A 144,179-nucleotide genomic window follows, 5' to 3' on the forward strand; every position below is an offset into this window, starting at 1 on the left:
GAATTACTAAGGCTACTCTTACATCCAATCCAAATCATTTTTTTCTTAAATTGTGACAGATGATTTTTTAGGGGCGTGTGGAAACGTATAACCCCATGGAAATGCTTTCTTTCATTTTTGATTTGGGAACCTTTCATATGTGGCTGTAGATGTGATAGAAATTCAATCTGTGATCAATCTGTAATGTAGATACACATCTGATTTGTGACAATGACAGTGACACAAAGTGAGCAAGTGAGCGGCACGGTGGCCCAGCAGTTAGCGCTGTCGCCTCACAGCAAGAAGGTCCTGGGTTCGAACCCCAACCCCAAGGGTGTCCAACCTTGCGGGTCATCCCAGTTCATCCTCTGTGTGGAGTTTGCATGTTCTCCTCGTGTCTGCGGTAGATTTTCTGCGGGTGCATGCATGTTAGGGTTAATACGCCTGTCTGTGCCCCTAACCAAGGTATGGCAAGACAAACTGGAGTTGGTCCCCGGGTGCTGCACGGTGGCTGCCTACTGCGCCTAGCTACGCAGCTAAAATGGGTTAAATGCAGAGAGGAATTTCCCCACAGGGATCAATAAAGTATCTCAAATCAAAATTTAGATTTTCATGTTACTGTATGATGAAGTTTGATTCATGTGTACTTTATGTCACTGTCATTGTCACAGATCGGCGGGACTGACATAATTCAATCGTCACTGCAGTGTATTATACACTGACTAATTACTGTTATCCCCTTAGCAAATAAATGGTCTGATGTGACATAGGCAGTACTGGGGATGTGGTCACGGCAGAAGATAGGGGAAATAGTGATGCTCATGGAATGACATTTGCTGATATATCTATTTGTAGGCATGGCTCTCATCACGTCAAACTAGAGGACACATCACGAACAACTAGTGGTTGGGAAAAAAATGCAGTGAAATGGCTGATTGTGGTCATAAAATGTTGTTTGTTTTTGTTTGTTTGAGCATATGAGCCATTTCAGGATAAAGGTCTGTTCACACTGATAGAAATTGATCCATTTAATGTACAAATAGGAATAAAGATAAAAGAAAACAAAATGGATCAGAACAAAAAAAAGTGAATTGACCAATAAATTGGCAATCTCAAAAATTCCAGTTGTGTTCTCTTTTGGCATTTACTTGCCACGAGTCATTTCGAAACTGTTAATGAGTTTGTCCACAATAACATCGAAACACAGAGCATTTGTTTCACCTATCTTCGCTCACCTCATTTGGTGAAAGTTATTAACTCAGCGGATATTTATTTTGAGTGAGAACCTTTGAGAGTGCCACATTAAGGCCTACAGTCTGAACATGGCCTTAGTGTTACAGGTCATTCAACAGTAGATACCTTTAATCAAGTGACTTGAGTGGTGGTTAGTTGCTAGCTTGTGTCCAAATAGCTTTTGTCCAAGGTTACAGAATGAGGATTTTCCTCCCTTTTGTTCACACCTTTGTTGCCAATTAGACTGGAGGATCTTCAGAAACAGCAGCTTGAGAACCATCTGCAGCCCAGCTCCTCCGCATAGATTTCCTCTCACTGAGTCTTCATACTTAGCCTTTTCCTTTTTGTTTGTCTCAACTATATGAGGTGTTTCATCCTTGTCTATGTTTGCATGCACACAATAATCTAATCAGGCTCTGTATACAAAATAAAGCAATATTTTGATCAAGATGTATGCATAAGTTGTGTAAATAAAATTCTCCTATATTCTAGTTTACATGTAACATAAAATAGTCTGTATAAATAGGATGATATTAATCGTCCTTTCTGCAGCATGACTTCAATGTGCCCCAGCATGCAGGTTTCCCTCCTGCTTTTAAAACCAGACATGATTTCTGTTGCGGTTTAACTTCTTCTGTGGTATATTTGTATTGCTCCCTCCATGCAAATGCAGGCAGGAAAAATATGGATTGGCTTATCTGGTTAGTAAAAAAAAAACCAACAACTCTGTTTTACTAAAGATACTCTATATGCATTCATATTTGAATCCTGACTGCTGCCATGAACAACAGTAAATCAAAGTAAGCAAAACAAATTCAAATACAGAGGTAGCGCATACACAGCACGATTGTCTAAATATGCCAATTTTGAACGTTCTCAGAGGATATAATTTGTTGTGATCACTTCATAGCTAAGGGAATGAAAATGTTTAGGTTTGTGTTTAATTGCTGGGTTTGTTGATTTACTGTTGTAAGTTTGCCTAAACCTTGTCGCAGTGAATATTAAGTCTCGCAGTACATTCACACCAAACAAGCCAAAAAAATGTTTGTGCAGTGACAATCAATTAAAAGTGAATGGTAAACGGCACTATGGTTCAAACAAGTAACTCTTTTGCCCTGAGTTATATGCCAAATGAGGAATGGCCACTCAATTGAGCTGAAAAAATGTACAGCCCAAGTGACAATATTGCTTGAAGTAAACCAGTCATCTTAAAGCATGACTAGTAGAAAGTCCCTCCATCTCAAAGTCAGTTTGGGACCAAGGGACATGGTTGAAATTTCTGTCAAGGTCCACATGTACACTTTGATAATGTTGAATTGCTGCTGTTTTCATGGCCCACCAGGGGGCCCTGGGGCACGCACATCCATTGCCCCCCTCCCCCGCGACCCGTCAGATAGGCTACGCAAACAATACTAAACATTGTTAAATGTAAAACTAATGCAAATACCCACATGGCAATCGACACTATGCCAATCTGCATGGGATTCGGATGGCGACTACAAAATATAACACAATTTTGAATCACAAAACAAACAGGCGAGAATAGCAGCTCATAGCATCACAAACATATTGTGAAGCCTTCTTCCCACTTACGACAGCTTACCAACATGAATTTCAGAGCAAATAATTTAGTGAAATATGGGCATATTTTAGTAAAACTATCTGTTTAATTATTTTTCAGTATGAGCATTCTAGCTAGCACATTAGTTTAACTATACACAATGAAACAATGAGGCTTCGGGCCCTGCATCAGTAGAGACTGTAGTTTGGGGCCCCGCATCAAAGAGACTAGCTTGGGCCCTGTATCACGACGCAGGGTTGGAACAAATGTCCCTTGTAGGGTATGATTGGGGATCCCTACTATACGCGAACACAATACTCCTGACCTTTTGGGGCCCCTCGTGGTCCGGGGCTCTGGGGCACTCGCCCAGCATGCCCGGTCCGTAATCCAGCCTTGGCTGTTTTGCCAACTAAAAGAGTAGATCAATACATAGCACTATACCCAAGCATACATTTACTTGGAAAGATGCTACTTTGCTGATGTTTGCTCGCTAACATTAGCATACTAGCTTGATAGCCACTTATCAAGCAAACTTCCTGATGTCACCGATCTACCTATATACCTCTATATTATATACCAACTATATTCACACAATATGTGCTGTCTTTTTTTTTTTTTTTTTGCGAACAGACATATTTGGTGTCACTTTTGGTGCAAATTCACTATCACATTGCTCCGTGAAGCCCCACTAACATTCTCACCTCTCAGGCTGTGGTTTCTGCATCCTTTAATGAAAGCAACCATGTCATATATGTATTGTTAATTAGATTAACAATGATGTGACATAATAACTCAGACGGATGGCACGTTGATTCAGCTCGACTGTTTTTTTACTCTGTTGGATGGGCTTGCTTTTGTAAGGGGGGGGGGTACCAAAGCTTTCAGTACCTAGCCATGGTAACGCTGATGCCTAGTCCACACATATTTGGATATTTTTGAAAATGTAGCTTTTTCTATGCATTTTGGCCTTTTATCCAGACGCAAACTAAGTTTTAAGTAATTGAAAATTGAGCTTTTGGAAAATTCCTCCCACGGTGAAGATATACAGAATCTCTGTTTTCAGTGGTGACAGGGAAAACAGAATTTTTGGCTTGGTAATAGCTTTTTTCCCCCCAGGCTTCTGACTGGCAAACATAGCTTTAGGGTTAGGGTTATGTTGGTTTGGCATCCTCTTCTTTTTTTCTTTTTTTTTGGCTCTTTAATCTGGACTACTTTATTATATGAAAGTATAATTAATGATTTAGAAAATTCAAGGATGTAAATTAAACAAAAATCTATATCTCAAAATAAATTACTAGTGCATTTGTCCTATACAAAACATCACAGAGAATATCAAATTAATCCACCATTCACAATTATACATATCACAAACCTGAAAAGGCAAACTTTCCATGAAAATATTCTGTGAATAATCCATTATAATGAATGGAAAATACTACACATTTCTCAATCTTTTGTAACAGTGCATGGACAAAATTCAACACTTAAGCATTTGAAAATAAACGACCAAATTTGGTCAACCTCAACTGGATCATTCATACACTTAACATCTTTGAATGTAAAAGAACATACATAAAGTCAACTCACTTTTGACTTTCAACTAGCCAACCCTTTGCAATAAAGGTACCCCGTGACCAGCTTGTGCTGGCATGATCTGTGAACATCGACATAAAAATCTGTCATCACATTTTTCTGAATGCAATATATCAATCTCAAGGTTATTGTGAACACATGGGTGAATATTTGTGTATGAAAGTAAATCTTAATAATGTGGCGGACACTAGGGGCTATGCCTCTCACCCAGCAGGACTGTGAGCTGGGGGCGTGGTTTACGTTCCCGGGCTCGCCGGTGAAGGGGTTGTTCCTGCTGCAGTTGGTTTTTGGAGTTGAGGAATAAACATCAAACTCGCCTTGGTCTCCTGTGTTTTTCCTCATTCCTGCCACATTGGTGACCCCGAATTGAACATGTTTGGAGCAGAAGAGGAGTGTGAATCCACTTCGGCCACGCCGACCCAACTCTCACAGCCGACCGTTCTCGCCGCGGCTGTGAAGCTCCCAGAGTTCTGGCAGAGCGACCCGGCCTCGTGGTTCCAGCATGTCGAGGCGCTGTTCCACCTGCGTGGAATCTCCGCGGACGACTCCAGATACTATTTGGTCGTCGCTGCGCTGGATCAGCAGTCCACACACCGGGCCATGCAGCTGTTGCGCGCCCCTCCGCAACACGATAAATACGTCCCCTCAAACATCTTCTGCTCCGGAGTTACAGCCTATCTGCCGCAGAGAGGGCAGATAGAATCCTTTCCCTATCCGGTTTGGGCGACGGGACGGCTGTGGATCTCATGGACAATATGCTGTCGCTTCTAGGCTCGGACGAAGGTGGGTTCCTTTTCCCGCACGTTTTCCTGCGCCAGCTCCCGTCTCCTGTGCGCGCGGCTTTGGCTAACTCCCCGTGTCTGGCCGCTGGTGACTGCCGAGGTTTGGCTGAGGAGGCCGATCGGGTCCTGCTGGCTACCAGACGGTTCTCTGTGCAGAGTGTGGCATCGGAGCCTCTGCAGCCGGCGTCGGAGGACGCGGACCCGGCAGTGGTGGCTGAAGTGACTGCCCGGAGACGGCGCGGGAGAGGCCTCTGTTTCTTCCACCAGCGGTTCGGCGGCAAAGCAAGGCGCTGCGTCCCTCCGTGCACGTTTGAGGCGGCGGGAAACTCCAGGGCCAGTGCTCAGTAGCAGCTGTGGGCGCTGGCGGACGTAGTGAGCTGCTCTTCATTAAGGACACGATGTCAGGAAGACGGTTTCTGGTGGACTCCGGCTCGCAAAAGAGCCTACTCCCTCCTGCTAAGACAGACAGGTCGGCCGAAGGCGGCGGCCCACAGTTAAGTGCAGCTAACGGTTCGTCCATTGCGACGTTTGGCACAAGGTTGGTGACTGTTTGCTTCCACGGGCGCCATTTTGAGTGGGACTTTGTAGTGGCCGCCATTACTGTTCCTATTATCGGCGCGGATTTTCTGTGTGCTAATGGTCTGCTGGTTGCTGTTGCAAACCGCCGTTTAATTGATGCTGTGTCTTTCGCCACTTTTCCGTGCGAGACAGGGGGAGCCGGGCCGTTAACACACGCTAACTTTTTAGCATTAGGGGATGTTTTTCAGCGTTTGCTGGCGGATTTTCCATCGGTGACTACGCCTGCCTTTTCCACCGCGGTTACTAAACACGGGGTAGAACATTTCATTCCCACGGTGGGACCGCCAGTTTTTGCGCGCGCGCGGCGCCTCGACACGGTAAAATTGGCTATAGCTCAGGAGCAGTTCGCCATCATGGAGCGTCTGGGTGTAGTGAGGCGTTCCAACAGCCCGTGGGCCTCGCTGCTTCACATGGTGCCCAAGGCGGATGGGTCGTGGCGGCCTTGCGGCGATTTTCGCTGCCTGAACAACGTCACCGCCAATGACCGCTATCCCATCCCACACATACAGGACTTTTCCATACGCCTGGCGGCTATCATCAGGTTCCCGTGCGCGCAGAGGACGTGCCCAAGACCGCAGTGATCACCCCGTTTGGGCTTTTTGAGTTCATGCGCATGCCTTTTGGCTTGAAGGGGGCAGCGCAAACCTTTCAGAGGCTGATGGACTCGGTGTTGCGTGACCTTGCTTTCGTGTTCGTTTATCTCGACGACATATTAGTGGCCAGTCCGTCAGCGGAAGAGCACCTGGCGCACCTGAAACAGGTTTTCCGTCGTCTGGACGAACACGGCCTGATAGTCAACCCGTTCAAGTGTCAGTTTGGACTGCCGGTGATTGACTTCTTGGGTCACCGCATTTGCCGCAAGGCGCGGTCCCGTTGCCTTCTAAGGTGCAAGCGGTGGCGGAATTTCCCCACCCAGTCTCTGTTAAGGCATTGCAGGAATTCTTGGGAATGGTGAATTTCTATAACCGTTTCCTCCCTCGCGCTGCCCACCTCCTTCAGCCACTTTACGAAGCCCTGCGGCTTAAGAAGGCTAACGACCCTGTCGACTGGACTCCCGAACAGGTCCAGGCCTTTGACGGAGCTAAGTGCGCCCTGGCTAACGCTGCCCTCCTTGCCCATCCCACACCCACGGCGTCCATAGCTTTAACAACCGATGCGTCTGACATAGCCGTGGGGGCTGTGGTTGAACAGCGTGTGGCGATTGCGTGGCAACCACTCGCATTTTTTAGCCGCAAACTGCGGGATAGCGAGCGCAAGTACAGCGTTTTTGACCGGGAGTTGCTGGCACTGGACCTTGCAACCTGGCATTTCCGCTTCCTGCTGGAGGGTCGCCCATTCACGGCTTATGTGGATCATAAGCCGCTGACTTTTGCCATGTCCAAGGTGACTGCGCCGTGTTCTGCTCGTCAGCAACGCCACCTAGCGGCGATCTCCGAGTTCACAACGGACATTCAGCATGTGGCCGGGAAGTCCAACCCTGTTGCTGATTGTCTGTCGCGTGTGCTTGTGTGTCCTGTGCAACTCGGTGTGGATTTCTCCGCTATGGCTGCCGACCAGCCCAGCGACTCGGACGTCCTTGCCCTTAGGTCAACGCGTACCGGTCTCAAGCTAGAGGACGCTGTGATGCAGGAAGGCAGTCCTGCCCTCCTCTGCGATGTCTCCACCGGCCGTCCCCGCCCCGTTGTTCCAGTGGCCTGGCGCTGTCAAGTTTTCGATTCGATTCACTCCCTCTTGCACCCTGGAGTTCAGGCGTCGGTGAAGTTGGTCGGTTCCAAGTTCGTTTGGCCTGGCCTCCGCAAGGACGTCAAGGGGTGGGCAGCTGCATGTGTAGCGTGCCAGCGCGCTAAGGTCCACCAGCACACTAAATCGCCCCTCGAACCGTTTCCGATCCCGGCCAGACGTTTCGACCACGTGCATGTGGACCTGGTGGGCCCTCTACCTTCTTCACAGGGTTTTACGCACCTGCTCACAATGGTAGATCGGACCACCAGGTGGCCAGAGGCTGTCCCTCTGTCCTCCACAACATCCTCGGATGTTGCACGTGCTTTTCTTTCCTCCTGCGTCGCCCGTTTCGGCACTCCGTCAGATATCACCTCAGACAGGGGCCCCCAGTTCGTGTCAGAGCTCTGGTCGGCACTTGCGCGATCCTTGGGTGTGCAGGTACACCGCACTACCGCGTATCACCCTCAGGCTAACGGCTTGTGTGAACGTTTTCACCGGTCGCTCAAGGCAGCGCTGCGCTCTCGGATGGTAACTGGGTGGATCGTTTACCTTGGGTTATGCTCGGGTTGCGTTCGGCTCCTAAGGAGGACCTCGATGCTTCACCCGCTGAGCTGGTGCTCGGTCAGCCGCTCCGCGTCCCTGGGGAATTTTTGCCTGGGAGTTTCGCTCCTCGACCCTGTCTGGCCGTTTATCCTTTTTTGTCCGACAGCACTCGGGTTCCAGGCCCCATTCACCACTGTTTTCCGCGGTCGTTCGTGCCTGCGGAGCTCATGTCGGCTCGTTTTGTTTTTGTACGGCACGATGCACACCGCTCGCCCCTCCAACCCCCATACGATGGCCCATTTCGGGTTCTTGAGACGGGTCCTAAGGGTTTTGTGCTAGATAAGGGTGGGCATAGGGAGCGTGTCACGCTTGATAGGCTTAAACCGGTGCACAGGGTGGCAGGCGAAGTTGTGTTTCCGGCCCAGGTTCCCCGTCGGGGTTGTCCTCCTTCCAGGACCCCGGCAGTGTCTTCACGGGTTCAGCGTTCTGCTTCTCAGCCGGCTTTGGACTGTGTTTCACCTACTGTTTCGGCTGAGGGACGGCGCAGCCGTTATGGCAGGCTGCTTGAGCCTCCAGTGAGACACTAATTTTCTTTCCAGGAGTCCCTTCTGGGTGTTCGGGGGGGGGGGCTGTGTGGCGGACACTAGGGGCTATGCCTCTCACCCAGCAGGACTGTGAGCTGGGGGTGTGGTTTACGTTTGATTGTTCCTGCTGCAGTTGGTTTTTGGAGTTGAGGAATAAACATCAAACTCGCCTTGGTCTCCTGTGTTTTTCCTCATTCCTGCCACAATAACATATTTACCCTTTATAACTTGCTAGCACAACCGATGGGACTACACCTTCCTGCTCAGGCCTTTTTTTTGGCGTTTTTTTTTAAACTTTATTGGCATATATAAGTGAAAATACAAAATAAATTTGAATCATGCCATTGCATACAACAGTAAGATAAAACACCACTACATTGGAAAGTGCGTAAGCAGATAACAGATTTGCAATACATGAGAAAGATGTATAAGAATAGAAGAAAAAAAGGGAGATGAGGAAAAAATTAAATTGTCACGTATCGGGAAAGAACCCAAAAGCAGACGGGACAACCAGGTAAGGGAAGACTCCAGTCTTTATTGAAGTGACCGATCTCGGGGGTTGAGCAGGAGGTGGCTCTGTGGCAGGAAGGCAGGCAGGCAGAAGTCCATGAATGGCGACGTTCCAGCGAAGACTGGTCCATAGTGGAGGCCTTTTAAGGGTGAGGGCGATTGCTGGGGTGAAGGGGGGATCAGCAGGTGTCGGCTGGTGTAGCAGGTGTCAGCTGGCGTAGCAGGTGTCAGCTGGCATAGCAGGTGTCAGCTGGGGTAGCAGGTGTCAGCTGGGGTAGCAGGTGTCAAGGGCGATCGCTTTGATGTCAAGGGCGAGAGGCTGTGACAGTACCCCCCCTCCAAGGGGCGCCACCGGGCGACCTACCAGGCCCGTCAGGGTGCGTCCTGTGGAAGTCCCGGATGAGGTTCGCGTCCAGGACAAGGCGACGAGGGACCCAACACCTCTCCTCCGGGCCATATCCCTCCCAGTCCACGAGATACTGCAGGCCACGACCGCGGCGACAAGAGTCCAGGAGACGACGAACGGTGTAAGCCAGATGATCGTTGATCATACGAGGAGGTGGGGGCGGGGGGGCCGGAGGAACTAGAGGGCTGGTAGAGACAGGTTTGAGGCAGGACGCTTGGAAGGAAGGGTGAACCCGGAGAGTGCGGGGCAGCTTCAGACGGACCACAGAGGGGTTAATGACTTTGACAATGGGAAAGGGACCAATATACCTGGGGGACAGTTTTTTAGCGTCCGATCTCAAGGGTAGATCCTTGGTAGAGAGCCATACCTGGTCACCGGGGGAGTAGTCCGGAGCAGGGGTGCGATGACGATCCGCCAAGCGCTGGTAACGGCCGGAGGCCCTGAGCAGTGCAGCACGGGCTCGCCGCCAGGTCCGACGGCACCGACGGACATGGGCCTGGACAGACGGAACCGGAATGTCTACCTCTTGAGAAGGAAAAAGGGGGGGCTGATAGCCGTAAAGGCATTGAAAAGGGGACAACCCAGTAGCAGACAATGGCAAGGTGTTATGGGCATATTCTGCCCAGGGAAGTTGTGAGGACCAAGAGGATGGGTTGGCAGACACCAGACAGCGGAGGACAGTCTCCAATGCCTGGTTGGCCCTCTCGGCCTGGCCGTTGGTCTGAGGATGGATCCCCGATGACAGGCTGACGGTGGCACCGATGGCAGAGCAGAACGCCTTCCAGACAGCAGAAGTGAACTGGGGGCCACGGTCAGACACTATATCACGGGGAAGACCGTGGACCCGGAAAACCTCCCTGACCAGCATATCCACAGTCTCTCGGGCTGAAGGCAGTTTAGACAAGGGCAAAAAGTGAGCAAATTTACTGAAGCGATCAACAACAGTCAGTACAACGGTGTTACCGTCGGAGGCGGGCAGACCAGAGACGAAATCCAAGGACAGATGCGACCAGGGACGGTGTGGAACAGGCAGGGGGCGCAGCAGACCGGCACTGGCCCGAGTGGAGGGCTTATTCTGGGCACAAACAGGACAGGCAGAAACAAAAGACCCAGTATCCTCCGTCATGGAAGGCCACCAGAACCGCCTGCGGAGGAAGGCTAGGGTACAGGTTACACCAGGATGGCAGGTAAGTTTGGAAGAGTGAGCCCACTGCAACACGCTAGATCTAACAGCGTCTGGAACAAACAAGTGCCCGGGGGACCGTTACCTGGGTCAGGCTGAGTCTGTTGTGCTGCCATGACCTCCCTTTCAATGTTCCAGGTGACAGCCGCAGCCGCAACCACACAGGTAGAGGGAACGATGGTGTCAGGTTGGAGCTTGGGCTCAGACTCCTCCCCATGCACATGAGACAGAGCATCAGGCTTGGCATTCCTGGAGCCAGGTCTGTACGTCAAAGAAAAATTAAAACAACCAAAAAAGAGCACCCACCTGGCTTGGTGCGTGGTGAGTCGCTTTGCTGACTGGATGTATTCCAGGTTCTTATGGTCAGTCCACACTATAAAAGGAAGCTCAGACCCCTCCAGAAAATGTCGCCATTCCTCCAGTGCCAATTTCACCGCCAGGAGCTCACGATTCCCCGCATCACAGTTCCTTTCAGCTGGGGAGAGACGGCGAGACAGGAAGGCACAGGGGTGTGTCTTGCCATCCTCACTGGAGCGCTGAGAAAGGACCACCCCCACCTCAATCTCAGAGGCGTCCACTTCTACAACGAACTGCTTGGTTGGGTCTGGCTGGATGAGGATAGGAGCTGTGGTGAAGCGGTGCTTGAGGGCTTGGAAAGCTGCCTCTGCTACAGGGGTCCACAGGAACGGTCTGGAGGTGGAGGTAAGAGCGGTTAGTGGGGCCGCAATGTGGCTGTAGTTGCGGATGAACCGTCTGTAGAAGTTGGCAAACCCGAGGAACCTCTGAAGCTGCTTACGGCTGGTCGGGCTTGGCCACTCAAGAACCGCTCTGACCTTGGCGGGGTCCATTCTCACCTTCCCATTGGCCACGATGTAGCCCGGAAGGTGACTGAAGGGGCATGGAATTCTCACTTCTCTGCTTTTACGAAAAGGCGGTTCTCCAGAAGCCGTTGAAGGACTTGGCGGACGTGCATGACATGCTCTTGACAGGTCTCTGGAAAAAATCAGGATATCATCCAGGTAAACAAAAACGAAACGATCCAACATGTCACGTAGGACGTCATTGACCAGACTCTGGAAGACATCTGGGGCATTAGTGAGACCAAACGGCATCACCAGATATTCAAAATGCCCCAGGGGGGTGTTGAAGGCAGTCTTCCATTCATCTCCGTCTCGAACCCGGACCAGGTGGTAAGCATTGCGGAGGTCTAGTTTAGTGAACACTGTGGCTCCCTGGAGAGAATCAAAAGCGGAAGTCATGAGGGGCAGAGGGTACTTATTCTTGACTGTGATGTTATTTAGGCCTCTATAGTCAATACACGGCCGGAGGGTCTCCTTCTTGGCCACAAAAAAGAACCCCGCACCAAGGGGTGATGATGACGGACGAATAAGACCAGCAGCCAAGGAGTCCTTGATGTACCTCTCCATGGACTCCCGCTCAGGCTTGGAGAGGCTATATAGGCGGCTGCTGGGGAGGGGAGCGCCCGGCAGCAGGTCAATAGCGCAATCACAGGGGTGATGAGGAGGCAGAGAGAGAGCTTGCTGCTTGTTGAACACGGTTTGGAGGTCATGGTACTCTGGAGGCACCAGTGACAGGTCAGAGGTCTCAGAGCTTAACACCTGACAGGGGACAGACTGAGGCAGAGCAGACTGGAGGCATATGGCATGACAGACGGGACTCCAACTTGAAATTCTGGCCGATGACCAATCAATATGGGTGTAATGTCCGTAGACGCCTTGTCTTACTGACATAAGAATAATTCAAGAATGAGCTCACTTCGTAGGTTCTTAACTGTGTAGCTTTTACTAGCGTTCATCCAACATACAACCTTCATAACATGCGCGTCTAACTTCCTGTATACGTCACCCGCACTGCACGTACACCCGTGAGTAGGTCAAGTTAAACACGTGACAGGACCTTCAAAATTATAACCATCTTTCATTCATTACATCTCCCCCTCTAAGATGATTTTCTAAACATTTCTCTGAACATTTACTGCCAACAATTTTAACCTGTATATCACCCCCCTTTTCACAAAAAATAAAAAATCTCCCACAGTACACAAGTCCATACGCCTCACAAATCCAGCCGGATTGCTGGCTTGCTCACCCTGCCAGAGCGAGTAACATGTGGTGTGGAAGTTGGCATTTCTGCTGCTCGGGACTCATCCGTGTTTCCATTCTCCCCTGGAGTGACATGGTCAGGATCCCTGCTGACAAAGGTGAGTGTTTTGGGTGTGGCCAACAGGTGGCGCCTGTTCCTTCTGTAATGTTCACCTTGAGCTGTCTCCACTATGTAGGATCTGGGAGTGGAGCTCTGACTGTGAACAACTGCTGGCATTGTCCATGTTTTCTGTCCATCAAGTTTGGTGAGTACTGCGTCACCCGAGTTCAGTGGGCGCAGTGTCCGCACGCTGTTCCTGCGGTTGTAGTAGAAAGCCTGCCTTGATTTGGCTGCGGCGTCAGCGGTTTTGATCAGTTCCTCTTTAGGCCAGGCCGGTTTCAGGTTATGCTGCAATGTGGGTAAGGTGGTTCTGATTCTCCTACCCATGAGCAATTCTGCTGGACTGGCTCCAGTGGAAGAAGAGGGTGTAGCTCTGTATGTCAACAGGGCGAGGAGAGGGTCTTCCCGTCTTAATATGCTTTTGGCTATCTGAACAGTCCTCTCTGCCTGTCCATTACTCTGGGGGTAGTGTGGGCTTGAAGTCACATGGATGAAATCATAATCCTCACTGAACCTCCTCATCTCTTCTGAAACTAGCTGTGGCCCATTATCGCTAACTACAATTTCAGGGATACCAAAACGTGCAAATGTAGCCTTCAGCCTAGCTACAACCTGACTGCTAGTAGTTGTTGGTAGATTTAGGATCTCCAAAAACCTGGAATAATAGTCAGACACTATCAAGTAGTTTTGCTTTTTGTACTCACACAGGTCTATGCCAACTTTCTGCCATGGTCTGGATGGGAGCTCACTTGACATTAAAGGCTCTTTTCTCTGTGTGTTCTTGTGTTCTCTGCAGAATTGACATTGCTGTATCTTTGTTGTAATGTGCTCTGTCATTTTGGGCCACCACACTGACTGGCTAGCTCTCTCTCTGCACTTAACTATCCCCTGGTGCCCAAGATCACCTCCCTCATCTCTGTGGGAATGACGATACGACTGCCTCTGATGACTAAACCATCTACCTCAGATAACTCCCCTCTCACCTGATAAAAGTCTCTGACTGTCTCCGGCACTTTATCGACATACTCAGGCCAGCCGTGTCTGATGAAGCCCAACACTGTCTGGAGCTGCAGATCCCCATCCGTGCTCTGTTTTATCTCCTGCATCCTTTGAGGTGTGGCAGGCACCTGGCACACGATGGCATCGATGTGCGCCGCAACCTCATCATGAGAAGCACCATCTCCGTAGCATTGCTCTGGGCCTCTGGAGAGTGCGTCAGCCACAGCTAACGTTTTGCCTGGTGCGTATTCAGCCACTGCATTGAAACGCATCAGCCTCATTAACAGTCTCTGGCACCTAATGGGCACATTATCCAAGTCTTTGCTGTTCATGAGAGGCACTAGTGGTTTATGATCGGTGAGAAGTCTGAAATTGTCAAGCCCAAACAAGTACTTCTCGAACCTTTCACATGCCCAGACGCTGGCTAAGCACTCTTTCTCGATCTGTGCGTACCTTGTCTCTGCGTCACTCAGCCGTCGGGAGCAGTAGGCCACGGGCTTCCGGTGTTCCCCGTGCTGCTGGAGCAGAACGCCCCCCAGCCCGTAGCTGCTGGCATCTGCTGACACCACCGTAGCCTTAGTGACGTCATAAAAGGTGAGTACCGGGGCGGTGGCGAGTGCTGCTTTAAGGTCTTGGAATGCTGTGTTCTGTGCAAGTCCCCACAGCCACTCTGTCGTTGCTTTAAGCAGTCCATAAAGCGGCTGACCTACAGTGGACAGCTCTGGGACGTATTTTGCCAAATAGTTCACCATCCCGAGGAACCTCTTGAGTTCCGTCACGTTCTGGGGCTGAGGAAAGTTCTCTATTCCGGCCACTTTGTCCGGGTCAGGTCTGATGCCTGCCTCGCCGATGATGTGACCAAGGAAGCGGACTTGTTTCTGTTTGAACTTGCATTTCGCTTGGTTCAGTTTGAGACCTGCTGTTTCAATGACCCCCAGCGCCTCTGCTAGGCGCCGGTCATGGATTTTCTCAGTCTCTCCATGTATAAGGATGTCATCCATGTACACCTCTGTGCCCTCTAGCCCGGTCAGAGTTTCCGCCATCTTTCTCTGGAAAATCTCTGGAGCATTCGTTATACCAAATGGAAGGCGGCAGAAAGCATACCTCCCAAATGGGGTGATGAAAGTGGTGAGCCCCCTGCTGTCTTCATGCAAGGGGATCTGGTAAAACCCACTTGCTGCATCCAACGTTGTGAAGAACTTTGACCCTGCGAGCCTTGGCATTATTTCCTCCATAGTGGGCAGCACGTATTTCTCACGTTTCACCGCTCGATTCAGCCTCCTGAGGTCAGCGCAACAGCGAACCTCTTTCTTGTTCGGTTTCAGCACCGGCACCATAGCGGCGCACCATTCTGTGGGCTGAGTCACTTTTTCAATAATGCCCTCATTTTCCATGCGCTGCAGTTCTTTCTTAACCAGTGGTACAAGTGGCAGTGGTATCCGTCTGGCTGTATGCACCGCGTATGGCTGGGCACCCTCCACCAGAGCTATTTTCACTGGGTCTGTTTTCAGCAGTCCACTTGAACCGAAAACTCCACTGACCTCATTCATCCGCTTCACTAGACCCATCTCCACTGCCTCTGGACGACTCAGCAGACAGCTGCCTCTCCCCTTGATCACATACACTGGAAAGGAGTATTGTTTCTCCTTGTAGTTGGTGGTGGCTTGAACTGTCCTATGCAGCTGATGTTTCCACCTGGGCTTATGAAGCATGTGTCAGGAGGTCCCAGTTTTATGTTTGGCTTCAGCTTTTTAAATGTCCCTTGGTTGATAACAGTAGCGTCAGCCCCCGTGTCAATTTTAAAGGTTATTGGTACATCACTTATTGTTAAACTAACAGTCCAATCTTCCTGACTGCTCTCTTTGCCAACTTCTCCCAGAAAGTACAGCTGTTTAACCTCTTCAGTGACTTCTCTCACCGCTTTAGAGTGACATACACGCTCCCAATGTCCCTTTTTATGACACTTGTTGCACTTACTGTTCGTTGCAGGACACTTCCGCTCATCGGTGTGCTGCGTCTTGCCGCACCTCCCGCATTCATCTACTTTGTTGGTTGCAGGTCTGCTGCCACCATGACGCTGTCCGCCCTTTTTCTTTCGGTGTCCGTCCCGCCGTCGGACAACATTGACGTTAGCCAGCTGGGCCTCTGGTTGGTTAGCTTGGAGGCTGAGCTGCTTTGTTATTGCCTCCGCCTGGCGCACTTGTTCAATGACTTTCACCAGAGTAAGGTCCGCTGTGAGCTGGAACTGACGGGAGAGCACTTTGTCTTTTATGCCCACTACCAGACGATCTCTGATATGTTCATCCCTCTTGTCCCCAAACTCACAGTGTTCAGACAGCTCATACAATGTCCGGATGTACATCTCCGCTGTTTCTCCTGGCTGCTGGCTATGTTGATAGAAGCACGCCCTCTCATGTATGATGTTACGGCGGGGAATAAAGTAGTCGTCGAACTTTTTCAGTACGATATCATAGTCCACTTTATCACCCTCCGCCGCGAAGTCAAACGAGCTGAATATCTTTTCAGCCTCGCTTCCCATTGCATAAATCAGCGAACTCACTTGAATCTCCCCGTCGTCTCTATCCAGCTTTGTCGCGAGCCTGAAGCGCGAAAACCGTTGTTTCCACTCCGGCCATTCAACGGGGCAGTCAAACTTGAATTCACTCGGCGGATTAAACTTCGGCATGACCGCTCGTGTTCAGATACACAGACTTTTCTGACACCATGTAATGTCCGTAGACGCCTTGTCTTACTGACATAAGAATAATTCAAGAATGAGCCGACTTCGTAGGTTCTTAACTGTGTAGCTTTTACTAGCGTTCATCCAACATACAACCTTCATAACATGCGCGTCTAACTTCCTGTATACGTCACCCGCACTGCACGTACACCCGTGAGTAGGTCAAGTTAAACATGTGACAGGACCTTTAAAATGATAACCATCTTTCATTCATTACAATGGGGACTATGCTTAACCAGCCAGGGATGACCAAGTATAATGGGAACAAAGGGAGAATTGATAACGAAAAAACTTAACTCCTCTTGATGGTTTCCCGACAACAGGAGGCGCACAGACTCGGGTCTTAGACGTTATTCGGGCCAGGAGACGTCCATCCAGGGCATTAGCTTCAAGAGGCTGGTCCAGACTCACAGTGGCAAGACCTAGCTGCTTCACAACACTTGCATCCAAAAAGCTTTCATCAGCTCCAGAGTAAATTAAAGCCAAAAGTTTAGTGGACTGACCTTTAAAACTGATGGTAGCTTGCAACTGGGTACGTGGACGAGGAGACAGAGGGCAGACAGTTGGGCTCACGAGGATCCTCCCCCTCCCTCGTGAGCCTGCTAGTTTGACGGAACGGTGAGGGCAGGAGGCGAGAAAGTGACCAGGCTGACCACAATACAAGCAGCTGTTCTCGGTGATGCGGCGTTGACGCTTCTCCGGGTTGAGCCGGAAGCGGCCGAGTTGCATCGGCTCCGAAGCTGGGGAAGAGTCACGCCTCGGGCTTTCTCGGAGGACGGCAACCTCAGTCGAGCGAGCTCGGCCCCCAGAGTTTGGAGGTGTGGCCCGTGGTAAATTGTTGTGACCAGGAAAGCGGAGCGTCCTCTCTCGCCTCCGCTCCCGGAGACGGTTGTCCACACGAATGGCCAGGGTAACCAATTCCTCCAACCCTCCAGGCTCGGGGTAGGAAACCAATTCGTCCTTTATGGATTCGCTTAGCCCGTTGGAAAAGCCGGTCTGGAGGGACTCGTTGTTCCATCCGCTCTCCGCTGATAGCGTACGGAACTCAACCGAGTAGTCAGCGACGCTGCGGGAACCCTGGCGGAGAGAGATCAGTCTTTTTGACGCATCCTTTCCCCGCACGGGATGATCAAAAACCTGGCGAAAAGCAGTGGTGAACTCAGCGTAGGATGAGGACGTGGAGGCCCGCATCTCCCACACCGCTGTAGCCCAATCCAGGGCGCTTCCCCGGAGAAGACCCATGATGTAAGCGACTTTGGCTCCATCCGTGGAATATGACTGGGGCTGCTGGTTAAACACAATCTCACACTGCATCAAAAAAGGGCGACAAAGTCCAAAATCTCCATCATACTTATCGGGCGGGGAAACCCATGGTTCCTTAGCCGAAGTTGATGGCGCTGGGGGTGGCAGAGCTGGAGGGGTGGATCCCGGGCTAGCGGAGGCACTAAATTGGGTCTGGATTCCGGAGATCTTTGAGCTGAGCCCACGGAGGGCGTCAGCCATCCCCTGTAGCCCCTGGCTGTGCTGGCCGAGGACCGATTCCTGGTTGGCTACAGCCTGGCAGACCGTGGCCAGGTCTGTGGTGGAATGGTCTGCTGGGTCCATAGCGGCTGGAACGTACTGTCACGTATCGGGAAAGAACCCAAAAGCAGACGGGACAACCAGGTAAGGGAAGAATCCCGTCTTTATTGAAGTGACCGATCTCGGGGGTTGAGCAGGAGGTGGCTCTGTGGCAGGTAGGCAGGCAGGCAGAAGTCCATGAATGGCGACGTTCCAGCGAAGACTGGTCCATAGTGGAGGCCTTTTAAGGGTGAGGGCGATTGCCGGGGTGAAGGGGGGATCAGCAGGTGTCAGCTGGTGTAGCAGGTGTCAGCTGGCGTAGCAGGTGTCAGCTGGCATAGCAGGTGTCAGCTGGCGTAGCAGGTGTCAGCTGGGGTAGCAGGTGTCAGCTGGGGTAGCAGGTGTCAAGGGCGATCGCTTTGATGTCATGGGCGAGAGGCTGTGACATAAATAAGGGTCAAAGGGTTATTATGTCAAAAGATAGTCGTAATGTTTCAGGAATAGATCTTTTTTTTTCTTATTCACTATTCTAAGTGCTTTAATTAGATAATTAAATTCAATCAAAAATACATTACATTTTGGAATATATTTTCGATATCTGTTTTTATTTATAAAATTTGCCACAGGAATAAAGAAACTAATAACATATTCAATCCAATGGTTCTCATGGGTAAAATAGCAGAATACATTTTTTCGTTGTGAATACATTAATTTCCTTCAGAAAAAAAGGAAGTGTTGATTAAGGCCATGTCAAAAACCTTGAATAAATTCACATCCATGAAATACACGTGAAATAGATTCCTCATCTTTCCCACAAAATTTACATTTATCTTCCAAATCTAAGAATTTAGCTAGTAATTTGTTACATTGGTATATTATATGCAGAATTTTGAAGTGACTCTCTTCGGATTTATTAGGGATACAGAATTAGTATGATAATATCCAGGCTTTTTCCAATCTATGTCTGGAATTAAAGCATTCCAGAAGAACTTCCCTCTGGGAGATATCTTCTTTTTTGAGTGAAATACATTTCTAATAAATCTATTATTGCATTTTTTATCAAGTAAGGCACATCCTTCTAAAACGAAATTTGATTCCAACCTATTGTCGTTTTCAAAACATAGGTGAGCTCTTACTAGCTGAATAATTCCTGGAGGAACATCCTTATATATGGAATTAAATCCTCTAGGATGTACAGGGAACTGATATGTTTCTAAAAACGTATTATATACAAGTATATTTCCATTTTTGTCAAATAAGTCAATTATAGATTCCCTTTTCATGCCATGAAGAGAAATGTATGGATTTGTTCTTAATAATAATGTCTTCATTGTTCCACAAGAGGGTTTTTTTTGGGGGGGGGGGTTGTGGACATAGCACAGTTTTCACGCTAAGCGAACCTCTTCATGAAATTTAGACAATTTGATGGGTAACTTAGTTGGTGGGTGGTTACATATTAAAAGGGATTTCAGGCCACCTAACTTCCTGAAAATGTGACAGAATGAAATACCATATGGAGTCTTCGCCAAGTAAGCACCTCTTTAACCAGTTAACCTTAAAACTGTTATTGATGTCGATGAAATCAAGCACTTCCAGACCACCTTCTGATCTCATATTTGATAGAACATTTTTCTTCAGTTTATGCTGTTTGTTTTGCCACATAAAGCCAATAAATGTTTTGTTGCTGTCTTTGCATGTTGAATTAGCTAGAGATAAAAGGGTAAACGAAACGAGAGAGCCCCTCTTCTTTGGATAAAAGAACTCGAACTATGACAGAAAGATATCTTTGGGGGCGTCCGGGTAACGTCGCGGTCTATTCCATTGCCAACCAACACAGGGATCGCCAGCTCGAATTCCCGTGTTACCTCCGGCGTGGTCGGGCGTCCCTACAGACACATTTGGCCGTGTCTGCGGATGGGAAGCCGGATGTGGGTATGTATCCTGGTTGCTGCACTAGCGCCTCCTCTTGTCCGTCGGGGAGCCTGTTGGCGGGGGAGGGGGAACTGTGGGAATAGCGTGATCCTCCCATGCGCTACGTCCCCCCGGTAAAACCCCTCACTGTAAGGGGAAAAGAAGCGGTTGGCGACTTCACATGTATCGGAGGAGACACGTGGTAGTCTGCAGCCCTCCCCGGCAGAAGAGATGGAGCAGCGGCTCGGAAGAGTGGTGTAATTGGCCGGATACAATTAGGAAGAAAAAAAAGGGGGGGGGGGTGGAAGCTCTTTGAAGCCAGTTTTAAAAATACTCTTAGTTTTTTTTTAAATCTTGGGAGAAAATTAAGATGTCATGTCGTGCTGTACGATTTTTATTAATGTGAACTGCTAAGTATTTAACATTCTCTTTAACTGGAATTCCTTCAATTGTTTGACCTGTGGAATGGTGTAGACAAATTGTTTCACATTTCCAATGACTGCTGGGATAGGCTCCAGCATCACCGCGACCTTGAGAGCAGGATAAGCGGTTGGGATAATGGATGGATGGATGTTTAAGTTAAGATTGTTTGGCATGCTCTCGACAGCGCTTCCATTGGGTTTTTGGGTTTTCATTTGGACGGAGATTTTTTTTAGACAGTGCTTGTAGCGGTATTTCTCTTTTCTTTTCTTTTCCTTTTCTTTTTTTTAAGAACGAAGGAGGAAGAACCCCATTTTCAAAAATACCCGTGTGGACTAGGCACGAGTGTCCTTCTGAGGAAACAGTCACCTTGTGTTCCAACCACATTGTGCTGCTAAGGCACAAGTGGCATAACAATGACGACGAAACTGAGCGGCATGCGCTGATTGTCACAATGATAAGTGGCCTATACTGTGACAACTCATAATGAATTCAGAACGCCTCATATCAAATTGCATGACTGGGAGGGGGCAAACGGAGAGCAAGAGAGAATGGTGAGAAACCAAGGTTAGTGGCGATTAAATGAATGCCTGTTATTTTGTTGTCTTAAAGATGACTGAGAGATGTCTGTCTTTTATACATTTTGTGCCCCTTATCACAGTCTGATTTTACTGTCAGGATTGAAAGAATAGTACTATTTTTGAAGCTGGTAAAAGACCATTCATAAATCACAGAATGTTCCGCTCATAGCCAGAACACCTCAGAACCTCTCATACTGAGTGGCAAAGAGAGGAGGCAGAGCAGGAGAGGGGGGGCTTGCGTTTGATATGCCTTTGCACGAGTTGTCAGCCTTCAGCTTCATACAGCGACCAGTCCCACATGTTGATGCCACCAATAGTGTTTTTCTATGGGGTTTTAAGCAGTATATGAGGACATTTCATGCATTCACAAAGAAAAACTGGATTGTGATTGCCTCCCTGCCTTCCCTTGGCAGCAGAGCTTTGAGTGGTTTGGAGAGCATTGGATTTTGGCAACTGATATACTTAATGCACTTAACATATATGCTTTAATGACCCACCAGAGCTTGGTCTAAAACATGCTATGGTTCATTGACTGCTCGTTTGCTCCATGTGTCTGTTGACCCCCCACACGCACGCAAGCATGCACGCACACACACACACCGCATGGCCGACACCATTAGTATTGCCAGTATTTCCATGGCAATACTACTTCTCAAACAAATATTGCTTGGCAATACACATTTTGCACAAACTATCTTCTTTCGGCTTGTTCCATTTGTCAGGGGTCGCCACAGCCGATTTTACAGTTTCCATCGGTACCCTGTGAGGGCACAGCACCAATGGTGGCTGTTGTTAACTCGGGCCTTGCCTGATCCTGTATGGAGCCTCGACCGATCCGGTATGGTCTTGTCAATCCGCATGATGATTTGGCAAAATTTTACATCGGATGCTATTCCTGACACAATCACTAACCCTGTGGACGGGGACACAGGAGTAACCTGTAAATTTCCTTCTTTCAGCTTTTTCCCTGTTTTTCAGGGGTCGCCACAGCAGATTTTACAGAGTAACCTGTAATGAAAACCTAATTTTATGTAGCGGAGAATCTGATTGTAACTGCTGCGATATATGAAAATATATGCGAAATATGTCTGACATTCTTGTGTAAGAAGTGGGGTTGTTGTGAAGCGTCTAGTGTGTTGGTGTCGTGTTCTGTGCCTGTCATGTCTCACTCTCAACCTTCACCGCTGGCTAGCAGAAATACAAAGAGGAGCGCTGAGCACATAAGTCTCTCCCTGCCAGTACCTAGCCTCTCCAACAGCAAGCCCTATGTAGCAGAGGTGGGACCAAGTCATTGTTTTGCAAGTCACAAGTAAGTCTCAAGTCTTTGCCCCCAAGTCCCGAGTCAAGTCCCGAGTCAAGACAGGCAAGACCCGAGTCAAGTCCCAAGTCAAGACCAACAAGTCTCAAGTCAAGTCCCAAGTCCTACCGTTTGAGTTTCGAGTCCTTTCAAGTCCTTTTAACAACAGAGAAATAATATTTACACAGATCATGTATGCTTTTAAGATCTGTATTTATTTATCAAACCTTTTTTGCAAGAACATTGTTCAAACACATTTGAAAGAAACAAATGCAAATGTAATTTGCACAAAAAGTGCTGACATTGTATTTCCATAGCATGTTGCACTATAACTAGTTGCACAGCAGTTTCTGTCCTGTATTGTATTGATCTCATATCATATTGCAAAACCGTTTTCACTTTCAACTAGACAGGTCTTTTTGACTCCTTTCAAAACTTAAATCTAGCCTTAACCTCTTCCAAACAGGTCATCACTTAAAAAAAAAATCCTCACTCCCCAAAAAATTATCTGAATTATCACTTCTGAAAAACTGCACAGACTTTCTGGAAGTGTCTTCATTTTTGAAAAATTTCCCTAAGATTCAAGTGTCTTGACTTTCCAAAAGTGTTTGTTTCTGTCTCAAAATATCCTCATTTTTGTAAAACAGTCTTCACCTTAAAACTTAAATCTAGCCTTAAACTAAAAACCATGTCTTCACCCTCAAACAGGTATTTGGATGAAGTGAGGATAACAAAAACCGTCCTCCAAAAAATGTTACTTTTCCAAATGTGTCACCACTTTCTAAAAAATATTTTTCAGTCTTTTTAACTCCTTTCAAAATCTAAGTGTAACCGTAACCTTTTCAAACATGTCACCACTTTATAAAAGATATCCTCACTCCCAAAAAATGATCTGCATTCTATTAAAGTTTCCTAACTCTTCAAAAGTGTTCGTCTTCATCTCAAAATATCCTCAGTTTTGCAAAACAGTCCTAATTTTTTTAGTTTTCAAACATTTTCTCTAAAAATGTCTTCACATCTTCAACATATCCACACTTTCCAAAAACTCTCCTTCCACTCCAGCGTGTTCACATCCTCCATTACGGTCCTCACAGATATAGAAACACGCACAAACATAAATCTACATGTAATATATTCACGCCTCTATCAGTTCCTGTTGCTCCCTTGATAAAAAAATCTTTGTATATATATATATATATATATATATATATATATATATATATATAAACTACCGTTCAAAAGTTTGGGATCACCCAAACAATTTTGTGTTTTCCATGAAAAGTCACACTTATTCACCACCATATGTTGTGAAATGAATAGAAAATAGAGTCAAGACATTGACAAGGTTAGAAATAATGATTTGTATTTGAAATAAGATTTTTTTTACATCAAACTTTGCTTTCGTCAAAGAATCCTCCATTTGCAGCAATTACAGCATTGCAAACCTTTGGCATTCTAGCTGTTAATTTGTTGAGGTAATCTGGAGAAATTGCACCCCACGCTTCCAGAAGCAGCTCCCACAAGTTGGATTGGTTGGATGGGCACTTCTTGCGTACCATACGGTCAAGCTGCTCCCACAACAGCTCAATGGGGTTCAGATCTGGTGACTGCGCTGGCCACTCCATTACCGATAGAATACCAGCTGCCTGCTTCTGCTCTAAATAGTTCTTGCACAATTTGGAGGTGTGTTTAGGGTCATTGTCCTGTTGTAGGATGAAATTGGCTCCAATCAAGCGCTGTCCACTGGGTATGGCATGGCGTTGCAAAATGGAGTGATAGCCTTCCTTATTCAGAATCCCTTTTACCCTGTACAAATCTCCCACCTTACCAGCACCAAAGCAACCCCAGACCATCACATTACCTCCACCATGCTTAACAGATGGCGTCAGGCATTCTTCCAGCATCTTTTCATTTGTTCTGCGTCTCACAAACGTTCTTCTTTGTGATCCAAACACCTCAAACTTGGATTCATCTGTCCACAACACTTTTTTCCAGTCTTCCTCTGTCCAATGTCTGTGTTCTTTTGCCCATCTTAATCTTTTTCTTTTATTGGTCAGTCTCAGATATGGCTTTTTCTTTGCCACTCTGCCCTGAAGCCCAGAATCCCGCAGCCGCCTCTTCACTGTAGATGTTGACACTGGTGTTTTGCGGGTACTATTTAATGAAGATGCCAGTTGGGGACCTGTGAGGCGTCTGTTTCTCAAACTAGAGACTCTAATGTACATTTCTTCTTGCTCAGTTGTGCAACGCGGCCTCCCACTTCTTTTTCTACTCTGGTTAGAGCCTGTTTGTGCTGTCCTCTGAAGGGAGTAGTACACACCGGTGTAGGAAATCTTCAATTTCTTAGCAATTTCTCGCATGGAATAGCCTTCATTTCTAAGAACAAGAATAGACTGTCGAGTTTCAGATGAAAGTTCTCTTTTTCTGGCCATTTTGAGCGTTTAATTGACCCCACAAATGTGATGCTCCAGAAACTCAATCTGCTCAAAGGAAGGTCAGTTTTGTAGCTTCTGTAACGAGCTAAACTGTTTTCAGATGTGTGAACATGATTGCACAAGGGTTTTCTAATCATCAATTAGCCTTCTGAGCCAATGAGCAAACACATTGTACCATTAGAACACTGGAGTGATAGTTGCTTGAAATGAGCCTCTATACACCTATGTAGATATTGCACCAAAAACCAGACATTTGCAGCTAGAATAGTCATTTACCACATTAGCAATGTATAGAGTGTATTTCTTTAAAGTTAAGACTAGTTTAAAGTTATCTTCATTGAAAAGTACAGTGCTTTTCCTTCAAAAATATGGACATTTCAATGTGATCCCAAACTTTTGAACGGTAGTGTATATATATATATATATATATATATATATATATATATATATATATATATATATATATATATATATATATACACACACACACACACACACACACACACATGGAGGCTAAACCACTAAAATAATTGGTATGCATCCATAGAGAGACTGAGACTGGTGTTTGTGTGTGTGAATGTGAGTGTGTGTGTGAGAGAGAGAGAGAGAGAGAGAGAGAGAGAGAGAGAGAGAGAGAGAGAGAGAGAGAGAGAGAGAGAGAGAGAGAGAGAGAGAGATTGGAAGAGGGGGGCGGGAGGGCAAATACATGAACATAACAATGAGCAGGGTTGTGCTTTTCTATGTCAGGGCCCTATGCTGCATTGCATTTGCAAAAGATCAAATTGGCCAAAAGTCTGTCAGTCATTTGCGCACGATGGGGATGTAGTATGATGCCACCATGGCTGAAAACTCGCTCCACTGGAGCACTAGAGGCAGGCACCGCCAAGACTCTGATGGCCACTCGGAAGAGTGAAGGAAGAGTCTTCATGTTCAGTGCCCAGAACAAAAGGGCAGCCTGTCCTTCGGCCATGTCAAGGTAGTGACTTAGCTGTAGTGCTGGAGTGGTCCCAACATCCTTCTTCTGCCTCTTAAGGTATGCAGCAAACAGCCCTTCTCCTTCTCATAGATCTTCTTGCTCTTCTTCATCAACCAGAGGCACAGGTTGCTCAGTCTCTGCAGCATCTTGCAGGATCAATTCTGGCAAAACATGTAACAGCAACAGCAGAAACGAAAGAGCCCTTATTACCATTGATGTTGGTGATAGTGTTAGACTGAAAAATGTAATTATTGTTGCAGTCAATTAGATCAGATTATGAGGAAAACTTTTGCATTAAAGGCAATAATATTTACCTTTAACTTGTTGTGCCACCTCTGCCTTGATGTCACGATTGACCAGCACATGGGGCTCCACCCACAGCAGAGAAAAGGCTGGATCCAAGGCGGCTGCTTTGAGGTAGACTGGGTCTGAAAAGGGGGCAGTGATCCCATCTTGAGTCCTGGCCATTTTCACGTTAATGAAGATCCCAAGAAATATTTTTTTCAGGGATACCTGGAGACTTCTGACCAGGCCGCTCAGGAAACGAACTTGAGACTTCAGCTTCTCAAGGTGGTGATTGAGGGACAAGACGGATGGAACAACTGCACTGATTGTGACGACCTTCACCCCCTGTGTCAAATCAGTTGCTTCTCCAAACAGCTTCAAGATGTCCACCAACTCCTTCAACAGATTCCACTCTCGTGGTGTGAATGACAACTCCTTATGCCCAGCCTTTTCTAGAACAGCACAGAGCTTTAGATGATCACTCTGGAGAACTGCCTTCACTTGCCTCAGTGTTGAGTTCCATCTTGTGTTGACTGCAGCAGGGATGCCTTTCTGTTCCCCAAATTCACTATCAAACACATCTTTGAATGTTGTGCTTGTGTGCAGCAGTGAGCTAAGTTTAGATAACCTGGAAAGAGAAGGACATACCACTTTTGTTTCTTTCAAATCGTCTCCCACCACCAGCTGAAGAGTGTGCGCAAAACACTGCAGGCGCTGTTTCTTTGCAATAGCAGCATCTACCGTTTGCTGATCTTCCAGGGTTAAGTTACACCAGAGCTCAGGGTCATCAAGATGGTCTCCGTCATCATCATCCTCTTGTTCACTGGGGAAGCACACAGTGAATGCCTTTCGCATGTTAGCAGCATTGTCACTAATAATGTAGTACAATTTATCTTTGACGTTGTATTCATCACATATTGATTCAAATTGGTCACAGATTCGTTCAGCTGTGTGTGACCCTTTGAAGCGGTTGCAGGCCAAGAGATTAGTCTTTAGCTTTATCCTCTCTGCCTCTTTCTCTATCCAGTGGACAGTGACACCAAGGAATCCCCTCATCTTTCGGTCAGACCAAATGTCCACAGTGACTGAAACATGGTCAGTGTTGCTCAATTGAGTTTTTAATTTTGAACGTCTCTCCTCAGCGAGGCTTTGTTTTTGATGTCAACGTTCTGCGATACACTGGGCTGTACTTACTGTCAAGTACTGTTGGAAAGTGCCGAAAACTCTTGTTTTCCATAATAGACAGGGGAAAGTTGCAATCAATAATCAAGACAGACAGTATTGCATTGGTGATAGCTCTATGCTGTGGATGACTCATGCTGTAATGCCCTACACGACGGTCCAGGAATTTTGAGATTGAAGGCTGTTGTGGTTCATTTATGATGCTTTTGTTCATCTGGTATTCTTCAAATCTGTAACAGGTAAGCATATGAAACAGATGTCAGAAAATCCCTTATAGCCACACATGAATTGTATTTGAAACTACTCTTTACTCACATATCAATCGTAACATTGTGTTAATATTCATTTTGTGTTAATATGAATTGTGTACTGTATTAGTGTGTGTGTTGTAACATTACATTTATAAAATCAATTTCATTGTCATTGTACGCTATATTAATACTATTTTCACTGCTTTACCTTGCCATCAAACAGCCCTTTCCGTCAGGAAACTGAAGTTATATGCTTGTTAATTCACTTTCTCCAGCACACCAGATTCCATTGACAAAAACAGCAATTTTACCTCGCGTCACACAGAAATTGCTGGTCTACTGCTACCTCAATCATTAAGTTTATTTGTGCTATTTTATGTCTTCGGTGATAGTTCAGCTTAGTTATGATTTACCGAAATTACATAAACGACCTCAATGAGCAGCAGTAAACAAGCGACTCCCGTGTGCTGCAAAGTAAAATGGCTATTTTTGTCAATGGAATCTGGTGTGCTGGAGAGAGTAAGATATACTTCGCTTTCCTGTCGGAAAAACTCGTCTGGCAGCAAGCTAAAATGGTAACGTACACATATTCTTAACATAGAGTACATTTAAACTGACCTTGACTTGATTAGGTTTGCTTATGTTTTACTGCTGACAGCAGTCTACTGTGTGTGTGTGTGTGTGTGTGTGTGTGTGTGTGTGTGTGATACACTGACTAAGCAGTTTATACAATCCCGCTTCAAACATCCCAAACTGTCCTGTTACAATATAATAAGTATGAGTAAGGGAATGAACCCGCAGTGGATGCAGATTACCGTGTTTGCAAGGTTACGTTAACAGTGAGTTGACACTCATTGATTTAACTATACAGCTAGCAATTACGTTACTTAGCCGATAAGCTAGTGTTAGCTTTCATTCAAAACTTACCGTTCTTTGTGCAACTTCAAATGTCGAGCGAAGTTCCAAGTTGTGGCGTCTCTGTCCCTAATCTTCGACCCGCATATTTTACATACTGCAATTCGTTTTTTGTTGACCACCTCGTAATTTTTATACCCAAACGAAACTATCTTTGGTATCATTTTGCCAACTGGCGCGTTGTTATCTGTTATTCTTCATTGGTTGTCCTGTAATTTGATTGGTTGGATGCTGTCGGCTCAAAACAACGTGGATCTAATTTGGTTGGATGTCGTGCCGACAGCGCGCCATCTCTCTCTCTCTCTCACACACACACACACACACACACACACACACACACACACACACACACACACGCACGCACGCACGCACGCACGCACACACACACACACACACGCAGATGCACACGTGTATGTACAAAGAGAGATAGAGCGGTCCATGTCAACATACTTTTTAATCTTTGGGTTTGGGGGAAGTAGCAAGTCTTTTCAAGTAAAAGGGTCAAGTCCAAGTGAAGTCACGAGTTACTGATGTTAAAGTCCAAGTCGAGTTGCAAGTCTCTTTACATTTTGTCAAGTCGAGTCTAAAGTCATCAAATTCATGACTCGAGTCTGACTCGAGTCCAAGTCATGTGACTCGAGTCCACACCTCTGCTATGTAGTGCCTCCTCGTGGCAAAACACGGTAACTGGGTACACATTGGACCCTGGCTGTAGGACAAGGGACTCGGAGGAGGTCTGGCCCCTAGACATGCGGCACAGGCTCACCGGTGTGTAGATATTCCCTGATGCCCACGAACCAGCCCCCAGCTATGGGTTAAATAGTGCCACTGCCTAGTGGATACCTTAGGAGAGGAATAGGCTACGGGAGTAAATCCCTACAGAAAATCAACGTCTACATTGTTGTTGATTTTGTTTTTCTTGCCCTCTAGTATCTGTTTAAGTCGGAGAGTACTGCTGGCATTGTGTGTGGTTGCCACTTCTCTCTCTCGTAGCCCCCCTTCCCGTCCACCCCTTTATGTCTGTGTTATGTTTATTTGTTGTCTTGTTTCACCACCGTATATTGTAAAGTGACGTTGAGTGTTAGAAAAGCGTTTTATAAGTTTGATTTACTATAATCATTATTTACGAAAACATTCAGCTGTATCAATGAGATAGACATGACACGTTGTGCCATTTGAGTGCCTGTGCATGACTACCGCAGTGGTGTGCATGCATTGTGTTGTAGTAGACAGTTGTAACTTTTCTCTCTGCCACCGCCAAACCACCTTGACCAGAGATGGCGGGAAACAGCTCAGAGGAAGAGGTGGGTCAACCGATTGTGTCAAATATCCTCTAGCTAGAGTTCAAATCACAGGTGAGATGTGTACATAAAAACAACCATATTTACCATCATTATCAGTATTGTACAACAGTTGGTCGGTCATTTCTGACTGAAACATTGTTGCATGTGTTCCTCAATTTCTAACATTAAGTGTTCAACTTCAGCTGCAAATATTAGCTATCGAGTTTGCATATGTTCAGACAAGTACTTGACCCAGCTGTGTAGGTGTCAGCTGCTGCTGAAACTTTATTCACATTTACATATTATAATTTTGATAATTGTCTTAATCGGGGTGGCATGTGGTGCAATGGTTAGTGCAGTCACCTCACAGCAAGAAGGTGCTGGGTTCAAGCTCCGGGGTAGTCCAACCTTGGGGGTCGTCCCGGGTCATCCTCTATATGGAGTTCTCCCTGTGTGTGTGGGTTTCCTCTGGTTTCCTCCCACAGTCCAAAAAACATGTAGGTCAGGTGAATCGGCTGTGCTAAATTGTCCTTAGGTGTGAATGTGTGTGTGTGTCAGCCCTGTGATGGCCTGGCAGCCTGTACAGGGTGTCGCCCCGCCTGCCTCCATATGACTGCTGGGATAGGCTCCAGCACCCCCGTGACCCTGAGAGCAGGATAAGCAGTTTGGATAATGGATGGATGGATGTCTGAATTGGGGTTCATGTTTCTTCACCACCCTATAGGGTTTTGGGTTTACCAACTGTCATAAAAAAAATAAAAAATCTGTGGGAAACTGTTACATTGCAGTGATATGATCCATAATTGCATTGTTAAAATATTTCTCATTTAAACATATAATAACCACACAGTAAAAAAAAAAGTAGGTAGATTTATGAGTCCTTTATCTAATGCATACACCATATTGTGCTTGGTGAGAAAGTTTGGCAATACTACTTTTACACTGGTGTTGGCACCTATGACACATGCATGCACACACACACACACAATCACACACAGTCACACTCATACACACCACCTTACTGTAACATGTTCCTCTACTACTGCTCTCATGTCCTCCTGGGCCATTCATCGTTGGTTTTTGTCAGTATTGAAGTAAGATTTTTGTTAGATGCCAAGTCTAACTGAGTGGATGCTACTTTTCCTTCAGCCTTAAGTGTGTGTCGGGAGGTGTTAGGAGATCTGTGAAAAATGACAAATTATAGTAACTGTGGGTTATCTGTGTGAAATTGCAAAAAAAAAAAACAACCCTTTTTCATCTTCAAATTTGAGCTGCATATTTGCCTTCCATTTTGTTCATTTTGTCACCACACCTACTGAACACACACCATGAAGGTGTTACTGAATCCACTGGAGGTTAACATACTGGTAAATTTAGACCATACATTTTCCTAATTAGTTCCTGTTATGTCCGCTGTCACAAATCATAGCTCTCACTTCTGAACCACACTAATCCTTAGTTGGGTTTACAAAGGCCATTGAGGATCTATCGTTACATAGATATCTCTTTATATTTCACCTCTTGGCCAAATTATACACAGTTATGGAATAAATTTCCAATGCTATACAGATGATACTCAGCTGTATGTGCTTATAAGGGCTGATGATTGTACTCAAATGACTGAGTTAGAGGCCTGCTTGGCTGCTGTTAAACATCCAGCTTTTAAATTCAGACAAAACTGAGAAGCTGGTTGTAGGCCCTGCTAGACAGACACCAATTTGATCAAGTACCAGTAACACTTGACAATTCGATGATTTCACAAAGTGTGGCAGCCAAAAATCTTGGTGTTATGTTTGATCTAAGCCCATCCTTTGATAAGCACATTAAATCAATCACCAAGACTGCCTTTTTGCACTTATGTAACAGCTAAAATTTGGTCTTTCCTTTCGATAACTGACGCAGAGACTCTTAATATGTGCATTTGTTTCATCTAGAGTTGATTACAGTAATGTTGTGTTTTCAGGTCTGCCACATGCTAGTGCTAAAAGTCTTCAGATGGTTCAAAATGCTGCAGCTAGAATCCTAAATAAAACTAGAAATTCTGACCATATTACACACATTTTTGCCTCCCTTCATTAGCTTCCTATCCATGTTCGATCAGAGTTCAAGGTGCTTCTGCTGACTTATAAAATCCTAAATGGACTTGCCCCATCATACCTGTCTGGTCTCCTTAAACCGTGTATTCCATCTTGAGCTCTCCACTCTCAAAATACAGGGCTCCTGTGTGTACCCAAAGTTAAAAAGAAGTCAGCGGGTGGCGGAGACTTTTCCTACCAGGCCCTGTTCTTGTGGAATAACCTGCCTGCTGCCATCAGACAATCAGTCCATTGAGTAATTTAAATCTGAATTTAAAACGCATCTTTTTGTCTCATTGTACAATTAGTTGCCTTTAAATTGATTAATTCACGACCTGTACTGCATGGCAGGTCAATTTCTATCTCAGTGAACTTACCAAGTACTGTTCTGCTGATGAAATTATAGAGTATAATTATTGATTATTGCAACCGATCTCTTTTCGCTCACATTTCTTTTCTCTCTCTGAATGAAGTCTTCTCCTTTCTCTTCCCCCATGTATATGAATGGTGCGATGTGTCTCCCCCATGTGCACATATAGTTTGTCCTCCTCCCAGGTCTTCATAATAATAATAATAATAATAATAACAATCATTGCATTTATATAGTACTTTCTAGACACCCAAAGCGCTATATAAATGTAATGATCTTGGTGATGGTGGTCGGCACATGGACACTGCTTGGCATCCTCCTCATCACATTCTTTATATATCTTATAAATTCGGATAATGTTGTTATCCCGTTCCAGTGTTGTATTCCTTTCTCTCTCCAATCTGTGGTTAAGTGTTTTTTTTCTTGTCTCTTCTCTCACGTATGTGAATGGTGTGATGTGAGTCTCCCCTGTGTGCATGTGTAGTCTGTCCCCTGTCAGGTCTACATGGTTCCGGTGGCATTTGGACACACCTTGGCATCTTCCTCATTATACTCTTCATATATTTTATAATTCCATTGTAATTCTGTTATCCTCTTTCAGTGTTGTATTCTGTAAATTGTGTTTTATTCTGTAAACACAACAGCCATTGCATGTCTATCCATCTTGGGAGAGCGCTCCCTACTCTGTTGCTCTCCCTGAGGATTGTTCCTATTTTTTCTCCCTGTTAAAAGATTTTTTAGGGAGTTGTTCCTTATCGGATATGAGGGTCTAAAGACAGGATGTTTCATTGCTATAAAGCCCCCTGAGGCAAATATGTAATTTGTGATACTGTAAAATTGACTTGACTAGTTTTTTATTGTCACCTTATCAAAGGAAGTTCGAATGAGAGTTTCAAGATGCCAGCCTTGGCCAGAAGGAATTATTGGGAAAATATTTCTCCTGACTTGACCAGCAAGCTTGTTGCCAGAAAAAAAAAAAATCTTATGGGAGGGCATCCAGTTACAATCCCCTTTCTCTTGCTCATGATACTCATATTTGATTGATCTACAGTTGATTCTCAGACCAATAATGCCAGAAATTCCAGAAAGAAAGTTGTTGAATTTTACTTTTTTTTTTGTGTGTGTGTACTGACCCATCAGCTTTAGTGTACAGTAGTTCAGCCAGAAAACCAATGAAATGCCTTTGGGATTCTTTATCTCCTGCAGGGAAGTGTTGATTTGTATATTACTCAGATGCTCCATTGGTAAACTTTGGGCAATGATGCAGGACTTACTTTCAATGCATAGCAGCAAAATCATCCTAAACTGCTTATGTATCCATGACACCCTTTACCAACCTCCATTGATTTGCTGTCTTACCCAGTACAGAAATACTGGATTCCCCTCATACAACTTATGAGGCTGCACTTGAACTGAATTTGCTCAAGCAGTCTCATCCACCTCCTGGATCATTTCCCCTACTTGTACTTAGTTTTGGATCCTTTTGGGGCCATCAATGAAGTACTTGAGACTCACTCCCCTTATGCATCCCTGTAGGTGCTGCACAGGTCATAGTATCCTCTAAAAAACAATTCAGCCATTCACTGCAGCTCTGTATTTTTGTAGTTAATCGGCAAACCTCATGGAATTTGCAGTGATGACCGCTTGTTTCAATTCTCTGCCCCAACTTCTGTGTCTTTTCACCCATACAAGCTCCTTCCTCAGGATGCCATGAATTGGTGTGATTCTCATAAAAAAATCATTAGCTGTAAAGGATCTTCACCATCTGCCACACACAGGTGAAGCAGCTAGTCCTTGACCAGTGTTCAAGTACCAACAATTGTCCACAATTGTGCCTCTTGATCCAGTGAGCTTGAAACAATCCATTATGTTTGTGGTAGTTCTGGTGAGCCTGCATTTGTGGTATCCCTGCAATGCTAAGGATAAAATATTTGTAGGTTATTCTGTAAAATAAGATAAGCAACTTTTTTTTCCAAGAAAAGCTATAGGAAGACACACTTCCATTTTAAGTCAGTTCACTGTTATACTTGTCAGATATAAGGGCTCATAACATTGAATCAATGCATCAGTGTAACAAATCACTTCTCTCGTGTCAGGTTGTAGAAGGATTTCTTTCTTAGTATCTTTTCTTTCTTTTTAAGATATTTCTTGTCTCAAATGATGTGAATACATACCATCTTTCCATTGCAATCAGCCTCTCTAAACACCCATTAAACAGGTTTTAGGAAAAGGAAGTGATCCTTCTCATGGAAATTGAGAAAAGATGAGGTGAAACTGCTGAGAGACTGAATGAGGTAGAGAATGAGGCAGGTAGAGAAGGGGAAAAAGGAGAGCGAGAGCAGATGTGTTTGCCTCTGATAAGATAAAATTCCAATCAAGTAACAGGCCAAAGATCCACATGTTTTCATTGTCACACTGATAGGCAGCCTACTATGACACCTCATAATGAATCAGACATATCTCATGTTTAAATATATACATTATTGGGGGGGGGGGCAAGGGAAAACAAGGTTTTGGAGATTAACAGTTGCCTGTGATTTGGTTGTCTGAAAAGACGGCGGAAGAATACCAGTCTTCTCTGCATTTGATGCCTCTCATTACATCCTAACATGGCTGTCGAACTCCAGGAGGAATGGCTCTCCATCATCTTGAGTCCATTGTAAGTCAAATTAGAGATCACAAAATAAATCAGCTCACGGCCAAAATCTGCACTGCCTCTTCTCTGCATACTGAGGGGAAAGAGGTTAGAGGACGATGGGTAGGGGTTTGAAGTGGGATCAGGAGTTGCTTGATAGAGGTAATAAGAATATGGCTTACTTGATGTTTTGTAGATTCACCTAGTGTGTCCACAACTGTGAATGAGAAACAAATTCACAGGGAGGAAATGCAGTTCCTCCAGTTTTGAATGGACACTGCGGTGATAAAGATTGCAGTAAACACAAAAAAGTATCGTAGTATGAATGCTCTTGTGCTTGCTACTGACACAGTAGAATTTTATTAGCAGGTTAATAGATTCATGGTTTTTGGAGTTAGCGAAGAGTCTGACTGTGACAACTGAATATGACTAGATCAATGCACATCTCCTCACTCACAGATGAGAGGTTGTATGTCTCCTGTTTAATGTGGGTGGAAAATGCTTGTCACAGCAGTATTGTTGCTCTCACTGTACTGATTTTTGTACGTTTGGTTGAGGGCATGATCACAGCTTATAATGATGTGATCAGAGGTATTGTGGGAACTCTCATACATGGAGTTGAAATGAAAATCAAACTGTCTGGCTTGGCAGTTACATAGAACTTTCTGGTACACTGCAGATAAGGACATAATGCAGAAACAGCTTGGATTGCCCTCAGATCCTCATTCTGCAAAGGCATTCAGCCCAGAAAGGGTGTATGAAGACTTACCACTCACTAACCACCTTTCTGTCCTGTATCCCTGTAGGATGTGGAGAATACAAAAACTTTGTTGTTCTAAATGCTAGATTATTCTATTTCCAGATTATACTAATGCACAACCGCAAAGTATGGAGAGTACTAAAACGTCTGTTATAAACGTAAACCAGCAGGAAGTAAATGTTCTTTCTTTTTTTAAGACATAATTTTTAAGTTTTTAAGTAAAAATATAAGCAAACACATTTTTCCCAAATAAGGCTGCATTATTTTCCAGTAAACTTGTAACCAAACAATTCACGGGGGCAATATTTGAAATTAAAGCTAAAATTCTAATGTCAACAGGTGTTGAAATGTCTTTCTGTACTCTTTAAAATGGCAAATACAAATGTGATTTAGAAAATAAATGTGTGGAAATTGCAGGAAAGTAGAGATGGACAATGTCTCTCTTTGATTACACGAATGTGTGTATCATTTATTCATCCGTACAAAATCACCATCATCAACAACAACATGGTGTTACCCCAATCTCTACTCCTCGCTCCGCCCTCTCGACCCAGAAACCCTTTCTTAAAGGACTCACATTTACCAGTTATGGTGTATTGTGTCCATATAGTCCGCTACATGTCCCCCCAGAATTCACCATAATAAAAAAATAAAAAAATCAACGTTGAGGGGGGCAGATGGCCTGGCCAGAACAGCTTCGCCGAACAGGTGCAGAGGACGGGGTGCCTACAGAAGGTGCCTTAAGGACCCTGCGTTGGCGTGAGGGTAGGGTGGGTGGTGGAGGAACCTTAGGGGCCTTGTTGGGGGGTGGGGGCAGGGTAGGAGGGTGCCCCCGCTGTGGGGGCTAGGCAAGTCCAACACGTGGGTCCAAGTCCAGGTGAGCCGGTTTGAGGTGATCTACTGAAATGCGCTCTGGCTTGTTGCTGACTTCCACAACAAAGTGCTTGTTTCTGGTCTCCAGGACATGGAACAGCCCATCGTAGGGAGGCTGCAGGGGTCCATGGTGGGCATCGTGGTGGATGAAAACATTCTGCCATCTTCAGACTTGCGGGGATGTGAGACTGTGGGAGGCCGTTTTGCGAAGTGGGTACCAGTGCAAAAGCTCTGGCGTTATCCAGGGGCGTGTTCCGTTGATGGACTGCAGACCAGGGAACTCTGGTGTTGGGGACAAAATCCCCTGGGATCCACAGTGGCTGTCCATAAACCAGTTCAGTGGACGAGGACTGGAGGTCTTCCTTAGGGGCGGTCCTAAGGCCCAGCATGACCCACGGGAGCCTGTTGACCTAGCTGCTATTTTTGAGGCTGGCCTGAAGAGCGGCCTTCATAGAGCGATGAAACCGCTTGCACAATCTATTGGCCTGTGGGTGGTACGTGGTGGTGCAGTGGATTTTCACCCCTATGCTCTCTGCGATTGCGTTCCAGAGTTCAGGTGCAAACTGTGAGCCCCGGTCCAAGGAGAGGTCAGATGGGGTGCCAAACCGGGCAACCCAGGTCCCGATGAACACCCGGGCTATGTCGGTGGACATCGTCGATGACAGTGGGACAGCTTCTGGCCATCGAGTGGTCCTGTCCACCAGGATGAGGAGGTAAATAAAACCATGGGAGGGGGGCAGGGGGCCCTCTAGGTCCATGTTTACATGGTCGAACCTCCTTTTGGGTACCAGGAGCTGTGCCAGGGGGGCTCTGGTGTGGCGGTGCACTTTAGAGTGCTTACACTCTACGCAGGTGTCAGCCCAGTCTCTCATGTCTTTTTTGAGCCTGTGCCAGACGAACTTGGCTGCCACAAGTCTTTGAGACGGCTTTTTGCCAGGGTGGGAGAGGCCATGGACAGCGTCAAAAACATGCTGCCTCCAGCCAGTTGGAATGACGGGCCGGAGCTGACCCATGGAGACCTCGCACAGGAGTGTGGTGCCAGCGTCGTTGAAAGCCACATCCTCTAACTTCAGCCCTGTGACAGCTGTCCTGAAAGCCTGCACGTCTGGGTCAGTGCAGCTGCCATGCAGGCATAGTCAAGACCCAAGTGGATGGCCCCCACAATGGCCCAGGAGAGGCAGTCAGCGATGAGGTTGGTTTTGCCAGCAACATGCTGTACGTCCGTGGTGAATTCCGAGATGTAGGAGAGCTGTCATTGCTGGCGAGCAGACAATGGCTCAGCCACCTTGGCCATGGCGAATGTCAGTGGTTTGCAGTCCACAAATGCCGTGAACTGGCGGGCCTCCAGCAGGGAACGGAAGTGTCGAACAGAGAGGTAGAGAGTGAGGAGCTCCCGATCAAAGGTGCTATACTTCCGTTCACTGGGGCGTAACTGTGGGCTGAAGAAGGCGAGTGGCTGCCAAGTGCCATTCACCCACTGCTCGTGCACCGCCCCAAACTGCGTAGTCTGAAGCGTCTGTAGTAATGGCAATTGAAGCCTTAGGTGACGGGTGCGCCAGCATTGTTGTGTCAGCCGGATCAGCCTTAGTGTCCACAAATGCCTTGTCCCTCTCCGCAAACCAATCCACAGTGTGTTTTGTGGCCTTGTGTCTCAGGATCTCATACAGGGGTCACATGACTTGAACAGCTCGGAGGATAAAGCAGTGGTAAAAGTTCACCATGCTGAGGAACTCCTGTAGGAACTTGACTGTGAGCAGTCGCGGTAACTTCATGATGGCGTCCAACTTTGATGGGAGGGGTACTGCCCCGTCTTTGGTGACTTGTTGTCCGAGGAAGTCGATGGTTGTCAGCCCAAACTGGCACTTGGCTGGATTGATGATCAGCCAGTGCTGGCTGAGCCGCTCGAAAAGAGTCCATCGGAGGGACAGTGTTCCGCTTTGGAGGTGCTGGTGATGAGGATGTCATCTAGATAGACGAAAACAAAAGGCAGGTCCCGTAGCACCGAATCCATGAGGTGCTGGAATGTCTGCGCAGCGTTCTTGAGGCCGAACGGCATGCGCAGGAACTTGGAACCCGTTTATACTGTATCTCAACAGTGAACACATCATGAATTATCAAAATAAAGAAAATGAAAAAAAACAACTTATAATTTAGTCCTCGGGCACAGACATGACTGTCAATGATGGCATGTGACAGTTACAAAACATGTGACAATGTGGTCAAGTAAATGTCTCTTCCAAAACTATATGAATGAGAAAGGGAATCAATGGCAAGGCATAGCGTTTCAATGTCCTCTGCGTTCAATGGACATTCCATTTCTGGCACGGTAACACCTGGGATGGCAGAGTTACCATGGGATAGCCCTGAGCTCTCCCAATCAATATCCTCGATTTGGATTCCATAAAACCAAGAGAAAATGGTATTATTAGTATGTAGATTGAGAATCGTATTTAGAAGCAGGGCAACAACATCATTAGCATTATTACTCAACTGCCACATTCTCCTCGGACGTCTTTGGCTCTCTGATGGGGTGCTGCAGCATCCCGAGCTCCCACAGCTGGTTCGGGGAAAGGGAGCCCTCTGTTGTGATGGGATGATCATTCCAGCCAGCAGAAAACCTGCTCAAATCAGCCTTGAGTCTAGGGAGGAAGGTGTACTGAACACAGAAGAGATGAAGATCATCCGAGATGTTGAGGGATCCATCTTCCTCCAGGCTGTGTATAGTACACGTGCATAACGGCGGTCCAAACATCCCTCCATAGGCGATCGATTCTACATTTCAGAGATACAGACAAAACTTCCCCATGGGTCAATCATACATATCAGTTTGATATGTAATGACATGTACAAGACCTGATCTAAGTTGGGTTATAAGCAAGCTGTCACAATACATATCACAGCCAAAAGAACCACACTTGGTAACAGCCAAACATGCCGACATTAGATGTCATTTCATACGATCGATTTGCACTTACTGATGGGAAAATAACTATTGAATATTGTCCAACAGCAGATATGGTTGCAGATCTCATGACCAAGCCTGTAACGAAGTTCAAGATTGAAAACACTGTAAGATATATGTTTGGGATATAAATATTTTGTGACTGATGTGTACAGTATAGAGCAAGTGGGGGTTTTACAATATTGGCTAAACCAAGGTTATGTGTAAGTGCTCTTATACTGATGTCACCACTAGAGTACGCTGTTGTGTTGACCTGTGGTCTATAAAAGAGCATGCGCAAAATAAAGAAACAATTCCGGTTACAGCAACACCGATGAAGTGCACGCGTGATTTTTCTCCGTGAAATGAGTCTAGTTGAGCCGGTATTCCTGCCTTCAGAGATGACAACGTCAACACACAGTATCCACCGTGTTTCGCAGTTGGTCGGCTGAGAGGGGGACGACCTGGGTCAGGATCTTAATCACTTCCTCTTTGATGCTTTCCCCCTCTCTCTCGGTGACGCCGTTCAGCCGTAACGACCATCTCCGCTTGTACCTTGCGTGCTCCACACATGCATTCTGTTTCTGTAGAGAAACCACTTGTTTCTTCAGCTTGACCACGTCTTCAGTTACACCTTTCAAAGTGTAACCCAGGTGTAAAACCCGGTTTAACTATTATATAAGTTGAACAGAACTGATAATAAATATTTCAATTTTCACATTAAGAAAATGCACAGAGTGACATGTAAATGGAGATAAACAAGGTGCATTGAGGACATGTACAAACAACTTGAATCTTAAAAGGAAATCATTGTCTAATTAGTTTCTTTCTAATGACTGAATATGCCATATTTGGAAATCCGACTGCACTTGAAGGCAGCGTCTCAAGTTAACCGGTGCTACGCCAAACAGAGGACACGTAGCCATTCAGCAGCCAATTAGATGTCACGTCAGTCTATTGTTGGGAAGGAAGTCTGCGCGTGATGGTTTCCACTTCCTTTTGTTTCGAGCCGAGCAGCGAGAAGGCACGCGCGCAGGGAGCAGAATCATTAAGCAATTGATTTCATAAAGATCTTGAGAATAACTCAGCTAAACCAACTATCGTCTACAGTTTGGCGCTGTATTGAGTTCAACCCAAGAGGAGTCTTGTCGTCGATTTGGTGTTGGAACCAAACGTTAACCACATCGGTGAGATGAGCTATCCCTTCCACTGTTTACCTATGCTGCAATCGCTGGCTGCTAATGCCTTGCTACGAAATGCTAACGGCTAGCGTTAATGCTTACACAGGCCGCAGACGGACCCCGTTGAGAGTCCCAGCCTCGACATCGCTCGGTATTGGAGCATTTGCGAATTGGTGAGATATCCTTCGGCTGTTGACATGCTAGTTGCTGCTGTTAACCAGTATAGTGCTGTGGGGAAATTGTTATATTCAATCTCCATTACGATGAACTGCACTTGCATTTGGTTATCGTCACGCTATTAAATGTTTAGTGCATGTATCTGCAGTTAGCCATTTTATCCCGCAGAGGGCACAGTGTACATGATATTTACCGTCTGGCTTCAGTGACAGCCATTGTGTGCCAATGATGGATGATTAAAGGGAAATGCTTTGACGCTTAAAGAACAAGTCTTAGTGTAAAATGGTGAATTTTACTTAGAGGCAAAAAAACGGAAATGTATTTATGTATGGCGTTATTAATCATTTACTTCATATGTTACATATTTGTGTTTAGTTCTTACTGAAATATAGTTAAGCTGAAGTAGTTTAATTCCAATCTCATGTTTATTTGTATTGTGTGAAAATATGCCAAGCATATATTTTGTTTGAACAAAATAATTCTACAGCAATTTAATCTGAGAATTTGGAAATTGAACTAGAGTAATTTTCATACTAGAAATTGCATTCAGCAATCTTCAATTGATATTATAATCTAGTATAATGTTGTACAACAAAAGAGAAACATAAGATAAATACAGAAAGGAGATTAGTCATGAAATAAATCAGAGATTATAAGCCTGTTTTAAATGCAGGTCAGGTCTTTTATTGAGGGAGAAAATCTGTGAAGAAGATCCCAGTAGATTGCGAGCCACCCAGTTTGATTCCAGAACCAGAATTCCCTGCCACTGAACAGCAGACGGACTATTTGCCATACGGTAGGATCGTACCAGTTACCTGGATTGGTACCAACGCGAACACGTTCAAAAAGCGTGCACTCCAAAGATACTTTCTGACACCAATGTAGCGAATTCGGGGGGCAACTGCAGGAACCGCCGCAGCCGGGAAGCGAACCCGTATCGTGGGATGTGCGCGGACGCGCTTCCCGAAGGAGGGCGGTAGTGTAACGATCACGGATGAATCGGATCGGTAGCCCTTGTATAAGGGGTTGGACCCTTTAGTCGAGCGGTTAGCGATGTCTCCCGCGGTGCGGGAGATAGGGGTTCGCGTCCCAGCTGCAGTGGTTCCTGCTGTAGCCCCCCCGAATCTTGCAGACGTGTGTTGTGTAGTCGGTTCATTCATTGTTCATGCATTGCAATACCACCACGCCACCAGAGGGCGCAGTAGCCTAATCATTGTTGCTGAGTGTAGTACGGTGCTGAGGGTGATGAAGAAGTGAGATAAAACGAAAGGAGTTGAAAACGTACGGTGCTCGTCTCTTGCCTCGTTATTATTTTACAGCTATACTAATGTGATAAAGTCTAGTATAGGACAAATTGGCGACGAGAAATGGCGACTGCAGCTGTGCCCTTACCTGCTTTATTTCTGCCGTGTGCCGGACAACCTACAATTCCGTTCGACATGTGGGCTAGGATGTTCGAGAACCATCTGCTAGCCATTGATGCGGATGGTGATGACTGGCCAGACACGAGGTTACGTGCACTTCTTTTACATTGTCTGGGTACAGAGGACCAGCGTGTGTTTTATACACTTGCAAATGCAGGTAGGACTTACAAAGAAGCAATGATGGCACTGCGTGCACATTTCAACCCAGCCATAAATGTTGTGGTGGAACGTCATAAGTTCCGACAGAGAATACAGAGACCGCAGGAGCCATTACAGAGTACGTTGCCGCGCTGCGCGAGCTTGCCACAACATGTGGGTTTGACAACAATAGAGACGAAATGATACGTGACCAGATCATCGAGCATATCCATTGTGCAAAGATACGCGAGAGACTGCTAGGACAAGCAGATGCAAATTTGACACTTGAAAAAACACTCCAGATTGCATGCCAGGCGGAAGCTGCCATCGGGTATGCGCGCACGCTATGTTCAGAGTCCCAGGTTCCCGTGCAAGCTGTAACGGCGAAGCCTAAACGTCCATTCAAAAATAAAGGGAAATACAACCGCTCTGCAGAGCCTGCAAACGCCACTCCAAGACAGGACAGATGCTGTTTTAGGTGTGGGTCGTCTACTCATCTTGCAAATGCTCCAGACTGCCCTGCCCTGAAAATGACTTGTCGGAAATGCAATAAAGTAGGTCATTTTGCCAAAGTTTGTAAATCTTCTGAAAGGTCAGGTGAAAATTCTACCAAAAAAGTAGGTGAAGTTGTTGTGCAAGTGCTGGGAATTAACGCAACCCAACCAGCTCAGAAAATATCATGTGAAGTGACTATTAATGCCAAGTCAACTTCTTGCCCAGTAGAGCGAGTGGTGGATACGGGCGCCGCTGTGTCCATCATTCCTGAACCCGTCTACAGGGAGCATTTCAGCAATATGCCCCTGACAGAACCAGAGGTTAAGTTAGTGTCATATACAAAGTCAGACATCCCAGTAATAGGCTGTCTATCAGCTACAGTGCAGCACGAAGATACTACAGTTCCGGCTACACTATACATTGTGAAAAAGACAGGTACCGCTGTCTTGGGGATGGACTTATTCAGGGCACTGAGACTTTCTATAGTAAATAATATTATGCTCTCAACTGCAGCTCCAGTGACAGAGGTTAAAACTGGACCAGTGAAACTGGGCTTAGCCAAGGGTTTTGTCCACCGTGTTAAAGTGAAGGAGGGCAATGAAGCAGTACAGCCCGTCCAACAGAAGCTGAGGAGACTTCCCCTCTCTGTGAGACAAGCTGTCTCCACAGAACTTGAGAGACTGTTAGAAATGGACGTGATAGAGAAGATTGATGCATCCCCATGGGTTTCACCCATCGTGGTCACGCGACGGAAGAACGGTGCGGTGAGACTGTGCGTGGACTTACGTGAGCCTAACAAGGCTATAGTGATGGACAGTTACCCACTTCCACACATGGATGACTTGTTCTCCGAGATGAGCGGTGCTACTGTATATTCTTCCATAGATCTCGCAAACGCATATCATCAAGTCCTTTTAGCGCCAGAAAGCCGGGACTTAACCGCATTCATAACGCACGACGGACTTTTCAGGTTCAAACGGGTCCCGTACGGGCTGTGTTCCGCCCCAAGTGCGTTCTCCAAGATGATGTCGCTCGTACTTAAAGGCCTCAAGGGGGTCCAGTACTACTTGGACGATGTCATAGTGTATGGCAAGGTCAAGGAGGACCATGACTGCAACCTGCAGGAGGTGCTCGCCGCTATCAAGGGCGCCGGCCTCCAGCTAAACGAGGAAAAATGCCAGTTTAAGCGGTCCAGCCTGCGGTTCCTTGGGCACACGATCTCTGCCCAGGGCCTGCAGCCACTCACCGAGCACGTCAGAGCCATTACAGAGGCTCCAGTGCCAAGTGATACTACAACACTTCGCTCATTTCTAGGGCTCACGGCGTGGTACCAGAAGTTCGTAAACAACTACGCATCGCTCGTGGAGCCTATGCGAGCATGTCTGCGTGAGGACACATTTCAGTGGACTTCAGCAGCTCAGGAGAGCTTCGAGGCAGTGAAGGACCGTATTGTAAACAGCCCAGCGCTGTCCGTCTTTGACCCCAGCCTCCCCACCCACGTGTCTACGGACGCATCCGATTATGGCTTGGGGGCCGTACTGACACAACTACACCCGGATGGGACAGAACGTACAGTTGCATGTGCCTCACGCACACTTAACCCCGCTGAACGCAAGTACTCCATTGTTGAAAAGGAGGCGTTGGCCTGCGTGTGGGCTGCTGAAAAATGGAGGACCTTCTTATGGGGCACTAGGTTTACACTACGCACGGACCACCAGCCTTTGACCACACTACTTGTAACAAAAGGCCTGGGCCGCGCAGGGATGCGTATTGCGCGTTGGTCTGCGAGACTACTGTGCTTTACATACGATGTGGAGTACCGTCCTGGCTCACAAAACCAGGCGGCCGACTGCTTTTCCCGGTTGCCCCTCCCTGCAGACGAGGATACAGAGCCAGTGACCGAACCGGAGCTTGTTGCTCTGTTGGACACAGAACTGAAAGCTCTTTCAGTAAAAGACTTTACGGAGGCATGTGAGGCGTGCCCTGAGCTCACAGCTCTTAGAGCACAGATAAACAGGGGCTGGCCTAAGACAGCTAAGTCCCTACCAGACGAGCTCAAACCATACTTCGCCACGAGAAATGAACTGTCAATACAGGATGTGATTATTTACAGGGGGCCTCACCGACGACTTGTGCCAGTTGCCCTACGGAAGCAGCTGGTGGACTTGGCACACGAGACACACCAAGGGGTGGTCCGCACCAAACAGAGGCTGCGGGACTTATACTGGTGGCCCGGTATGGACACGTGTGTGAAGGAGACTATCCGCTCATGTGGATCGTGCCAGATGAATGATAAAAGTGCCAAGACGCATTCTGCTCCTCTCCAGCCCATCCCACTCCCGGATGCCCCATGGCAGAAAGTGGGGATAGACATAGTGGGACCGTTCGAGTCAGCTACTTGGGACTGTTGCTTTGCTGTGACGCTGACTGACTACTACACAAAGTGGCCAGAGGTCGCTTTCACTTCAACTATCACTACCGCTGCAATCACTATCTTCCTGTCTGCTGTGTTCTCCCGGTTTGGAAATCCTATCGAACTGGTGAGTGACAATGGAACACAATTCACCTCTACCGAGTTGGCAGACTACCTTGCAGCGAGAGACATTAAACACAGTAGAGTGTCTCTTTACTATCCACAAGCGAATGGAGCCGTGGAGCGCTGGAACCGCGTTCTCAAAGAAACACTACTCTCTGCCGAGCAGGAGAGAAGGCCATGGAAGCCATACGTACAGGATTTCTTGTCCACCTACCGTGCTACCCCACATGGCACCACAGGGGTGTCACCGTATGAACTCATGTACAACCGACTGATGCGCACCAAAGTGAACATTGGCCCTGCACGAAAACCTGACCCACTGTCGGAGGAACAACTACGCAGTCGGGTTGCTGCCAAACAGGAGGCATCGAAAACCTAGACTGACAAGAAAAGGGGAGCACGTGTGCCTAAGATCAAAGAGGGAAGCATAGTCAGAGTGAGGAAACCTTTCCATGTGAAAAAGGGACCGTCTTAAGTTTCAGAGACCTACCCGAGTGATACGCAAAGTTGGTTCGAGTGCTTATGTGCTAGAGGATGTGCGTACATGGAACGCTGCCCACCTCTCTCTGGTCCCTGAAAGCGGAACAAACAGGGAATCCGATCCAGAGACAGTTGACAACCCTGCTCCAGTGCCAGAGTCGGCCCGACAACCTGAGCCGCCCCAACAACCAGTTGGCACTGGGGTCATGGACAGACCTGTGAGAGTAAGAAAGGAGCCTACTTGGCTGAAGGACTATGAACACTAGTTAGTCCAATGGACGGTGAGAAATGAAGAGAGAATAAGTGGATGTGAAAATGTGAAAAAAAATACTGTTGATACTAAAATGTGAAAAAAAACAATGCTGTGACTAAGAAAAAAAATGTTTGTTTTGCACTGATTTTGATTGATACCAGGTTACTGTGATTTTAGTGCCTTGTGATTGAAAGTGCCTATGTTACACTGATTAACATTTTTGGGATTACAGGTTCAAGATTTTCTGCTATATTTTATTTACAGTAATATTACAGTGGAACTGTGGTTGATGGTTATTGTGGTTGATGGTTATTATAACATTTCTATTGTGGGAAGTTGTGTTGATGCTGATAGCACTTGAGTTATTGTACTACTGATGTCTGTGACATGGGACATAGTATTTTCATGTACGGGTAAGCTTCTTAAGAGAGGGGGAATATGTTGTGTAGTCGGTTCATTCATAGTTCATGCATTGCAATACCTCCACGCCACCAGAGGGCGCAGTAGCCTAATGATTGTTGCTGAGTGTAGTACGGTGCTGAGGGTGATGAAGAAGTGAGATAAAACGAAAGGAGTTGAAAACGTACGGTGCTCGTCTCTTGCCTCGTTATTATTTTACAGCAATACTAATGTGATAAAGTCTAGTATAGGACAACGTGTATTATCCAAGAGTGGGTTATAAAAGCTTTCGTATTTACGTCAACAAATTCTTTGATTTTGATGACCGCTTCTCCTTCAACTGCCGCTCAAAGCTTTGGAAATGTTTACTTTGGTCATCAAATTTACGAGTAAGGTTCTGAATGGCGTTGAAAAGGGCACTGTTGGCGATTTCTTCCCCCTGAACAGAAGATTGCTTCATTTTCTTCGGTTTCGGGCTTTTCAGCGGGGTATGTTGTCTATCAAGTTGTCTCTTGTTCCATCATAGCGTTATCCACACTGACACACGCTAGCTGGTGAGCGGCCAACGAGTAGCCGTGATCTTTGCTAGTGTTGAACATAATGTGCAGTCTCACATATACAGCCAGTCAGCCACTGTATTATTTACTGCGCTATAAGCAACTATTTTGGTCCTTGCGGGTATCCATATGTGTGTGTGTGTGTGTATGACTTCTGCGCATGTGCAATAAAGTTCTCTTCCTGCCCCACCAAGTACGACTGGACGTCTGTTTGCTCCTGCAGTCTAACTCTACAAAAGTATATTAACATAACAACAAGTATGTAGCTAGACATCCGTGACATAAATATGAACAGTCCAACAGGTTATGGGCCCAGTGCCATGTCTAGTCAGCGATTTAATAGACTTTTGTTCGACGGCGACGAGAGAGGATACGAGTTATGGGAAACTCGCTTCCTAGCCCACATGGAGTTGAGAGGACTCAGCGAGACTCTACTGAACGTGCCAGTTATCGCTGCGGGCGAAAATGCTGTCCAGTGGAGAGAAGCAGACGTCAAGAAAAACAGAGAAGCGTACGCGGAGCTGGTGCAAGTTTTAGACAACAAGAGCTTGTCACTAATTATGCGGGATGCAGCAGCCGACGGTAGGGCGGCATTGAAGATACTTCGGCAACATTACGCGGGCGAAGGGAAACCGCGCGTGGTGAGTTTATATTGTGAACTCTCAGCTCTTCGCATGGAAAGCAACGAGACCGTCACGGAGTATATTGTTCGTGCAGAGACAATATTCTCGTCGTTGAAAGGAGCCGACGAGAACATAAGTGACGGGTTGCAAGGTAGCTCTGTTGGTCTACTAATGATTATCATTCAGCTAAGCAATTAGTATCAGTATACTACACTCCTCCCCCTTAAACTATGAAGTTCCTCTAATAACATTTTATCACTCTAAACATGCTGATATGGCAAATTACTTTCAACATCTTTTACTTGGTCATTACTGGTTACACAACCCACTTCGACCCACATTTGCCCATTTACATATCAGTCTCAGGAACTCTTTCACATTTTTTTCTGAACAGGAGTCGAACAATTTAGTCTCTCAGGAACTCTTATTCAGGAACTCGGCTGATCTTACAGAGACAGTCGTTTTGGAGGTGCCCTCTCTCTCTGAGGGTACCGGCGCTCAACCACCTCAGGGGAAGTGGATGCTCGGTGAGGAGGCGACACGGCCTTGCCCACTGAACCTCGTAAGGGTGTTGCAAGCTTTTCCGGAGCCTTGGTCGAACAGCAGATGGTCAATGTGGACTGAACGTCGGTTCACTCCATTCCACACCAGGTAGGTGACTGGTCCGAGTCTCTTTTCCACTGTCCCTTTCGTCCACCTCTCCTTTCCTCCACGGAAGTTTCGGATCTGTACTGAGTCCCCCTCTGACAGATGTCTCAGCTTCGAGGCGGGTTGGTCATGATAGTTCTTCTGCTTTTGTTGTTTGGCCCCCACCACTCGAGCGAGGTCTGGCTTCAGCAGGCTGAACCTGGTCCTAGGCTGACGTTTGAGGAACAGTTCTGCTGGTGTGCAACCTGTAACACTGTGTGGTGTGGTCCTGTATGACAACAGGAAGTTGGCGAGCCTGTGTTTCACTGTAATAGTGACGTTTTGTTTCTTCTCATCGAGCAGCTGTTTCAGAAGTGACGCTTTCACTGTCTGGACTGCTCTCCCTGCGGCACCATTAGAAGCAGGATAGTAAGCTGGCACCAAGGTCTGCTTAATGCCGTTGCTTTTCAGGAATGTTTTGTACTCCAGCGAGGTGAATTGTGGACCGTTGTCCGAGACGATCTCCTCAGGAAGACCGTAGGACGAAAAGATGCTCTGCAGCACTTCGATCGTTTTGGCGGCGGTAGTTGTTGCCATTGGGATCACCTCAAGCCATTTTGAATGACTGTCTACTAACACTAGGAAGTGTTGCTGATCCTTCTCTGCAAAGTCAATATGTAGCCTCTGCCACACTCTCGTAGGCCACTGCCAGCAGTGTAGTGGTGCTACTGCTGGTAGTTTCCTCACACTCTGACAAGCATCACATTGCTGCACTGCACGTTCGATATCACTGTCCAACTGAGGCCACCATAAATAGCCCCTCGCCAAACTTTTCATCCTGCACCCTCCGGGGTGCCCTTGGTGTAGGTCGTACAGTAGTCGTTCTCTGTGTGCTGGTGGGATGATAATTCGAATTCCCCACAGAATGCATCCTTGTTCCACAGACAGTTCATTCCTTCGGTTGAAGTACGGTTTCAGCGTGTCATCATTGATGTAACTCGGCCATCCAGACCGGGTCAGTTCCAGTACCTTGCATAGGACTGGGTCCTTGAGAGTGCTCTGTGCAATCTCTGTAGCCTGCACGGGTGGCTCATCTACTAATGAGAAATAAAAGATGCTGTTCTCCTCCGCTGTGTTGTCCTTTTCTTTCCCCGGCAGTCTAGATAACGCATCCGCATTTGCATTGTCCGCTGACGTTCTGTACTCTATACTGTAGTCATTTCTGACTTGGGTCCTAAGATCGCAAGGAGGGGTTTGTGGTCAGTTATTAAACTGAATTTGCGGCCATAGAGATATTTATGAAATTTGGTCACGCCAAATATTATGGCCAACGCCTCCTTCTCTATCTGACTATATTTACTCTCTGCCTCTGTCAACATACGTGACGCAAAGGCGATTGGTTTCTCGTCCCCATTTTCCATTATGTGCGACATTACCGCACCTATCCCATAAGGGGATGCGTCACAAGCTAATCTCAGTGGTTTCTGCGTGTCGTAGTGTACTACTACTGAGCTTTTCACTAACTGTTCTTTGGCAGCCTTGAATGCTGCTGCACTCTCTGGTGTCCATTTCCATTCGACTTCCTTCTTCAGGTCGACAGATCTTTCATGAAAAGGCCATAATAGTTTAACAGTCCTAGGAATGACCGTAGCTCTGTGACGTTTGTGGGCTGGGGTGCATTTACGATGGCGGCAATCTTTGTCTCAGTGGGGTGAAGTCCCTCTTTATCTATCAGATGCCCCAGGTACTCTACTTTCTCCTGCATGAAGTCACATTTTGCTCTTTTCACTCTTACCCCGTAGCTCTCCAATCGGCTCAAAACCTCATCTAGGTTCCTCAGGTGCTCCTCTCTTGTTCTGCCTGTGACTAGTATGTCATCGAGGAAGCAGGTCACATGCTCTAAGCCTAGTAGTATCTGGTCCATCACATTCTGGAACATAGAAGGTGCACTCGACACTCCATATGAAAGTCTGTGATAAACATACAGTCCTTTGTGGGTATTTATTGTTAAATACTTCTCTGAGTCCTTCTCTAACTCAAGCTGTTGGTAGGCATGTGAGAGATCTAATTTGCTAAAGAGAGTGCCCCCGGCCAGTGTGGCGAAGAGATCCTCGGCGTTCGGTAGTGGATAGGTCTCCTCTTCCACACTCTGATTAACCGTGACTTTATAGTCTCCACAGATACGAATTGACTTGTCTAATTTGGGTACAACTACTATCGGGGCAGCCCACTGACTATGGTCTATCTTTGAGATAATACCAGCTTTTTCCAGCCTATCTAGCTCTTTTTCAACTGCGTCTTTTAGTGCGTATGGCACTGGTCTTGCCTTTCTGAAGACAGGTTTTATATCTGGCTTCACTTTGATATTTGCCTTAAATTCGCGAATAGTGCCAGGCTCCTCAGCAAATACTGCTTTGTGTCTCTGTAACACTGCCTCTACATCTGTTATCACTGCCCCCTGCTGGTGTAACTGAGAATATGCTTGCCCAGTCTAGTTTAAAATTGGCCAGCCAGTTACGGCCAAGGAGGGCTGGTCTGTCACCTTTCACAATCACAAGAGGTAAATCTCCACTCTGGTTGTCATATTTCGCATTGACAGTCACTTGGCCCATCAAGGGAATGTTCTCACCGGAAAAGGTTGACAGACGCACTTTACTTTCTTTCAGTGGCAGGTGTGAGAGATGTTCCTTGTACACTATCTCAGATACCAGGGTTACAGCAGCTCCTGTGTCAAGCTGCATGTCTACAGGGTTCCCTTCTAACTTAATATTGACCTTAATGTCCTTTTTTCCATTACCAACTGTATTCGTGGGATACACTGTATTCATCGGATACGCACCAAACAGTTCATCCTCATTTCCATCTACTCTCTCACTTGGACTGTGGTCTTCAGCCACATACTGTGTATGTCCCTGTCTATTTTTAGTTTTACACATTCTTGCTATGTGCCCTACCTTGGAACACTTGTGGCATGTCTCGGTTTTATACCTACATACTTGAGCTGCATGGTTGTTACCTCCACATCGGTAACAGGGTTGGTGCGTTTCTGTTCTCTGTGGTCTAGAGTTATCACTGGTAGGTTGCTTGCTTTTCCACTCACTGGTGGACGACTTGCTTCTCCACGCACCCTTGCTTGTTCTCTTCTTGTCTATCTTATTCACAGTTGCAGCTCCGCTTGGTTTGCTGGCAAACTCCAGTGTATTCTTTGACGCCATTTCCATAGATAAGGCCAGCTCACATGCTTTTGCAAAAGTCAGATTGTGTTCTGCGAGCAACTTTCTCAGAATAGCCTCCACCTTTAAACCACTAACAAATCAGTCTCTCAGTGCTTCATTTAAATGCTGACCGAATTCACAATGTGTGGACAGGTGCTTTAAAGCAACCACATAATCAGACACTGACTCATTTTCTAGTTGGTTTCTTTTCTGAAATCTAAAACGTTCAGCTATGATTAGTGGCTTGGGCTTATAATGGGATGCTAGTTTCCCGCTCAGTACTGCATATGTGAGGTGTAACGGGGGCAGTCCTATGCTGTTCTATGCTGGTCAGCCTGCTGCATGCCCGTCACTCTCATCATTAGCTCTGCGTTGTGTTCTAGTTGGGTGGGGCCCCAGGTGTTGTGGGGGGCCCTCAGTCTCTCATCATCATCATCATCATCATGATCAAGGAAGGAGCGGGGACACACAGGACTCTATTTGGCCCACCTTGCCATTTATTTTGGTTTCAAACCCTTCGACAACCGTCCAGTCCTCCAGCGGGAGCGGTGTTTCTTACGGACGTGGGGGTCGAAGTTCAACCACTGCCCTGACTCCACTCGTGTGCGTTAGAAGTAGAAACCGTCCACGGGACTCCGATGTAAGAAAGGATAAACAAGTATTTTATCCCACAGCTTGCAGTATCTTCTTACAGGGATACTCAAGGTTACGTTCTCCTCAACCAGCAAAACTGTCCCACGGTAAGAAACACGTGTGGCTCGGCTCGATTGCTGCTTGAGACTCCTCCCACAAAACAAAAATGGCCTCTCCCGCGTTCCGTCTTCCGTGTACCCATAAGACCTCTCTCTTAAAACGACAGTACACGTATATGACGGTCGTTGTAAAACACATAAAAGTAAATAATGACATAAAATAAAATGTAGTAAACACAAATAACAGCACACAGACAGGATTTGGTGATATTTCATACTCAAACAAAATAAAATAAAAACATTAATTTTAACCTGGTTACATTCACCCCCCCTGAAATTCACCAACATCCTGACAGCAGGATAAAAAGAGAAAGAGGAAAGGAAAAGCCCATCACTGACTACTGGCACAAGTGAAAAGAAGGACCTAGTCCTCCAGTCAACTTAGGAGCTACCTCGGTTACGAGGTCCAGAAAATAATGAATGTTGTGTGGTGCGTGTGTGTTGGGTGGAGACTGAGCAGTGGCCCCCACAGGACTGACTACCAGACTAGACGGAATGAACTCTTCCGCTTCTGCCCACTCAGATCTAGGTGAGTCTCCAAGTGATGAGACTGCTAGCCCCACTGCATCCCCTGAGACCGTCAGGCCATCTGCACTGTCCTCCTCATTGGACCCTGCGCAGTCAAGCAACTGACTGGTTGTACTGGACTCCTCACCCTGATCTAACTCAGGAAGGGGCAAGAAGTTGACCTCCAACAAACGGTTCCTGTGCACCACCCTGGTGTGCCCCTCTGCATCCTGAATCTTGTAGACGTGGATATTGGGGTTGACACCGACAACCGTGTACACTCCGTTCTCCCATTTGTCAGCCAACTTTCTCTTCCCTCGCTCACTCTGGTTCGCAACCAAAACACGATCCCCGACAGACAGGACAGTGCCCTTGGCATGTCTGTTGTACTGTCGCGCCTGATGCTGCTGCTCAGCCGTGGAGTGCTTCTGAGCGATCTCCATTGCACTCCTTAGACAGGAAAGCAGAGACTGAGCATAAGAGTCATAATCAACAACGTGAGGGTCATGCAAAACCTGCCTGAACATAACATCCACCGGCAGTCTTGGGACACGCCCATACATCAGGAAGAAAGGCGCGTAACCTGTGGTCTCGTGAACACCGGCATTGTACGCGAGCGTGAGAGAATGGATCTGCTGAGGCCACTGTTGCTTCTGCTGAAGCGGAAGGGAACGGAGCATATTCCCCATCGTGCGATTAAACCGCTCTGTCCCGCCATTACCCATAGGATGGTAGGCCGTCGTGTGGGACTTCGCTACACCCGCCAACCTGAGAAGCTCTGCAATCAGGTTGCTCTCAAAGTTTGTGCCCTGGTCAGAATGTATTCTCTCCGGAAACCCGTAAACACAGAATACATGATCCCAGAGTTTCTTGGCGACCTGCTTCGCTGTCTGATTGGCGCAGGGGAATGCGTGAGCAAGCTTAGTGAAGTGGTCAGTAACCACTAGGACATCGACCGACCGCTGCTTACTGTCCTCAGCGGACCAGAAATCCATACACACAAGCTGCATCGGTGCGGAGGTTTTAATGCTCTCCAGGGGCGCGCAAGCAGCTGGCTCTGGGGTCTTCCCAAACACACATCTCCGACAGCATCTGACATATGCTCTGATATCCCTCTCCATGTCAGGCCAATAAAAACGCTGCCTTGCAAGAGAGAGAGTACGGTCCTGGCCCTGATGACCAGCGTGATCGTGGATGCCAGACAGTGCCTTGTCTTTCAGACTCAGAGGTAAAACATACTGAGACCTCCTCTGCTTGGACACTGGGTCCTTTGTCACCCTGTACAAGACACCATCATTGACTTCCAACTTCTCCCACTGTTTCAGCAGCCTGAGGACCTTCTGGTCAGCACCATGCCTCTCACGCCTCGATGGCCGCTTCCGAACAGCGACAAAGGGCAACACCTTGGAGATGCAGGGGTCCTGCTCCTGACTCAACCTGAGCTCCTCGGTGGATAACATTGGCAGTGTATCCTGACCACCCGACAGATGCTGAACGTGCTGGACCAAACTGAGTGCTGTGAATACTGATGCATCAGGCCAGTCACATTTGGCTTGACAAAAAGCCCTGACCTCAGCTGCATCACAAGCAAACCCAGATCGCGCACTACTCAGTGTTTGGGACTGGCAACTGAGTCTGAAAACATCCTGCACAGAGTCCCCCTCAACCCCGTCGGCTTCCTGAACAAGGGCCGGGTAGGGCTCCCTAAGTAGCCTCTGACTGACGGGCTTGGAAAAAGGGTCGCGACTCAATGCATCCGCCACCACGTTTTTCTTCCCTGGCAGGTGTTTGAGATCGAAGGTGTAAGACGCCAACTTAGACACCCAGCGGATCTCACACGCGTCAAGCTTCGGCTTCGTTAGGAGATAAGTCAGCGGATTATTATCTGTCCAAACGGTGAAGCTTTGACCCTTCAGCCAGTGGCTGAACTTTTCACAAACACTCCACTTCAGCGCCATGAACTCCAGTCTATGAGCTGGATACTTCCGCTGTGAGGCACTGAGGGACTTGCTTGCAAAACCAACAGGTCTGGCCTTGGACTCTCCTCGGGGCACTTGAGACAGCACCGCGCCGAGTCCGTCCAAAGACGCATCGACCGACAAAATGAAAGGCACCTCAAAGTCTGGATGGGCAAGCACCACACACTCCAGTAACATCGTCTTCAACAGATCAAATGCTTCCCCACATTCCACCGTCCAGTCTGCGGAGGTAAGCTTACGGAAGCTGCCATGGGGCTTCTTATCCTTAGCCGACCTCCCCCTCCTCTTTTGTCCAGCTGTAAGGGCGAACAGGGGCTTAGCCACGGAGGAGCAGTTCGGGAGGAAATGCTGGTAGTAAAATACCATACCAAGGAAAGATTTGATCCTACGAACAGAAGGCGTGCACCCATCACCTTCCATGAGATCCTGCACTGTCATGTTGGAGATGACCTCTACTTTGGAGGGATCGACAGACACACCTCCGCCATCAACCACGTGGCCCAAAAACCGCACCCGCTTCTGCAGCAGATGACACTTCTTCGGAGCCAGTTTCAAGTTGTTCTCCCTCAACCTCTGAAACACAGTGCGGAGCCTCGACATAGCCTCAACCTCTGACGGCGCGAAGACAAGAAGATCATCAAGATAGCACAAAAGCTTCGTGAAGTTCAGATCCCCAAAGATCCCAATCATCATTCTCATGAAGGCTGCAGGGCTATTACAAAGGCCCTGTGGCATGCGATTGTATTCATGCAACCCAAGGGGAGTCGTGAAAGCAGTGTACTTCTTGTCATCTTCATGCATTGGGATGTTGAAGAAGCCAGAGGTGAGGTCCATCGTACTAAAGAGGCAGTTACCACCCAGCGCGGCAAGACAGTCCGACTGGTGTGGCAAGGGATGAGCGTCTTTCAAGGTCCGAGCATTCAGCCATCTGAAATCAGTGCAGATCCGAAGCCCGCCATCCTTCTTCCATACCATAACCAGCGGTGAAGCGTATGCGCTCGAGGACTTCCGGATAATCCCTTTCTCCTCCATATCAGTGAGAACCTGTCTCAACTTCTGATAGTGGGCTGGGGGAACCCTCCTGTAGGGCAAGCGAAAGGGGCGCTCATCCACCAGATGGATGCGATGTGTGTATCCTGTGACCTCGCCACAGTCCAGAGAGTCCCTGGAGAAGATGTCATGGTACTCGGTGAGCAGCTGAGTGAGCTGGGACTTGCATGCCTCACTAACCTGACAGGAGCTGAGGTCAATGTCACTGAGTCCGAGCTCTGACAAACTCCTAGCCGGCTGGACGGGGGGACAGGCACTATCTGTGGCGTTGGACTCATGCCTCCCTGCAACTGATTGCAGTCCCTGGAAAACATTAAAGTCCTCAATCGCCAAGCATAGAAACACATCAGCCAACTTGCAGTTCCTTTTCAGTGTGATGGCTTTGTCAGATGGATTGACAACAGTCATGGGTACCCACCTATCACCCCAGAGCGGTGTGACAAGTCGACCTACGAGGACACTGCGTGGCATGGCCTTGGAGTCTGTCGGCTCCACAACAACAGTGCTTCCAGCTGACATAGGCACCTTAGCAGGAAGTCTGCCCCAGACTAAGTGCTCGTGCCTCGGTAAGAGTGTCACGGCCTGGGTGAGCTTAACAGTACCTATCTTCTCAGGAACTGCACCACCCCTCCAGCGCTCTACATTCGTGAACATGGACAAGAACTGTTCAACGTCAGGACTAGACGGATGTTCCTGTCTGGACGCGATGTCCCAGTACTCAGTACCACTCTTGAGTACATGGGCCACATGTTTAATGACGTTTGTGCCGACTATCAGATCATCATGCTGACCGGGCACGACCAGAGTGGGTATGACAAAGGAAACACCATAAAGCTGCATGTTGAGGTCATAAAAACCATCAGGCCTAGTCTCCAGACCACCGCAGCCAATCAAGACAATGTTCTCTTCAGGCTGCTGCTTCTCAGGTAAAACACCCCCAGAGCGGAGCTTCTCTACATAGACAATGACATAGAGCCAGTATCCAACATGCCATTAAGCTGCACACTCTGGTTGATAAGAACAGGAGCATAGAACAAGTCACTGAAAGCCTGAATCCTCTGTGTCGCCTGAATGACCATACGCGAACCCTGAGGTGCTTTGGCACACTTGTCTTCATACAAGTGAGCCAGGTCGGAGACATCAGTGAGGGATACATCTACATTACCCACACCATCCCTCTCTAGGTGTGGGTTTAGTAGTTTAACGGACGAGACTGACGACCAGCTCTTCCACCAGGCTGAGAACGGAGCTGGTTGGGCGGCTGAGGGTGAGGACAGTCCCTCTTCCAATGACCAGGAGACAAACAGTTTATACATCGGTTCTCCCGGCTGCAGTGGGAAAATGTGGAGTGATCCGGAGACTTACAAACCCTGCACAACCTCTGCGGTGCGTCTGACACCTGCCCTGCGGCGCTAGCTGGCGGTTGAGTCTGCGACGGTGTCCGGACTGCAGCGCTAACTGGAACCTGAGTCTGCATTTTGACCAAACGGTCTAGCAAGCTCACCAAACTCCTCATATAATCATCACCGCCAGAGACAGGTGCAGGAGACGGTGTAGGAGACCTTGCACAAAATGGTATAGGAGATGACGCATGAGCCGGGATGGGAGATAGCACCACCGGCACGGTCGTGTTCAAGTCGGGAGCCATGTCGACTACAGGGACATGAACCTGTGAATGGAACCTACGCTCTACCGCGCCTGCTTCACGTTGTCCACCTGCAGCAACACGGGACTTCCTCTCCAGCATGTGCTCATCAAGCCTCTCCTGGATCTCGCTAGCAGACCATTTCCCTGCGGACTTGAACTTAAAAACATTGGCAAGAGACTGATCTGGACAGTGTTTGATAAACATCATGCTTACCTCGTGGCTTGGCTCTTCAATACTACGGCCCTGCCACTTCAAGCATTCGTCAGCCACCTCCACTGTTTTATTAAGCCTAATCCAATACTCCATAGCGTCCTCACCTGGCTTGGGCAGCGTACTGTAAAAGTCCGCCAGGGGCATGCTCGAGTATGTGAAGTCACTAAAGTGTTGCTTCAGTACATCAAAAATAATGTGGGGGTTCGCTATGTGGTCGACAGATGTGTTGCGCAGCTTTATCCTCACCACGTCCCTTGCTTTCCCCATAAGCTTAGCTAGAATCTCATGTGACTGCTCACTAACTGGAATGGCTCGCTTCCTCAAATACAAAGTCATAAGGCTCTCCCACTCATGAACTGTAAACTTATCAGAGCTATCGCCCCTGAAAATAGGAGGCTCCCTAGCGTCTGTCTGCATTACTACTCTAACACTAGGAGCTGTCTCCAAACGCTGTTCAGCAGACCTAGCACTGTCTGTGTGTGTGTTTCTAAGCATTTGTGTTTCCTGCAGCTTAGCAGTGATTGACTCTCCTATCTTCTCTGCTAACCGAGTAATGAGCATGGCTAACTCACCCACTGGCTGCTCGCTGTTACCCAGCACAGCCCCTTCGCTGATACCTGGCCTGGCCCGTTCTACGTAGCGTGTGGAGGTGAACTGAGGAGTGCCAAATGTGGTTGGGTCTCTAGGTCCTGGTGCTCTGGTGTCTGGTTCCCCGCCCTCTAAGAGCTGCCCGAAACTCCTACCTACACCTAGCCGTAAACCCCCACCCACATCTAACTGGTACCCCCTCTCCATAGCACACTGGCGATCCAAAAGATCCTGATCAGCAATGTTACCCCCACCTACGTACGAACCACCCTCTGCCATGTTCCTACCTCTAACACTCAGATAAAATAAAAAAATAAAATAAAAAAGTGAAAAGCTCAATTCATTTAAATAATTGAATCTAGAAATCACTAAGAGATTGAAACAATCACACACAATCAACAAATTCACCAATAGATTAATCACATATGCACATATCCAGTAGTTTAGATCAATAGATTATTCACACGAGTCCTTCAATCACATCAACATTAACCTTTTTTCCCTTTTTTTTCGTGTGTTTTTCTTCCTTCAGTATATACAAATGTCCTGTTCACAAGCCCAGTCCATGGTAACCACAGCTATGACTGTCCAGTGTCCACACAGCTCAACTCCAGTCCCCTGTAACATGAGTGTACAGTCTATAGAAATACCTGAGGACGTCTGGGGCTTGATGACAACAGCAGCCTCCCGCGGCGAGCAACTGATGTCACTCTCAGAATCCAGGAGGGTCACGGCACCAATGTAACGGGAGCAGTCCTATGCTGTTCTATGCTGGTCAGCCTGCTGCATGCCCGTCACTCTCATCATTAGCTCTGCGTTGTGTTCTAGTTGGGTGGGGCCCCAGGTGTTGTGGGGGGCCCTCAGTCTCTCATCATCATCATCATCATCATGATCAAGGAAGGAGCGGGGACACACAGGACTCTATTTGGCCCACCTTGCCATTTATTTTGGTTTCAAACCCTTCGACAACCGTCCAGTCCTCCAGCGGGAGCGGTGTTTCTTACGGACGTGGGGGTCGAAGTTCAACCACTGCCCGGACTCCACTCGTGTGCGTTAGAAGTAGAAACCGTCCACGGGACTCCGATGTAAGAAAGGATAAACAAGTATTTTATCCCACAGCTTGCAGTATCTTCTTACAGGGATACTCAAGGTTACGTTCTCCTCAACCAGCAAAACTGTCCCACGGTAAGAAACACGTGTGGCTCGGCTCGATTGCTGCTTGAGACTCCTCCCACAAAACAAAAATGGCCTCTCCCGCGTTCCGTCTTCCGTGTACCCATAAGACCTCTCTCTTAAAACGACAGTACACGTATATGACGGTCGTTGTAAAACTCATAAAAGTAAATAATGACATAAAATAAAATGTAGTAAACACAAATAACAGCACACAGACAGGATTTGGTGATATTTCATACTCAAACAAAATAAAATAAAAACATTAATTTTAACCTGGTTACAGAGGCTACTCAGTTTTACTGGTATGCAGAGGTTCTTTAGTTGGCCATAGGCTTCTGCGCCTATCACAGACAGGAAAACATTGGCCTTTTTACCGTCCTCCACTTCATTAACGATCATCCATTGCTCCAATCTTTCAAGGTACAACTCGAAGTCCTCTTTACCTTCCTTGTATTCAGCAATATTGCCGATGAAATGTGCCATGCTTGTGCTTGGCTTGGCTAGCTAGTCTTTTCTTGCTAGCTGGCTGTAAGCTAGCTTGTAGCGTCACGTTGCTTTGTCCGCTTTTATTAACTACTGGGATTACCTTCTCACATTAAAGGTATCCCATCCTCGTCGCCACTGTAATATATTCTCTATATTATCTGGATGTATCTTATACTGCTAATATATCCATAACAGTGATCGAGCCGGAGACCAACTCTCCAACTGGCGCAGACGTCAACATCCGGGGTATATGAGAGCCTAGCTTAACCACCACTAGGTAGCTCTGTTGGTCTACTAATGATTATCATTCAGCTAAGCATTTAGTATCAGCATACTACAGTGACGCAACCAGGAAATCCACCGAAGGCTAGACCGTCCCATTTAACAACCGTTGACGCGGTATATGGAGGAGCCTCCGGATGAATCGGCTTAGTACCGTGAAGGCTGCACCCTCCGAAGGATGCAGACCCTGAATTGGGACACATCAAATATGTGTGGAATGTTGATCCAGGAACATATCCTACTTGGCAAAATCACGCCGAAAAAGTTTCTGGCTCCCGAGTTACTTTCCGGTACTGAATATGCGCAGTAGTGTTACTCCCATCATGCCTCTAGGGCCATGAGAATGAGCGAACTGCGTTCAGGATCCGGCGCTGCGCGTTCATGAATGCTATGCTAGCGGACTTCATGGATGCATATATAGATTACTACGGGATTTACTTGGGATTAGAAACCATGGATGTATTTATACAAACAGCCAAAAATAAATAAATAAAGATTACGTTCAAAACAAAGTCTAACAAGTGACCAATAAATGCGACGCAAAACCACAAACTCAAAATATCTTGATGTGTGAAAGAGAAGGCTCAGCTTGCTGTCATTTATTCACCTTTACCTTTGATTTTTCTTCATCCGAACAGCCTTTGTTTAATCTAGCAAAGATCCTCGTTCCCAAGACACACGACCGCGCGTAGAGTGCGCGTACACAGCCGTGACGTCGTGCAGAAAAAAAATCTGGGTTTTGGAAACATTTTAAAAAGATTAAAACCCCATGGCTTAAACATATACAATACAAAGAGTAATAATTGACTATGATTATAGCTGCGGGTGTCCTGTCAACAGTTTTACAGGCGTCTGTTTTGCAATGGTGGTCTATAGGGAAAATGCTTTTTGGGCCGCAGGGGATTTTTCGCTGCAACATCGCGAGTGACCACTGGAGAAAGTTGGCTGCAAGGCTGAGCGGCGGCGCCGTATCCAGTCCTATGCATGGTTTCGCCAGGGGGACGTAGCACGTGGCAGGATCACGCTATTCCTCCCAGCCCCCCCCCCCCCCCCCCCCAATAAGCGCCCCGACCGACCAGAGGAGGCGCTACTGCAGTGACCAGGACACATACCCACACCCGGCTTCTCACCCGCAGACACCGCCAAGCCGGAGGTAACGCGGGGATTGGAACCGGCGATCTCCGCGTTGGTAGACAACGGAATAGACCCGTTATGCCACTCGGACGCCCCCTAATATTTCTTTAAGTCAGAAAATTTGAATAAGAAGCTGGCTTTTAAGCTGTCAATGCGAGTATGAAAATCACTCGTGGCCAGGCTCAAAGCAGAACTGTGTGAAATTTTCCATCTTTTAAAGCATAAAATGTATGTTTTGGGTGGCCTAACATGATTTCACTGTTCATCAATGATTGGTTTCAATCAGTAAATATGCTGCAGTACCAGCGCCACAAAAGGATTACCTGTTTTCTAATTAAAATGTGTTGACTAAAAATTGTACATGTTGTTGAAAGTATCATCCGTGAAAAAATAATCTGCAAATGTGAGACCAACTTCAGCTTCATACATTTGGATGTAGAAATGGCTAATAGTACTCCCTGTGCTGAAAACCTTCTCGTTGGCTGAACTGGGTATGTGCAGTTATCCCCTTGCCAATACAGGCTCACGCTGGGACAGTTTGTGGCCCAACCAAATGTAAAGTGTAACTTAGCTGAGGCAGTGAGGTGCTCTTAGCAACATGATTGTCTTAACATTCATCTGTGGATAGCGTTATTATCCTGCAGTTAAGCAAGGAATGAACTCTTGGAGCCAGAATCAAAGTTAATCAACCTGTGTTTATTTTGAAATTGAGGTAATTTTTTTTCAAGATAATCATCGATATTATTCAATACATAACATGGCAGTCTACCACTTCCACCTTTGTTAAACTTAGCTTAGAAAAAAGGGTTTTTCAACTTGTTAGTGTACATGATTTATCCTGCAGTGTACATGGTGTGTATAAGTGAAGAGGCTATGTCTGTGAGTACTTAAGAGAGAGGGAGAGAGAGAGAGAGAGCTCTGACACTACCTGTATACCACAACAATATTTACAGCAAAACACCTTCCCTCCTGCCACCACCCACCCCATTACTACATTCTTCTCTTTCCCCCTCCCTCCTCTTTTTCCTCATTCTCACTCCTTTATCAAGATTCTTTCATCCTACCACTTCTCTTCCTCTGTCCCAGGCTGTTTGGGTTCCATGTTGATAAGCGGCCTGGTGTTGGTGGCTGCAGTTAACCAGAAGCCCACAGCAGCATGCACACTAATTGAAGACAGCTAATCAGCAGCCACATTAGCATATCAATACGAGCTCCCGGCCTTTTAGCCTGGTTTCCTCGCTGCTAAATTTTCCAGGTTCTTGCGTTCATGGCCATCCAAACTAACAGGCATGCTACTGAGAGGTGTAAGAGGGCAACACACAGGCGTTAGAGCCCACTGCAGTCTGGGCTCATTATACCAAAACCAGACAAGCAAATGAGTTGTTGAATGTGCTCAAAATTTGAAATTACTCATCAACAGATCAATACAATATAAGGTTAGATTAGATTGGTTTAGATTAATGGTGGTTTCATATTTAGCACAGGCTCATCAATTTGCCAAAATCCATTTTGGTAATATTAATCAGTGTTGATATAATGTGAATATTGGTAATGGCCATACCATCTTAAAAAAACAGTTGTAAATTGGCAATTAGAAAAAAAACAATTACCTTAATTGATTAATTGATGAGGCCATTACATTAACTAATTAATTGGTTTCCATCCCTCCTATTCTGCAACAGGTTATTGCATCCATCAGGAGGACAATTCTTGAATCCACACACAGTCACTTCTCTGGTCATCATTACTATCCATCCATCCATCAATTATCCAAACTGCTTATCCTGCTCTCAGGGTTGCAGGGATGCTGGAGCCTATCCCAGCAGTCATTAGGTGGCAGGCGGGGAGACACCTTGGACAGGCCGCCAGGCCATCACAGGGTGCTTATTAACATGAAAAGTAAAAATCAAGACAAAATTTGTCAAAAAACCGTAAGCTCAAAATTAAAGCATGAACTACGTCTTCAACTTTCTCCACCGCTTCCATTAATTTGTACAATGCACCACTTTGCTTATTAACAAAAGAAAATAAAATCAGAGGAAAAGGCCCTCCATTGCATTTGTGTTGAGTTGGGAGCATTGATAGATTTAAAAAATGGCACTTACTATTTTTTCTTCCTCAGCTATCATAATTATTACATACTAAAGTTGACCTCTGACATACAGTCATCCAGGACTTTGCGAACTCAGGGAGCCACTTGCCATCTGCCTAACGAAGAGTTTTCCAGTCAACATACATCTAATTATAACATTACACCATTGAGGCAGGAAGTCGTAATTATCTAAAGTGCCAATAGATGAGTTTGCCAACCACTGTGGTTTCAGTTAAAAATTATTATGGTCTTTGTTAACTTTCTCCTTTTGTGTCAGGAGGCAAGTGATTATTGGTAAAGACTGGCAGCAAACACAATGTCCCTCTTGATCTTGCATATTCCCGCAGTAAATTTCGTCTCCAATTCGTGTTGCCGATAGCTTTGGCTACAGATGACACTTGTCTTAGTAAGTCTTCCAGGCGATGCATGCAGCGGATTATGCTATCTTCAAAGATGTCCGTCCTCTTGCAGATCTGAGAAAACGAAACTCCATTGGCCCAGGTGTAGACTACGTTATCAAGTGTGGCTTAAACTTGCTGAGATAGCTCTCCTCGTCCACCTCCACCTTGGCATCTGCAGACACCTTGGCTATGCGCTTTGAATACTCCTGCATTTGTCTGAAGGGTCTAACAAGCTGTTCTGTCAGTTTTGGCATCTCACTGGCATTCTCCTGGAAGACAAAACAGGACAGTAGGGCAGTGGCTTGTTCTGCTGTCAGATCACCGAAGAGCCCATTGAATATCATCTCTGTCAAGAGAAGCTCATCAGCACTGCTAATTTCACAGGCAACTCATCCCTTAATTTCGATCACATGAGAGGGTGTGGCAAAGCCAAGCTGTCGCAGAACTCTCTTTCTACACTTCAGTTTGTCCATTTGCAGAACGGTCCGTGCCTTTCTCAACTGCCCCAGGGGAGGTTGGAGGGATGCAGGTGGTTCCAGTGATGCTACATTTAATGACGTCTATCAGCTCTATTCGTGTTTACTTACCCAGAGACCTCAGGTCATTTGACAACAGACAGCGCATGTTGAAGTCTATACTGGAGGTTGAGATGCGTTTCCCAGATGGCATTCCTTTGGTGGACCCCATTGATAACATGGGCATCAAAGACAATACACTGAAGAAATTCATTCAAAAAATGGAAGCCTTTGAGCACCGACTGTACTTTCACCCCTTACACCATGATTCAAGTCTGGAGGCTGTCTATTCACTTTGTGAGAAGAAAGTCATCATTACCTTCAGCTATATATCTACTTTGAGCACACAAGTGTTGGGGAAGTTTTTGTGTTTATGCAAAGAATTTCTCTCTGAGGTAGCGCCATGCAAATTCTGTAAATCAAGTTATTTGGAAAAAATAATTTCTGAAGAAATTCCTGTAAAAGGTTTCTTGCGCTTCAAAAAACAAAAAACAAAAACTGCAAAACCCGTGTCAAAAGTATTTGACACATAGTTTTACTTAAGAGTCCATAAGTAATTAGGTGAATAACAATTCATTTTAAAGCTGGGTCTGCAATCTACAAAGAAGGAAATGAAGGAGATCATTTCTCTCAACGAGGTATTTCTTTATATTGGTTGCGTCATTTAGAAATGAAATTACATGTATGAAATTACGTGTATGAAATGACAGTATATATTACACAAGTGTTTCCATTATTCTGTTTCATAACGCCGTGTAAACCCCATGAGAAACATACTATTTCATCTTGTGCTTGGCAGATCACATGTTAACGGTTCAGCTGCTACTCAAGGGTCTTGTAGTTTGAAACTGCATTTGTATTTCTCTGGATGATCATGTAAGCTACTTATTTTATACATCAACAGCCCCACTATATATCTGGTCTGATGCATAGACTCTAGAATCTCTAATTGGCTATAATCTTGGGAGATGCAAGCAGGAGCTGCGATCCGGGCCTTATCCGGTTATGTACTACAGTGGATGAATCTTGTCAGGTTTTTTTTTTAACATTTTTTTTTTAACTCTGTCAAACAGAGTGGTCTGCCGTCAGTTTTTTTCTTTCTTTCCATGGTTAGGGTGTTTGAGTGGATCTTATCAATTAAAAGTAGAATTAGTAGGGGGTGTCCGGGTAGCGCAATCTATTCGGTTGCATACCAACACGGGAATCGCTGGTTCGAATCCCCATGTTACCTCCAGCTTGGTTGGGCATCCCTGCGGCTGGGAAGCCAGATGTGGTTATGTGTCCTGGTCGCTGCACTAACGCCTCCTCTGGTCGGTCGCGGCGCCTGTCGGGGGGGGGGGGACTGGGGGGAATAGCATGATCCTCCCACGGGCTATGTCCTCCTGGCGAAACTCCTCACTGTCAGGTGAAAAGAAGCGGCTGGTGACTCCACATGTATCGGAGGAGGCATGTGGTATGCAGCCCTCCCAGGATCGGCAGAGGGGGTGGAACAGAGATCGGGATAGCTCAGATGAGTGGGGTGATAGGCCGGATACAATTGGGGAGAAAAAGGGGGAGAAAAGTAGAATTAGTAATGTGGGGAATTAGTGATCTCCATTCAATTTTTGCCCCATCATTGTATTTTGGTTTGTTTTGTAGGTTGAATTAGAGAAAGGGGAGAAGGGAGGGGTCATGATGGTTTGTGAAGGAGTGTGAACTGCGAGGGACAAAGTTTCTGTTTCTGCAGAGTCCCGAAAGAATCCACGCTAATGGTGCATTCACACAAAAGCCCACACCAAATTTTCGCCCAGCGGGAATCAAGGAAAAATTAATGAGAAGAGGCGATATGGCACTACAAATACATTGTTTTGTCCCGAGATACGAATAACATTATTTTTCGATCTATTCTTATTGTGGGCAAAACAACGGCAAGCCGACATTCTAAGAAGGGAACATATGAAACTAAACAGCAGCTCCAAACAAGTCCCTCGGACTCAGCTGACTTTGAGAGAGAGCCATGCTTCAGAGTTCATTACAAGTGAAATGTCGCCTATCTTGGGGCTAAACAGTGACTATTACCTCTTTCCATTCACTTTTCATTGATTTGCACTACGCCAAAGTTTGGCACAAGCGAGCCTATGACCGCTCTCTCCATCAAATTAATAAAATCCCTGCGTCCAAAAGATGGAGAACTCTAAAATCGTAAAAAGAATTGAGCAGTGATGCTGACCTTGTAACATTTTCTCTGCAAGTGACCTTAAAGCCCAATTTATGCTCCAAATGTTGGCTAGCAGACAAATGTCTCCCAGCAGACAAAAAAGTGTCTCTTGAGTTGTTGCATTTATGCTTGTCGCAATGTCGCTGACTGTCTCCTGGTATCTATGGAAACGTTTCGCGTCACGCGCTGTGTTGTAAACAGTAGCGAGTGTTCTTTTTATGAATGAGCGCGCGTAATGTAAACAACGCTCTCAAGCAAAACCATGGCAACGGTCGACCACCTCGTCCCTTCAATCCAACTATCCAATCACAGCTAAGCGACATAATGTGCGCGAGTCTGCGACATAAGAAAATGTGTCGTGTACACAACAGACATGGGAGACACAAAAAGTGTCTCTCATGACGTCAAAATTGTCGAGAGACATCTGTCTGCTAGCCGACATTTGGAGTATAAATTGGGCCTTAGTCATTTCCAGCAAGTATTCTACTGCAGGTATGTGTGGATGGGAGATGCTGGGTATATTGGGAGAAGGATGCTGAATATGGAGCTGCCAGACTTTATGGATATGGTGAGGGAGGAAATGCAGGTGGCTGGTGTGACAGAGGAAGATGCAGAGGACAGGGAGAAATGGAAACAGATGATCCGCTGTGGCGACCCCTAACGGGAGCAGCCAAAAGTAGTAGTAGTAGTAGTAGTAGTTCTATTGCAGATATCTGTAGATGGTGATCAGGGAATAGGAGAGGTGCTACACCCCACAACAAAAAAACGCAACAGTAACTTACAGCAAAATTTGAAAAATAGCAGAGGTCGCTAATTCCCAACATTGATGATTCTACCTTTAAGTCAGGAGTCCGGATAGCATAACAGACTGGGTTTGGTTATTTTCTCAAACAAGACCTTATATTCCTCATAAGACCAACCCAACATTTATCTTCCATTTTCCAGCATGCACTAGTGCCAGGCTGATCCTCAAGTCAGTCTTTGGACGGTCTGCACGATGCTGATCTATTTTGGTGTTGGGTTTGAATTCTCAGGCTGGCTGAACCTCTCGATAATGTTGTATTTGCCTGTCATCCCAACTCCTCTCCTGTTTTCCAATCTATTGCACTATCCATGGTAGTAAAATTCTTTTTGATGTTCTTTTTTCCTTTATATGTTCTTTTACTTTTTTCAATTTTTGAGATACTTTGTTGATCCCTTTGAGTGTGGTAAATAACGCTTTGCATTTAACCCATCCTAGCTGTGTAGCTAGGAGGAATGGGCAGCCGCCATGCAGCACCCGGGGACCAACTCCAGTTTGTATTGTTATGCCTCGGTCAGGGGCACAGACATGAGTATTAACCCAAGCATACATGTATTTTTGATGCCTTTGATGCATCTGTCCCATGCCCGCCTGTTAGGGCATGTGACCGAGGAGTTGGATGAGAGCGATAAGCCCCCTTGGTTGTAGTTAAGCAATGAAGAAGAAAGCCACTTTGTTTTGTCACTGTATTGTTACAATGGATTTGTCTTCTGCATATAACCCATCCTATTGTATAGGAGCAGTGGGCAGCTGCAGTGCCTGGGGACCAACTCTTTCCATTGCCTTGGTCAGGGGCACAGACAGGAGTATCAACCCTAACATGCATGTCTTTTTGATGGTGGGAGGAAACCGGTGCACCCGGAGGAAACCCACGCAGACATGGGGAGAGCATGCAAAGTGCTCTTCCTTCTCTGGTAGTATGCGTGATCTTCTTTATGGAATTGCTCTTTGTAAAACCTCCTATGACAAGGTGCAGGCACCCTTTTGACCAATAAAACATTTATTCAGACACCAGTTCATTCCTTGCCAGTAATTAATAAACTTCCCTTTTCAGGTTAACTGTGCCGTAATTAATGATTCCCTTCTCAGTTAAGTCGGCAAACCTGAGCGAGAGAGAGAGAGACACACACACACACACACACACACACACATCGCTCTCTCTCTCTCTCTCTCTCTCTCTCTCTCTCTCTCTCTCTCTCTCTCTCTCTCTCTCTCTCTCACTCTCTCTTTCCACCTATGTTATATGTTCAGTAAGCCTCTGCAATATGTGGTGCACACATGCTAGTTGGGTGTTGACAGGAAGAGGCATTGCTGTCAGACAGCCTGAAACTCTGACAAGTTTGAGAAGACGTGTCATTGAGTGAGCAAAGGGTCCCTAAGGACTGTAAGAAATGGAGGCCAGATGACCCCAGTGGCCTGGTCAGGACAGTGAGGTTCAGATGGAGTGGCTCTTTATTTATCTATTTTCTCTGGTCCACTTTCTTTATCTCCGCAGAGGCAAAAGGCTGCCAGGACAGTGAACTACAAAGGCTGACCCAAAGTCCTACAGCAAAGATGGACTGTTATTAATGTTTTAGCTGCGTGATTCTTGGCATGAAACGAGACTAGAAAAAAATTGACCATTAAAACACTGAATTAATTAGTCACTTTAATTGTGTGTTCTCCAACTCCTATTCTCTGAGGGCATAATTAAGATGTGTTTATTTGGACACAGTTTGCTCTTCAAGGAGGTAACAGCTAATTGGTATTATGCTCATAACATGCGTGCACCACAATTATATCAACTCGCTGATGTAGAAGCCACAGTGCATAGATGGTGTCTCCAATTACAGATTTTAAAAGATAAAATTACAACATATTTAATGGATTTGTAAACGTAATACTGGTTGAAGGGGGAAGTGCCCGTGGCGTGAGGTAGTTAGGACGGCCCCAGTGCACGCTATTATGACGGGCCCCAGTGCATGGTAGTTACTAGTTATTAAGCACACACACACACCATTAGGCATCTAAAGTATTTGACCAGGTATGTGTGGGATTTTACAGTCGAATGACTTACTTAGGCTATTTTACTGGGAAAGCAGAAGTCAAAGAGAAAGATATCAGCACCACAGATAGCGCTCTGACACGCGGTAACGTACAGACGGTCAATCAAATCAACAAGTCAACCCAATATAGCTGGAATGTTTACATAACTATAGCTGTTATTGGGAAGGTATGTATTTAAAAAAAAACATCAGCTAAATTCATAGATAACTAGCCTATAAACTATAAACTACTTTAAATATTTATAGCTTACTGGGGCTAACGTAAAGTTTATTTTAAATATCAATAAACTTTCTGCAGTAGGATGGCACGGTGGCGCAGTGGTTAGCGTGGTCGCCTCACAGCAAGAAGGTCCTGGGTTCGAGCCCCGGGGTAGTCCAAACTTGGGGGTCGTCCCGGGTCGTCCTCTGTGTGGAGTTTGCATGCTCTCCCCGTGTCTGCGTGGGTTTCCTCCGGGTGCTCCGGTTTCCTCCCACAGTCCAAAGACATGATGGTCAGGTAAATCGGCCGTACTAAATTGTGTGTGTGTGTGTGTGTGTGTGTGTGTGTGTGTGTGTGTGTGTGTGTGTGTGTGTGTGTGTGTGTGTGTGTGTGTGTGTGTGTGTGTGTGTGTGTGTGTGTGTGTGTGTGCGCGCCCTGTGGTGGCCTGGCGGCCTGTCCAGGGTGTCTCCCCGCCTGCTGCCCACTTACTGCTGGGATAGGCACCAGCATCCCCGCGACCCTTAGAGCAGGGTAAGCGGTTTGGATAATGGATGGATGGATGTTTCTGCAGTAAGTTTAACCAATTGCTTGTTGCCATCTCCTTCACAGAACGGAGATGCGTTCATCAGCTGATCTCCGTGACTAAAATGTCGAGAGAAATCGTTATTGCTGTCGACGTAAACTTTCAAATTATTAACGGTCAAAACATGCACTGATGTGTCATTACTGCAATTCAAAATCCTCTTCTGCACACGTGTCATATCGTGGTGGAAATCATTTGTGAAATATTGTAGCGAATTCAGGGAACAACGCAACCACAGGAACTGCCGCGGCCGGGAAGCGAACCCGTGTCGCCCGCACCGCAGGAGACGTCGCTAACCGCTCGACTAAAGGGTTAGAGCTGCGAGCCAGCGGCCAGCGTGTCTTCTTATCCATGCACGTTACACTACCCCCCTCCTTCGGGAAGCGCGCCCCCGCGCTTAAGCATATCAGCTCCTTCACGCCTCAGGGCGCCTTTAGCCAGCGGCCAGCGTGTCTTCTTATCCATGCATGTTACACTACCCCCCTCCTTCGGGAAGCGCGTCCCCGCGCTCAAGCATATCGGCTCCTTCACTCCTCAGGGCGCATACGCTTCCGATGGCCTTACGGTCGCTCCATCCCACTTCTGACACCAATGTAGCGAATTCGGGGGGACAACGCAACCACAGGAACTGCCGCGGCCGGGAAGCGAACCTGTATCGCCCGCACCGCAGGAGACATCGCTAACCGCTAGACTAAAGGGTCAGACCCGCCAGCAAGCGGCCAACGTGTCTAGTTATCCATGCACGTTACAGTATTTTGAGTACAGTAATGAAGTAATTGACATTCTTTTTATTGTAGGAGAGTAGTGTACAATGTATCTCAATAGTTACAGTATACTTGGCAGATTTTCCAAAATTACAGATTTGAACAAAAATATGTGGTAATAACATAAAAGTACAGTTTAAAGTACAAATATGGAGTGCAAAATAAATAAATATCTAAATGAAACAATGATGACATAACACGATATGACTGCTAACCCCCACGTTACACTGAAGAGTAGTTTTGATCAAACTGAAGTATCTTAGATGTGTGTTAAAGAAGCCAGGTTTTGTGTGCTTTGAGCGTGCTGAGGAGATGATTTGCCCTCTAAGATATGCTTTCAGTGACTCCCAAAGCAAGGAGTAAGGTGGAATCATTCTGATTTAGAGCGAGAAAATCGTCAATGGAATTTAAGATAAATTCACCAGAGTCACTATCAGACAGAGGGGATGGTGTTAAATCTTCAAAGAGGGCTTCTGAAACGAGGAGAAATTAAAATCAAAGGACAAAGGGGCGTGATCTGAAATAACGATGCTTAAGTATTCAGAGGAATTTACACGGGTTAAGTAAATTATCTTTAAAAAAATCCATTCTGGAATATGAATGGGTTAGGATTAGTCAACCAACCTGAGTCTATCAGTCAACCAATTGCTAAGGACCTTGATTTGTAGATTCAGGTGTGTAACTGCTTGGTTGGAATAAAGACCAGCACCCACACCTGCCCTTTCTGGATCATGTTGCCCATCCCTGTCTGTACCTGTTCCAAATGTGGTTTGAAATGTGACCTGCCATTAATCTAAATTAGACATTAGAAATGCACAGAAATATCATCTAGGACCAAGGTGAGGGTTCACAGATCCTTCCCCAACCACGCATGCATACACAGTCACAACCCCCCCCCCCATAGTCTCCCTCATCCAGCAGTGAAGGCTACAGTGTACTCTGTGTGGGAAGGCGTTCACATACAAGAAAAAAAAAATACACACGTCGCCAAGCCGAGCTAGTGGAGTCCCACAGACTGCAAAGTGTAAAAGTACATTGACTCATAAGACCCAGTTGTAAACATGTTCAAAGAAAATTGGTAGGAAAAAAATTGGCCTCATAAGCACCTAACCCTCTTAAAAAAAACACAAGGAGCTGATTAACTAAAGAAACAGCCCTCTCAACAAACAGGACTTGGGAAATGATAACCCATGGGCATTTTGGCTAACCTTACATCTCAAAACTAATATTTCCAGAGAGGCAGCAAATATACATATATTAAACAAGAGTAGGAGAATGGAACTAGTTTACTGTAGCCAATATGAATAGTTGAATAACAATAATATGAATGTAAATGTCTGAATTGGAGCTTTATAGCAACTGCCATAGGCTATGGCTTAACAGTAAAAAAAATGAAATTTCAAAATAGACCTGTGTGGAAAGAACTAAAAGGTCAGGCTTATTTTCAACGCTAAACAGACGATAGAATTGGAGCATATTACCTGCACATCCTAGGACGCATGGCGTGTCATGAGGCATAGTCATGTTTATTTTCTTGACGAAGGTTTCAGCTTCTTCTGGTAAGAAGAATACCGTCTCTTGACCATTGTGGTATATGCGCAGGCGAGCCGGGTACATTAACCCATATTTTACTCCATCCATTCCACGGAGTTGACGTTTGACATCGTTAAATGCAGCATGTACCCGTGCTATCTTTGCCGTGTCGTCTGGGAATATGGAGATAGTCATGTCCGTGATGTTAATCTTTCCGCGTTCTCTTGCTCATTGCAGAATGTCGACGCAGTCAGAGTGATAGTGGAATCGGGCTATAATAGTGCAGGGCTGCTCACCAGCTCTCGGTTTGGGCTGAAAGGTCCTGTGGCATCTGTCCATCAGAGGCTCCTTTTCAAGGTGGAGTGCTTCTTTGAGCAATGCTGCGACAGCCACGGCGGAGTTACTACCAACTTCCTCAGGGACCCCCAGAATCCTGATATTATTTCGGTGAAAACTAGCTTCCAGATCCTCGTATTTATTTTCCAGGTCATTTCAGCTGTGAGATGAGCAGTCTTGGTTTGACTCGCAACAATATCAATGCAAGTCGATAGGGTCCGCACCATTTTCACCACAGTTCCTTTTAGCAATTCCAATTCTGCTTGTGTTGCGGCTCTGTCATTGATGAGCTATGTCTTTAGCGCGTGCAGTCAAGTTTGACTGTAGATAAATCAATACAGAGAGCTGCGCATAGTTCTGTTTTAAAGATGCCCGCCATGTCTTTGCGCAAGACGGCGAGGAGCTCAAGTTTCAGGGCTGATGGGTCCACAGGTGTTTGAGCCAGGGCGGAGGCGCACTCAGAACAGAAAGGAGAATCACTCTGGGACGAGGGTGCGGTTTGACGGCGAGGCCGGTGTTGATAGTCACTGCTCTGTTTTGTGAACGACTCGTAAATCAGTGCAACAAGAACGTACAAATGGCCCAACTCCAACTGCCAGTTCCTATTCGCGCAGGCTTTTAATTGCTATTTACAGGTTAATTGTAATTAAATTCAAAGCAAACAAAATAAAAGGGCAAAACACCCCCCCCCCCCGAAAAAAAACAACAATAACAACCTATTGGAGTCAGACACTCGCTGATTGATGAATAGAATAGAATAGAGTAATCTTTATTAATAAATTTGTACATATATACAAATGAAATTCACTCTGCATATATCCCATCCTAGCTGTGTAGCTAGGAGCAGTGGGCAGCCACCGTGCAGCACCCGGGGACCAACTCCAGTTATTTGTTCCTATTGCATTGGTCAGGGGCACAGACAGGAGTATTAATCCTAACATACATACATGTCTTTTTTGATGGTGGGAGGAAACCGGAGTGTCCGGAGGAAGCCCACGCAGACACGGAGAGAACATGCAAACTCCACACAGAAAGGATCTGGGACAGCCTGGGGTTCGAACCCAAGACCTTCTTGCTGTGAGGCAACAGCACTAACCACTGGGCCACCGTGCCGCTAATTACTAAATTACTAAAGTAAGCGAAATAAAAGTGATTTTGTGACAGTCATCACCTTGGTGGTATTCACTTAACTTGCACACCCATGGGCAAAAACATAAATTGGTGCCTATGGTTGGAATGATTTTTTTTGGCATCTTCCGCTTAGTTCTTCAAAAACGGAGACAGGATGAGGAAATGGATCTAGAAGAGTCACTGAACGCAGGGCCGTGTTTATGCATAGGCATTATAGGCACGTGCCTATGTGATCTCGTGGAGGGGGGCCCGAAAATGCACCTGGGAAAAACTTAATAATGCTTTTTTTTGTAAAGAAATGTAGTACAAACATACTGAGAAATAAAACTATGTTATTTAATAAAAATGCTTTTCAGGATCTGGTATTGTTATATTATGTAACGGCCAATAGCCCTTTAAGAGTTGTGTTGGCTATCCCCCCTATCCGATGTGTGTGTGTTGAGCAGCGCGCCAGTGTGTGAATGCGCAGCAGTTGCCCAGGTATATCGGCAGCAGAGATGCAAGTTTTAGTAACTGTAATATTTGCTAGTAATATTTGATTTGCTAATGTCCCTTACGGCTTTCCGTAGCGCCACAACAAAGTCACGTGATGTACGTAACAACGTCAGTCGGAAATCCGGTCGGTGAATAAACACCCAGCACGAGAGAAGTCGTCCTTGCTTCATTAATGTTATAAGTTAACATAGCCAGAGGGCACAGATCATTGCATGGTGTCAGAGTAGCGGAGTTTAAATACCCAATATGGATTCGTACGGCGTTCCAGCTCCACGGATGGACTGGGAATCGGCGAACTTACCTGAAGCATGGAGACGATTTCGACAAACAACGGAGCTAATGTTCACGGGCCCCCTGCGCGGGAAGAATGAAGAGGAGAAATGCAGCTACCTCCTGCTCTGGATAGGGGAAAAAGGGCGCGATGTGCACAACACTTGGACACTCAGCGGAGAACAAGCCAAGAAGCTAGAAACGTACTACGATAAGTACACTGAGTACATCACCCCCAAAGCAAACCCGATTTATGCCAGATATAAATTTCATGAAAAGATGCAGGGAGAGAGTGAATCCTTCGAACGATTTGTAACTGAGCTAAAGCTCCTAGTCAAAGACTGTGGCTACCCAAATGCCGACGAGATGGTCAGGGACCGCATCGTGTTTGCCACCAACTCACCCAGAGTGAGAGAAAAGCTACTTAGCCAGGGAGCTGAGCTAACGCTAGAAAAGGCCATAGATGTAGCCCGCTCACACGAGCTAGCAAAGCAACAGCTAAAGTCTATGGGCCAGGGCAGCACACATGAAACGGTGCACGCAATAGGCAGAAAGACTTACAAACCGAACGCACCCAAAGCAGCTAACGCTAACTTCAGACAAAGGGAGGGTAACGTTAGCACCGCCGCTAGGGCGTGTAGCTATTGTGGAGGGCTACACGGCACTAAAGCCACTTGCCCAGCTAAGGGTAAACAATGCATTAAATGCAAGAAGCTCAATCATTTTGCTAAAGTATGCAAGTCTAGCTCCCAGGGACAGACAAAGTACTACCGCGGCACAGTACATGCCGTCGGAGAGAACCCAGAAGAGTACACCACTGACAGAGAGCAGGAAGAACTGTACTTCGACAACATTACAGTGGAGAGCACCGCTGTGGGAGAACAGACAGAGCTGTACATAGACTGCATCTCAATAGAGAACAACGAAAAAAGCAATGAGCAGGCTTACGTAGAGGTTGGAATTGGCACACCTCCACAGAAGGTAAAGTTTAAACTAGACACTGGGGCACAGGCCAATACTATTCCCACCAACCTGTTCCAGGCGCTGTTCAAAAATGTGACACTGAAACCAGCAATACACAGACTCACTGAATATGGAGGAGGCGCGCTGAGCGTGAAAGGCACATGCAAACTCAAATGTAAGTACAGAGACAATGCAATTATGCTGGACTTTTACGTCATTGACACAAACGCCCCACCAGTCATGGCAATGAAAACATGCCGTGACCTAAACTTGGTAAAAATAGTGATGGCTGTGAGCGAGGAAAACAATGTCACATCACAGAGCATAATGGATGAGTATGCAGATGTTTTCCAGGGAATAGGAGAGTTCCCAGGCGAGTGCACCTTCCGCGTCACACCAGATGCAACGCCGGTCGTCTGCCCGCCACGCAGAATCCCCATCGCCCTACGCAGCAAACTGAGGGACGAGCTTGACAGCATGGAGAAAGGCGGCATAATCTGTAAGGTAACAGAACCCACAGAATGGGTGAACGCACTCGTCATTGTTGAGAAGCCAAAGACAGGCAAACTTAGAGTGTGTTTAGACCCCAGAGCTCTTAACAAAGTGATACAACGACCTCACTATCCCCTCCCCACGCTGGAGGACGCCACCACAAAGCTCGCTGGAGCTGAGTACTTTAGCGTGTTAGACGCGCGGTCAGGCTATTGGGCCATCAAACTGAGCACTGAATCCTCAATGTTGACGACATTTAACACAGTGTTTGGCAGGTATCGTTTCCTCAGACTGCCATTCGGAATCGTGTCCGCTCAAGACGAGTTCCAGAGACGCGTGGATGAAACATATGAAGGATTGGACGGTGTGACGGCCATAGTGGACGACATACTAGTGTTCGGCAAGACTAAAGAGGAACATGACCAGCGTCTCAGAGCGATGCTGAAGCGCACAAGGGAGCGAGGGGTGAGGCTCAACCCCGACAAGTGTCACATATGCGTGTCCGAGGTACGCTACTTCGGCCACACGCTCTCACACAAAGGCATCAAACCAGACCCACACAAGGTGAAGGCAGTCAAGGACATGCAACCCCCACAGAACAAAGCAGAGCTGGAGACAGTCCTCGGCATGATCAACTACCTCGCCAGATTTGCTCCACACCTCTCACAGATAAACTCACCCCTCAGACAGCTTCTGAAACAGGACAGTGAGTTTGTGTGGGATGCAGTCCACGACAAGGCGTTCCAAGAGATGAAGAATCTCATTACACAGCACCCAGGTCCAGTACTCTCATATTTCGACCCGCAGAAAGAGCTGCGACTCCAAGTGGATGCATCCAAAAGTGGCCTTGGGGCTGTCATGCTCCAAGATGGCAAACCAATTGCCTATGCGTCCAAGTCACTCAACAGCACTGAAGAAAACTACGCACAGATAGAGAAGGAGCTCTACGCTGTGGTCTTCGGCTGCAAGAGGTTCCACGAGTACATGTATGGACGAAAAGTAATTGTGGAGTCAGACCACAAGCCTCTGGAGGCAATACTAAAAAAGCCACTGGCAGCAGCACCACCCCGGCTGCAACGGATGATCCTGGCGCTCCAAAAATACGACATCCAAATCATCCACCGCCCCGGTAAGGACATACCGGTGGCCGACACACTGTCACGCAAGTCAATAGAACACCACGACAGTGACCTACAGGAAGGGATGGAGGCCCAAGTGCACACAGTCCTCAGCAACATCCCTGTGAGCGACACAAGACTCACAGAAATCAAGCAGGAAACAGCGCAAGATCCACAGCTCACCGCACTCAGACGAGCCACACTCACTGGCTGGCCAGACACAAAGAAAAAGTGCCCGCCCAGCATCCAGGAATACTGGAACCACAGAGCAGAAATCTCAGAAATGGACGGTATCCTGTTCAAAGGTGAGAGAATCATTGTCCCCCAAAAGCTTCGCAAGGACATGATACAGCGCATCCATGCCGGCCACCTTGGCGTGGAAAAAAGCAAATGCCGAGCAAGAGACTTACTGTTCTGGCCTGGCATGGGGAAACAGATCGAGGATGCGGTAGCAGACTGCAGCATATGCCAAGAACGGCGCAGCGCAAATGCAAAGGAACCAATGAGGTCACACGCCATACCTGAGCGGCCGTGGCAAGTCATAGGCACAGACCTATTCACATGGAACTCACAGGACTTCATAGTCACTGTGGACTACTACTCCAGATTCTTCGAGCTAGAAAGACTTTACAGCTGCACCTCATCTGCCGTCATCATGAAGCTGAAAGCAGCAATGGCTCGACACGGAATCCCCGAGACTATCATCAGCGACAACGGTCCGTGCTACAGCTCTGGTGAGTTCCGCAACTTCTCACAGACATGGGGTTTCTCACACACCACCACAAGCCCCCACTACCCACAGAGCAACGGCCTCTCCGAGAAGACTGTCCAGACGGCCAAACGCATCCTGGACAAAGCCAAAGCTGAGAACAAAGACCCCTACATGAGCTTACTGGAGTATCGCAACACACCGGTGGACAACCTGAAATCACCGGCACAGCTACTGATGAGTCGGAGGCTGCGGTCCATTCTCCCATCAACAGCAAAACACCTGCAGCCACAGATCGCCAGTCAGGAGGATGTTCACAAAAGGAGAGAGGTATGTCAACAGCGCCAGCAGGCATACTACAACCGAACAGCCAAACCTCTGCCCCACCTGCCCGCAGGCACACCAATCCGCTTCCGGCAGGAGGATGGATCCTGGAGACCTGCAACTGTGGAAAGACCAGCGAACACAGACAGGAGCTACCACATCCAAACCAAAGAAGGTCAGATCTACCGACGCAACCGTCAACACCTGCGACAAAGCAGAGTGAACACTCACACTACACACACACACACTTCACAGCAGACTGTTACCAGCGCTAACAACAACACACAAGCCCATCAGCAAGAGCATGCTGAACCTCCAGACACGAACAATCAGCGACAACCAGACACACAGCCTGGTTACACCACGAGGTCAGGTCGCACGGTCAAACCAAGACAAATCCTTGACTTATGAATGTAAAAAAAAAAAAAAAAAAAAAAAAGATGAAATGTTATTACGGTGTCACATTTAGACAGTGAAGGAAATGTTTTACACTACTTTGTTGCAGTCCAGTTATATAAGAGTTCCACTTTCATATTCTTTCTTATTAAGATTGTATTCGCTTATAAACGTGCTCAACGTGGTCTGTATCTCTGCAGAGAAAGCAGCACTTTTCAGAAAAAGGGAGATGTAATATTTGCTAGTAATATTTGATTTGCTAATGTCCCTTACGGCTTTCCGTAGCGCCACAACAAAGTCACGTGATGTACGTAACAACGTCAGTCGGAAATCCGGTCGGTGAATAAACACCCAGCACGAGAGAAGTCGTCCTTGCTTCATTAATGTTATAAGTTAACATAGCCAGAGGGCACAGATCATTGCAGTAACGTGCTTGGTTATACATACATACATACATACATACATACATACATACATACATACATACATACATACATACATACATACATACATACGTTTTGTTATTTGCTGAATAAAAACTCATACGATTCATTAGACCATTGACCGGACTGGTATGCTCAATAACAACGGTACCTCCTTTGCTGTTTGCTCAGTGATTCAATCACGCTCAACTCGCTGTGCCTTGAGAAGACTACTAGGTGATGAGCCCTCAGATCACATTCACTCAAAAAAGTTTTTTTTTCTGTGAATAATTTCATGATTTTCTAAAAATAAAAATAAATTCAGTTTATTATTAACTTACCAATGACGCTACATAAAATAATAGTAATAATAAAACATACATGTCAATAATACTGTAACCTCTTCTCTCTGAGCGGGAATGTAGACTACGTTAATGATATCCGGTTCAGTGTTGCAAAAGTGACTCAAGTAAGTTAATGTTAACGCCACACCAAAATGTCTGCATCTATGACTTAGGGGGCAACAAAGAGAAAAAAAATGGAAGAAAAACACGTTGAAAAGCAGACTGAATCTATGAGGCGATTTCTAAAAATGCATAAAAAGGACAATTCAGTCGAACATGAGCGGACACCCAGTGGCAGCGAGCTAACATCTGAGCCTCAGCTGGGAGCTAGTAACCATGCTAGCAATTTACCAGAGCTGCTGCCTACGAAGCCTGGAGAGGATGAAACTTAAAGGGAGGGAGGCGAGGGAACTAGCAACCATTCTAGCAACTTACCATCATCTGAGATGCTGCCTACGGAGCCTTGAGAGGATGAAACTGAAGGGGGGGTGAGGGAACTGATGAGAAGGCTTGGCCTGCAGGACACTTTCCCCAACGTTGAAATATGCCTTCGCATGTATTTGACCCTTCCAATATCCAATGGCTCGGGAGAACGATCCTTTTCTGTTCTGAAGCGTATCAAGAACTACCTTCTGTCTACAATGACTGAGGACAAGCTCAATGCATTTGCATTGCTGGCTATTGAAAGCAGCATCACCAACGCTGTGGACTATGATGATGTCATCGAGGAATTCGCTAATAAAGTAAACCAGAAGGAAGACACTGTAGAGTGGGTGAGTAGTAACCTAATACCTTTTCATGAGTGATGCCGCTGCGCTACTGATCTTGTTGACATGAATGTAAACTAGTCCATGATCATACCAGAAACTTAGCAATAGCCGTAACCTACCATCGTTACAGTGAGCACTGTTTTGAAAATATCGCCATCTTGTGGTAGCCTATGCTATAAAATCACGCGGCCTACTAAACAGCAATACTCTGTTTTGAAATATGCTTTAAATGCTTGTGCAACTTTGTACACGATTGTTTTTCACGGTGCTGTTTTGTTTAAATTTGGTTAGAGAGCAGCCTTGGTGGGGTGGCTTTATAAGCTACATGCAAGTGGTTGTATGCTATGCACCCATATTTGTATTTTTATGTGAACACAGCCCTTTCGCAACTTCAAGCTTTATTACATTAAGTTACCGGTTTAGTTTCATGTTGAAACGGTAGTCTATTACAGGCAAGGTGAGCAAATACAAACTTGTAGTTTCAGTGGTGTGTGTGTGTGTGTGTGTGTGTGTGTGAGAGAGAGACTCTCATATCTATTGTAGGCACGTTATTGCATATCCACAAGGCTTGTGTTTTGTAACTTTGTCAAAAACGTTACCTTGTATTTGATCGTGTTGTGACCTAAGTAGGTCATGTAACATTGTTACTTGCAATAATATGATTTGTGGAGTCTAATGAAGCTCACCGTCAAACAGCTGAATTTATTCTGCCATTCTGTAACACTTTGAGCTATGTTAGTGAACCGATGCCGCTATCGTACAGCTTAACGGTCCAATATTGCAATGGCTCTAACAACGCATTATCAAAACATATACCCATAGTATAGGTTCTAATAAAAAATCATAATCCTGACATGTCATCCATCCCCAGTCATTTTACCTACGCAATGTTTACTATGTGTGCGTGCATGTTTTTTTTGTTTTGTTTTTTGTTTTTGGGGGAGGGGGGGCCCAGAAATTGTCCTTGCCTATGTCACAGTCTGAGTTTAACACGGCCCTGACTGAACGGGTGAAGCCCATCTGACGTCACCGCAGCCCACTTGAAGGCGGGTCTGGCACGATTTGGCTCAACTCTGGAGATGGTCCATCTCAGGTGCAGCTCAGCAAAATTCAGCGTATTTAAACTGGTAACAGAAATGCAAATCAACGCGGTATGGTCTGACTCAGCATGGCGAAAAGTGCCGATGGAAAAACCCATATATACTCACCACTCATCATATCATAGAAACTTATCATTGTCTATGATAGACTGCTGTAGCATCATGTTAGCTTTGGCTGAACCTTGGGAGTGTTTTTTTTTTTGTTGCACGGAATAAGTATTGTGGATTTCTCCAATATTAATCACATAGAACTGTTGAGGGCAAGCTGGAACTCTGTGTCCAGTAAGAAAAAAAAAGGATGACTGAAAACTAAACCGACCCAAGCAGTACATGAGCAGTGAGTATAAAAGAGACAAAAAAATCAAACTGTTCCTTTAACCTTCACCGCAGACCAACCGAGATATCCGAACATTCATCCAATCGCCCAAGCCTACTAGAAAGGAGAATTTATATTCCCCCCCATCCCTCAGTTTCTCCCTTTGACCAAGGTGAGAAAATGCAGCTCCTGCATGAAGTTTATCCCACAATCCCACAATATATATGCTTGTGTGTGACATTGAAATTAGCAAATCAGTTGATGGCTGTGAAGAAAAGCAAAAGCAAATAAGAGTATTTAATATTGGCAGTCTATGTGTTGGATAATTAAGTGACTATGTTTATATTTGTTATTTTATTCAAAAATAATTGCTGCTTTTGTTTTGTTAACTTTTGAATTGGGATTGACCTGTGTCCATCTGTCTATCCATCTACTTATCTCGGTGCTAGAGCCATTTAATGTTTGTGCTTTTGCATTCACTTTCTCCTTTGCTCCTTGCATGGAGAACAAGGATGTACTTGCAAGTCAGTAATTTGGTCCCCAGGGCACTCGCTTAAAGTGGCAGGTAACTGAGCTCAAATCTGTGTTTTGGGATACCCATACCCCAGGAAAACATATCAGTAACCACCCAGCCAATTCTGTATGATTAAAAATGTTGCGAAGTATATAAAACAAAGCTTCAAAAACGTGTAAAAATCTGCAGCGTCCACTGGTTTTAGACTCTGGGGGCGTGGCACTGAAAGGAAGACGGCGATGTCACCAAGGAAGCCGGCCAAAAAAATCAAGAAAGGAAAACGGGAAAAATACCCAAAAACGGTCTAACTCCACAAATCATTTCTATACATGGTTCAACACATTTTAACATGTCAACAGCAATACATCTCCCACATTTATAAAGTACTTTGAAGCAAATCGTGTCAATTTGGTTACCCTGCTCTTTAAGAGAAAACAGCATTGAAGTTAGAATGGTATGCAGCCATTACACCCATCTCAGCTCAACCTAACCGATTTTCTTTAGTCAGTGTCTCATTGAGACCGAACAGCAACATATACCCCTATTAGTGGGAGGGCAAGACATTCAGACTGGCTTTCCCAGTTCCCCCAACTGATGTCTGACAACTTTCAGCATCTACTAAGTTTCTTGTGGATTAAGTGTTCTTTGCAGCTCTTTTCCAAGGTGTACAAAAGGTAAAATTAAAGTGGTCAATGGAGGAGGTGAACACTGTTGAAGACTCTCTAATGGGCTTCCTCCCAAAGGTGGAAGACACCTGGAAAACAAGATTGTGGAAGGTACATTGCTACTTCCCCTCAAGGCCTAGCTGAGAGGGACTGGAGAGCTGTAGACTTCTATGTTCACAATAGAGTAATTTCAGATCTGAGGCTGTAGATATGGATCAAGTGTATAAAGTTAATTTCAAAGTAGTTGTTTTCAATGAGACCCAGTGGCATTAACCCCATGCCATGACAGTATGTCTTCTATTTCCATAGGAACACAATGGTACAATAGGATATGTATGTAAGCTATACACATAGCAGGGTTGAAACTGCTACATTGTCCAATGGAAAAACTAAAAAGTAGTCTTGAATGACCCCTGTTGCAGGGTTGGGTTAAAGGACCCCAAAGGTTTAGGGCCTTTCACTTAGGATGCAATAACTTCGCTCAAGTCCTACAACACAACCACGGTATGCCACTCCCTGGTTCATCTTTTCTACTGCATTGTATCTTTTGATAAGTAAATATCAAAAGCTATTCTATCCGAAAGGCACTTTAGTCTGTTGTGGGTGTAACTTGTTGAGCTGTGTTTAAGTCACACCCGTTCACTATTTTCTGGTTTTAGCCCTTTGAGGAGTGAGTTTTTTTTTTCAACCATTTCCTCAGAATTCTGTCTTGGAATTCTAGCACTTCAAATTATAGAAGCTTTCAGTTGCCAGTAGGTATTGTGACATCATCATTAGAATGTTAAGTTCCCTAAATTCTGATCAAACTGGTTTGATCATACACCACAAAGGGTTAAAAAGCTTGAAGGTCCCATATTTTTATAACTTCACCAATTTTGTATGAGCCCATGAGTTTACTGAATTTTTCATAACAAATGTTCCCCAATTTTTTTCTAATCTATCCTCTTTGGATCTCGTTTTATTCTAATTTATTTGTAATCTCACCCTCAAATCCAACAAGCCATTTTTTGTAGGTGCAGTGGGCTCCAAAATCTCAAATTAATTATTTCCTACCCTGCTTACATGCCCCATGCCAAAGAAAATAAAATTATATATATATATATATATATATATATATATATATATATATATATATATATATATATATATATATATACACTACCGTTCAAAAGTTTGGGATCACATTGAAATGTACATATTTTTGAAGGAAAAGCACTGTACTGTTCAATGAAGATAACTTTAAACTAGTCTTAACTTTAAAGAAATACACTCTATACATTGCTAATGTGGTAAATGACTATTCTAGCTGCAAATGTCTGGTTTTTGGTGCAATATCTACATAGGTGTATAGAGGCCCATTTCAAGCAACTATCACTCCAGTGTTCTAATGGTACAATGTGTTTGCTCGTTGGCTCAGAAGGCTAATTGATGATTAGAAAACCCTTGTGCAATCATGTTCACACATCTGAAAACAGTTTAGCTCGTTACAGAAGCTACAAAACTGACCTTCCTTTGAGCAGATTGAGTTTCTGGAGCATCACATTTGTGGGGTCAATTAAACGCTCAAAATGGCCAGAAAAAGAGAACTTTCATCTGAAACTCGACAGTCTATTCTTGTTCTTAGAAATGAAGGCTATTCCATGCGAGAAATTGCTAAGAAATTGAAGATTTCCTACACCGGTGTGTACAACTCCCTTCAGAGGACAGCACAAACAGGCTCTAACCAGAGTAGAAAAAGAAGTGGGAGGCCGCGTTGCACAACTGAGCAAGAAGATAAGTACATTAGAGTCTCTAGTTTGAGAAACAGACGCCTCACAGGTCCCCAACTGGCATCTTCATTAAATAGTACCCGCAAAACACCAGTGTCAACATCTACAGTGAAGAGGCGGCTGCGGGATTCTGGGCTTCAGGGCAGAGTGGCAAAGAAAAAGCCATATCTGAGACTGACCAATAAAAGAAAAAGATTAAGATGGGCAAAAGAACACAGACATTGGACAGAGGAAGACTGGAAAAAAAGTGTTGTGGACGGATGAATCCAAGTTTGAGGTGTTTGGATCACAAAGAAGAACGTTTGTGAGACGCAGAACAAATGAAAAGATGCTGGAAGAATGCCTGACGCCATCTGTTAAGCATGGTGGAGGTAATGTGATGGTCTGGGGTTGCTTTGGTGCTGGTAAGGTGGGAGATTTGTACAGGGTAAAAGGGATTCTGAATAAGGAAGGCTATCACTCCATTTTGCAACGCCATGCCATACCCAGTGGACAGCGCTTGATTGGAGCCAATTTCATCCTACAACAGGACAATGACCCTAAACACACCTCCAAATTGTGCAAGAACTATTTAGAGCAGAAGCAGGCAGCTGGTATTCTATCGGTAATGGAGTGGCCAGCGCAGTCACCAGATCTGAACCCCATTGAGCTGTTGTGGGAGCAGCTTGACCGTATGGTACGCAAGAAGTGCCCATCCAACCAATCCAACTTGTGGGAGCTGCTTCGGGAAGCGTGGGGTGCAATTTCTCCAGATTACCTCAACAAATTAACAGCTAGAATGCCAAAGGTCTGCAATGCTGTAATTGCTGCAAATGGAGGATTCTTTGACGAAAGCAAAGTTTGATGTAAAAAAAATCTTATTTCAAATACAAATCATTATTTCTAACCTTGTCAATGTCTTGACTCTATTTTCTATTCATTTCACAACATATGGTGGTGAATAAGTGTGACTTTTCATGGAAAACACAAAATTGTTTGGGTGATCCCAAACTTTTGAACGGTAGTGTATATATGTGTGTGTGTGTGTGTGTGTGTGTGTGTGTGTGTGTGTGTGTGTGTGTGTGTGTGTGTGTGTGTGTGTGTGTTTTCTTTGTTTGTTTGTTTGCACACTGGCAGTAGATTAGCTAGGCAGTGATCCTGGCTCTATATTGGACTGTGAACATTTTAGGTCATAGATAATTGCTTCTTTCCCCATATGACATCACAAGGGGGACTAGTTCTGAACAACTTGTTTAACCCTTTCCGGTGCAATATTTTTAGGACCACTGTCTCGCCTTCAATGGCCATAACCATTCTGACATCATTCATATGTCCAGTTCTCAAAATTCTAATGGCACCAGTGTGATTGCATGTTTCCAAGGGTTAATCACAATTTTTCACATACCACAATTGGCCTAACAGCAAAGTCATATTTTCTTAGCATATAAATAATATTCAAACTGCTAAGTCCGCTCTGTCAAGGCAATACCCCCTTTCCATAATATGGGACCTTTAAGATTTTGTTGTTTTCAAAAATATTTGCATTTTCCGAAAGTTGGCATGTTTATGTTTTACAAAGCAGGGTTTCCACTTTTCATGGAATTTAGAGAAAATTACAGAAATTCAAAAGCTGTATTGCATAGATGCAATGAATTAAAGTCTGTTTTTAGAAATTGTATATTTGATTTAAAATTCATTTTGTACAATACAAATATTGTATTAGGGCTGTCCCCTTTTAGAAAGAACTAAAGAAAATCATAATTCTTTAATCGAGGACAGCACTAGTTTGTATTTAAAACTGGAGAAGCAATATTAAAGGCTCATGTCCTTGCAGATGTGTCTTTGATTTAATTTTATCCTCTTTAAGATTGGTAGCAGTTCCATATCTACCCAGTCTTATTTTAGTTGACCATGGTATTTGCTCATACTTAGACATTAGACACACTTTGTCTCCTGAATGAGAGAGACATCCATCCCATCATCATCATCGGGGTCACTCGGGGTCGAGTATGACTGTCCTCCTTCTTGGTCCTTATGGGTCTTCAGGTGGACGAAGAGGCCGATCCTGGAGCTGCATATTTTGGTGCAGTGTGGGCAGGGGTGGGTGGTGGTAGTCATGGGATTGGTTTAGGCCTTTTTGCTGGAAACTCCCTCCTTTCTGAATCTGCGCTTGTCTTCTGCAGCACAGCGGAGATCGTTATTATATAGTGCAGCTCCATCCCGGACAAGTTTTCTCCAGGTCGCCCTGTTGGTTGCTGTGTCCTCCCAGGTCTTAGGGTCTATGTGGCATTTTTTGATGTTCGCTTTGATGTTATCCTTATACCTTTTCTTTTGACCTCCCGGGGCACGTTGTCCTGTAAGAACCTGGGCGTATAGGAAGGCAAGAGTCAGGCATACGGATGACATGGCCAGTCCATCGGAGCTGGTATTGGACAATGGTGGCAGTGATAGCGGGAATGTTAGCCTCCTCCAGCATACTGGTGTTGGTGCGCCTATCTTACCAGGTGATCTTGAGGATTTTCGGACGCACCTCTGATGATGTGCCTCTAGTGCCTTCAGGTGCCTGCTGTATGTGGTCCAGGACTCTGATCCATACAGTAGGGTCGGCAACACTACCGCTCTGTAGACCGGAATGTTTGTCCTGGCGTGGAGGTCATGGTTTTCAAAGCCCCATTTTCTCAGTCTTGAGAAAACCCCACTGGCACAACTGAGGTGGTGGTGTATTTCCTCATCAATGTTAGCTTTGGAGGATAGGAAGCTTCCGAGATACATAAAGTGGTCTACATTTTCCAGTCTGGTTTTGTCAACAGATATGGTTGGGGGTAGAGCAGGGTTATTTGTGTTGGGTGGTGGCTGGTAGAGGGTCTGGGTCTTTTTTATGTTAAGGGCCAGACCAAGCTGCTTGTATGCCTTGGCAAAAGCATCCAGAATGCACTGTAGGGTCCTCTTCTGAGTGGGCCATGAGGGCATTGTTGTCAGCATACTGCAGCTCCATGATGAATATGGTGGTGGTTCTGCTTTTAGCCCTGAATCTGCTGATGCTCAGGAGTTGTCCGACATTTCTGTACATGATTCGGACTCCTTGAGGCAGGTGTTTACCGTATGATGGAGGATAGCGGGATTGAAAATGGAGAACAGGATAGGAACAATGACACAGCCCTGCTTGACTCCAGTGTGAACCCTCAAGGGTTCCATTTCATTTCCATTGCCACTGAGTACTGTGGCTGACATATTGTCATGCAGTAGTCTCAGTATCCAGATGTATTTGTTCGGACAGCCAGAGACCCTGACGGTTCACAGAGTCAAAGGCTTTGGTGAGGTCTATGAAGGCCATGTATAGTGCCTGATTTTGTTCCCGGCATTTTCGTTGTAGTTGGCGAGCAATGAAAATCATGTCCATGGTACCTCTATTTGTGCGAAATCCACTCTGAGACTCAGGGAGAATGTTTTCTGACAGGGGGAGGAGTCTATTAGGCAAAATCCGAGTGAGAGTTTTCCGTGTGGTGGACAGGAGGGAAATGCCGCAGTAATTTCTGCAGTCTGCCTTGTCTCTCTTCTTAAAGATGGAGACAATGAGGGCATCCCTAAGATGTGCAGGGATGTCCTCCTTTTCCCATATTTTGAGGAGCAGGGCATAGATGTGACTAAGGAGAACTAGCCCACCATCCTTCAGGATTTCTGCTGGGATGCAGTCAGATCCAGCGGCCTTGTTATTCTCTATATAGTTAATTCAACTCACAAAAGCCAATTCAGCAAAGTTACTTGGAAAAATGTTTAGAACACTTTTTTTTAAGGCGGTCAAGGGGTGCTGGACATCAGTCAGAGTTTGTGGTGCTGAGAGAAATTCTTTATAATGGCATGATATTAAATGCTAAGCAACATTCATGATTTCTGTATCAATTTTAATGGCCAACAATATCGTGAAGATGATTTGCCTCTCATCCAAGAGGCTTCCTCAGTTCGTGCCTATCTGACTAGACCAAGCTAGTCTGACTGGCTGGTGATGAGACTCAGAATTTATCCTCTAGGAGTTGTTGTCAGAGCTATTGATATGCGTGGCTCTTTGTGATCCGATGTGTACCAACGCCTGTCGCTAACAGAGCCATAGATATGAGTGGCTCTTTTGTGTACCGATGTTTGGCCAGGCGCGGGTGTGGCCAAACATCGGCTCTTGGATGAGAGGCGAAACGTCTTCACGGATATATACCAAGTCCAGTTGCACTTGATTCAACTCCTTTGGATAACCATGACCTGGATGAATGAGAACATTCACAGACATGTTGCGGTACAACAGACAACAAAGTTGAAAAACATTCTGTATGTTCTTCAAAATGTTGTGTGTTGTACACTCTGTTTTATGTTGGAAAATGTTGGAAAAACTAAAACAAATTCAACAAATTAATTGAGAAGCACAATCTGCTGACTGATAGCCAGTACAGGTTTCGACCACAGATCGAGTCTCTGGTGCTCATTGAATTGATTAATTCATTCATTCATCTTTAGCCGCTTCTCCGAAGTAGGGTTGCGGTGGCAGCAAGCCAGACATCCCTCTTCCCAGCAACGCCCTCCAGCTCCTTGTGGGGGACCCCAAGGCATTCCCAGGCCACAGTGACGCCGACAGCCGTAATCCTGCGTGTGCATGTTTTTATGATTTTGTTCGTTTTTTTTTTTTTTGACACTATCTTGAAAATAAAATTGTGACAACAGCAGATCCTGTTAACATCACTGGCTAATAGTGCACGGTGCATACAGATCCCTGTATGCACAGTGCGTACAGGATTACGGCTGCCGGCGCCACTGCCAGGCCAGATTGGACATGTAGTCCCTCCAGTGAGTTCGGGGGTCTTCTCGGGGTCCGGGGTCTCCTCCCAGTTGGCCGGTAAACCTCCAAAGGAAGGCACCCAGGATGCATCCTAATCAGATGCCCGAACCAACTCAACTGGCTCCTTTCGACGCAAAGGAGCAGCGGCTCTACCCCGAGCTCCCCCCGGATGTCCAAGCTCCTCACCCTATCTCTAAGGCTGAGCCCAGACACCCTACAGAGGAAACTAATTTTAGCTGTTTGTATCTGCAATCTCACCCTTTCAGTTACTACCCAAAGCTCAAGATCACAGGTGAGGTCTGGAACGAAAATTGACTGGTAAATTGGGAGCTTTGCCTTCTGGCTCAGCTCCCTCTTCACCAACGGTCCGTTACAACGTCCGCATTACTGCTGATGCTACACCAATCTGCCTGTCAATCTCCTGCTCCATCCTACCCTCACTCGTGAACAATACCCCGAGATACTTGAACACCTTCACTTGAGGCAACAACTCATCCCCAACCTGGAGGAAGCAAACCACTATTTTCCGGTAGTGAACCATGGTCTCAGATTTGGAGGTGCTGACTCTCATCCCAGCCATTCCACACTCAGCCGCAAACTGCCCCAGTGCATGCTGGTGGTCACGTTCTGATGAAACCAACAAAACCACATCATCTGCGAAGAGCCGATATGCAATTCTGAGGTTCCCAAAATGGACACACTCCTCACCTTGGCTGCACCTTGAGGTACTATCCATGAATATCACAAACAGAATCGAAGACAAGGGACAACCTTGGCGGAGTCCGACACTCACCGAAAACGTTTTAGACTTTGTGCCGAGAATGCGGACACAGCTCTCACTTTGGTTATACAAGTACTTGATGTCTTGTAGCAACTGGCCTGGTACCCCATACTCCCGCAGTACCCCCCGCAGAGTGCCCCGGGGTACATGGTCATAAGCCTTCTCCAAGTCCACAAAACACATGTAGACTGGCTGGTCAAACTCTCATGCCCCCCTCAGCACTCCCGCAAGGGTAAAGCGTTGGTCCATTGTTCCACAGCCAGGACGGAATCTGCGTTGTTCCTCCTGGATCCGGGGTTCAACAATCGGTCGGAGCCTCATTTCCAGCACCCTAGAGTAGACTTTCCAAGGGAGGCTGAGCAATGTGATGCCCAAGTAATTGGAGCACACCCTCCGGTCCCCCTTTTTAAATATGGGAACCACCGCCCCAGTCTGCCACTCCATAGGTACGGTCCCCGACCTCTACGTGACACTGAAGAGCCGTGTCAACCAAGACAGCCCAACAAAGTCCAGAGCCTTCAGTATCTCAGGGCGGATCTCACCCACACCCGGAACCTTGCCACTGAGGAGCTTTTTAACTACCTCAGACTCCGAGACCTCTGCCAGGGATATAGGTGGGGCTTCCCCTGAGTCTTCAGACTCTACCTCCTGAGGACGTGTTAGCCGGGTTCAGGAGCTCCTCCAAGTGGTCTTTCCACCGCTCGACAACATCCCCAGTCTGGGTCAACAGTTCCCCTCCCAGGCTGAACACAGCCTGAGTCAAGCCCTGCTTCCCCTTCTTGAGTTGCCGGATGGTTTGCCAGAACTTCCTTGAGGCCAACCGAATTGAATTAATAGAAGAAATAATTAATTGCATTGACCAAAAAAAAAAGTTTGCTCTAGGAATATTTATAGATCTAAAAAATGATTTTAAAACTATTGATCTGAATAGATTAATAGACAAATTGGAGAGGTATGGTATCAGAGGGGTGGTGCAGAATTGGCTGAGGAGCTATCTATGTAACAGGCACCAGTTTGTAATGATAGTGTTAGGGTTTGCACCCGACCCCAAGAGCACAAACACAGAAGGCACAATATAGCGGGACCAACAGGCTAATTTATTGAAGAGAAAACTCAGGAAGTCCACTCTCACCAGGAAACGCGAAGTCCACCTTTAAGCCGGGAACCGTGGAGTCGCCCTTTAATCCGGGAACAGTGGAGTCGGCCCTTAATCCAGGCAGGAGGGGGGGGGGGGGTAAACAGGAGGATACCAAAGGAGAACGGAAAATCACAGCAACGCTGGAGTGAAGAAATCCTCTTCGTAAACGGAAAGCAGCGCACAGGGGAAGGGGAGCAACGAGGAAGGTCCAACAGAGAAACCTCCAGGGAAGATCCAGGTAAGTAAACAAACTTCGATGAGCAGGACAAGCACAAGTACTCTCCCAGGGAACGGCACGAACTGGCAACAAGCTGAGAGTGACACAGCCAGATATAGGGAGGTGATTGCCAACAGGTGAGTGGAGGGGTAACGAGGAAACAGGCATCAGGTGGAGTTGGCAGAGCTCCGGGTACGCTTACACTGCAGAGCGGGTGTGGAGCGGGGAGACGTTGAGCCTTGGCCAAGGTTACACTGCAGAGCGGGTGTGGAGCGGCGAGACGTAACAGTACCCCCCCCTCTACGGGAGCCACCTGGCGACTGACCTGGCGCCCCCGGTAGAAGTCGGCGAGGAGAGAGGGATCCATAATGAGCTTCCGCGAAATCCAACTGCGCTCCTCAGGTCCATAACCTGCCCAGTCCGCGAGATACTGGAACCCGCGGCCGCAGCGCCGGACTTTAAGCAGCCGGCGGACCTTCCATTGAGGATGACCATCTACAAATTCCGGAGGCGGAGGCTCAGGAACCGGGGGCATAAGAGGACTGCTGGAGACGGGCTTAACTCGAGAGACGTGGAAGACAGGATGAATGTGCATGGAGGAAGGCAGCTTCAGCCGAACAGCTGCCGGGCTCAGGACTTTCTGGACTTCAAAAGGACCAATGAAGCGGGGCGAGAGTTTCTTGTCGGTTGTCTGGAGGGGAACGTCCTTCGTGGACAGCCAGACCCTCTGTCCCTTCTTGTACTCCGGCGCAGGGGTACGTCGCCGGTCAGCCCCTCTGCGAGCGCGCTCCCTAGCCTTGAGCAGTGCTGTCCGGATGGTCCTCCAGACACGCTGACAGCGTCGCAAGTGGAGCTGTACGGAGGAAACGGCCACTTCATCCTGCTGTGGGTCGAACAGGGGAGGTTGATACCCCAGGGATGCCTCGAATGGAGAAAGTCCAGATGCAGAGCTGACCAGGGAATTGGTGGCGTACTCTACCCACGGTAGGTAGTCACTCCAGGTGGAGGGCTTGCTGTTACATACACAACGCAACGCTGTCTCCATGCTCTGGTTTGCCCTCTCGGTCTGACCATTTGTTTGGGGGTGGTAGCCCGAAGACAGACTTACTGTGGCTCCGATGCCTTTACAAAATGCACGCCACACTTGTGAGGTGAACTGAGGACCTCTATCGGAGACTACATCTGATGGCAGGCCATGAAGCCGGAAGACATGTTGCATCAAGAGGTCCGCGGTCTCAGCAGCCGAAGGAAGTTTGGGAAGGGCTATCAGATGGACGCCCTTGCTGAAACGGTCTATGACGGTGAGAACCAGTGTTTCCCCGAGAAGGTGGTAGTCCGGAAACGAAATCCAAAGCCACGTGAGACCAGGGGCGGCTAGGAATAGGGAGTGGCTGCAACAGACCAGATGGCGCCTGGTGAGAGGCCTTGCTGCGGGCGCAAACAGTGCAGGCCGCTACAAAGCTCTTGACATCCTCCCGCATAGTTGGCCACCAGAAGCGCCGAGCGATGAACGACTGGGTACGACTAACTCCTGGGTGACAGGAGAAACGACTGCTATGACCCCACTGAAGAACTCGAGACCGAACAGCATCTGGGACGAAGAGGCGACGGGGTGGCACGTTACTCGGAGCGGGTTGGGCAGTGCGAACAGCCGACTCAAGACCAAAAGTGACCACACCGACCACTCTAGCCGCAGGGAGGATGGGTTCAGGCTCTTCAAACGCGCCTTCCTTCGGGTGTAGCCGAGACAGGATGTCAGCCTTTACGTTGCGTGTCCCAGGACGGTAAGTCAGAACATAGTTGAAACGACTAAGGAAGCCAGCCCACCGAGCCTGACGACTGTTGAGACGTTTGGCTGCCCTCAGGTGAGTCAAGTTCTTGTGGTCCGTCCAGATGAGAAACGGGTGCTCAGCGCCCTCGAGCCAGTGGCGCCATTCCTCCAGAGCAGCCACTACAGCCAGTAACTCCCGGTTTCCAACGTCATAATTCTGCTCGGCCGGCAGAAATCGGCGGGAGAAAAAGGCGCAAGGATGGAGTTTCTGGTCCTCAGCCGACCGCTGGGAGAGCACCCCCCCTACGCCTGAATCCGAGGCATCAACCTCTACCACGAATTGTCTCTTGGGGTCAGGATGGAGCAGCACTGGGGCCGAGGTGAACCTTGTCTTGAGGACTTCGAAAGCAGAGCTGGCAGCAGGAGACCAGATGAAGGGTTTGGCTGGGGAGGTCAACGCAATAAGCGGTTCTGCCAGCTGGCTGTAGTTGCGAATGAATCTCCGGTAGAAATTTGCGACCCTAGAAAACTCTGCAGCTCCTTACGGTTGGTAGGTTCCGGCCAGTCCACCACTGTCTGGACCTTGCGGGGATCTGCTCTGGTCCGTCCCTTCTCTACGATGAATCCCAAGTAATCCACAGAGGGGGAGTGAAACAGGCACTTCTCCGCCTTGACGTAGAGTTGGTTCTGGAGGAGGCGCTCCAGTACCCTGCGAACATGCTGGACGTGTTCCTCAAGAGACTGGGAGAAAATGAGGATGTCGTCCAGGTAAACGACGACAAACACATCCAACATGTCACGGAGTACGTCGTTCATAAACGCCTGAAACACTGCTGGTGCGTTTGTGAGTCCGAACGGCATCACCAAGTACTCATAGTGGCCTCGGGGTGTTTTGAAGGCGGTCTTCCACTCATCGCCTTCCCTGATTCGCACGAGGTGGTAAGCGCTCCTCAGGTCTAGCTTGGTGAAGATGGTCGCCTGTGAGAGAGGCTCAAAAGTCGAACTCATAAGTGGAAGCGGGTACTTGTTCTTAATGGTGATTGCGTTCAGTTGCCGGTAGTCAATACAAGGTCGAAGTCCCCCGTCCTTCTTCTTCACAAAAAAGAACCCTGCAGCAACAGAGGAAGACGAGGGCTTGATGAGACCTGCAGCAAGGGACTCGGTGATGTACTCATCCATGGCCGCCTTCTCAGGGAGTGACAAGTTGTAGAGGCGGCTACTGGGAAGAGTAGCCCCAGGACGGAGATCAATGGCGCAATCATACGGGCGGTGAGGCGGGAGTGACTTAGCACGGGTCTTGCTAAATACCTCACCAAGGTCATGATACACAGGGGGCACGGAGGAGAGATCAGGAGGCAGGGGAGTAGGCGAGCTCAAAGGCGTAGCACAAGGAGCTGCACGAAGGCATTGGGCATGGCAAGTAGAGCCCCATCCAAGGACTGTGCCTGTGGACCAAGAGATGTGGGGTTCATGGTGTCTGAGCCAGGGGCGTCCCAAGATAACTGGATTAAGCGGGGAACGTATGATGTAAAATTGCATTGTCTCTGTGTGGTTACCTGCAACGGTGAGAGTAACGGGGACGGTTCGCTGTGTGATACAGGCTAATCTCCGGTCATCCAAGGCAAACGCATCAATGGGGGTCCCAAGAGACTCAAGGGGAATGTCTGCCTGCGAGGCAAAGTCAAGGTCCATAAAACTATCATCTGCTCCGGAATCAATCAGGGCTCCAAGGGAAAGTCTCTGGCCCGCCCAGACTAAAGCAAGAGGAACAAGATGGCCGCGAGATTCGGACCCACGGGAGAAGGAAAGGCGGCTTACTAGGATCTCCCTTGGTCCTGGTAAGCCTAATCTTTTGGCCGTGAGGGACAGTCGCGGAGTCGGTGCCCCTTAAGACCACAGTACAGGCAAAGACCTGCCTTGAATCGGCTCTCCCGTTCAGCAGGAGTAAGTCTAGCACGTCCTACCTCCATCCGCTCTTCTACATCCCCAGGTGGCGTTGTCGCGAAAGAGTCAGAGGAGGGATTGGCCGGGGAAACGGGAACAGCGGTTCGGTCTGACGCAGAGGTAGTTCTGGGATCGAAGGAAGTTCCACGCAAGGCCTTCTCACGCTTTCTCTCCCGGATACGTCCATCAATGCGGATAGCGAGAGCAATGAGGTCATCCAGAGATGAGGGTTCTTCTCGGGTAGCAAGTTGATCCTTCACCGCCTCGCTCAATCCTCTACGAAAAGTGGCACGCAGGGCCTGGTCATTCCATCCGCTCTCAGCGGCAGCCAGGCGGAAGTCGACGGAGTAATCTGTGACGCTGGCGCCGCCCTGCTGGATGTTATTCAGTCGTGAGTCAGAATCCCGACCGCTTACCGGATGGTGGAAAACCTTACGTAGCTCTGCGACAAAGTCTCTATAAGAGTTACAGTAGCTGGCCCCCATGGACCAAGAAGACGTAGCCCACTGCGCTGCTCGACCACTGAGCAGGTTGGTCACGTAAGCGATCTTAACAGCATCACTGGAGAACACGGTGGGCTGGTGTGTGAAAACAAGCTCACACTGCATAATGAAGGTAGAGCAAGTTTCAAAGTTACCGTCAAATGGGCGTGGACTGGTAATGATGGTTCCACGGGGTAAATAAACAGGAACCGGAGGATCTACTGGAGCGGCGGCCACAGGGGGCGCACTTGCTGGCGGTACAGGCTGGTTCAGCTGCTGGTTGGCAAGAGCTGCTGAAATGGTCTGCAGTTGTTGCATGATCTCTGCCTGCTGACTCGCCATCGCCGCCTGCTGGACAGCTAAAGCTTCCACAGAAGCTTGCAGGGGTTGAACTTGAGACTGGAGACCCTGCACAGCAACCGAAGCCTCTTGTAATTGCTGGGAATGGGCGTTGGTAGTCTGAATTTGTTTTACTAGGGCTGCTTGCACCGGATTGGCTGTGGGTGTGCCGTCTGTGCTGGCTGGGGTCGTCATGGCCAGTTCGTACTGTTAGGGTTTGCACCCGACCCCAAGAGCACAAACACAGAAGGCACAATATAGCGGGACCAACAGGCTAATTTATTGAAGAGAAAACTCAGGAAGTCCACTCTCACCAGGAAACGCGAAGTCCACCTTTAAGCCGGGAACCGTGGAGTCGCCCTTTAATCCGGGAACAGTGAAGTCGGCCCTTAATCCAGGCAGGAGGGGGGGGGGGGTAAACAGGAGGATACCAAAGGAGAACGGAAAATCACAGCAACGCTGGAGTGAAGAAATCCTCTTCGTAAACGGAAAGCAGCGCACAGGGGAAGGGGAGCAACGAGGAAGGTCCAACAGAGAAACCTCCAGGGAAGATCCAGGTAAGTAAACAAACTTCGATGAGCAGGACAAGCACAAGTACTCTCCCAGGGAACGGCACGAACTGGCAACAAGCTGAGAGTGACACAGCCAGATATAGGGAGGTGATTGCCAACAGGTGAGTGGAGGGGTAACGAGGAAACAGGCATCAGGTGGAGTTGGCAGAGCTCCGGGTACGCTTACACTGCAGAGCGGGTGTGGAGCGGGGAGACGTTGAGCCTTGGCCAAGGTTACACTGCAGAGCGGGTGTGGAGCGGCGAGACGTAACAGTACCCCCCCCTCTACGGGAGCCACCTGGCGACTGACCTGGCGCCCCCGGTAGAAGTCGGCGAGGAGAGAGGGATCCATAATGAGCTTCCGCGAAATCCAACTGCGCTCCTCAGGTCCATAACCTGCCCAGTCCGCGAGATACTGGAACCCGCGGCCGCAGCGCCGGACTTTAAGCAGCCGGCGGACCTTCCATTGAGGATGACCATCTACAAATCCGAGTGGAGGGGTAACGAGGAAACAGGCATCAGGTGGAGTTGGCAGAGCTCCGGGTACGCTTACACTGCAGAGCGGGTGTGGAGCGGCGAGACGTAACAGATAGGTGAACATAAATCTTTTGCATGGATATTACTTGTGGTACCCCAAAGGTCGATTTTAGGTCCAAAACTGTTGATTCTGTACTTAAATGATCTATGAAAGATATCAAACATATTGAAATTTGATTTGTTTACAGATGACACAAATATAGTATTTTGTTCTTGTGAGAATTTACGGCAGCTTTTGGAGGTGACCACAAATGGAAAAATTAAAAGGGTGGTTTGACAAAAACAAATTATCCTTAAATCTGAACAGAACAACATTTATGCTGTTTGGAAATCACTCAATAAATACCAAGGTAAAAGTAGTGATAGACAATGTCCAACTAGAAAGAGCATATGAAAATAAATTCCTAGGTGTGATACTAGACCACAAAATCTGCTGAAAACCTCATATAACATATGTGCAAGCAAAGCTGGCAAGGAGCATTGCAGTTATGGGAAAAGTGAGACACATTCTGGATCATAAATCATTGCACACTCTGTATTGTTCATTTATTTGACCATATCTGATCTACTGTGTGGAGGTATGTGGTAACACCTACAAAATCAACCTACAACCATTATGTATTCTACAAACCTGTGCTTTCGGCAGGGTTGGTATTCAACACAGGGAATTTGTATGCCAAAGCTTCCTAGACAGAGTTAATCTGAGAGTGGAGTTCAGGTTCTCCCCCTTCAACGGCAATCTTTATCAATTATCAGAAACTGCTTATACTAACAGCATCCTTTGGGTGATCTGTGGGATGACAAGAGCACAGGGTTTTTGCGTACGTCTATAGCCGCCACCGGTCCCCTTCTTCTGCATGCTTGATCAGCCAAACAAACAATAAGCATCACCTCTCCAAGAGGGGGACAATCACCACAACTGAAACAAGGAATCTTAGAAATTAAAAATGGCAACATGTATTTGATAAGACATAGACATAGAAACAGACTCTTACACGTGTTTGACAAAATATGATTAAATCAATCTATTGATATCGATTTAGGATAGCAGCTATAGTGATAAAAGAGACAACAAAAAAAATAAGAAAAAAGGAGGAGAGAGGACTAAGATGAAAAAGGATGTAGTCCAGAGAGTGTTCCAGGGAATGCGTAAGGCAGCTGTTAGCAGTGTGTATTTGCGTGTGACGTGTCCACCAGTAAGTGCATGGGATTAATCTCAAAAAAATTCTGATGTTTGAGATCCATGACTTATCGTAGTGCCTCCGAGCAGCAGACAGGCTCTGCAGCCACACATGGGCTCTGCAGTCATGCAGACACCCATCAACCAAGAGAACAACTGGAGCTCAAAGCACCGCAACCCCAGAGGAAGACTGAGCCAAATGGGGAGCCAGGAGACCATAGAGCACACCCCCAAAAGCACAGCTGGGCCCACAACCCCAGGGTGCACCCCACCACATTGCATTTAGAACACTGGATTTTGTTGATAAGGTGAGGGACATCATTATGGAGGTGGATGAGACAATGGTCTCTTATGATGTTATGTCTCTCTTCACGTGTGTTCCTGTAGATGAAGCAGTGGATGTAGTCCACATGAAATTACTGGATGGCCCCACTCTTAGCAATAGGAACACCCTTAACACTGACCAAGTGTGTCTGCTCCTGAAGCTGTGTCTTCAGTCCATATACTTCACATACAGGTGACAGTACTACAGATAGAAGCATGGGTGTGCTATGGGTTCCCCAGTTTCACCTATAGTGGCCAACTTGTATATGGAGGAAGTGAAAAAGAGGGCTCTGATGTCCTGTCCATCTAGCCATTGGTTCAGATTTGTGGACGACACCTGGGTTAAAATTAAATCTCAGGATGTATCACATTTCATCGACCACATTACAACCACATCAAGTTCACCAGGGACAACCACATCACTGGACAACCACATCAAGTTCACCAGGGAGGATGTGACCAATGAGAGATTAGCCTTCTTAGACCGTGAAATTGCAATTGATGATGGGTAACATTTGATTGTTGATGTTTACTGTAAACCAACACATACTGATCAATACTTAAGGTTTGACTCTCATCATCCACTGCCGCACAAATTAGGAGTCATCAGGACACCGTACCATTGAGATGACCACGTCCCCACTGACTCAGCAGCTGGGGAAAGGGAGAAATCCCATATTAAACAGGCCCTGGTTAAGTGTGGTTATTCTAACTGGGTGTTTGTTAAAGCCAGGAAGACGCCCAAACAGTGCACCAGCCGATCGAAGAGAGGAAGGACAACAGCTGTCTATGCATAAACCAGTGGTGATTCCGTATGTGGCGGGCGTGTCGGAACAGTTGAGACGTGTATTTTCAAAACACCACATCTCAGTTGCTTTCAAACCCCAAAACACGCTGCACCAGATATTGGTCGACCCCAAGGATCAGGTCCCCTGGCACAAACAGAGCAATATAGTGTACGCTGTTAAGTGCAAGGAGGAGTGCCATGACTTATACATCAGGGAAACCAAACATTTGCTGGCCAAGAGGATGGCACAACACAGAAGAACTAACACGTCAGGCCAGGACTCCACAGGCTACACCCATCTACAGGCCAGTGGCCACTCTTTCGAGGATGAGGATGTGCACATCTTTGATAGGGAGGAATGCTGGTTTGAACGGGGAGTCAAAGAGCCCATCTATGTGAAGAGGGAAAGAGCATCCCTGAACCGAGTGGGGAGCCTGAGAGTACATCTGTCACCATCTTACAATGCTGTGGTTGCAACTATTCCTCAATCCTCTGTGAAAAGTACACATGGCCATTATAAGTCTAGTTAATGGTCATGGCAATTTGCATATGAAACCAATCTTTTGTTTTTGGTCATTCTGCAACTGTGCTGTTTATAAGGGTGGGGATACCTGCAGTCAGTTGAGACTGATGAAGTCAGTTGAACGAGTGATGAAACGTTTCTCCCAATAAACGGTGTGTCCGGATGAACTGATTCAATTTCTTGAATTCCAATTACATGGTTTAGATAATTGGGTTAAACTGGACTTGTTGAAACATACCCATTTGTTGCCCCGTAAGAAGTCATTATGAAGCTGGGTCCAAATCTCATCAATGAAGGCAGTGAATGAGATGATATCAGAACCGACATGCGCAATGGCAAAAACTGCCAAAATAAGACTGGGAATGTAAAAAAAATGCAATTAACCATCTGAACTAAGACGTGCCTCACAATGAAAACAGCGTTCTAGATGAGGATACTGTGTGAAAGGGCGGAGAAAGAGCTGGAATTGAAATTAGGGTGATTCAGTCTTGGTCTCCATCTCAGACATCTGTGAGTTTTATAATTCACTGGCCATTTCTTCTGACTCACCACTTTTTGTTCCCGTTCTTAGAACATGGGGTAATTTAGTCTTTTGAGACAATGTTAAAGAAACACCACATTGATTTATTATGGGAATCTAAAAAAAGAGATCATCTCCACAGTCTAACCCCTCATGTATTGATGGAATCATGAGGCCTCTGTTCGAAGAAGGGATTTCTGTTGCTTGATCTTGGCCTTCAAAAGACAGCCCCTGCCTGATTTAAACTGAGAGTATTTTTCTGATTGCTGCACACACACTGAAGGCTGTGCAATGTAGTTTTGGAAAGAAAAAAAAAGACTCATAAAATAATCATTTCAAATGCTTGGAACTTATTTTTAAACTCATCACAAAAAAGTGTAAAAAAAATAGCCTTTTGAAGCCGAGTGAATCACCAGTGAGCCCAGAGGACGCATCTTTGTATTATAAACATTGTTGAGGAATTGGACCACCGCAGTGAAACAGTGACACTTTAACATCATAAATGGATCCCGTTTTCCTCTGGGAAAACTTCGTATTATTTAGCATGAATTTTAAATCATAGACTTTTTCATACTTTAACGAGGTTAAAATTTTCCTTTTCTCCATGAAAACTCCATAGTGCAGCTTGAAAGTTTTAAGAGCCTCCCGAACACTTTCTAAATCAAACATCTTTATGGAATAATATCCGGCTCAGCTGGTCTCTGGATAGCGATAGCAACTGTTAAGGCTTTGAACATCCCATTTTGAACATCACAGCTCCTCTGTTCCTTACATATCTTCTGCGTTATCTCCACACAGCCTTTGTCTTCCCCTACTCCTCTATTCTTCACTCACTCCATCTCCTTTTCCCTTTTTTTTGGACTACTTTGAGCAGACACGATGCTTTCCAATCCATCTCCGCAATAACGACCAGCCACAACCGCGATGTTTATCACCATGGTAATGAGCAGCCACACTCAGAGATCATAGTGGAGCTCTTCATTAACCATCACCATGGAAACCTATTCATCGGCCCCATAGAGGAGTTAGAAATGGCTGTAAGTAAATCGCTCCCAATTTTTTTTAGAAATGCATTCTGATGACTTGAGATGGAAAACAATGGCGGAGGGACAGTTTCCTTACTAGGGCTATAATTTATTCAGTGAATTTTACAAAGCTCTCAGTTTCTTGTCTTTTGTTTCTGGAATGACAGGGTAAGATTAATTGTAGTTAATTGGGACATGTATCTGCAGGAGACGTCAGTTTGGTTGGACTCTGCAGAGGTCCAACAGCAGAACAATAGCCCAGTGAGATGCTGTCAGCAACATTCAGTTATGTTTTCACTTTGCTCTCTTTATGAAGGAGCTTTGAAGTCCTGTTGCATTGTTCTTTTTGTGTAATATTATGCCTCTTTAGACATAATACCTGTGCTCTTTTTTCACCCCTCACCTCTTTCCTTAATATTTATTTACTATCCTTCCACCTATTTACTTCCCATCTTGCTCCCTCTATCCTCTCCTTGTTCCATGGCCTGTGAGCTCCTCCAAACCATTCATCTCTTCGCCTCTACCCTCCACTCCAGTCTTCTGTTTTCTTTTCCTCTCACCTGTACGCCGCTCTCCTCCTCCTCTCTCCTCCCCCCCCCTTTCCTCTCCTCCTCTTCGTCATTGTAAAGCTCTTCCATGCTACCGTACATACGCCCCCTCTGCTGCCTCTTTAATCTTCTTATTCCATTTGCATATTCACGCTGCAATTTTCCTCCCAGGTTGCATTTAAATAATACAAACCCAGTCTATATTTGTCAGCTATGAGACAATCTTATATTTATGAATATAACTGAACACATTCCAGCCCTCAGAAGATGAAGCCAGGGGGCGTTTGAACAAGGAGACCCATCTGGAGGCTCACATTTCAACCTTGTTTTTTATCCACCAAAACCGACACAGCTTCCCCCTAACACTGCCATGACTTCTTTCTCTTTCTGATTTACTTTTTTTTCTGTGCTTTAAGAATGTTACCTAATCCAGAGAATTAATTTCTTTCTCCCTCAATTTCATCATCAGTTTGTCCATCACAGCGTCGTACTCATTCAAAATCTTCATTCAAATACTTCCACAAGTTCCGTTAAATGGCTTCAGGGATACTGCATCCTGAATGGCGACCAGTTCTCTTTCGTCCTCTTCTCTCTGTTTCTCCCACTCCCTCCTTCTCCCTTTAATTAAGTCAGATTCACAACTAATGAAGCACTTGAGGTGACTGTTTTTGATTGCAGCTTTCATCAGTGTGATGAATCAATCATGTACCTGCCTTATCACCAGCTATGGAGGGTTGATATTTAATTTAAGTGTATAAAAATGTGTGTATTTTGTACCTTTGTGTTCGCAAATGTTTTGTGCTTGTGTGCGTGCATGTGTTTGTGTGTCTTCAGTGCTAGTAGGTGGAGAAAGCGTAACACCCCAGAGATTGCTATCTGATATGTACCCTTTGAAGCCCTGTTCGTGTAGTAACTGTGGATAATTGATCTATGCCCTGGATTCGGGCTCCATTTCATGTGCTCTTAGGGTGAAACCATCATTTCATGAACTGATGCTAAAATCGTGATGTCGTCAAAAGAGGATTTGGAAATCAGTAGTTCCCTACGATTCTGAATCACAGAGCTCCTTAAATATCAAGCATGATAAACACAGATGTATGTAAACATCCACTAATACATATCCATGTATGCACACACAGAAAAAAACAAGTATGAATGCATATTTTACCATGTGCATACTGTGCATTCTGCTCAATGTGCCCCCCCACCACACACACACACACACACACACACACACAACCATATAAGCTGGTGCACACCTACGTAAATGCTTTCTCTCCCTCTTTATCAATTTTCATTTCAAGATACATTATAGGCATGACCGTCAAAAACAACATTGCATGCATTTGCCTAGCTGTCCCAATGCTAAGGTTCAAGGTTAGAATCCCAGTGCAGAAAGTGGGATATCTGTACAGCTACAGGTGGATCTGGGAGAAATGGTGTGATCCTCTGCATGCATTATATTCCCCTGGAGAAACCTGCGTTGGCAGGTGACAATTGGTGACACAATTGCTTGGTGAAAAAAAATTACCAAAGCAGATATGAATAATTCATTAGAAATATAGTACTCAGACATTACATTTCACAAAATCATACAAAAAAATAGATCAAACTTGAAATAAATGAATTTTAACAATGCTTTTTTTAACCAGCGGCACGGTGGCGCAGTGGTTAGCGCGGTCGCCTCACAGCAAGAAGGTCCTGGGTTTGAACCCTGAGGTTGTCCAACCGTGGGGGTCATCCCAGGTCATCCTCTGTGTGGAGTTTGCATGTTCTCCCCGTGTCTGCATGGGTTTCCTTCAGGTGCTCCGGTTTCCTCCCACAGTCTAAAGACATGTAGGTCAGGTGAATCAGCCATACTAAATTGTCCCTAGGTGTGAATGTGTCAGCCCTGTGATGGCCTGGCAGCCTGTCCATGGTGTCTCCCCGCCCGCTGCCCAATGACTGCTGGGATAGGCTCCAGTATCCCCGCGACCCTGAGAGCAGGATAAGCAGTTTGGATAATGGCTGGATGGATGTAAATATAATGCTTATAATTCCTCCAGTATTTTTCCGGCACCTGGTAACATTTTTGCTTTAACACATTCATAGAAAGTTGAATCAGTTCATCTGGACACAACGTTTACTGAGATAAGCAACTTGGATAATGGATGGATGGATGGATGTTTTAACCAAACAATCCAAACATTTAATTAATTTGGATCCTATTTTTTTTTCTCAAACACTTAAACATCTTAATGGCTGATGTCATTGTCCACCAAGATATGTCAGGATGCCACAATCTGTTTGTATGCATAATTGCTGTGAGTGTATCAGTTTGCCTGTTTGATGTTTGTTCCATCTTTCTTACGCTCTATTTTCAGGACTAAGGTTTATGGTGCTCAGGACAGGGAGGCGATGGTGGGAGTAACATTTCTGTCTCTGCTGCATCCTCTGTTGCCATTGACCTGGTCCCTGGTCTCTGGATACTCTTTTTATATCTTTTGTCTTGTGTTTTGTTCATTACTTCTTCTTTTCCATTTGTGACAGCTTCATACGCATCATTCTCACACTGCAATCTCTTTCTCTGTGACTGACGTGTCTGGGTCTGCCCGCTATGTGTATGAGAGGTCTATTGTTTTTCGTAGGGCTCTTTGGCCCTCAGTTGGTGATGCGGCGTAGGGCCATGCTGATTTATAATGATGTGGGGGGAAGATACTTGACCTGCTTGTGGCTGGAGTGTTATCTAAGCATCCACTTTTCTTTTTGACTTGTTTTGTTTTCGATTAGTGTAGTCATTTAGTGCTTTAGGTGCTTTATTTATAAATCTGTTCCTGCATTGGCTACTTTCCCCTCTCAGCAGCAGGCCTAGCCATCCTGAGAGAGGGAGCCGACCACTGATGCTATTCCCGAGGTTTCTCGTGTTTTTCTCTGAACTGAGGGTTTAAGGATAAAAGGTGTCATCAAGTGCAATCTACCGTAACTACCTGTTTTTCACTGTGCAAATGTACAGCCCTCTGAAAATGCGACTGGGCTATACAATAACTATACAAATGAAATAAAATAAAATAAAGGATTTGAATTTTCTCTGGGCAACTGGGCAAAATTCTGATTTTTTTCCTTAAACTGAATTTACACAAAAGTATTTTCTGCAGTGCAGGGGATGGTACTGCTCATTCTCGACCTCATCTCAATCTCTCACTCTCTGTCTTTCTCGCCGTCTGTCTCTCTTATTCACTTACTCACTCAGTCAATCATGCACACTCACACACATACACGCATACTCACACACACACACACACACACACACACACACACACACACACACACACACACACACACACACACACACACACACACACACACACACACACACACACACACATGCGCGCACACACAAGCAAACAAATATAAGTCAGTAGACACTCGCTAAAATGTTCTTTCTCTCACACACAGACACACATGCACACACACACTAACAAACACAATACTCTTTGATGCAGTGGGCAGAGTGGTGTAGCCTCTTGACACTCATCTGCAGTCAGCGATTCATTACTCCCTCTAATGACTGAGGTGAGAGCGGTGGACTGGGCGGGGGACTTGCTACCACTGCAGTGCTGCATAAAATCACATCCGGCAGCACACCTCTTACAAACAAACCGCTGCACATAAAGTGATGGGAATATCAAATCCTATCTGTGTCATCGTCACCTTCTGTGCACTTGTCTGCTGTGGTTTTTCTCTTCATCTTCTTGTTTCTGTCTTTTTCATTATGCGACAGTGAAGCAGGCTTCATCGATCAGTAATGAGCACACAGTTATAAGGCATGTAAGCTGGTATGGGCATTTAAGTGAAGTTAACCGGTGATCCACATTCTCCTCGCCGACCTGTAATCACTCACCAGGAAAATCAGCAGATGAGAGTGTCAGAGAGAGACAGAGAGGGAGTGAGATAGCTCATTTAATTTTAAAGAGGAAGTTGGAGGGATTCGGGCAGTCACAGACATGCTGTGACAGTAAGCCGCTAAGTTAAGTTTACTGTCATTCTTCTGTATTTGTTACTTTCTTATGGTCACTCTTGGTCATTCTTATTACTTAGACTTGGGCAGATAGAAACAGTAGATCTGAATTAAACGAGGGTTTATTTGGGAAACAAAATTTATATGAAGATATACTTTTTTTATAGCTTTCTTTATTCGAAGAACATCATAAGACAAACAAACCATAGTGCAAAAGAAAAAGAAGTCACCCCCCCCCATTTTTTCCATAGTTCCGACCCACCCAAGGAGAGACAAGTGTAAAAGTTTATAATAATGGCAACAGTTATGGCGAAACTAAATACAACATTGACAACGTTAATAACAATACAAAATACACACACACACACACACATATATATATATATATATATATAAAATAGATAAAATACTAAACATGAGAAGAAAGAAAATAAATTTAAAAAAAATGTGGAGGTTCAGTTGTCACAACGAGCCAAAGATGTCAGAGATTCAGTATGGTTTAGGAAAGGTCCCCAAATCCTTTCAAAACAATTTAGGGAGGCCTTAAGGGGAAATCTAAGCTTCTCAAGTCCAATGGACTGTAACGACTCCTTCCCCCACCTATTGTGAGTTGGAGGTTGAACATGTTTCCATTTAAGGAGAATGAGTCACCTGGCCAGTAAGGTGGTAAAGGCAAGAACAAGCTGCATGGGTTTACAGGTATTAGGCTGTCGAGGGTCACCGAGCAAGGCCAAGAGAGGGTCGGGGATAATGGTAGTGATTTACAATGTGTTAAGAGTTCTGAAGATTTCGGACCAAAATGTGCCAAGCCTAGGGCAGAACCACACATATGGGTGTGGTTGGCTGGAGATTGCCTGCACCTATCACATGAGTTGGTGATATTGGGATAAATCCAGAATAACCTCAAATTAGTTTAGTAGACTCTGTGCACAGTCTTACACTGTAGAAGGCTGTGCCTAACACAGATGGATGAAGCGTGGACTAATCGTAAAATATGCTGCCATTGACCATCAGATAGCGTGGTTGGTCCCAACTTCCGTTCCCAAGAGTCCTTAGGGCCGATTGTTGGGTTTTCAATGATAGAATTAATGAGACATGACATTTTTTTGTGAGGTTAGGTAGTGACAGATATAGAGGCAGTTTTAATTTATTATTGTCCATCAGTTTCCAATCCACAATGTGGACACAGGTTCATTGTGATCAACTTCTAATTCATTCCATTGCTGAAATCTATACTTAAGTTTTGCATTTACACATAAAGAGAGAAAAAAATAGTTCGGTGTGATTGCTAATCTCAGCTCTTACCTGATCTATTAGGCTTAGTTAGTCCCATGGTATAATGATTAGCACTTGGGACTTTTTGGTTGTTATTGTCTGGCTGAGCTGCAAAGCCGGACTTGTCAAAAATGTCTCAGTAAAAAGTTAATGTCAATTTTGGGGTTTTTTTTAAGCTTAGCCAGAAAATGCAAATTATTATTTTTCTGCACTGTTCACTCATCTTTTATATTTGGATTTTTTTGTGCTGCTCTTCTTTAAGTGCAATTAAAATTTTTGTTTGTCAAATAGGAAAAGATTGATTAGATAATGATAATGATTAAATTATTGGGAATTAATTGGCGCCAAGTCAGTTGTTAGTCCAACCTTGGGAGTCATCCCAGGTCGTCCTCTGTGTGGAGTTTGCATGTTCTCCGCGTGTCTGCATGGGTTTCCTCTGGGTGCTCCAGTTTCCTCCCACAGTCCAAAGACATGTAGGTCAGGTGAATTGGCCATACTAAATTGCCCCTAGGTATGAATGTGTGTGTATATCGGCCCTGTGTGATGGCCTGGCAGCCTGTCCAGGGTTTCCCCCTGCTTGCCGCCCGATGACTGCTAGGTTAGGCTCCAGCATCCCCGCGACTCTGAGAGCAGGATAAGCAGTTCGGATAATGGATGGATGGATGGATGGACAATCGGCAAATTAACTGTAACTGTCCTAAAATAGCCCTGTGATGGTCTGGCGGCCTGTCCCGGTTGTCTCCCCGCCTGCTGCCCAATGACTGCTGGGATAGGCTGCAGCATCCCCACAACCCGGAATAAGGACAAACAGTTTGGATAATGAAGGAATGAATGTCCTAAAATAATAATAATAATATTTTCTTTTCAGATAACATATAAAGCTAATAATGTCTTAAGGAAATAAGTTAACAAATTGATGGTTGCTTCTTACAGTAGTCCTTGTATGTTAATTATGTTGGTAGGATGAGGGTCAAAGAAAACAGACATGCAAAGGCATGTTCAGGAACACGTACACTACCGTTCAAAAGTTTGGGATCACCCAAACAATTTTGTGTTTTCCATGAAAAGTCACACTTATTCACCACCATATGTTGTGAAATGAATAGAAAATAGAGTCAAGACATTGACAAGGTTAGAAATAATGATTTGTATTTGAAATAAGATTTTTTTTACATCAAACTTTGCTTTCGTCAAAGAATCCTCCATTTGCAGCAATGACAGCATTGCAGACCTTTGGCATTCTAGCTGTTAATTTGTTGAGGTAATCTGGAGAAATTGCACCCCACGCTTCCAGAAGCAGCTCCCACAAGTTGGATTGGTTGGATGGGCACTTCTTGCGTACCATACGGTCAAGCTGCTCCCACAACAGCTCAATGGGGTTCAGATCTGGTGACTGCGCTGGCCACTCCATTACCGATAGAATACCAGCTGCCTGCTTCTGCTCTAAATAGTTCTTGCACAATTTGGAGGTGTGTTTAGGGTCATTGTCCTGTTGTAGGATGAAATTGGCTCCAATCAAGCGCTGTCCACTGGGTATGGCATGGCGTTGCAAAATGGAGTGATAGCCTTCCTTATTCAGAATCCCTTTTACCCTGTACAAATCTCCCACCTTACCAGCACCAAAGCAACCCCAGACCATCACATTACCTCCACCATGCTTAACAGATGGCGTCAGGCATTCTTCCAGCATCTTTTCATTTGTTCTGCGTCTCACAAACGTTCTTCTTTGTGATCCAAACACCTCAAACGTGATTCATCCGTCCACAACACTTTTTTCCAGTCTTCCTCTGTCCAATGTCTGTGTTCTTTTGCCCATCTTAATCTTTTTCTTTTATTGGTCAGTCTCAGATATGGCTTTTTCTTTGCCACTCTGCCCTGAAGCCCAGAATCCCGCAGCCGCCTCTTCACTGTAGATGTTGACACTGGTGTTTTGCGGGTACTATTTAATGAAGATGCCAGTTGGGGACCTGTGAGGCGTCTGTTTCTCAAACTAGAGACTCTAATGTACTTATCTTCTTGCTCAGTTGTGCAACGCGGCCTCCCACTTCTTTTTCTACTCTGGTTAGAGCCTGTTTGTGCTGTCCTCTGAAGGGAGTAGTACACACCGGTGTAGGAAATCTTCAATTTCTTAGCAATTTCTCGCATGGAATAGCCTTCATTTCTAAGAACAAGAATAGACTGTCGAGTTTCAGATGAAAGTTCTCTTTTTCTGGCCATTTTGAGCGTTTAATTGACCCCACAAATGTGATGCTCCAGAAACTCAATCTGCTCAAAGGAAGGTCAGTTTTGTAGCTTCTGTAACGAGCTAAACTGTTTTCGGATGTGTGAACATGATTGCACAAGGGTTTTCTAATCATCAATTAGCCTTCTGAGCCAATGAGCAAACACATTGTACCATTAGAACACTGGAGTGATAGTTGCTTGAAATGGGCCTCTATACACCTATGTAGATATTCCACCAAAAACCAGACATTTGCAGCTAGAATAGTCATTTACCACATTAGCAATGTATAGAGTGTATTTCTTTAAAGTTAAGACTAGTTTAAAGTTATCTTCATTGAACAGTACAGTGCTTTTCCTTCAAAAATATGGACATTTCAATGTGATCCCAAACTTTTGAACGGTAGTGTATATCCAAACTTGAACACATATATCCAAACTACAACATATCCAGACTAAGAACACATACACCCAAACTAAACACATACCCAAACTAAGCAAAAAAAATAATAATCACTGTCCAAGAGAACGAACACCAGCCAGGATTACTGTCGGAACTGCTGGTCTGCATGGGCTAGCAGTTAGCTTAGCCTGTCCCGCATCCGCATCCTGTCAGACCGCCCTCAGTGTTTCCTCTTCTGGCATAGCTCTGGGCAGGGCCGTGGTCCCAGGGCCCACAGGATGCGGCAGACCAAGCTCTCCCAGCCGATTCAGTGCCAGCTCTCCCAGCCATCAAGCGAAGACAAACTTAGACGTGGACAAAGACACTGCATGGACGGCGCTGGTTGAGGCCGCTGCAAATGTGAGTTCGTGCTGCCATCTTCCCACACTGGAAGCGGAAGTTGTTGTAGCCACAACTTGAATTAGCTAGTTTATTGCTCCTTTGATGTTTGTGTATTAAAGTTATTGATATTCACAATCTTGGGAAGAGCTCATGTTAAATTAGTGTATTGCTCCTTTGTATTATAATGAGCATGAAGTGTGTGTGTGTGTGTGTCTGCACAATAAGGAAAATTACAGCTTCTTATGTTAGCTGTTGGCTCAGAGCCGCTGGCTTCACCAAATGCACAAGCTGAGGTTATGATTCCTCTGATTACATGCTACACCCCAGTTGCAACGTTCAGACAGATCTGCACATATGCTATTCATGCATAAGTAATCATGTGTAAATTAGGCTTTGACAGAAAACCTGGCACATGTATAATTAACCCGTAGGATCAGCTATGAATAAGGAAATAGGCTAGTGTTGATGTGCAGTTAATATTTTCATAGCAAGTGGTGTCATGATAGAATGGTGCCATGCCATTGTTCCGATGGCCCAATATTCTGAAACCCCAATAGACCGAAAAATGTCCCGTTGGACTGAAAGCCCATTTGTCCGACAGCCCATTATCTGAAAACAAACGCCCATTGCTCCAAAGGCTGGTTGCTCCATAAATACACACTCCATTGTGAATCATTGATCTGAACTGGCCAGAGATAAATACAGGAAAGTTGGTATTTCTGGTGAAGTAGAGATGACATTCTCACAAGTGCTTATAATGTTTCACCTATTTACAAGATTAGTAGTAAACGGTTTCTTCGCGTTCGCATGTCAAAACACACTAAGATATTAAGGGCAAAAAAAAACTCTAGGGAGAGTGTGTATTTTTGGAACAACTGGCCTTTGGAGCAGTGGGCTTTTGTTTTCAGCCTATAGTCTATATTAGAAATGGGGCCTAAAGCAAGCAGAGAAGCCTTAACATGATAGCCACACTAAGGATTAATACCGCTAGAGCAAAGGTCAAGTCAGTAGTTATGACAGTGTGGCATCCTTGAAAATATGGTTGAACAATTTCTGTCCCAGTACTGACGATACATATCCCAATTATTCTATTGGATACACACACACACACACACACACACACACACACATGTTTTGGGGTGAAATATAACAGGGTCAACAGTGATATATTATGAGCTGTAATGAGAGAATCACATGGGACTTGAATTAATAACCCCCTCAAGCCTTCTAGACAGTTTTTGTGGAGGATCTGAAATTGTTGGATGCAGAGGAAGTTTTTTTGGCTTTTTTGCAGAGTTGCTAAGGTGAAATATCAAGAACCTTTTTGCTGGATAGATACGAGTTTTAATGGAAAGAACAGAGCTTCCAACCTCCTGGCCCTTCGGAAGCCTCTTTGTTCAATTTACTGCCCTGATGCCTTACCATAAAAAGACCCCAAAAAACCAATTTACTATGTGCATAATTTGATATATATTCCAAAACCGTAAACTGTATTACAACAATTTGTTTGGTTGGAGGAGGGCTAATGAGTTTGGATTTGTCTTCCAGTTGATTGTGTACCTTCCTTGGAATACTTATTTCATGTAGTATGCCTTTAATTTCAGCTCAGTGAAATGATGAGAATGGAAGGCAAAGTGTAACGGTGTAATGTCTGTCTCACAGAGGAAATATGTCAATGTCAAATGAGTAACTTGTGCTATGTACCTAATTACATAAATAGCGCTTTTAGGATTTCAGACCAAAAGAAAGAATTACTGGCTAACATCTAATGAAATTTAGACCATAACTAAAACCTCACTTGGAGTATCAGTTGCATTAAAACACTATGAGAAAAAAGATATAGATGCATTCTTGAGTAAAAGCCCTTTTAATGATCAGCAGAAAAAGAGTGAGAGGGAGAAAGAGACTGAGAAAATGTAGACTGAAGCGACCAAAAACCAAGCAGCTACATACATGCACACATACAAACATGCAACACAAAACCAAGCATGCTTAAAAACTACAGTACCAGACGGCCCCATAAGCACAATTGACATTTAATAACTAACAGTTCATAAAACTCTCAAACAGTCCCAAAACATCCATAAAGTTGACTGTCACATTCCTAAAAGAGAAGTACAAGTGTAGACATGTACCACCTTAAGGAGGGAAGAAACGGATATAGAGGATTTTTAAGTTATATTTGACTCAAACATATTAACAAATGTTTGCACACCTTTGTCAGTGTTTGTGTGTGTGTGCGTGCGTGTGTGTGCGCGTGCATGCATGCATGTGTGGGCGCACGTCTGCCTTTTGTGTGTGTGTGTGTGTGTGTGTGTGCGCATGCGCGCGCGTGTGTGTGCGCGCGTGCGCGTTGTGTGGCCTGAAACTGTATATGGACACCCTGTTAATTGACTTATTGGTTCAAACATGACACAAACAGAACCCCCAGAGGCCATGGCCTGAACTACAAATACCATCTGTTTCTGGAACAGCCCCTTATTCAGTCTGCATCAATATGTCAATCTGCCTGTGGGAAACACGCATTCATAAGCAAAATAAATAAATAAATGTAGGCAGAAGTGCTCCATCTCTCCCAGCCTCTCCTCCTCACCCTCAGTGTCATTTCCTATCATCTCCCATCACCTGGTTGCCACAATGTTATAATCTCCGCACTCATTCAGACAGATCCCTCCAAACAAAACTTTCAGCTAGTGCATCATCCTGGAAGTCTCCAATACACAACAGGATCACTGGCTGTTTCAGTATCCTTTTCTGGTGCGATACTGATAGATATGAGCCTTGTGCCATGACCCAGCAGAGTTAAAGAAATAGCAGTACCAATGTATTTTTCAAGGTTCTTTAAGAGCCATCATGTGAGATTTCAGCCACTGCTGACTCAGTCCCTTGTTAGAGGGAGCCAGCATCTAAACAGAGTAAAAAAGAAGTATGAAAGTATGAGTTTGGGTGTCTCTTGGTGAATTGAGTGTCTGCAATTAAGTGTCTGCATATATGTGTGTGTGTGTGTATGTGTTTGAGAGAGAGAGAGAGAGAGAGAGAGAGAGACAATATGGAGGAGAAACAAGAAGAGAGAAGGGTATAGTGAGATGTAATTAAAGTGAAAGTTTTTCAAGCCTTCCATCCAATTACACCAGCAGTTGGTTTTATTTATACCTTGAGCAGTTCTGCTACTTTGTTGATGACACCCCCCCCAAACCAAATTTTACTCCTCCCCCATTTGATGAACGTTAACAAACGTTTAAAACTAATACTAGCTGATATATAGGGAATGACAAAACAGATCTTACTGGGGCGTCCAGGTAGTGTAGCGGTCTATTCCATTGCCTACCAACACGGGGATCGCCAGTTCGAATCCTCGTGTTACCTCCGGCTTGGTCGGGCATCCCTACAGACACAATTGGCCGTATCTGCGGGTGGGAAGCTGGATGTGGGTGTGTGTCCTGGTTGCTGCACTAGCGCCTCCTCTGATAAGTCAGGGTGCCTGATTGGGGGAGAGGGAACTGATCCTCCTACGCGCTACGTCTCCCTGGCGAAACTCCTCACTGTCAGGTGAAAAGAAGTGGCTGGCGACTCCACATGTATTGGAGGAGGCATGTGGCAGTCTGCAGCCCTCCCCTGATCGGCAGAGGGGGTGGAGCAACAACCGGGACAGCTCGGAAGCATAGGGTAATGCACTCTTTTCATAATCATTTCCACATTCTACCTATTACTGCTTTTGTGTTTCCGGTCTATCGATGGCACTGTTTTATACCTGTTCTTTGCAGGAGCTCCCAAAGCTCAAACTAACAGATGTCCACAGAATTTGCCAGCAAACAACACCAACACCAACCGGCAAATTGGAAAAGGGCTTTAGGTTGTATGCTGCATCCTACATTCACAGTTACGAAGGTAAGACCCGGACCATTTTATAAATGGAAGGCTCAGTCAAAAACCAAAACGCCATCAGGTGGTCATAGCTTGCAAATCTATTCACAAAAGACATACATCAGGCCATTAATTAACACTCAATAAAATCATGTACAGTTACCGAAATCATGTTAATTGTAACAAGTATCCTGTCTCGTATGTTACCCAAATCAACATTCGGATAGGGTGTTTGTATGTATAGACTATTTTAATCACCAATGCATCATCGTTAAATATATAGAAACGTTGTCAGCGGTCACACAACTCATGGATGGAGCATAGGGTTCCCAATGACAAAAGTAAAAAACCATTAGGCTACAGTGACGACAGGATTTTTATAATTTAATTTATATCCAATGTTAATGGTTGATGTCAAACAGTTAGCTAACATTAGAATAACAGTTACATACAACTTGGACCTAAAGTTACCTGGTATAGAATCGGATGTCGGCATCGGAGCCTGCAAACCGCTGTAACCCAAACTCTCGCTGGACACAAAACTCCTGCAATTCCTTTCTCAGGTCTTCAATTTCTTTGTCTTTGTCTTCTATAGATGACAAGGACATGTCCAGTGCAGACGGTTCAGGGACAGATCTGTAATGTCCACAAATACACAGGACAACCGTGTGAACAAATAACTGGGGCTTTATTTTATCACTCTCGTTCTGTCGTTCCTACATCCGTGCTGTGTGTCACGCATACATGCTCGTCCCCCTTCCTACTTCCATGCTCGCCCCATAACCCCTTATTTCTCTTAAAGAGGTATTCTCTATTAAAGTCTGAACATCACATCCCTCCAACATTCCCAAACCAAATGACAAAACATACTTGGCAAAAGGGGAAGATATCAAAATAAACAAAACATTTTTCTTTGACTACAAACAGTGTTTCTTTTTTTTTTCTTTTAGTATGCAACAGCAGAAACGAACGGTTTTTGTGACTACAAACAGTCTTTGTTTTCTTTTAACTTAGTATAAAGTCTTCAAGGTACTCTGTCCGCTTCTGAACTACCCTCCGTGGGTAGCGAGGGATGCCAGGGGTCTCTGGTCCCGATGGTGCCATTGGGGGTGCCCTGTCCATGTCGGTGTGGGCAAACCCGCTAGGACCACCTATGGGTTCAGTCTGTTGAGACATGATGCTGTCGTGTTCTGTAGCAGCAGGCATAGGTCGAGCTAGTGAGGGGTCACTTGCTTGAAGTGTGATGTGTTCCTTGTCACCACTCGCTGCTCACGTTGTGCAGTGACCATTGTTCCTTTGACTGCAATGACTTGGAATGGATCAGGATGGAAAGGGTATTGGAACTTGTTGTCTGGTCGCAGTCTTTTGACCAACACATGGTCTCCACTTTCAGAGTAGAGGAGGGACGACAGAAGCCTTTGTCGTGGTGCCCTTTCATCTTCTTTTTTGCTTGTGGGTCTTTGGCTCTCATGAGCTCGTCCGGGACTGTGGACTGGACACTGGGCAGTGTTGTGCACACTTGCCTACCGAACATTGCTGTGGAAGGGGGCATCCCAGTGGAGCAGTGCGGTGTTGTTCTGTATGCTCTCAGGAAGCGATTCAGTTCTTGAGTGTTTTTGTGCTCCAGTTTTGTAATCCTGAGTGTTTTTTTCTTATTCAGGGCCTTCATGAATCTTTCCACCTCGCCATTTGCTTGGGGCCAGTATGGAGTTATCTTTCTGTGGTGGAATCCCAGGTATGTAGCAAACCTGAAGAATTCTTCAGAGTTGAATGGTGGACCATTGTTGCTCTTGATGACTTCTGGAATGCCATATGCTGAGAAGATTTTGTCTAGCTTTGGTATTACAGTTTTGGCGGATGTGTTGGATGGCAGATGTCTCCACCTCAGGGAACATTGAGTAATCATCCATTACTATAAGTAGGTACTCTCCATTTGGCAAAGAGCAAAAGTCAATACTCACTTCAGTCCAAGGTGCAGCTGGCAGAGGACTCATCTGAAGTGGTGCGTGAGACTGTGTTGTGTTTGTTACTGCCTGGCAGGCAAGACAGGTTTTGATGCAGTCCTCTGCCTTTTGGTCGATTCCTGGGAACCACACTTTCTCCCGGAGTAGTTTTTTGTTTTCACCACCCCCTGGTGGCCTTCATGGGCAATGTCTATCACCCGGTTGTGCAGTGAGGAAGGTATTACAAGTTTACTCCCTCTCAGCAGGAGATCAGATGCAGACATCATTAGCTCTGATTTCTTTGCGTGAAAACACCGGAGAACTGATCGCTGGGCTGGAGACATGTCCGCTGTCTGTTCCAGAAGAGTGTGCCACTGTCCAGCCCTGACAGCAGTCATAACCCTTCGGAGGCATGGGTCAGATTGTGTGGCAGCATGAATCTCCTGTAGTTTCATTGCATGGGGCACATTGTGGTTGATGATGAAGCACACATGGGCTTCAGCCAGCTCAGTGGCATGCGTATCCTAGGACTCAGGTGTGGAAACAGGGTGCCTGGGGAAATAGTCTGCTGGCTTACCGGCACCTGCCCTGTAGACCACAGAGAAGCTGAAGTTTTGCAGTTTCAGCAACCAGTGTTCGATTCTGGGAGGAGGGGAGGATGATGGCTTGTTGAACATGGGCAAGAGCGGCTTGTGGTCTGTAATGACTGTGAAAGTGCATCCAAGTAGATAGAGTTGGAAGTGAAGGCAACCCCAAATTACAGCTAGGGCCTCCCTCTCAGTCTGTGAGTATCTCTGTTCCACAGGTGACAGCGTTTTGCTGGCGTAGGCGAGTGTGTGTAGTCTACCATCAGAGTCAGTTTGCGTTAGAACAGCCCCAATGCTTATAGGGCTTGCGTCCATGACAACCTCTGTGTGTTTTGACTGGTCAAAGTAGGCCATGACTGTGTCGCTGCTCAGGGTACTTTTGAGTGTGTCGAATGTGGCCTGGTGTGCGGGGGACCAGTCCCACAGTTGGTTCTTCTTTGTGAGCTCTCTTAGGGGCTGTGTCAGGGTAGCTAGATCTGGAATGAAGTGACCACAGTATGTGACAAGGCCCAGGAAACTGCGGACCTCTCCAAGATTCTGTGGGGCTGTGGTCTCCTTGACTAATGCAGCATTCTTGGGGTCCATTGAAATGCCTTGGTCTGAGAACGCATAACCAAAGAACTCCAGCTTGGTTTTGTTGAATTCACACTTGTCAGCATTTAGTGTCAGGTTGCAGTTTCTGAGGCATGTGAGGACCTTCTCCAGGTTCTCATCATGCTCCTGTTGGCTGGCACCATACACTAGCATGTCGTCACTGACATTCAAAACACATGGGATGCCAGATAGTGCCTCTGATGGTGTTTTGGAAAATCTCTGCAGCTGAGGATATCCCGAAGTTGAGACGCTTGTAGCGTCGCAGGCCCTCATATGTAGTGAAGGTCGTATGTAGCAGGAGTCAGGGTGGAGTTCAAGTTGGTGGTAGCCAGCCATTAGATCGAGTCTGGAGAACACTTTTGCACCATTTAGGTCTGCTATGATATCATCCACGGTGGGAGTGAGGTGTCTTTCGCACTTGATGGCCTCGTTCGGGCGTCTTCTGTCAACACACAGTCTGATTTTTCCTGGTTGTTTAGGCTTAGGGGCTAACCCAGCCAATGAGGATGCACAAGCCAGTGCATCCTTAGTCCCGTTCCCAAGCCCGGACAAATGGGGAGGGTTGCGTCAGGAAGGGCATCCGGCATAAAATCTTTGCCAAATCAAATATGCGGATCATAAATAAGACTTGCATACCGGATCGGTCGAGGCCCGGGTTACCAACGACTGCCAACGGTACTGTTAACCAGCAGGGTGTCGGTGGAAACTATGCTACTGTTGGGCGAAGGAGAAGGAGAGGAGGAAAGCATGTCCAGAGGCAGCTAGAGAGGAGGAAGGGTAGGCATGTGGAGGTGAGAGTTGGAACTTTGAATGTTGGCACTATGACTGGTAAAGGGAGAGAGCTGGCTGACATGATGGAAAGAAGAAAGGTAGGCATACTGTGTGTGCAAGAGACCAGGTGGAAGGGGAGTAAGGCCAGGAGTATCGGAGGTGGGTTCAAACTCTTCTACCATGGTGTGAATGGGAGGAGTAATGGGGTAGGGGTAATTCTGAAGGAAGAGTATGTCAAGAGCGTGCTGGAGGTGAAGAGAGTGTCAGACAGAGTGATGAGTATGAAGCTGGAAATTAAAGGTTTATTGCTGAATGTTATCAGCGCATGTGCCCCGCAAGTTGGGTGTGAGATGGATGAAAACGAAGAATTCTGGAGTGAGTTGGACGACATGGTGGAGAGGGTACCCAAGGAGGAGAGAGTGGTGATTGGAGCGGACTTCAACGGACATGTTGGTGAAGGGAACAGAGGTGATGAGGAGGTGATGGGAAGGTATGGAGTCAAGAAGAGAAATGTGGAAGGACAGATGGTGGTCGATTTTGCGAAAAGGATGGAAATGGCTGTGGTGAATACATATTTCAAGAAGAGGGAGGAACAAAGGGTGACGTACAAGAGTGGAGGAAAGTGCACACAGGTGGACTATATCTTATGTAGAAGGCGCCATCTAAAAGGGATTGGAGACTGCAAGGTGGTGACAGGGGAGAACGTAGCTAGGCAGCATCGGATGGTGGTCTGTAGGATGACTTTGGAGACCAAGAAGAGGAAGCGAGTGAAGACACAGCCGAAGATCAAATGGTGGAAGTTGAAGAAGGAAGACTGTTGTGTGGAGTTCAGGCAGGAGTTAAGAAAGGCACTGGGTGGTAGTGAAGAGTTGCCAGATGGCTGGCAAACCACTGCAGAAATAGTGAGGGAGACAGCTAGGAAGGTACTTGGTGTGTCATCAGGACAGAGGAAGGAAGACAAGGAGACTTGGTGGTAGAATGAGGAAGTACAGCAAATTATACAGAGGAAAAGGTTGGCAAAGAAGAAGTGGGATAGTAAGAGCGATGAAGAAAGTAGACAGGAGTACAAGGAGATGCAGCATAAAGCAAAGAGAGAGGTGGCAAAGGCAAAGGAAAGGGCGTATGGTGAGTTGTATGACAGATTAGACACTAAGGAAGGAGAAAAGGACTTGTACCGATTGGCTAGACAGAGGGACCAAGCTGCAAAGGATGTGCAGCAAGTTAGGGCGATCAAGGATAGAGATGGAAATGTGCTGACAAGCAAGGAGAGTGTGCTAAGAAGGTGGAAGGAATACTTTGAGGGGCTGATGAATGAAGAAAATGAGAGAGAGAGAAGGTTGGATGATGTAGGGATAGTGAATCAGGAAGTTCAGCGGATTAGCAAGGAGGAAGTGAGGGCAGCTATGAAGTGGATGAAGAGTGGAAAGGCAGTTGGTCCTGATGACATACCTGTGGAGGCATGGAGATGTTTAGGAGAGATGGCAGTGGAGTTTTTAACTAGGTTGTTTAACACAATCCTGGAAAGTGAGAGGATGCCTGAGGAGTGGAGAAGAAGCATACTGGTACCGATTTTCAAGAACAAGGGCGATGTGCAGAACTGTAACAACTACAGAGGTATAAAGTTGATCAGCCACAGCATGAAGATTTGGGAAAGAGTAATAGAAGCTAGGTTAAGAGGAGAGGTGATGATCAGCGAGCAGCAGTATGGGTTCATGCCACGAAAGAGCACCACAGATGCGATGTTTGCTTTGAGAATGTTGATTGAGAAGTATAGAGAAGGCCAGAAAGAGTTGCTTTGTGTCTTTGTTTCATCATCAAGGCCACATATGATGTCCTGCCCTCTCCCATAAATCTAAATCTCTGGTTTGGAGAGAATCCATCTTGCTCCCTGTGTACAGCCCCAGCAACCCTCAAGCATATCTTGGTTGGCTGCAAGACCAGCCTTACCCAAGGCAGATACACCTGGCGACACAATCAGGTGCTCAGGTGCTTGGCAGCTGAACTCGATTGCAAGAGGGTTTCCATCAATGCCCAACCCTTCAACAACCAGGAAGGGCCCCGGCGTTTCCCAGCTTTCATTCGAGAGGGGGATAAACTGAAGGCCAACCCTTCACTTCCCAACTTAGGTTCACTAAACTCAGCCAGGGATTGGGAAATGCGAGTGGACTTAGGCCAGAAGCTCATCTTCCCGACAGAGATCACAACAACCACCTTGCGACCAGACCTCGTCCTCTGGTCCAACGCTAACCAGCTCGCTTACATCATTGAGCTCACAGTCCCCTGGGAGGATGCAGTCGATGAAGCGTACGAGCGTAAGAAGCTGCGGTACGCCAACCTAGCAGCCGAAGCAGAGGACAGAGGCTGGAAGGTGAAGGTGCGCCCTGTGGAGGTGGGTTGTAGGGGCTTTGTTGCCAGCTCCACAGCAAAACTCCTGAGGGAACTAGGAGTCAGGGGGCAGGCCCACAGGAGAGTGATCAAAGAGCTAGCCAACACTGCTGAGAGGACTAGCCACTGGATCTGGCTCAAAAGGAGAGACGCTGTCTGGGCTGCCAGGGTGAACAGCTAACCACAGGTCACACACCCAGGACCGATCAACCTGTGGTGGGCCTGCCTCAGCGGAGGGTGTCTTGTGATAAAAGGCCGAAACACCCTGTGATGCTGAGGTACACAACTGATGATGTGTCCTGGTGGTGGCAATGTCACCTTGGCAGACATCTCCAGTTTGATCTCCACTGAATCTGTTGCAGTGCAAACACTAGGGATTTTAACAACCAGTCCTTTTTTTGAATCTTGAATATCTGGAGTAAACCAGTGACCGCTGCGAAAGGGCAGCTGACAATCAGGGAAAGACCAGATGACGGCCTGGAAAGACTGCTGACAGGAGGGAATAGACCCCAACGGGGCCGGTATGGGCTAGCGACTCATACTAGCAGGATCCAACGGTAGTTAGCATTCCTGGATCCACCCAGAGTCTGCGAGAGCGGGGGCGCAAGATGACTCACAGGTGGATCACACGGTAACGGAACAAGGAAAGGATTTGACAACGAGTCGGATGACCAGCACTGCAACCGATGGATCATCAGCACTGGCAGGACAAAAGCTGCACAGCTGCATCTGTGGCTGGTCAAAGGTTACATCAGTGAAGGGTCTTAAGATCCATCAAGGCAAAAAGAAGTGCCTTAGTGAGCTCGGTAAGGGGCCTCGCATTGACCAATACTTCTTAAGAAGTAGGCCAAATCAGTCGAGTGAAGCCCGGAGGCAGGAGAACCCCCACAGTCCTCAGGGTATCAGCACCCCAGACGAAGCTCAATGTTGCATAGACCCTCCAGTGGACTCCGGTCTGGAGCCCGGCCAGCCACAGCCAGCAGCAGAGAGGAAGATGGAAGGAAGAAAACCTCAAATCCTGTGGCCCAAGTCCAGCCAGAAGATTGAGTGGGAGACCATCAACTCTGACCTTGTCCTCTTACTAGAAGGTCAAAAGGGAACAGTTGAAAGAAAACTGGAGAACATGGGAGCCATCATTTACAGCTATGGCGTAGAGAGATTTGGAGTGAAGGAGAAGATACCCAGTAGGCAGAAAGACCCTTCAACTCAGCCCAAATCCAGGAGACAGCGGGAAATTGACAGGTTGGTGAAGGAGAGAAGACAACTGAGGAAGCAGTGGAGGAAGGCCACAGAGGGAGAGAGGGTTGGGCTTGACGCACTGCAGGCTGAAATAAAGCAGCATTTGACAAAGCTGCGAAGAGCAGAACACCTCAGACGACAGCATAAGAGGAAAGAACGGGCTAGGACCCGTTTCTACAGCAACCCTTACAGCTTTGTCAAGAGCCTTTTTGACAGCAAGAAAAATGGGAGCCTTGGAGTCCCCATACGAGATCTGGAAGAGCACCTAAAGAAGACCTACTCTGATGTCCGGAGACATGAGCCAGTCACCATCCCGGATGACATGCCACCAATTCACCCACCTGACCACCATATGGACACAAGACCCCCCACATGGAGCGAGGTGGAGAGGACGGTAAAGCAGGCAAGATCGATGTCAGCTCCTGGGCCCAATGGTATCCAGTATAGACTCTATAAGAACACTCCTGGAGTCCTGAAATACCTCTGGAAGCTGATGAAAGTGGCATGGCAGAAAAGAGTCATACCCAGGGCATGGCGAAGAGCAGGAGGCATTCTGATCCCCAAGGAAAAGAACTCTTCCTGCATCAGCCAGTTTCGCCAGATCAGCCTTCTTAATGTAGAGGGAAAGATATTTTTTAGTGTGATTGCCCAAAGGCTCTCCACATTCCTTCAAAGAAACAACTTTGTTGATACATCAGTGCAGAAAGCCGGGATCCATGGCTTCTCAGGATGTCTGGAGCATGCTAATATCATCTGGCACCAGATACAAGCTGCCAAGAAAGAACGGAGAGACCTGCACGTGGTTTTCTTAGACCTTGCCAACGCTTTTGGATCAGTTCCTCACAAGATCCTGTGGACGGCGTTTGATTTTTTCCATGTCCCCAAAAATATCACGGAGTTGGTCAAGACCTATTTTCAGGATCTCCAGTTCTGTGTCACAACACAGAACACCACCACCACTTGGCAACATCTGGAAATAGGCATTATGGCGGGCTGCACTATTTCCCCCCTGGCATTCATCATGGCAATGGAGCTCGTCATCCGTGCATTGCGATGGGTGGTGGGAGGCGAAAGGTCCAGGAATGGCCTGCGTCTTCCACCAATCCGGGCGTACATGGATGACTTGACCACCATAGCAACAATAAAACCATGCACCAGGCGCCTGCTGCAGAAACTCCAGGAGAACATCAAGTGGGCACGAATGGAGTTTAAACCAAGCAAATCTCGCAGCATCTCCATTGTCAAAGGCCAACTAGTAGATGAACGGTTCTGCATTAGTGATCAACCAATCCCCACGGTCCGGGAGAAGCCCATCAAGAGCCTTGGATGGTGGTACAATGCAGACCTCAAAGACACCCAGCAACTGGAGCAACTTCGCCAGGATACAATCAGTGGCCTCAGGCAAATCAACAACACTGCACTGCCCGGGAAGTTGAAGCTTTGGTGCTTTCAGTTTGGGCTGCTACCCCGACTCATGTGGCCAATAACTATGTACGAAGTCTCACTATCTCATGCCAATCGCTTGGAGAGGCTAGTGAACTCGCAGGTGAGGAAGTGGCTTGGACTGCCAAGGTGCCTCAGCAGTGTTGGACTCTACGGCAATGGAGCCCTCGCACTGCCAATTTCCAGCCTGGTTGAGGAATTCAAATGTGCCAAAGTGAGGCTGGACATGTCCCTCACAGAATCCCGAGACCCAATAGTGAGAGGAGTTGCTCCAACCCTAGCAACAGGGAAGAAATGGACCCCAGCTGCAGCTGTACTGGAGGCGAAATCTGCCCTCCGCCACCGAGACGTAGTAGGCCATGTTCAACAAGGCAGAGGCGGCCTTGGCCTGGGAATAAAAACACCTACCTGGCAAAAGGCGACTACTACCGAACGGCGAACTATGGTGGTTGAGGAGGTCCGCCGACAGGAAGAAGCAGCCAGATGTGCTAAAGCCGTAGCACAAGCCAAACAGGGTCGCTGGATGAGGTGGGAGGGTGTTGAAAAGAGGAAACTCACATGGAGTGAGCTCTGGAGCATGGAATCAAACAGGCTGAGTTTCATCATCAAGGCCACATATGATGTCCTGCCCTCTCCCATAAATCTAAATCTCTGGTTTGGAGAGAATCCATCTTGCTCCCTGTGTATAGCCCCAGCAACCCTCAAGCATATCTTGGTTGGCTGCAAGACCAGCCTTACCCAAGGCAGATACACCTGGCGACACAATCAGGTGCTCAGGTGCTTGGCAGCTGAACTCGATTGCAAGAGGGTTTCCATCAATGCCCAACCCTTCAACAACCAGGAAGGGCCCCGGCGTTTCCCAGCTTTCATTCGAGAGGGGGATAAACTGAAGGCCAACCCTTCACTTCCCAACTTAGGTTCACTAAACTCAGCCAGGGATTGGGAAATGCGAGTGGACTTAGGCCAGAAGCTCATCTTCCCGACAGAGATCACAACAACCACCTTGCGACCAGACCTCGTCCTCTGGTCCAACGCTAACCAGCTCGCTTACATCATTGAGCTCACAGTCCCCTGGGAGGATGCAGTCGATGAAGCGTACGAGCGTAAGAAGCTGCGGTACGCCAACCTAGCAGCCGAAGCAGAGGACAGAGGCTGGAAGGTGAAGGTGCGCCCTGTGGAGGTGGGTTGTAGGGGCTTTGTTGCCAGCTCCACAGCAAAACTCCTGAGGGAACTAGGAGTCAGGGGGCAGGCCCACAGGAGAGTGATCAAAGAGCTAGCCAACACTGCTGAGAGGACTAGCCACTGGATCTGGCTCAAAAGGAGAGATGCCGTCTGGGCTGCCAGGGTGAACAGCTAACCACAGGTCACACACCCAGGACCGATCAACCTGTGGTGGGCCTGCCTCAGCGGAGGGTGTCTTGTGATAAAAGGCCAAACACCCTGTGATGCTGAGGTACACAACTGATGATGTGTCCTGGTGGTGGCAATGTCACCTTGGCAGACATCTCCAGTTTGATCTCCACTGAATCTGTTGCAGTGCAAACACTAGGGATTTTAACAACCAGTCCTTTTTTTGAATCTTGTAGATTTAGAGAAAGCTTATGACAGAGTGCCGAGAGAGGAGGTGTGGTATTGTATGAGGAAGTCAGGAGTTGCAGAGAAGTATGTAGGAGTGGTGCAGGATACGTATGAGGGAAGTGTGACAATGGTGAGGTGTGCGGTTGGAATGACAGATGGGTTCAAGGTGGAGGTGGGATTACATCAAGGATCGGCTCTTAGCCCTTTCTTGTTTGCAATGGTGATGGACAGGTTGACGGACAAGATCAGGCAGGAGTCTCCATGGACGATGATGTTCGCGGATGACATTGTGATCTGTAGCAAGAGTAGGGTGCAGGTTGAGGAGAGCCTGGGGAGGTGGAGGTGTGCACTGGAGAGAAGAGGAATGAAAGTCAGTAGGAGCAAGACGGAATACCTATGCGTGAATGAGAGAGAGGACAGTGGAATGGTCAGGATGCAAGGAGTGGAGGTGACAAAGGCATTTGAGTTTAAATACTTGGGGTCAACTGTCCAAAGTAACGGGGAGTGCAGTAGAGAGGTGAAAAAGAGAGTGCAGGCAGGTTGGAGTGGGTGGAGAAGTGTGTCAGGAGTGATTTGCGACAGAAGGGTATCAGCAAGAGATAAAGGGAAAGTTTACAAGATGGTTGTGAGGCCAGCTATGTTATATGGTTTGGAGACAGTGGCACTGACGAAAAGACAGGAGGCAGAGCTGGAGGTGGCAGAGTTGAAGATGCTAAGATTTTCACTGGGAGTAACGAAGAAGGACAGGATTAGGAACGATTATATTAGAGGGACCGCTCAGGTTGGACGGTTTGGAGACAAAGCAAGAGAGGCAAGATTGAGATGGCTTGGACATGTGTGGAGGAGAGATGCTGAGTGTATTGGGAGAAGGATGCTGAATATGGAGCTGCCAGGGAAAAGGAGAAGAGGAAGGCCAAAGAGGAGGTTTATGGATGTGGTGAGGGAAGACATGCAGGTGGCTGGTGTGACAGGAAGACGCAGAAGACAGGAAGAAATGGAAACGGATGATCTGCTGTGGTGACCCCTAACGGGAGCAGCCGAAAGTAGTAGTAGTAGTAGTAGTTTAGGCTTAGGGGCTGCTACCGCAGGTGAGACCCAGGGTGTCGGGCCGTCAACACGTTCAATGATGTCCATCGCCTCTACTTTCTCCAACTCTACACTTGTTCAACTAGCTTCCTCATGTGGAACGGGATGCATCTGTGTGGCTGAGCTACTGGTTGTACAGTAGTGTCGATGTGGCTCTTTACCAGGTGGTTCTTGAGTTTCCCAGTGCCTTGGAAAACTTCAGGGTACCTCTCCTGAGGTTTTAGTGGCATGTCTACACTGTTGACCAGGCGGGCTAGGTCGAGGGCAATCGCAGTCTGACAACTCAAAACAGGAATCGCTGACTTGTCAACCACATAGAATTTCTCTGAGATCACCCTGTCTCGGAAGCTGAGCTGTGAGTGGAATTGCCCACGCATTGACAAAGGCGTGTGTGAGCCTTATGCAAAAATCCTGACTGACGTGCTCTGCAATATGGAAGGGTTTGGTAGTGACTGAAAAGTGCAAAAACCCATTACATTGTCAGAGGCTCCATTATCCACTAGCACTTCCAAGTGAGGACCCATTTACCTGAATGGTCTGTTTTGGCGCTGCGATGGCTGGGTCCCCCAGTGTGAAGAGGTAAACGGAGGAGGAGCCTGCCCCGTCTTCATTGGGATGAGGTGAGTAGGCAGAGTTTGAGGGGCCATCCGACAAGGGAGAGTTCACATTTTGTCTCGGTTGTGACCGGCACACGTTTGAAAAGTGATTTCTTTTACCACAGTGGCGACATGCATGTCCATATGCTGGGCACTCGCCTTGGTGAGGGAATGGTCCACCGCAATTGAAACACTCGCGTGCACGTGCATTTCGGGCTGTTGATGCCGGTTGCCGGGCTCGCTGCTGGCTCTTTCACTCTTGATGGCGCAATGCTAAAACACCATCTAAACCGGTGTCAATTTATTTTTCCATTTCAAGTGCTTGCTGTTCAGATGCTTCATTCAGCCTGGCTATTTCAAGGAGTTTTGTCAGTATTATTTTGTGATCGATGAGAGCTTGCCTTCTCAGCTTGTGTGATCTGCAGCTTTGTACGATGTGACGTCTGATTTCTGCTTCAGCAGCAGGGAACTCACAGGATGCAGCCAGTGTGCATATAGTCCATGGGCCAGAGCCCAAAATTTCCTATTTCGGTACACTCAAGGTGGCAAAACTTACTTATAATTTTTGAAAGGATCCATGTCTGTAGATGATATTTTGGTATGATAACCATTCCTGAGTGGCAGCTGTATCACAGTTATCAGCTCATGAAGTTAACCACCCCCTAAAGTAAATTGCATTTTAGACGCTGGTGCATATCCTGGTTTAGCCTCATGGTCAGGACATTTTTCAATGTTCTATAATATTGTCTTTGGTATCATTTTAAAGGGGACCTTCTTAGCTTTCATTCAAGCCCTGTTGTGGATATTTCTCACAAATATAGAGGTCACTTGAGCTCTTCAACCTGTCAATAACACACATCTTTCTGCAATGTTCGCCTAAACTATATACTTTCCTTTAGCCCTATGGCATCTAGGAATATCAGGGACACAAAACACAAAAACTGGAATACTCACAGGACTGTAAAGATTCAGGAAATGTATAATATACCCATACTATTTCATTGTGTGAGGTGATTGTGAACCTTAAATTAGAAGGGCATTATTACTAAGAAACTAACTAGACCAAAGCCAGTTAGTCCATGGGTCAGACCAGATATCGATATCACCCGAGGTGACACAACTTCACTGGTGCCATTTTATTTGGTACACTAACAGAAGTAAAATAATACATGATAACCTTTCCAAATGAGCAGTTATTTCATTTTTCTTTCAGGAAACCTGTTTCTGTGCCTCTCACGATTGTGTATTTGCCCAGATTTTTACAAATATAGCATTTCAACACCCCTGGTACTGATTAGCCTAACTTAAACTCTGGGACAGTTCTTAGTTGGCCAACAACCAAGGATAACCAGTACTGTGTACTTCCATTCATTGTGCTAAGCTAGGCTAACGTGCAGCCAGATAGCTTTCTACTAAACACATATAGAGGAAACTGGTATCTATCTTCTTGTCTCACTCTGGAGAAGATTGTAAGCTAATTTCCCATAATGTTAGCATGTTCTTTTAATGTATATGTGAATAGGATTAGTTAAAGTGGCTACGAGGAACTTTCATCTTGTGTTGATTTTAGCGGCCTCATGTGGACAAAATACAGCTGTTGCATAGCAACTAGGTAATGTATCTACTTGTGGCTATGTAAGATAAATAATGGTAATATGACGCTGGTGAAGCAAAGTAAACTTTGTTTTAGTAGTGTTCATACACCTAAGTTACATGTATTTGTTTGTATGTGGCAGGTGAAAACTGACTGAATATGGCCACTGGTGAACAAGCAAGTTGTTACCTAATACCAAAGCGCCCACGGGTGGAGTGCATTATCCACTGTTCTGATGATACAGATAAGCTGGTTTCACTACAAAGTGTCGACTCATGGAGAACTCTGCTCAGGGCAGCTCAGATACGAAATCATGCACCAGTTTTGAAACTGGCAAAAGACATTCCTGAGGGACAGATTCCAGCAATCTACTACCACAGAAAGTGTCGCAGTATCTTCACTATGAAGCAAATTCTTGATGGCCTCCTTGCAAAAGAAAAGAAAAGTTGTGTCTCTGCTGAAGAGAAACAATCTAAGAGAGTAGCTCGACATGCTCCAAGTACATCTAGGACTTACGATGCAGAGTGCATATTTTGTCAGAAAAACAGCAAATATTCCAAGAGACAGAATACGAGAGAAGTACTGGTGCAGTGTCGAGAACTGCGAGCTGATGCAAAGATCAGGAGTGCAGCCACAAAGAAAAGGGACAGCAGAATCCTTGCCATTGTGAGTAGAGACCTTGTAGCAGCTGAAGGGCACTACCACAGGTCATGCTATAGACTTTACACCAAAGAAGAGGTTTCCAAAGGAGAGGTTGCCAGCAATGAAGATGATGATGCTGCAGCCCAGTATGAAGCTGCTGTGAATAAGGCATACAATGAGCTGTTCCTCTTCATCAGGATGGAGCTTTTTGGCAATCCTCAAGTGATGACAATGACTGATCTCTCTTCTAGACTGGTAGCTTCAATGAACTCCCAAGGCATTGCCCAAGTCAAGGAATCAACCAAGAAGCACATAAGGCGAAACCTGGAGAGTGAGTTTGCTGGAGCCTTGCAGATATTCCCTGATGAGAAAGGAAAATTCCTCCTCTATCCCGATAACTTGTCCATGAGGGAACTTGCCAAAGAAAATCAGTCTCTCAAAAGGGAGCTGCAGACCCTGAAAAGTGTCAGTGCACAAGATGTTATAGCCAAAGCAGCCATCAAATTGAGAGCAGACATTAAAAGTCAAGATGTTCCTCAAACCTGGCCGCCTGAAGTCAAACCAGAAGCAGAATGTCCTACCATTCCAGAGTCGCTCATTATCTTCCTGTACTCTCTACTCACAGGCTCAAATGATCCTGATCATGCATCCCAGAGAGTGCAGTGCCTTCTGCAGTCATTTGGCCATGACATAGTATATGCAGTGACATGTGGAAATACCAAGCCTTCCAAGCACATTGTTCTGCCATTCAGTGTCAAATCGTTGACAGGAAATGTAGAGTTGATAAACATCCTCAACCGACTTGGTCACAGTGTGTCCTATTCACAGATGGAAGAGATCAACACTGCCCTGTGTCTCCAGAAACTCTCATCATCAGGGAGTGGCATTGCCCTTCCAACTAACATCCATCCTGGCATATTCACAACTTTAGCCTGGGACAATATCGACCGTCTTGAAGAAACTGTCAGTGGTGAGGGAACATCTCACAGAGTCAATGGGATTGCTGTGCAAGCAAAGCCAGTCAACCCACTTCCTGTCCAACCCATGCCCACTGTTCCCAAAACAAAGAAGAGAAGCATTGATGGACCCCCACCAATGTTACCAACTTACAATGCTGGACAACGGGTAGGGCCACCACAAAGCAAAAAGTCAGATGCCGATACTGCAGCCAATACTAAGCTTGCCAGAGAGAAAAACCTTCTTTGGGTCCTAGCACGCATGTCACAACAAGAAGAACAGTCAGTCAGCAGCTGGACAGGCTTCAACATCCTGACTCGAGGAGAGATGACGGTCATCCCCGCCAATATAGGCTATCTGCCTACCATCAATGCTCCAGCGACACAAATGTCTACTGTCAACGAGGTGCTTAACCAGTCACTGAGCATCATGCAGTGCTTAGGCCTGAGGAAGATTGTCTGTGTCTTTGACCAAGCCCTGTATGCGAAGGCTGTCGAGATCACATGGAAACACCATGACAAGTTCCATGATATCATCGTTAGGCTTGGGGTATTCCACACCATCTGCACACTGCTGGCAATAATAGGAAAGCGTTTCCAAGATGCTGGACTCAAAGACCTCTGCATTGAGTCTGGCATGATTGCAGAAGGCTCAATTGCTGGTGTTATGGATGGCCGCAAGTACAACAGGGCAGTGCAACTACACAAGCTCCTGTATGAGGCTCTCATGCGACTGACCTTGAATGGTTTCCTGTCCTGGTTGGAAGAAACTCACAGGAATGACATGGTTCACCTGAATGAGACACTGAAGACCATTGACAGCCTTGGGAAAGAAGTCTCACAACATGCTTTGAAGGAGGTCCTCGAGAACAGCTCTTGTACACGCATCATGGATCTATTTGAAGTCTACCGTGAGTTCCTTAGAGGTGGAAACGGCAGCCTCTCGAACTTCTGGATGTCCTATTTGGACATGGTTGAAATCTTGTTGGGGCTCATCCGAGCATCCAGAGAGGGAGACTGGATGCTACACTTGGCTAGCATTCGAGCAATGATCCCATGGTGCTTTGCTTATGACAGGATGAATTATGCACGCTACCTCCCCTACTACTACGCCCAGATGTCTGAGCTGCCCATCACACACCCAGATGTGTACACAGAATTCATGGAAGGAGGCTTCTCAGTCCAACTGGGCTCCACCAATCCCTTTGGCCGAATCCCTGTTGACCAAGCTATAGAAGAAACGGTGAACAAAGACACCCAAACAGCTGGAGGGACAAAGGGATTCAGCTTGAAGCCAGGAGCTGTGACCAAATATTATCTCACAGCTGAGTATAGAAGCATGTACCTCAGACAGCTGAGAGACCTGACAGGTCAAGGCAGGTGCAAATGGTCTCATCCAGATCTACAGAGTCCAAGGATCAAGAGAGATGAAGCAGATGTTTAGTCTCTCATGGACCTTATGGAGAATAACTGGCTCAATCCTATGTCCCCTGATGAGATTGATTTGGTTAGCCTCTCCACTGGCAACATGGCTCCACCTGATGTGACCATAGATCTCTTGAGAGCTCTTGAGAAAGGAGAAGAGGCCTACCAAGCATTCCAGCAAACAAGGTTAGATGCAGACCCACCACCTGTGAAATTCCACGACAAGATGACCAAGCAAAGTCTGAAAACATTCTCCAATGTCAGCACAAAACAAAGCTCATGGAAAGAAAGCACAGGATGTGGTTCTGAAGGCAGATAGAAACCTTTTCAGTCACATGATCCTGGTGGCTGAAAGCAGGAAGGTGAATCTGAAGGATGTCCTTGCCTACCCATTGGGCCCACTACCATGGGCACTGGCAAATGCTGATGGGTCCTTACGAAAAACAAACAAGGCTGCACTTGCCAGAGAGCTTGAAAAGAATGTATCTCCTGCAGAAGACATCCCAATCCCATCTACTTCCATCATTGATGGGATGAGCCTGGTCCAAAAAATGAATGGCAACAACAAAACCTTTGCACAGGTGGCAGAGTCAGCCTTGACCCAGGTCCTCCATGAGGGAGCACAGAGTGGGAGGATTGATGTTGTTTTTGATGTCTATCACCAGACTTCGATCAAAGATGCTGAACGACTGAACCGGGGTGGAGACATCACTCTCCAGTACAAGAATCTTGCAGGGGGACACCACGTCCAGCAGTGGAGAAAATTTCTGTGCAGTTCCTCCAACAAGACCAGTCTCATCAAGTTTCTGGTGGAAGAGTGGAAACTCCCACGATACAGAGCTATGCTGCATGGCAAGGTGGTGTACATGACCTGTGAGGAAACCTGCTACAAGTTGACAGAACATGGGTGTGAGGAAGCAGCAGAACTGCACTCCACACATGAAGAAGCTGACACCCGTCTGCTCCTGCATGCATTGCATGCAGCAAATGCGGGCTCAAAGTCAGTTATCATCACAGCTGAGGACACTGATGTCATGGTGCTTTGTCTTGGCTTCCAGAAGGACATCACCTGTCCCATCTACCAGAAGTGTGGGACTCAGAACCGCACACGGTTTGTCGACATCACCAAACTGGCAAGTTCACTTGGAGACAGCATCTGTGACAGCCTAATTGGCTTACATGCCTTCACAGGCTGCGACACTGTCAGTGCATTCGCTGGTCGAGGGAAGCTGAATGCCCTGAAGATAGTGAGAAAGCACACTTCCTGCCAAGAGACTTTTAGTCAACTGGGACAGACATGGAATGTGAGTGATGAGCTGTTCCAGAAAATTGAGCAGTTCACCTGTCGGATGTATGTTGCTAATAGCAGCACTGCTGAGGTGAACAAACTGCGTTACCAGCTCTTCTGCACCAAAAGGGGAGAGGTTGAGTCCAGCCAGCTGCCACCATGTAGAGACTGTCTCTTTATGCATGTTCAACGAGACAACTATCAGGCAGCAATATGGAAGTGCTGTCTGCAGGCTAACCCTGTGGTGCCAAGCCCTACTGAGTATGGATGGACAGACGATGAAGGCAAGCTGGCCATTTACTGGATGCGCTCCCCACCTGCACCAGATGTGGTCTTGGAAATGCTAACATGCAAGTGTGTGCATTCATGCAAAATGCCAAGCTGCATGTGCCTGTCAAATGGACTTCCATGCACAGACATGTGCAGGTTACAGACCTGCAGTAACCAAAAACAGCAGGATGGTCAAGAACTGGACTTTGAACTTGGGGAGTCAGATGATGAGAGAAACGAGCAGTTTGATGAATGACAGTGTGATGATTCTGATGGTATTACTGTGGTAGTAGTCTATTGATGCACAGGATGTTGATTCTGGACTTGGTTACCCAGAGCTTGATAACAATAATGTAACCATATTCACATATACCCATATACCCATTACCCTACCCATTACCATTACATATACCCACTAATGATATGGGATTACATGTATCATTGACTAAGTATAGTATGTAAATGTCAATGTTGTTTAAAATATTAAAATAGTTCATTACCTCACTATGGTATTCCTTTTTATCATGTATTTTGATTGTGTATTTAAACAAATGTATAGAGACCAGTTTGTGACCTAACTGGCTTTGGTCTAGTTCTCATTTAAGGCTCACAATCACCTCACACAATGAAATAGTATGGGTATATTATACATTTCCTGAATCTTTACGGTCCTGTGAGTATTCCAGTTTTTGTGTTTTGTGTCCCTGATATTCCTAGATGCCATAGGGCTAAAGGAAAGTATATAGTTTAGGCGAACATTGCAGAAAGATGTGTGTTATTGACAGGTTGAAGAGCTCAAGTGACCTCTATATTTGTGAGAAATATCCACAACAGGGCTTGAATGAAAGCTAAGAAGGTCCCCTTTAAAATGATACCAAAGACAATATTATAGAACATTGAAAAATGTCCTGACCATGAGGCTAAACCAGGATATGCACCAGCGTCTAAAATGCAATTTACTTTAGGGGGTGGTTAACTTCATGAGCTGATAACTGTGATACAGCTGCCACGCAGGAATGGTTATCATACCAAAATATTATCTACAGACATGGATCCTTTCAAAAATTATAAGTAAGTTTTGCCACCTTGAGTGTACCGAAATATCGTCTGGCCCATGGACTAATAGGCGAACGTAATATTCCCCAACTGTTTCATTTTCGGATTGAGTAGATTGTCTGAATTTGTAAACTTCGAAGTCCACATTTTTCTTTGGTGAGAAATAAGTAGCAAGAGCCTGTTTGGCTTTATTAAAGTCCTTATCCTCTCCTCTATCAGGAAGTGTGACAAAAATGTACACCTGTTCACCAGCATAGTGAAGTAACATGGCACGTTTTCGAGTGTCCTCCTTGATGTCCATGGTGCGCAGGAAATTTTCAAAACGAGCCATCCATCTTTCCCATCTTGATCCTAATGATCCAGGTGCTCCACCTTGAACGTCAAAAACTGGGAATGAGGGTCTGCGGGTGGTGTAGCGGTCTAGGCATCGGCTTTGTGTCGATGCAGTTGCCCACTGGGGACCGGGGTTCGCGCCCTGGTCTCGTCAGATCCGACTATGGCCGGACATGATGAAGCAGTAATAATTGGCAAAGCTGTCTTCGGGAGGGGGGCGGAGTCGGTTTGTGTTCGTCACATGAATGCGTCTCTGTATGCGTCGGAAAAAGCAGTGGTTCGGCCTGGATTCGCCTTGTCACGGAAGTGGCAATACGTCTCCTGCGAGACTGCCGGCCGGAGAGATGCAGTTGGCGAACGCATGCAGTACGAGGGTGGGTGTTTGAACTAAAATAGGGATCGATTGGCCACTAAATTGGGAGAAAAAGGGAAAAAACAGAAATAAATTATATATTAAAAAAAACGGGGAATGAATCAGCTGTAGCAGAGCATGTTGGCGATGGTTAGATGCGGTGTAGGCTACGTTCTGATCTGAGCTGTGAGTTAATCTGTTTACGCGCCGGGATGCTAAACATTAGTTAGCAGCTATCACTGATCACTATTAGGCTACTCAACAATCCTTTCGGTCCGTGGCAAGGTAGGTCCTTTTAATTCACAAAATTCTCGTCGCCATTGTAATGTCCACAAATACACGGGATGACTGTGTGAGCGAATAACTGGGGCTTTATTTTATCACTCGTTCTGTCGTTCATACAGCCATGCTGTGTCCCGCATACATGCTCGTTCACCTTCCTACTTCCGTACTCGCCCCATAGCCCCTTGCTTCTCTTAAAGAGGTATTCTCTATTAACTTTTTGTTTGCTTGCAATAGATTAAGTTTCATTGCAATTCATTGCGTTTTTGTTTTTTTGCATTTATATATTTGCCTTCATCTCACTTCATTTTAAGTTTAATTTACTTGCTTCAGGGATATACAGAAAAAGACAGACAACCCACCCACCTGCTTTAAGAGGGTCCAACAGGGGCGGTGGGTAATATAGGCTAGACTAGAGAACGCTAAGCCTTCCCTAACTGCTAGCTATTGTGCACCCTACATGGCTATATGTCCGGCTTTTGGATGGACAGGTAGAATTTCCAGCTCTTTGTCCGATGTCCAGCACAACGTCTGGATGCATGCCTATTTGTCCTCCTTTTGATGGTATTGAATAAAAATCGTGCGTGCTCGTAAATTCATTCTCACTGTACTGCTACACCCAATGTGACTCCTGTCCTATATTAGGTTTTACAGCCAGCTAAACTCTCCCTTGCATCACATCCTCCAAGGAACAGACCAGTGTTGTATGTGGACGGGATTTAATAACAAGGAAGTGTGAAACTGAAAATAAACATACAGGAAAACATACATCAGTATACAATACAAAATAGCTTACTCAATCTAGAATTACAGTTAGGATAACTAATCCTCTATTTTTCAGGAAACTAACATGTTCTTTGCAGGAATAAAATGTAAGTTGTAACTAATCAGGTATAGCACTGAACACTGTATTTACGCTAGCATCAAAGGTATAGCATGAATGCCATCATTAAAATGTGCTGTCATGCATGTTACCAAAATTATACAAATTGTAGCAAATATGTAAAAAATACTTCAAATTAAAGACTCTAGCAAAGATGGATAATAGCTTTACTTACAGATATTGCCACTCAAAGGGGTAGAAACTAGGTGATGGCTAATGATGGAGCATGAATATTGCTGTGTTGTCACACCATTTTCTTGTTGTCACAGGAAAAAGAATTAGCTGAAACAGCGGTACTTATCTATGCCACTAGAAGGCAAAAGACTCAAGATAATGGAATTATGCCCCTAGTGGCAGGGAGGCTCTAAAAATAAAGGAAACCGTTCCATTACACTCACAGTGCTAGGGCACTGCGTCTTATTGGCTACTGTGAAAGAAGTTTGCACTTGGCTAATGGTGCGTGCGGGCACTCCGATAGTATTTCCCGATCGCAGTTATTTACAACGTTAATATTATTTAACAGATTATTGGCTGATGTACCTGTCAAAGCAATGATCTTATACTTCATTGGTTTAATGTGATGCTCGCCAATCACCAAACGTAGTGTAGTGTAACCTATTTTTTCTGGACTTAGCCTGTTAGTGATTTTAAGCTCCTGTTATAAGCTGGTACCGCAGTATATGCCTTGAGCTCTTATTTTGAAGGCTGAAGAGAGAGCGGAAGTGCTGTACGTAGTGTTGTTGCTGTGGAGTTCGGTTGGGGGAAGAATCCAAATAAAGTGGTCCTCGTGTGAAAGTGGAACCTCCGTATTTGTTATTTTATAGTTTCATACATAGAGTATAGGCGACATCTACAAACCCTCGGTTACATTGGTGGCAGCGGTGGGATCCGGAAGTGTGCAGATCCTCAGAAGTCTCTTCGGAGCGCGGGAATAACAAAGGGCGAGGGCGCGCTTCCGGGGAGGGTGACGACTGTAAACTACTAATAACACACGTTAGTTCCTAGCTAACGGGTCTGACCCTTTAGCCGAGCGGTTAGCGATGTCGCCTTGTGGTGCAGTACACCCCGTACGGATCCCGCACCGGACAAGAAAATAACCAGTTACAGTAGTAACAGTGCTGTTTACGTTTGTACCAGCTGATCGTTGAATTTATATCGTCCAGTTTACCCAACGTTAGATACTTGCATCAAAATCCGACTTTTCTTGTTGTTAACCGATGTAAGGAGTGTGGCTGTGATCGGTGAGACAAATGGTAGCCATAAAATCACATTCAGCCAGACGAGAGATATCGGCGGTCGAGTAACTGATTTCTGGTTGGCGAAAATGTGGTACCTTGACGCGTCACGAATTACTATTAGCATAGAGGGCGTGTCCGTAGCGGGACGCTATAAAAGCGGAGACACCTTTTTGGCTCGAAGGAATACGGCTGCATTGGCTGAGCAACATATTCGTGAGGTAAGTAGTCAACTTCCACTGAGAAAGAGGACTCGTCTTCCACATCCTCAATCTCAAAGCTGCTGTCGCTGGTCTAGTCGCTCGCCTTTTTTTTTGCTTTGTTAAGTGACGACAGAGCAGGAAGGGGGCTGCCACCAGTGAATTTCTTGTTTTTCTACGGCAAGCTGTTTAGCCCTAGTGTTTAGCCCACCCAGCCACACCCACACGACCACCCTGAATTTCAGTATCCAATAGCTATGAAATCATAAATGTAATTCAAACCACCCGTGTTAAAAATGTGCTCAGAAACAGCATGAAAGTATCTCTTTAAGTCAGTCAAAATGCCAAAACGAAAGACTGTATACAACCCTGAGTGGTGTAAAGAATATACATTCATTACGAAAAGTGCCAAGGATGAATTTCATGCATTTTGCAAGCTTTGCCAAGTCGACATTGTTAACAGCAAAGGAAAGGGAGCTATTGAAAGGCATGCTGCAGGTCCTTAAAACAAGTATGATAGTTGGTCAAATATTAGCCTTCCCCATCCTCAGCCTCACCTGCTGCTTATGGGGTCCAATCTCACAGTCTTCTCACAAACCTCTCCTTTGGTTTGTTTTCCAACATTTGTGTAATGTCAGATGGTCTCCTATGCCAAAGCTGTAATATATCTTAATGTTTTATGTGATTTTCCTACTTACTCAAACTTTAAATCCCCAACTACAATGTGAAATTTAGGCAGGTTGTTCATGGTTTGAAAGTTGCTGTTCCCAAAAGATCAAAGAGAGCAAAATCTAAATATTCATAACTCTAGTTGATATCATTCATTTAATCTTTGATATATTACATGTGTGTGTGTGTGTGTGTGTGTGTGTGTGTGTGTGTGTGTGTGTGTGTGCGCGTCCGTGCGCGCATCCTTGTTTCTGGTTGATGTGCATTATGCTTCATCTCAGCATAAACTGAGTGAAGATTAGAGAAAATTGGGGATTCAGCAGAATGAGATTCACACATAAGCAGGATAAATCAAATGCACATATGCAAACACACACACACACACACACACACACACACACACACACACACACACACACACACACACACACACACACACACACACACACACAGACACACACACACTAACAAACAGAATGAGTGAATCTCTTTTACATTAATTTCATCTGACGGATCTATTGATGTATGTTTATTCTGCAAAACTAGAGACATTGCAGATGTTGGATATTTGCCTCTCTCTCATCTTCTCAAATCCAATTATACTCCAGCATTTCTTGCCAAAAATGGTGGTCGTCTCGAGCAAAGATTATTTCATGAACAAAATGTCAGTCAATGTATCAATCTAATCAATACTTCCTCCTACCACTTTGTTGAAAGAGTTCCATCTTTCTTTCTTTCATTTTCTTTCTTTCTCTTTTAAGATGCATTAACCACTTGGTGTCGATGCAGTTGCCCACTGGGGACTGGGGTTCGCGCCCCGGTCTCGTCAGATCCGACTATGGCCGGACTCGATGAAGCAGCAATCATTGGCAACGCTGTCTTCGGGAGGGGGGCGGAGTCGGCTTGTGTTCGTCATGTGAATGCGTCTCTGTGTGTGTCGGAAAAACAGTGGTTCGGCTTGGATTCGCCTTGTCACGAAAGTGGGGAGGCGTCTCCTTCGAGACTGCCGGCCGGAGAGATGCAGTTGGCGAACGCATGCAATACGAGGGTGGGTGTTTGAATTAAAATAGGGATCAATTGGCCACTAAATTGGGAGAAAAAAGGGAAAAATCAGAAATAAATAAATAAAAAAAAGATGCATTAACCAAAATGTGTCATTTTGAATGTACATTTAGTTTTTAAACAAGTTTTATTTTCAATTTTCAAATACAAACCAAACAATGTACCCACAACTACAACACCCCCTCACTGCTCACCCACCCACTCACCCTCCTGACAGACCCATACAAAATCCCTCACCACACTCCCACCCTGCCCGGTATGCCACCCGAAACGACATGAAATAAATTAATCCATATCAAAAATTAACAAAGTAAACAAGTGACAACCATAAATTAAATTAACAAAAGAAAAGTGGAAAAAATAACTAAAAAAATAGTAAATAAATAAGCAAAAGGGAAAATGAGAATAGGAGAGAGAAGGTTGAGATTGTAAACCCATCAACTGTAGCCATGACCTGAGCATCTAACTTTGCCACAAATTCTAACAAGGGCTTTCATGTCGTGTGGAATTTGGATATAGATCCTCTCATGGTATAGTTGATCTTTTCTAATTTTAATGACTGCATAACCTCTGCAATCCAACTTGCGAAAGTAGGAGGGGAGCCTCCTTCCACTTGAACAGTATCAATCTCCCAGCTAATAGAGTGGTGTAGGTCAACAGGGTTTCCTGAGTAGCGCTTAAATGTGCACCAGCTGGAATGACCCCAATGAAGGCACTCAGAGGAGAAGGTTCAAGTGGGAAATGTAAAACTGCAGCCAAGGCCTCAAAGATGGAATGCCAGACTGAGTTCTGAGGTGTCGGAAGATGGTGGCGCGAACTTGTGTTTGTGGTAGCCTCGCCCAGTGTCGTTCATGAGGTGTCTTTGTCCATGTCTGCATATAGGTTTGTTTTGTCTTGATTTGATGGCTGGGAGGGCTTGGTCTGCTGCATCCTGTGGGCCCAGGGGTCGCAGCCCTAACTGGAGCTGTGCCCAAGGAGGTAACACCAGGGGCAATCTGACAGGACGCGGAAGCGGGGAAGGCTAAGCTAACCATTAGCCCATGCAGACCGGCAGTTCTAATAACACTGAGGGCGGTCTGGCAGCAGCCTCACCTAGCATTGACTGTGGTTTTGTGTCGTCGTGTGCAGTGTGGGGAGGTGTGTCGAAGGTGTCTGGCTGGGAGAGCTGGCAATGGATTGGCTGGGGGAGCCTGGTCTGCTGCATCCAGTGGGCCCAGCGACCACGACCCTGCCGGAGCTGCGCCCGAAGAGGAAACACCGAGGACGGTCTGACAGGACACAGGAGCAGGGCAGGCTAAGCTAACTGCTAGCCTATGCAGGTCGGCAGTTCCAACACTCATCCTGGCTGGCGTTTGTTCCCTCGACAGTGGAATTTTTGACTGTGTTCACGGAGTGGACTGTGTTGTTAACTCTGGATGTGTTTTTTTTTTTTTTTTTGCTTTGTTCTCTCTGCTTTTGTATGTTTTTGGTGGTGTCGTTTTTGTGAATTTCGGATGTGTGTTTTTTACTTTTGTGTCGCACTGCTGTGGGCTGGGGGAAATGGAATTTTGTTTCTTTTGTGTATGCAAGTGCATAAAAGAAATGACAATAAATTGTTCCTGATTCCTGAGTTAGTTTCCGACAGCACCAGAAATATGTGAGAGACTGGCAGTGGCTTGTTTGCACTGATCACATATTGGGTCTAAATCTGGATTAATTTTAGCCCATTTCTCTTTGCACCAATGAAGGCGGTGCACTACTTTGAACTGGATTACACCTTGTGCATAAAGAAGAGTGTATCCTCTTAATTTCTAGATCTCAAGTTTCCTCTGGAATGGACATTTCCATATGACTTTCCCATCAATTCTTTTTAGGGGTTCAAGTGGTATTTGGCCAAAAGTATTAATTGCATAATAAAATTTACTGATGTACCCTTTTCCATCAGGATTAATTTCAAGAATGTGGTCCAACTGGGTCTTTGGAGGCTGAAGTGGGAAACAATTAAATTTACACTACCGTTCAAAAGTTTGGGATCACCCAAACAATTTCGTGTTTTCCATGAAAAGTCACACTTATTCACCACCATATGTTGTGAAATGAATAGAAAATAGAGTCAAGACATTGACAAGGTTAGAAATAATGATTTTTATTTGAAATAAGATTTTTTTTACATCAAACTTTGCTTTCGTTAAAGAATCCTCCATTTGCAGCAATTACAGCATTGCAGACCTTTGGCATTCTAGCTGTTAATTTGTTGAGGTAATCTGGAGAAATTGCACCCCACGCTTCCAGAAGCAGCTCCCACAAGTTGGATTGGTTGGATGAGCACTTCTTTGAGCAGATTGAGTTTCTGGAGCATCACATTTGTGGGGTCAATTAAACGCTCAAAATGGCCAGAAAAAGAGAACTTTCATCTGAAACTCGACAGTCTATTCTTGTTCTTAGAAATGAAGGCTATTCCATGCGAGAAATTGCTAAGAAATTGAAGATTTCCTACACCGGTGTGTACTACTCCCTTCAGAGGACAGCACAAACAGGCTCTAACAGGTACTATTTAATGAAGATGCCAGTTGGGGACCTGTGAGGCGTCTGTTTCTCAAACTAGAGACTCTAATGTACTTATCTTCTTGCTCAGTTGTGCAACGCGGCCTCCCACTTCTTTTTCTACTCTGGTTAGAGCCTGTTTGTGCTGTCCTCTGAAGGGAGTAGTACACACCGGTGTAGGAAATCTTCAATTTCTTAGCAATTTCTCGCATGGAATAGCCTTCATTTCTAAGAACAAGAATAGACTGTCGAGTTTCAGATGAAAGTTCTCTTTTTCTGGCCATTTTGAGCGTTTAATTGACCCCACAAATGTGATGCTCCAGAAACTCAATCTGCTCAAAGAAGTGCCCATCCAACCAATCCAACTTGTGGGAGCTGCTTCTGGAAGCGTGGGGTGCAATTTCTCCAGATTACCTCAACAAATTAACAGCTAGAATGCCAAAGGTCTGCAATGCTGTAATTGCTGCAAATGGAGGATTCTTTGACGAAAGCAAAGTTTGATGTAAAAAAAATCTTATTTCAAATACAAATCATTATTTCTAACCTTGTCAATGTCTTGACTCTATTTTCTATTCATTTCACAACATATGGTGGTGAATAAGTGTGACTTTTCATGGAAAACACAAAATTGTTTGGGTGATCCCAAACTTTTGAACGGTAGTGTAGATCAAGTAAAATCACAAATCTGCAAATATCTAAATAAGTGACTTCGAGGTAAATTAAACTTCTCAGACAGCTGATCAAAAGTTGCAAAAGCGTCATCAATGTATAGGTCCTCCAAAGTGAATACTCCATTGAGTCTCCAAAGCTCAAAGTCTCCATCAGAAATAGAGGGGATAAAAAACTGATTTTTTGTAATGGGGGTACCAATAGAGAGATCTTTAAATTTGAAAGCCAGTCTAAATTGTTTCCAAATCTTAATAGACCCGCATATGACTGGGTTATCAGTAAATTTGGATATAGGTTGAGCCCAAGGGAGTGCTGAGCAGAGAAGCGAGTGCAAAGATACACTAGAGAGAGATGACTTCTCAAGGGCTAACCAATATTGGATTTTGGTGCCTGTGAACTTAGACTGCCAAAAAGATAGTGCCCTTACATTATAGGGCCAGTAATATTACTGAAAACTTGGTAAAGCCATTCCACCAGCTTCAGGGATTTCTGAAGGACCCCGTTGCGGATCCAATGAATTTTTCCATTCCAAATAAACGATGAAATAAATGTATCTTGCGAATAGAAGATTTTTTTTTAATATAAAGAGGTTTAAGAAATTGGGTAAAATATTCATTTTAACTGCATTAATATGGCCTGCGAGTGATAGAGGGAGCCCAGACCAACATTCCAGTTCAACTTTAATATGGCCTAGCAGAGTTAGAAAGTTACATTTAAAAAGGTCCAATAATCCAGGTAAGAAGATCATAGAAAGGTGAATCAGTTCCAGATGAACTGATTCATCTTTCTCTGCCTTAAAAAGATCATTATACAGTGCATCCGGAAAGTATTCACACCCCTTCACTTTCCCCGCATTTTGTTATGTTACATACTTATTCCAAAATGGATTAAATTCCTTTTTTTTCCTCATCAATCTACATACAATACCCCATAATGACAACGGTTTTGTAGATTTTTTTGCAAATTTATTGAAAATAAAAAACCGAAATATTGAATGTACATAAGTATTCACACTCTTTACTCAGTACTTGGTTGAGGCACCCTTGGCAGCGATTACAGCCTCAAGTCTTCTTGGGTATATAGCTACAAGCTTGGCACACCTATATTTGGGGTATTTCTCCCATTTTTCTCTGCAGATCCTCTCAAGCTCTGTAAGGTTAGATGGGGAGCGTCGCTGCACAGCTATTTTCAGGTCTTTCCAGAGATGTTCAATGGGGTTCAAGTCTGAGCTCTGGCTGGGCCACTCAAGGACATTCACAGACTTGTTCCAAAGCCACTCCTTCGTTGTCTTGGCTGTGTGCTTAGGGTCATTGTCGTGTTGAAAGGTAAATCTTCGCCCCAGTCTGAGGTCCTGAGAGCTCTGGAGCATGTTTTCATCAAGGGTCTCTCTGTACTTTGCTCCATTCATCTTTCCCTCGATCCTGACTAGTCTCCCAGTTCCTGCCGCTGAAAAACATCCCCACGGCATGATGCTGCCACCACCATGCTTTACAGTAGGGATGTTATCAGCAAGGTGATGAGAGGTGCCTGGTTTCCTCCAGACGTGACGTTTGGCATTCAGGCCAAGGAGTTCAATCTTGGTTTCATCAGACCAGAGAATCTTGTTTCTCATGGTCTGAGAGTCCTTTAGGTGCTTTCTGGCAAACTCCAAGCAGGCCGTCATGTGCCTTTTACTGAGCAGAGGCTTCCATTTGGCCCCTCTACCATAAAGGCCTGATTGGTGGAGTGCTGCAGAGATGGTTGTCCTTCTGGAAGGTTCTCCCATTTCCACAGAGGAACGCTGGAGCTCTGTCAGAGTGACCATCGGGTTCTTGGTCACCTCCCTGACCAAGGCCCTTCTCCCCCAATTGCTCAGTTTGGCTGGGCGGCCAGCTCTAGGAAGATTCCCGGTGGATCCGAACTTCTTCCATTTATGAATGATGGAGACCACTGTGCTCTTCGGGACCTTTAAAGATGTAGAAATTTGTTTGTACACTTCCCCAGATCTGTGCCTCGATACAATCCTGTCTCGGATGTCCACAGACAATTCCTTTGACTTCATGGCTTGGTTTCTGCTCTGACATGCACTGTCAACAGTGGGACCTTATATAGACAGGTGTGTGCCTTTCCAAATCATGTCCAATCAATTGAATTTACTACGGGTGGACTCCAATCAAGATGTAGAAACATCTCAAGGATGATCAGTGGAAACAGGATGAACCTGAGCTCAATTTTGAGTGTCATAGCAAAGGGTGTGAATACTTATGTACATGCAATATTTCAGTTTTTTAATTTGAATAAATTTGCAAAAATTTCTACAAAACCTTTTTCACTTTGTCATTATGGGGTATTGTGTGTA

The 144,179-nt window shown here is 46.1% G+C and overlaps 1 protein-coding gene and 1 pseudogene across 1 annotated transcript; both read right to left on the reverse strand.

Moving 5' to 3' along the window:
* Nucleotides 1-48,660: 48,660 nt before the first annotated feature.
* LOC130112032 (uncharacterized protein K02A2.6-like) lies at nt 48,661-50,639 on the reverse strand (the record flags this gene model as incomplete). Its single annotated transcript, XM_056279338.1, has 3 exons — nt 48,661-48,681; nt 49,522-49,763; nt 49,913-50,639. Coding segments are annotated over 3 exons (990 nt in total), but the record flags the coding sequence as incomplete, so codon positions are not given.
* Nucleotides 50,640-63,687: 13,048 nt separating this feature from the next.
* LOC130112033 (exosome RNA helicase MTR4-like) lies at nt 63,688-115,386 on the reverse strand (annotated as a pseudogene).
* Nucleotides 115,387-144,179: the final 28,793 nt, after the last annotated feature.

This window comes from Lampris incognitus, chromosome 4 (assembly GCF_029633865.1).
Source record: "Lampris incognitus isolate fLamInc1 chromosome 4, fLamInc1.hap2, whole genome shotgun sequence".
Lineage (NCBI taxonomy): Eukaryota > Metazoa > Chordata > Actinopteri > Lampriformes > Lampridae > Lampris > Lampris incognitus.